Source organism: Leucopleurus acutus (genome assembly GCF_964270905.1).
Source record: "Leucopleurus acutus genome assembly, chromosome: 7".
Taxonomy (NCBI): Eukaryota; Metazoa; Chordata; class Mammalia; order Artiodactyla; family Delphinidae; genus Leucopleurus; species Leucopleurus acutus.
The window spans coordinates 19465617-19601814 of NC_139150.1; the positions used below are offsets into that span (position 1 = coordinate 19465617).

The window sequence follows — 136198 nt, forward strand, 5'->3', positions numbered from 1 at the left end:
CTGAATTCCCAGAGCAAAGCAAAGCACGGTGGCCAGGCCTGGAGCCAAGAGGCGAGGCCAGCCCCACTCAAACCACATGAACGGACAGGATGGCGATGGCGTCTTAAGGGAAAATTAGGGTGCTGCTATCGAAAGAAGGGGGGCCAGATGCTGAGGAGGCACTCAGGAGCTCTTTCCGATCACCACAGCAGGTATGAAAAGTGTCTGCTTTGCCTGTGCTGTGCTCACTTCTACCATCGCTTTTCCTAGATAGATATTTCTTTACCTGCTGGTTATATGCTTTGGAGGAGCAGCTGTGACCCCTATCACCTTGACACTAGCAGCTCGAAGCTTACTATATAGTAGGTGCTTAATAAATCTGAGTGGAATGATGTCACTAGCACAGGAGTCAGATTAGAAAATCCTGAGTTTTTGTCTTGATTCTGTCCCTAACTTGTATGTCAGCTTCGAATATTGCTTCTTCCCCTTGGGCCTCTTTCTAATATACTAGATGAGGGGTTGGCAAACTTTCTCTGTGGAGGGCCAGACAGTAAATATTCTAGGCTTCGTGAGCCATAGGGTCTCTGTCACAATCATTCAACTCCACCTCTGCAGCATGAAAGCAGACAGATAATATGTGAACACATGGGCATTGCTGTGTTTCAATAACGTTTTATTTACAAAAACAGGCAATGGCCCAAATGTGGCTGTCTAGCCAGAGTTTACCACTCCTCTAGTAGATGATTGTTCCCTTTAACTATTGCTATGTGACAGGCCACTCGGAAGTATAGCAACTTAAAAGAACGGGAATCAGTTATTTTGCCCGTGAATCTGCAATTTGCGAGACTCTTCAGGTATGGCTTATCTCTGCTCCAGGCAGCTTCAGCTGGGGAAATTCAGCTGAGGTTGGAGGATCCGCTTTCAAGACTGTTCACTCACGTGGTGGACAAGTTGGTGCTGACTGTCAGCTGGGCATTCATCTGGGGCTGCCGGCCAGAGGCTTGATGACATTTTTTCCCCAGTTTTATTGAAATATAATTGACAAACAGCGCTGTATAAGTTTAAGGCGTAAAGCATAATGACTGACTTATAGATATCGTGAAATGATTGCAACAACAAATTTAGTTAACATCCATCATCTCATATAGACCTTTTTTTTTTTAAAGAAAGAAGATGGTACGTCTTCATGCGGGCTTTTGCATAGGGCTACTTGTGCTTCCCCACAGTATGGCAGCTGTGTTCTAACAGTAAGTACTCCAACAGATGAGAAGTGGACGCTGTCAGTGTCTCAAGGTCTGAGTCGGGAAACTGGCACAGTGCAGCTTCTGTCACCTGCTGTTACTGGTCAAGCAGTCACAGAGTTCACAGAGTTCCCACCTCTCAATAAAAGGAATGTCAGAGAATTTGCAGCCATGTGCAACTGATCACAATGACCTCTAAGGGCTCTGCTAGTTCAGATGCACCACGGTATGAAGACTCAACAAGCTGACCTTGGATTCCGGGAGCAACTCTCTAATTCCTTAAGCTGACTCTGTAAGAGAGCATCACCGTAACCCATACCTGAATCCCCCAGGTCCCTCAACATTTATAGTGCCCTGCAATCTCTCCGTCCTTTCCATCCCCACCACCACCCTCAGAGCCACCTGAAGGTTGCAATGGCCTCTTAACTAGTCTCTTGGTTCCCAGTCTATCCATGTATGCTTCCGAAGTCATCCCCCTAAACCATCTCTCTAATGCTCCCTAATCAAAGTCGTCGGTGACTTCCCACTGCCAGATTGGCTCCACTTTCTTTTCCAGGCTTACTTCTGAATACTTCTTTCAAGCTGAAAAGTCATATCCTTTGCCTGAAATGTTTAATTCTCTCTTCCATCCCTCTTACAATGAAACGGGACCCAGCCATTTAGGGCCAGCCTCTAAAAGTCCCTTGGTGCTTTTCCTAATTCTTAGACTTTAATTGTGTGGTCTTTATTATATGGTGGGAAGCTTAGGCCAACTTTGATCTTATCCTCTGTGCTTTTCTTATCCCTGTGCTATACGCAGGGACCATAACTTATTCCTCTCTGTGGCTTTGTATACAGAGGGTGCTTGGAAAGAGCCTGGTGAATGGAAGCCAACAGATCTCAACCTCTTGTCATCCCCCTTCCTGCCTCCTTGTCGTGGGCAATCCCAGGAACCAGGGCTGCAACGTCCCTGGCTTATGAGCCTTCCTCCTGTGCCTCTTATTCTGATTCCAGGTTATGAGTAATAGCAGCTAATCTTTCCAGGAAAGGCTTATGCATGTAAAGGGGTCCAATATCAGCTTATCCCAGAGGAAACTGAAGAGTTGCCCGCCCCGTTAGAAACCAAGTTTCCTTTTGGCTTCGTTTGTTTCCCCAGCTAACTGGATTTTTGCTGCTAGTCTACGCCTTAACATTTAGGCCTAACTCTGACCTGGCCCCTTCCCAGCCCAGAACCCTTCACTTGGCAACCCGTGCTCCTCAGGATGACATTCAAGCTCCTCATCTTGAAGTCCTTCAGGACCTGGTCCTCACGTACTTGTCCACCTTCGTTGCTGTCAAATCTCTCTCCTCGAATGAGTCTCCCCTCATTCCATTATATCGTGTGCCTTAGTCCCTCTGAATTGTTTGGAGTCTCGGAAAAGATGAAGCCTCTTCAATGCCTTGGGACCTTTGCCTGTGCTCTTTCCTCTTCCTGGAATGGCCTCCATGCTGTGTCTGATTGAGACCAGGCTCTAATGTCACCACCTCCATGAAGCCTTCCCTCATTTTCCTCCTCCTCTTCCAACTGGGTTAGAATGTCCTTACCCTGCTCCTGTGGACCCTAGTGCTTCCCTTGGCCGTAGCACCTATTACACTGGGTTGATGGCACTTTAAAAAAAATGTCTGGGCTTCCCTGGTGGCGCAGTGGTTGAGAGTCCGCCTGCTGATGCAGAGGACGCGGGTTCGTGCCCCGGTCCGGGAGGATCCCACATGCCGTGGAACGGCTGGGCCCGTGAGCCATGGCCGCTGAGCCTGCGCGTCCGGAGCCTGTGCTCCGCAACGGGAGAGGCCACAACAGTGAGAGGCCCACGTACCGGAAAAAAAAAAAAAATTCTGTTCCCCTCTAGATTATGATCTCTTAGAGGGCAGAGGTTTGAGCTTTTTTCCTCTTCTAATGCCAATGCCTTGGCAGAGCAAACGTTTATTGGATGGATAAATGGTTGCTCATTACTTTGTAGACAATTTTGAAAAACAGAATAATAAATCTTAAAAGTCAAATAACACACTGGGGAAAAAACAGTTGTTATATATATGATAAAGAGTTAATATATCTATATTACAAAAATCTTTTATGAACCAATAAGGAAACACTTAATCTCCAAAGAACATGAGGCTAAAAACATGAACACAAAATAAACACAAATGGCCAATAAACATATGGGAAAAAAAGCCCAATAAAGCCTTACACATGAAACATTATACCATTTCATGTTTCATATTAGTAAACGTGAAAAATGGCAAGATTTGGTTTTAATGAGGTTGTGAGGAAAGGAGGACTTTCCTCCACGGCTGGTGGAATATTCCTGAGCTCATTTTGACAATATGTTCTAAAAGTCTTTTAAATGCGTAGGCTCTGCTAACCAACTATTCTACTAGAATTTTTATTCCAAGGAATTAAATAGTAATACACACACATCTTCACATACAGCTCCCATTAATTCCTCATTATTTTCTGATGGATCACTCTGCCGCTAAGAATACACTGTCATTACAGTCGAAGGAGCTGATAGTATCTCACCACCCATTCAGGAACCAGAGCAGAAAAGTCCTCTAGTTTGGCAACGGTTTGATCATTGGCTACCAGCCTGTGGGAAGCCTTTCTCGGGCTGCTGTAATAAAGTTGGTCATAATTTATATAGGATCCATAAATTCATCATCTGCTGTTCTAGTTGAAAGACATCCAGCAATTACTTGAAAGATCAGTTTGGCTGGAGAATTCTGGCTTGGCAATTGGAGAGGGAAAGTATTTACTGAGCACCTCTGTGTGCCAAGAAGTTACTTCTATGACCTCATTTTCTCTCTTGTTGGATAGCCAGCATTATCTCCAGTTTACTGATGGAAAAACTAAGATACCATATAAGGAGGAAAACTAGGATATGTACCAGGTATGCCCCACTTCAAAGCCCATGGATTTTCCATTGGAGGGCAGTAGACCAGTTCTTTACAGCTTAGCACTTGGACAGCCCATTGGTTGTTCAAGCAAAGAAGATTAAATATAGCTCTTCTGATTGCTCTTCATTAAACTGTATTGAGTGAAATATTGTATGACACCCACATGCAGTAGCTTCAAGTCTTTTCTCAGGTACATGATCATAACCTATCATTCAGATGGAAGGAAAATAATCTGATTCTGAGCAAGACAGAGTGGAACAGGCTACGGAATGGATTCTCAGGGCAATTTCCTTTAAGCAAGTACTCAATCAGAGTACCCAGATGTGTTGTGATAACTGTTTGGGAACAAACTTCCCTGTCCTGGCAGCTTGGAAGTTCCTCTGAAATGGTTCCTTTTCTGCACATTCTATAAAGTGAACAGACAAGCCTTACTGCATCTGCAGCATATCATAAGAAAATAATGATTATTAGGCTGGTGCCGTAGTACCTCTCCCAGAGCCACAGGTATTGGTGTCTCATGCCTTAGAGCAGCCCTGTGATAGTGGTAGCAAACCTGGACTTGGCTCTGTGACTGAGGTTGGGCAGCAAACAGGAAAGATCAAAAATGTATCAGACTACTTAGAAGTGACTCACCGGGTCTTGTTCGTTTTATCGCTGTTGTTGTTTTGGAGTTAAACTTCTTTTAAAAATTGGATTTGGTTTGTTAGAGGTTCGATAAATACATATAGTTCATGTGGGGTTTTGTTTGTTTATCTGTTTGTTTAGGTTTGGTTTTGCTTGCTTTAAGTTCAAATACCTGCTTCAAAGGTAGGGTGAAATATAAAATTATACATGGACATACGCACAGCAATATAGCCAAGGAATATATCTTTAACCACCCATAATAAAAATTAAATTATACCATCACATCAGCAGCCTCATTTTATCTTCTTGGTGTTCCTACCTATCACCATTCTACAGATGGGGAGTTTATCGCAAAAAGTAATTAATGGACTTGTAGCTTGTCCAATATTATATCCAGTGGTTCTCAGTCTTCTTGTGTGAGAAGATGCCTTTGAATACTGGAGTTTGGGGCAGGCCACTTGGTGAGGTTAAAAGACCTACTAAGATGAAGGGAGCAGAAATTATAGTACAATGGTTGCCAGAGTCAGAGAACGTTTTAGAGCATAAGGGAGGCAGTTAACATACTGTTTTCTGGAAGGAACCATCCATGCAACTATGCCCCTCACCAAGGAAACTTCTTTAGTGCTCTGACCCCACGCCTTATATATTCTAGCCTAATACAGTAGTCAGTAGCCACATGTGGCTACTGAGAACTTGGGGCCATTCTGAATTGAGATGTGCTATCACTAAAATACACACATGATTTTGAAAACTTAGTGTGAAAGAGAGAATGTAAAATATCTCAAAAATCATTTTTTCTATTGACTACATGTTAAGATAACACGTAATCTGGATGTATTGGGTTAAATAAAATATATTATTAAAATTTATCTCACCTGTTTTTGTTTTTTTAATAAATTTATTTATTTTATTTATTGATTTTTGGCCACGTTGGGTCTTCTTTGCTGTGTGTGGGCTTTCTCTAGTTGCGGTGAGCGGGGGCTACTCTTCGTTGCGGTGCACAGGCTTCTCATTGCGGTGGCTTCTCTTGTTGCGGAGCTCGGGCTCTAGGCATGTGGGCTTCAGTAGTTGTGGCTCACGGGCCCAGTAGTTGTGGCTCGAGGGCTCTAGAGCGCAGGCTCAGTAGTTGTGGCGCACGGGCTTAGTTGCTCCGCGGCATGTGAGATCTTCCCGGATCAGGGCTCGAACCCGTGTCCCCTGCATTGGCAGTCAGATTCTTAACCACTGCGCCACCAGGGAAGTCCTCACCTGTTTCTTTTAACTTCTTTTAATATGGCTACTAGAAAAGTTCTCAATAAAATTATGTATGTAGTTCACATAATATTTCCATTGAACCAACCTGCTCCAGAGACCAAGTTCTCTCATGTTCCAGAAAATATACAACACTTCATCGGAGCTGGCTTGATGTTGCTTCTTACCTTTCAACAGGACAATGCAAGGGACATGGTTCCTGAAGATAGTACGTGAATCAAGACAGATCCTGACCAAGGGAAATGGTCAGGATCTGTCCCTGCTAAAGAGGTACAGCCATGAATCAATAGCATAAACCCAGAATACGAATCGTCCCAGCCTCTTTCCAGTTTGGAGATCATTCTTTACATGATGCACTTTTTTTTTTCCAATTTAGGGGAATTTTATTTCAAATTTTGCCCACAGAAAGAAAGCTTAATTAATATGTTTTATATCATCCAACATTTGTAGTTCACAAAATTCAGAGGTACATGAAATGTGTCCTTGGAGTTCAGGGAGAGGCATGCCCTGCTATGCCCTGCATCTTGTAACAACATGCCATCCAGCAGGCGATATGCAATGGCATCTTTTCTTAGTTATTACAAAAATTTTTTTACATAATGATTAAAACTTTGCATTACACTCAGAAAGACAGTCCAGTGGTTGAGAAATGCTGAATTAGTCAGAGCAGGGGACAGAGCAGGCCATAGGCAGACATTCCTCTTCACCCCTAACCTCATATATAAATAGCACTCATGTTCTAAGGTTGACCGTAGTACCGTTGTTGTTCAGAGACCACCAGATTGGGAAGGGACCTCAGCAGTTGTCAGGGCTGGTCCCTGCTCTGTACAGGGGTCTCCTTAGTGTAATTCTTGATAGCAGCCATCTGTTGGAACCCCCCAATTGGAATAGAAACCTCCCTCCCACTCCAGGAACCAGGTGGTTGGAGGTGTTTTTGTTTTTAACAGCTCTGACTGTATAAACTTCATGCATATATTGAAAAAAGTGGTCAGATGTTCACTGTGCCATGACCTTAATAAGATCTAGAATTCAGAGTAAATTCCCTCCCCGAACAAGGATGAATTTCGATGCAAGCTTAGCTACTTATGTTTTTCCATGCCTCATAACCAATTTCACCATCAGTTGCCTCACCTAAAAAAAAGGAGGAGGGGGGAGTGAGAAAACAGAGCTTACTGAGTTGTAAAGACTCGAGAGAGGAGAAAGGATTCTCTAGATGCTAAGTGCTGCATGCATGCTGGTCTGTTTGTCTCAATTCAGAGTGCTTACTTCTTTCAAACAGGCAGGGGTTTCCTTCCAAGTGCCCACCAAGCTCTTGCTTTCACAAAGATGCATTGGCAATTACTCGGGGCCTGTTCTCTTCTAGGCATTTACAAATTGATTTGTAGAGAAGGTAGAGAAGGTAAACAGCTGAGGAATGATCCATGGGTGAAGACTGGGAGTCCATGGGGGGCTTTGTATCTGGAGGAAGAGGTGTGGAGTGAGAAGGCGATGACCCAGAGTCCCGGGGGAGAGCAGAGGCTGTGTGCATGGTGTCTACAGACTGCAAATAAACACCCAAAATGGAGAGAATGGGACAGAAAGAGCACTTGGTTTGGAGTAAAACAGAGCTGGGTCTACATTCTAGCTCTGTCACTTACCAGCTGCATGACCTTGGAGAATTCACATCATCTCTTTGAGTCTCTTTCATCTATAAAATGGGAATAATAATATCTACCTTGTGGTATAAAGTAGTGCTTAAGAATTTAGCACCTGGAGCCAGACTGCAATCTATTAGCTGTATGGCCTTTGGAAACCTGTTTTGCAAAACAGATTTATGGAGGTATGACTGCATAAAATAAACGGCATATGTTCAAAGCATACAATTTTATAAGTTTCGACATATGTAAACACATGTGAGACTATCACCGCCACCAAGGTAATGAACACACCCATCCCCTCCAAAAGTTTCCTCCTGCCCCTCCCACTCCTCCCAGTAACCCTCATTCCCAGAACACCACTGCTCCGCTTTCTGTCATAATAGATGGATTTGCATTTTCTTTGTTTAGTTTTGGATCCTTTCTATCACTATGTCATCAAGTTCACTAAAGTTCTCTGATGTATAATATGCCATGCATTTCCTCTGATGTATTTTTATCTCTGATGTAGTTTTCATCTCTTAGAACTTTGGTTTGGGTATTTTGATCTTTTAAGTATCTTCCTTGTATCTACTTAACAGGCCTATTCTTTCCTCTAGCTTCTAGAACATATGGAATAAAGTTATAACGACGGTTTCAATGTCCTTATCTACTAGTTCTATCATCTACGTCATTTCTGGGTCAGGTTTAATTGATTTTTCTCCTTACTTTACTGCTTTTGCATACCTAGTCATTTTTTATTGGATGCCAGACATTATAAATTTTACCGTGTTGTGTACTGGACATTGTTGTATTAAACAAACAAACAAATCTGAATAGAGATCATTTTAATTTAGGACACTTATAACCAGAAAAGATAAAATGTATAGCTTTTAAACTGTACGCATTTAGCCCATCCACTTACCATTTTATCTGGCCAGGTCGTCGTTATGTATTTCTAAAATATATTTTTGAGCTGTTTTTCTGGGATGTGGTTCAGTTACTTGAGAGCAGTTTCATCCTTTCAGGGCTTTATTTTATGTTTTATTTAGCATGACCAGAGCAATATTTAGTCAGTGTTAATTTTCTCTGCGAATGAGGCAATACCCTTTTCAGTCCTTTCACTAATGCCCCATGTGTTCTGAGAGTTTTCCACTCTGGCTGTTTCCAGTCTTGTGGGAACTCTTAGCCATGTTCCTCTAGTTCTTTCGGGTGGTTCTTTCCTCAGTCTTGGCAATTTCCACACATACGTGCACTTGTCAGTAAACGGAAGACTTGTGAGTGACCCTCTGACAGGCACCAGAGTTCTCTCTCTGTTAAACTCCCTTCTCTCTGGTACTTTACCTTACAACCACTAGCCACCTTGACTTTCTTGAACTCCCAGCTCTGTATCCTCAACTCAAGGAGCCTGAGTTGGGGATATCAGGCTCTACCCCATATCCCCATCAGCATTGTAGACTAGAAACTTTCTCCAGGCAGAAAGCTGGTGTGTGCATAAGACACCTCCTTTGTTTCCCATCTCACAGAGATTACTGTCCTTCGTTGACTGATAGCCAATATCCTGAGAGCTATTGTTTGGTTTTTCGGTTAATCAAGAAGGGAAGTAAGTCTGATCCCTGTTTCTCTAGTTTGGCTAGAAGTAGAAACCAGGAAAGTTACTTAAACTCTCTAAGACTCAATTTCCTTACCTATAAAATGCAAATAAAAATAGCGCCCATGTCATAGAGCTGTCGCAAGGATTAAATGCTTTAATACGTGAGTCTAATACAAGGTAATTGCTCAATAGGTAGAAGCCATCAGTTTTGTTGTATTAATAATCGTTATTGGACTTCCCTGGTGGCGCCGTTGTTAAGAATCCGCCTGCCAATGCAGGGGACACGGGTTCGAGCCCTGGTCCGGGAACATCCCACGTGCTGCGGAGCAGCTAAACCTGTGCACCACAGCTACTGAAGCCTGCGTGCCACAGCTAGTGAAGCCCACACGCCTAGAGCCCGGGCTCTGCAACAAGAGAAGCCACCACAGTGAGAAGCCCACGCACCGCAATGAAAAGTAGCCCCTGCTCGCCACAACTAGAGAGAGCCCACGTGCAGCAACGAAGACCCAAGGCAGCCAAAAATAAATAAATAAATTGATTTCTTTTTAAAGTTGTTGTTGTTGTTATTATTATGTATGGATGGGTTTCTGGGATCTGTAAAACTCCTGAATTTTCAGTCCCAAGCAGAGTACCTGACACTTCAGTGGTATTAAATATTTGTAACTTTACTACTGTATCCTAGACCTCTCCAGCAGATAGCTACTCAGCCTCGTACTTTGGAGCAGGTTTAGAATGACCTTTGAGATCTTTAACAGCCGTCATTTCTATGCCTCAAAGATCTAATGGATATTCTCATTGAGCAAATTAGCATTTGCAGCAAACATACTTCGCTCCGGATTTATTATGTCCCCTAAATTAATGTAACAAGCGTACTTGGAAGAGCAAACCAGAGTTTAATTCATGAGTCTGGAGGTCAGTCTCTGAGTTAGCAAGAGGAATTCAGGGCAAGAAAGAAAGAGCTGATTCCAATCCTTCCCAAGCTAACCATATGGGCAAATGAGATAAAGAACTCAGCTCTTTAAAAAAGGAAAGAAACCGGGCTTCCCTGGTGGTGCAGTCATGGGAACCCGCCTGCCAGTGCAGGGGACAAGGGTTCGAGCCCTGGTTGGGGAAGATCCCACGTGCCGCGGAGCAACTAGGACTGTGCACCACATCTGCTGAGCCTGTGCTCTACAGTCTGCGAGCCACAGCTGCTGGGCCCACGTGCCACAGCTACTGAGGCCCACGCACCTAGAACCAATGCTCCACAACGGGAGAGGCCACTGCAGTGAGAAGCCCGCGCACTGCAGCGAAGAGTGGCCCCCACCCGCCCGCAACTAGAGAAAGCCCACACACAGCAACAAAGACCCAGTGCAACCAAAAGTGAATAATACATAAATTCATTAATTTAAAAAAAAAAAGGAGAGAAACCTATTTGGGACATGCAGTTGAAATGAAGGAAATAGTGGCCTAGCCTCTCCATCCCCTTAATTTCCAACTCCTGGCCTTCAGACATCTTCCCTGAGTGATGACGTGGGTGTTATCAAATGTGGTGTTTATAACTTTTTATGGACCAGGCATCCTCTTGGCTCCTCCTGGAGGCCCGAGGAAAGCCAGCAGTTTGAGGCAGGTCACAATGTGTCACCTAAAGGAGTAGGACATGCCTCAGACAAGGTCTACATTTCAGTGTTCTTATAAGACCGCTCCCTTCCCACCTGCTTCAATCATCAGAAATAGGGTCTGCTCCCCCTGTCACATCTTGCCCTAGTGTTGCAGAGACTTATGTCTCAGGGGCTTATTAATGCCCCACACAAGCAGGAGCCCACTGGTACTGCTTTATCTTGTTTAAGAAAAGTGGTTTTATAGTCATTAAGAACTAAAATTCTCATGCTCAAATCAGCGGTGACCACTGGTACACTGGTTTTGCATAATGGTACCTGCAGTTCATTAACAAACAGTCATTTGCCCCCCCTTTTTTTTTTTTTTTTTGCGTTAAGCGGGCCTCTCACTGCTGTGGCCTCTCCCGTTGCGGAGCACAGGCTCCGGACGCGCAGGCCCAGCGGCCATGGCTCATGGGCCCAGCCGCTCCGCCGCATGTGGGATCCTCCCGGACCGGGGCACGAACCCGCGTTCCCTGCATCGGCAGGCGGACCCCCAACCACTGCGCCACCAGGGAAGTCCCTCTCATTTGCCCCTTTTCATCTCTGAAATCAATACAGTCACAGACAGAATTTTCACAAATATCTGTACACTAAAAAGGACCAAGTTTGGTCCTGAAGGCTGTTTTAGGGCTGACGGGGTACGAAAGAAGCCATGATGTTCAGGGAGCGTGTCTGCGATTAAACCTAGCCCATCATTGGGAACCTGCATTGATTCCTTTATTCAACAGTTATGAAAGAAAGGTCTAAGATAACCTCCTGTTCTCAGATGGCTGCAGTTCAATAGGGATATAAGACAAGGACATAAATTATTGGAACTCGTTGTAGAAGACGCTTAAGAAGTTGTATTGCATAGCGGTTAAGATTTAGAACTGTGGAGTCAGACCTGGGTTCACCTCCTGGTTTTGACTTTGACTGTGTGTCCTTGGGCAAGTCATTTGATTTCCTGAGGCGTTTTATCCCTCATTGGTTTCCTCTTTTGTAGAATGGAGAGAGAGGGCAGCTGTGTGAATGAAACAAGATGAGACACGTAATGTACTTAGCACGTTGCTCCAAGTCAGCACTCAGTGTTAGCTATTATTATTCATTGTTTTTTTCAGTCCAGAGGACAGAATCTTAGATGGTTCCTCAGAGGCAGTGGCAGCCACTTGGTGGCTCCCTGGACCCCAAAGAGGGTGGAAGCTACAGCATTCTGCTTCTGCTCCCTGTTGTCCCAATGTTTCAAAACAAAATTCAAAATGGTGCTCCTTCTGTCTGGAGGCCTAAGCAGCCTCGGCATGGGGTACATAAGCTCTGTGTCCTCTGCTTTTCTTACCTTATGTTCCTTGACAATCACACAAACCCTGGGAGTTTGAACTCCCACCGGAGAGGCTAAGATGTTGTATTTCCGGGCAATGCAGTTTGTCCCAGATTAAATATTCCTCTCCCTGTGGCTGCAAACTCATTGATAAATGGCGTCATCCTCCCAGGCATTGAAGCCGAAAACCTTACTGACACCCTTGATGTTTCCTTTCCCCTTTCCTTTCCCCTGTATCATCTGCCGCCCTGCCCATTCCCCCACTCTGCTCCCATGCGATCAAGTCTTGTCAGTTTCATCTGCTAAGTACTTCCTGAATTCATCCACAGCCATGACACCCTGTAGATAATTGTCCTCTCTCACCTGATGGGCTGCAGCACCCCCATCTCCCCAGTCCTCCTGCTTCTCCCTTGTCCGCGTCAACCCATTCTCTACTCTGCAGAGAGAATGTTTGACATCCACCCATGGGTCTACCCCACTGAAAAGCCCTCCATGGATCCCTATACAATCTTCTTTCTATTAACTTAACACCCAATCATTGCCTTCTCTCCTAACAGATCCCAATTTTGCTTGGGGTAGCAATGTGCTCAGTTCAAACAAACAAACAAACAAAACCCTTACTTTCCAGACTCTCTCAAAGCTTTATGACCAGGTTCTGGTCCAAGAGATGTATGCAGAAGTCTATAGATTGAGGTTTCTAGGGGAGCCATGGTTTTCCTGATCAACAAGGGACGGCTTTAAGCGGTACAAGGCACTTTTTCTCTGCCCTCTTTTTGTCTGACTCACAGATTGTTGAGTGGAGAAGGAGGAATCATCTTTTTTTTTTTTTTTTTTTTTGTGGTACGCGGGCCTCTCACTGTTGTGGCCTTTCCCGTTGCGGAGCACAGGCTCCGGACGCGCAGGCTCAGCGGCCATGGCTTACGGGCCCAGCCGCTCCGCGGCATGTGGGATCTTCCCAGACCGGGGCACGAACCCTTGTCCCCTGCATCGGCAGGCGGACTCTCAACCATCTGCGCCACCAGGGAAGCCCAGAGGAATCATCTTGACATCAGGGAGGTGAAGGTCATGCATTAAGGTTGGTAGAGCAGGAAGGTAGAAGAAGGCTGTTTTCTTGATAACCTCGCGGAGCGGCCGTAGTACCCTAGGACTATCAAGCTCCAGACTTCCTTTCCTACACAAGGAAAATAAATCTCTATTTGGTTAAGTAATTGCATCTCAGTTTCTGTTACCGAAGTCAGATTCAGTCTTAACTGATACACTCTCCCATCAACTATAGGAGCAGTTTGTAAACTTTAGTGAGCGTCCAAATCACTGGGGCACTTGACGCAAATTCAGCGTGAGGACTTCACCCCAACGGACTCTTCTCCTAAGTGGATCTGCAGTGGGGCCCTGGGACCAGTATTGTTTAAAAGCACCCTGGGAGCTCCCATTACAGATGTTCCATGTAGGACAATTAGAGAAACACCAAATTCTGAAAGTTACAATCAGACAATTAAGGAAACACACAAATTCTGGATTGATGAGGGATTTTGTGAGCTGGCCTCTGCAACTTCTCCAGTCATCTCTAGCCACTCCCATTACGTGTACTTCCCATTCAGTGACTTGACTTGTGCTGTTTCCATGTCTATGAAGCCCTTCCCACCTTTCTGGGCCTGGATGCAGTCCCCAAGGTGCAGCTCAAGCATCCCCTCACCTGGGAAGCCTTCTATGCACCCTTAGGCTGTGCTTGTTGTCAGTCGTTGAGGAGCCCTTGAAAAGTTCTGGATGGAGATAGAGTTCTGGAAGATGGGGGAGGGAAGGAGAGACAAAATGTATTTATGGACAGACTTGCCTTCCCACCTGTTCCCACTTCTTTGGTCTGAACGGAGGTGGGAGGATGGAGAAGAAGACTTTGGGGGAATTTTTAATTTTATTGGTTTTTGTTTCAGTCCTCCTTTTATATAGAGTCTGGAATCTGTAGCCAGAGCTGAAAGCCTGCCCCAGAAATTCATTAATTTTAGTGGGCTGTTTTCTCCTTTTCACTTTTCATTTACATTTCAGGAGTTAGAGTCAACATCGGGCACAGTAGAAGCAATCAGACAGGCCCCAGTGGAAACCAGGAACACCGAATTAAATCCTTATGTTAGCAGGTCTAGCTCTCAAGAGAGGAAAAAAACATTGTCTAGTTTGATATTTATGGAGCTCATTCATTCATTCAATCATGCATTCACCACTTATTCACTCCCTCCGCACTGACAAGATTCTCTTGGTTAAAAGTTGAAGAATCACGACTCACGCTGTCTTAAGTCAGAGGAAGGGAATCCATTGGTTCATGTACCTGGAAAGTCTAAGAGTTCAACTGGCTTCCCACACGGGGGGCTTAAGCTATGTCCCCAAGGATCTGTCTTCCTATTCCTCTTCCTCTCCTTTTCTTTTTCCCTTCTCCCACCTCTCATCTTCCATCCTTCAGTCAGGCTCTCTCCTTTTGGCAAGTAAAAGAGCCTCCAGCAGCCCTAAGTAGGAATCCTAGCAGCTTAGCAACCCAGGGAAGGGAGATTGTCTACTGCTTGTCCCAGCGGAAAAATCCCAGGGAGAACTCGGATCTAGCTCATGTTACATGTCCTCGCCTGAAACCAATTTCTGTAGCTGGAAGTTTGGAATAGTCTGATTAGCTAGGCCTGGGACACATGGCCATGGTGGAGAATGTGAGTGGTCAAGTTCAGCGCCATCTAATCGCAAGGGATGTGTACAGGATACTGAAGAGACATAGCAAACAGATTCTACCATTCAACCCATCCATGCATCCATCCGTCTCTCTACCCTTCCATCCATCCATCCATCCATGGATCTGTCCATCCATTTTTCTATCTAATAAGCATTTATTTAAAGCTTTTTCTATGCCTGGCACTATATGGGCACTCATGTACAGATCACCTACCATATAGCTAAAGGGCAGGATAAGGGCTTGGTCTAAAGTAAGTGCTCAGTGTTTGAATGAATTAATAGATGACCCTCAGTCTTAAGCCTGGGTCATCAGAACAATGAGGATGCCTCTGACAGAAAGTGAGAGTGTGGACAGGAAAAGTGGTTCTCGGGTGAAGGGGGCTGTGCAGGGCAGTGCTCGCATGTCTCATGTTGCCCCCAGAGTTGTCGGTGCCACCACTGCTCGCCTGCCAGCAGGAGAGCCAGGCAAGGATGGGAATTATCTGCCGCTCTGCACTGCCAGTCTCAGAGGCTGGGGACTCAAGCAATTTTTCTGAGCGATCAGATGAATAAATATTTAGGAATGAGAGTCAGCAGGGAGAAGTGATGGGATCTAAACGGTGATACAACATGCCGGGCTGCTTTGGGGAGGCCTAATAATGGGCAGGACAAGAAACTGGGAGGACAAGAGCCCAGCGTCCAGGGCACTAATCAGCCAGCGACTGCGTTCCTCGTTCCCTTCCTCTCCCTTGGGGATGTTCCCAGGGAAAGGAAGGACACCCTGCCCTACTCTCTTTTGGGCTGTTATGTCCATCAGCTTCTGGATCACATCACTGGGTATTCTGCGTACCCACCAGTGATGGGAAATGTCCTGGTCTTTGCTATAAGAACGTCCACCCCTGGGCTTCCCTGGTGGCGCAGTGGTTGAGCGTCCGCCTGCCGATGCAGAGGACACGGGTTCGTACCCTGGTCCAGGAGGATCCCACATGCCGCGGAGCGGCTGGGCCCGCGAGCCATGGCTGCTGAGCCTGCGCGTCCGGAGCCTGTGCTCTGCAACGGGAAAGGCCACAACAGTGAGAGGCCCGTGTACCGCAAAAAAAAAAAAAAAAAAAAGAACGTCCACCCCCATGCTTGCCACCCAGCTTTAAATGAACATTAGCTCCACGCAGCCCACAGGCTGAGTGGGGTGGGAGCTCAGAGGTAGCAGAAGGACAGGATTTTTATGAGCATTCTCAACTTTTAGTGCATTCATTCATTTGTTCAACTGTTAATTTACTCATAAATGTTCTCTTTCCTTCATTCATTCACTCAACAAACATTGGTGAGCCACATTATTAGTGGCCTGCCCAGATCCCTTCTTACTCTTTCTGTGCCCCATACCCTCTCCTTAGGTGTGCCTTCTCTTCTGACAGCCAGCATCCGTAGGTCTTTTGGGGAATTTACATCCTCAAAACCCCCAGGGTGACTTTACCAATGACAGCAGAGTGCAGGAATCAGAAAGCCCCAGACCCCTGGCCTCTAATCAGGAAAACTGAGGTGTAATTTACACTTCAGCATCCCCCGAAGGATCAGGCTGAAGCTGCCCTCTGAGGGATTTTGTCTGAAATTCCATCCTTGCCCAGAGGGCTGGGGCTAGGGCGAGGCAAGTGAGGCAATGGCGTGCAGAATTTATGGGGACCCTTGTTCTCAGGTTCGTGCACAAACCTCCACACACTTTGCACCCTGGGCACTTGGTTCCTGCAGCCCTGCACCCTGCTTGCTGGCCCTCCTCCTCTTCCCTATCTGCTTCCCCTGCTCCTTTACGGGGTTCCCCCCGGGAGTACTTCCAGAACTACCTACGCGCCCGCAAATCTTCATCTCAAGGTCCGTGTATGGTAAATCTGACTGGAGTCAACTGAGTAAGTGCTGTCTGCTGGAAACTGTCCTGTGTATACAGAAAGGAATAAGACATGTTCTCTGCCCTCAGAGAGCTCACAGTCTGGTGGGACCATGTGGTTCTGGGCCCTCTGTCTGCAGATAACCATGCTCCCTCTGGGTGCAGCCTGGGGAACAGGACAACTTACCCGAGCGCTCAGTTGACCGGCCTCAACTGACTTGCTGCGCAAAGCTGCCCAAGGCTGATGCTTTGAGGAAAATCCACAGCATATGGAAAACTAAGAGCACTTTTTAAAATAATTGGCTTTGTACAGTTAACTGCTGCAGACATCCACGGATTTGTATGCTGTAAAGGCAAAGAGATTTGTCCTTAATTAATTTATCCTACAGTATTTGGATTTGAGGTTTAGTACAACCCAGCTGCAGGAGAGACATTTGTCTCTTGTCACCACGGAGCCTCCCTGTAGAGTTAGGGTATGAGGCCAGGGTGCTCTGAAGCATCCCAAAAAGAAACCACGGAGCCAACAAAGGGATTTCACACTTGGAGTAAGTGCAGAGACCCACCCCGGCAGCACACACATGGGTTGAATAGTATCCCCCTAATCCAAGCCTACTTGGAACCTCAGAAGGCGACCTTACATGGAAATAGGTTCTTTGCAGAGATGTAATTAGTTAAAAATCTAGATAGGAATCATCCTGGATTTAGGGTGTGCCCTAAATCAAATCACTGCTGTCCTTTTAAGAAGAGGAGAGGAGTTAATATGGGGACTTCCCTGACAGTCCAGTGGTTAAGACTCCAGGCGTCCACTGCAGGGGGCACTGGTTTGATCCTTGGTCTGGGAACTAAGATCCCATGTGCTGTGCGGTGTGGCCAAAAAAGAAAGTTAATATGAGAAGAGGAGAGGGCACACTCAGACCAGAGGAGGAAGGTCATGTGTGTATGGAGGCAGAGGCAGAAGGCTGCAGTTCCCAGCCAGGGAACGCCAAGGACTGTAGGCAGCCGCCAGAAGCTAGGAAGAGGCAAGGGAGGATTCTTCCCAAGAGCCTTCGAAGGGAGCATGGCCCTGCCGACACCTTGATTTTGGATTTCCAGCCTCCAGAACTGTAAGAGAATACATTTCTGTTGTGTTACGTCCACAAGCTCGTGGTCGTTTGTGATGGGTGCCCAGGGAAACTCATACAACCCCAAACCTCTTAGGAGAGTTACAGAAAGGACGTCTTAATGAAGTTACAAACCAGGGTCCAGGCAATTTAGAGCCATGGGCTGGGAGTCAAGAAATTGCTGAAAAGTGGCAACTGACTTGCAACCCCCAATAGGGTCCCTCCAACTTTTCACTAAATGCTTACGACTAGAAAAAAAAGAGAGAGAGAAAGGTCCCAGCAATGTGGAAAACTAAGGTGGACTCTCAAATTAAGGCCATTGCGAGGAACTGACATGAATTCAAGGCTGATGATGCAGAGGGACCGGGAAAAAAACCTCTCCAGGCTTAATGCAAGGTCTACACTCCTCTGGTCCGGGTAAAAGAGACCACGAGGCATGCTGTGCTGTAGAGATGAGCCTTTCGGATTTGAAGGCACAGCCTCCAGCATTGTGAGAAGTGAGTTTCCGTGGGTTAAGCCACCCAGTCCATGGTATTCTGTTATAGTTGCTCAAACTGAGAAACTATTCGTGGGCATTCGAGGGAGGATGCAAGGCTGGACGAGGGGAGAGGGGCCTTGCTCACTCCTGTTTGTCTGCTGCTCCTGTCAGTGCTGCCATAGCAACAGCCCGTGTTCCTGAACTAAGAGCTGGTTCCAGTTTCCAGGTGTTCCAGCCCTCCCAGAACCAGCCTCATAACACCCCCCAGTGAGGTGCAAGCAGCAACACCCACTCCCCACCCCACCTCCAAGCCGCGGGCTGTACCATCCCCACCCCAGAGTCTGGACAGATCTTGCTGTGTTTGAGTAAAAAAGAAAAACCTGTGGTTTAGGTATGAATATTTTTATTATATAAACAGGTTTTTTTGTTTGTTTTGTTTTGTTTTGGCAGTACGCGGGCCTCTCACCGCTGCGGCCTCTCCCGTTGTGGAGCACAGGCCCCTGACGCGCAGGCTCAGCGGCCATGGCTCACGGGCCCAGCCGCTCCGCGGCATGTGGGATCCTCCCGGACCGGGGCACGAACCCGTGTCCCCTGCATCGGCAGGCGGACTCTCAACCACTGCGCCACCAGGCAAGGCCTATAAACAGTTTTATAAATAAGGAAAAGACAAACACCCCTGCAGAAAAATGGCCTAAGGTACATATGAAAAAAGATGCTCAATTTTACCAGTAATCAAAAAACAACAACAAAAAAGTATGTGAGGAGGGAGAGATAAATTAGGAGTTTGAGATTAACATATATACACAACTATATATAAAGCAGGTAAACAACAAGGGTCTACTGTATAGCACAGGGAACTATACTCAATGTCTTATAATAACCAAATAATGGAAAGGAATCTGAAAGAATATGTGTGTGTGTGTGGGGGGGGGGGTGTATAATTGAATCACTTTGCTGTACACTTGAAACTAATGCAACATTGTAAATTAACTATTCTTCAATAAGAAAAGAAATCATGTCAAATGAAAACCCAAAAACTCCTAATCCCCCGTACTTCAGAATGCGATCGTATTTGGAAATAAGGTCATTGCAGATGCAGTCAGTTAGAATGAGGTCACACTGGAGTAGGATGGGTCCCTAATCCAATATGACTAGTGTCCTTATAATAAGATGGCCTTGTGAAGACAGAGACACAGGGAGAAAGCCACACGATGATGAGGGCAGAGACTGGAGTTAGGCCGTGCAAGCCAAGGAACACCAAAGATTGCCAGCAAACCACCAGAAGCTAGGAAGAGGAGGAAGCATTCCCCGACAGTTTTCAGAGGGAGTAGGGTCCTGCCAACACCTTGATTTTAGACATTAGCTTCCAGAACCGTGAGACAATAAGTTTCTGTTATTTTCAGTCACATGGTTTGTAGTAAGAACAGCCCTAGGAAACGAATTAAACCATTTTTACTTTTCACACTGGAAAAGAATAAAGAGAATAAATTCCCCAGCATTTAGTAGGATGTTCCTGAGGGGTGGGTAATAGGCACTCATACACTGATGATGGGAGACTGTGTTTACAGTTTTTTTTGTTTTTTGTTTTTTGATGAATGAATTGGCAAAGTGTACCAATAGCAGCCTTAAAAAAAGAATATACCTTTTGACCCAGTAGTTATATTTCTACAAATTTATCTGGAGAACTAAGGAAATAAAAAGGTGATTATAGCTACGTTGATAATAGGGGAAGTTAAAAATAATCTACTTGTACAAAATAGGGGATTGCTTAAATAAATCATAGCATATTCTATGCGTTCATTAAGAATAATAATGTATTGCCACAGAAAAGGATTTATCACATATTGTAGGAATGATAGAGAAATTCAAATGATAAAGTACATATATAGGGTGATCCTGTTTTTTTGTAGGGAAAGATGTATATATTTACACATATACATATGCAAAGAAAAATGTCTTCAGGGTTTAGTAAAGTACTTGGCCATTAGTAGATGTGCGATAAACATTTACTGAGTAAAGTAATGAATAATGAAATGAATAAAAGTTATAAACTAAAATGTTAACATTAGTTTTCTGTAGGTGGTAAAACTATGGGTGATCTTTTTAAAAAATGTTTTTTATTGTTTTTGAATTATATCTATTTTCTAATTTTTATACAATAAACATGCGTTACGTCTATACTAAGAAAAAATAAGAAAGACAAAAACCCTCAGGTTTCTGTTTCAATTCTGCTATCAACTTTTTTTTTTTTTTTTTTTTTTTGCGGTACGCAGGCCCCTCACTGCTGTGGCCTCTCCCGTTGTGGAGCACAGGCTCCGGACGCGCAGGCTCAGTGGCCATGGCTCACGGGCCCAGCCGCTCCGCGGCATGTGGGATCTTCCCGGACCGGGGCACGAACCCGTGTCCCCTGCATCGGCAGGCGGACTCTCAACCACTGCGCCACCAGGGAAGCCCTCAACTTATGTTTTTATCACAACCTCCCTGTCCCCCCTCATCCTGCCTCAGTCCCCAACGAGAAATGGGAGTTGGTTGGATGACTTCCATGCCTTTCTCTGGTGGCCTGGCGGAGGAGTGGCGGTGTGGAAGGCTCTACAGAAGGGGCAACAGGAATGAAATAGAACTGGGAACAGAAAGATTCCCCAGGAGCCCTAGGAAAGCATGTAGGGGAGGGAGCCACTGGCTGTAAATCCTGTTGGGGCCTCAGAGGCCAGCGGGAGGCATAGTCAGAGCTGCCCAAACACTGTCAACTGAAGTGGACCTGAAGCCATATCACACCTGAATCCTTGTTTGTAAAAATCCATCAAAGAAACAAAACAAATAAGAATAGCAAAGAAGGAACTAAAAGTTACACGAACAGGTGTTAGCCTTGAAGAACCCAAAAGGCTGACTGGAGAGCTATAAAACTCCCTAAGGCTTCGTGCAGCCTCTCTGGAAAACAATGTAGTAGTTCTGTTAGACATGGAGTTTCCATATGATCCAGAAGTTCTACTCCTAAGAGAAATGAAAATATATATTTACACAAAAACCTGTACATGAATTTTCTAAGCAGCAGCATTCATAATAGCCAAAAGGTAGAAATAACCCAAATGTACCTCAACGGATGCATGGATAAAAAAAATATAGTCTGTCCATACAGCGGAATATTACTCTGCTACAAAAGAATGCAGTACTAATATAGGCTATCACATGGAGGAACCTTGAAAACATTATGCTAAGTGAAGGAAGCCAGTCACAAAAGCCACATATTGTTTGATTCTATTTATATGAAATATCGAGAATAAGCAAATCTCTAGGGACAGAAAGTAGATTGGGAGTTGCCTAGGGCTCAGGGGGATAGTGGATTGGGGGTCCGGTGGCCAAAGTGTATGGAGTTTCTTTTTGGGGTGATTGCATATGTTCTAAAATTGATTGTGGTGATGCTGTCACAATTCTGTGAATACATTTCAAAATGACTGAATTGTTAACTTTAAGTGGGTGAATTGTATGGTACATGAATAATATTCCAATAAAGCTGTTATTAAAAAGAAAGAAAGAAAGAAAAAGAATAAAACCTCTAAGCCTACCTTTCCCTAAACCAGGTTATCAGTTCATTCAGCAGGCAAGTGTGATGACAGCTCCCATTTATTAAGGACACCCCTGTACCAGGCAAGGGTGTTAATCGTGCATGGAGCCAGAGGACAAGAGACATGTGGCCCAGCCACACCTTTCACCCCAGCCAACAGCCAGTGATCCCACAGGTATGTGAGTGAGCTGCCAGTCCTACATGATAGAGCCCGGCAGAGATCAGTCAAGGTGGGCCAGACCAGAGGAACTGCCCAGGTGACCCACAGAAGTATGAGCTGAAGAAATGATTATTGTCTAAGGGTGGTTTGTTCTGCAGCAGAAACTAACTGACACACTTTTGGTACAAAAGTTCGAGAGTTCCTCTGGGGAACATGCTGTATCAAGCTGTAGAGCTGCTGGATTATAGACTGGGCATGTCTTCAAGTCTACTAGAGATTGCCAAGTAGTCTTCCACAGTAGTCGTGCCAGTTTACACTCCCACCAGCCCTGTAGGCGGTACCTCTTGCACCATACTCTTGCCAATACTTGGTAATGTCAGATATTTTGATTTTTGCCAATCTGATGGTGTGAAATGATGTCTCGTTGTTTTAATCAGCAATTCCCTGCTCTCAAATGAGGTGGAACCTCTTTTCTGACTTTTGTTGGTTGAACGGGGTTTCTGCAAAAGAAATGACACCCTCGGTCAGGTTTGCATTTCTCCACCTTCACAATACGGCAGACCCCCACTCATTCCTTAAGTTGCATGAAGAAGCTTGGCTTCGATTCCACAGCACCTTCTCCAACCAACTCTCTTCACCTGACTTCTCCTTTAAGATTCAGCTCAATAAAAAAAAAAAAAAAAAAGAAAAAAAAAGATTCAGCTCAGCCACTGTCTCCTGTAGCAAGTCTTTCCTGACTTGCAGCCCCCATGTCGGGCTAGGTGCCCGTTCTGTGCCACGGTCACCTTCTCCCTGAACACCCACCTCATTGTAGTGTAATTGTCTAAGTCCCTTCTTGAGCAGAGGTCAGGGGAACAGGAATCCACTACCAAGCCTCCTTTTCTAGGACTTGCCCTCGCAGCTCAGTGCTGGGCCCTGGGTGGCCTCCATCCTAAACAGCTTTCTGAGGAGAGGGGTCAAAAGGGCAAATTTGAATTCACATGCCTTGAGACCATTTATCTTCACCTCTGTTTGCTGTCTTGAAGGTTTACAGAGGGCTTCCAAGTTCATCATCTCATTTTGATTTAACAATAATAACAATAACATATTAACTGAATTAATTATTAGTATGTTTATGTGGCATTTACTGAGGACTAACCATGTGGAAGTCACTGTGCTTATCACGTTACATGCATTGACTGACTGAACCCTCAAGAAGACCACACAAGGAAGGCAGGTAAGATGTGTATGTCCATTTTATAGACACAGAAACTGAAGCTTTCAGAAGCAGGTGAGTCAGGGTTTAATCCAAGGTCAGTCTGACTCTATGGCCTGTGTTTTGCTCCTAATTGTGGAGCCATACTGCATCTATGAACCTGAGACCAAGACCCAGAGAAAGGGAAATTGTCCCTGAAAACCTTCCATGAACTTCCACTGCTCACCCCTCATCCTCCCCTCACCTCGTTTAATCTGAGGTGGGTGGGAATGATCATCGTCAGTTTACTCCCACTGTGAAAAGTGAAGCAATTCAGCCACTTACTCCTGGTCCACGGTGAGGCAATAGCGGAGCCAGGACTAGGGATGGAAGCCTGAATCTGGATCTTCAGTGCCCGGTGCCTGTCCCCCACTACACTTTTGCTGCTCAGGTGAGGGTCCAGGCACCATGGCATTGGAATCACCCGGGAGCCCGTGAGAAGCACAGAACCCCGGGTCCCATCTCATCTCATCTCATCAACTGAGATCTGCACTGTAACAGGTGCCTGGGAGATTCCTGTGCGTGTCGAAGTGTGAGAAGTCCTGCCCATACCAGGCTGCTTGAATTTGAGTCCCTCCACCACCAGTCTTAGGGAAGGACCCTGAGCAAGTCGTCATACCCTTTCAACTTCAGTTTCCCATCTCTAAAACGGGGAGAGTCAAACACTATAACACTTGAAGCACAGCAACTTTAAATAATTGTTATTAACCATGTGTATTAGTTTCCTATGCCTGCTGTGACACATGACCACAAAGTGAGCGGCTTAAAAGGACAGAAATTTCTTCTCTCCTGATTTGGAGGCCAGAAACCCCAAATCAAGGCGTTGGCCGGGTGGGTTCCTTCTGGATGCTCTGAGGGAGGATCCATTCCATGCCTTTCTCCTAGATTCTGGTGGCTGCTGGCAACCCGTGGTATTCTTGGCTGCTGTCAGCTTAACTCCAACCTCTGCTTTAGTCTTCTCCTGGCCTCCTTTCACGTCTCTGAGTGCCAAGTCTCCCTCTTTTCTCTCTTATAAGGACACTAGTTATTGGATTTAGAGCTCACCTTCAGGAGGATCCCATCTCAGGATCTTTAACTTAATTACTTCTGCAAAGACCTTTGTTCCAAATAAGGTCACATTCTGAAATTCCGGATGCGCATGCATTTGGTGGGGTGGGAGGGACACTATCTCCCCCACTACAGCCTGTTTTGTGTACATTAATTGCAAGAATTGTCCCAGTTGTTCCCTTCCCTGTATCCATGCCCCTTGCAATGTGACTTTGCAGTTCTTCTCATTGGGAGGCAGAGTCTAAACCCCTTCCCCCCCAACCCCCCCCCCCCCACCTCCGCCCCGCACCTTGAATCTGGACGGGCCTTGTGACTTGCTTTGCCAACAGAATGTGGTGGCAATGTGGTTCTGCACTCTCTCTCTCTCTTGCATTGCTGAGAGACAGTCAGGTCAGGTCAGCCAACTGGAGGATGAGCCGCCACATGGAGCAGAGAAGAGGCATCCCAGCTGAGGTCAGCACAGCCAGCCAGACTCCAGGTGATCTGCCAGCTGACTGACAGACACACATGTGACCCTAGCCCAAAGCAGCCACGCAGACTCAGATCAGCAGAACCCCTCCGCCTAACCCCGAGGAAGTATTTATTATTGGATGCCGCTGAAATTTTGTGGTTGGTTGTTATGCAGCATTGTTGCGGCAGTTGATAACTGTTCCATGCTATCGTATAGATAGAAATAAGATAGTATAACAGCATGTTTCAATCTAGTAGCAGTAATCTCAGTAGATTGTTCAGGTCTCCCTAGCATGTAAATTCCATGAGAACAAAGACTTTTTCTGTTTTATTTTCCACTGCATCCCTGCTTCTTAGAATAATGCATGTAATGCATGGCGCTTAGTGTGTATTCAATAAGTGTTTGTTGCATGGATGGACAAAATCCAGGCTCTGCCTCTTGAAGGCTTAGACTCCCAGCCTCAGTTTTCTTGTCTATGAAACAGGGATGATACAGAAAGATGGGAGAGTTGACATGAGTGTTAAATGAGGAAAGCAACAAAATGTACCTGATGCGGAGTAAGCGCTCAGTAAATAGAAGTAAATATTATTTGGAATAGGGAGGTCTTAATCTTTGGGGCTCGTAGACCAGAGAATTTAGAGGAACGGAACATCAATACACACACACAGAAGAAATATGTGCACAATTCCAGGGACTTCACAGACGCACGGAAGCGCAAGCCCCAAGTTAAGAACCCATGATTTAGAGGTATTTATAAATGATCAGTTATTTTTATCATTATGTCCACCCTCAGCAGCACCTCATAAATCTTCAATAAGAAGGTGCTGCTGAATGAGTTAATATTAAAAATGGATCAGCCTTCCCTGAAATGCCTCAGCCAATGACGATCTCAGCCCGTGGGCAGGCTTTCAGGCCCATCACCTGTAAGGAAAGAGCAGTGACCTTGGCTTATTCTGACAAGCAAAAACATAGGCACAGAGCCTTCTCCATGTGGCCAGCAGAGGCTCCCACAGCTTCCCCGGGCCACATTCTGGGGCTTCAGTTTCCCATCCTCCTCAGAGTTCAGTAAAAAACTCCTTTCCTCCAACTCCCAAATCAGGACAACGTGATTCTGAGATGTAACTGCAGCCTCCTTTTCGCTGCGCTGCCTTTTAATTAGACATCAAGAAGCCCTGGAGATCACACTGCTCCCTCGTAATGGCGTGTTCCCAAAAATTACTGCCATCGGATTAAATTAAGGAAAGGTTATTCAATTGATTCGTCAGGCATATCTCAGTGGTGTTGGGTTAGCATCACGGACTATCTAGCTGTTATTGTTATTTACAGAGCGAGGTGTCAATACACGTCCTTCTGGAAGGTTATTGATGAGACAAACTAGTTCTCATGGAATAGTTAAGAGAGGCTGAGAAATCATAGCTGAAATTGGAACATAAGGATTTTCACCAATCAGACGCAGAGGAAGAAGCATCTAACCTTAGTTGAGAGTATACTATCGTGAACTGAATTGTGTTCCCCCCACCCAAATTCATATGTTGAAATCCTAAGCCCAGTACCTCAGAACATAACTATATTTGGAGACAAGGTCGTTGAAGAAGTAAATGTGTTAAAATGAGATCTTTAGGGTAAGCTCTAATCCAGTACGATTTTTGTCCTCATAAGAAGAGGAAATTTGGACACAGACATGCCCACACAGAGGGAAGGCCATGTGAAGACACACAGAGCAGACAACCATCTACAAGCCAAGTAGAGCGGCCACAAAAGAAACAACTCTGCCGACACCTTGATCTCAGACTTTCAGCCTCTAGAACTGTGAGAAAATAAAGTTCTGTTGTTTAAGCCGCTCAGTCTATGGCACTCTGTTACGGTAGCCCTAACAAACTAACACACATACTGTATACCAGATGAGTGCCTGGCATATACACTTACATTGGATCCTCATTGCATTCTTTACTATCTGCATTTCATGGATGAGGTGACTCACTTGCTCAAGGTCTTACCAGCAGGTGAGTGGCAGAACCAGGATTTGAACCTCGCTCAGTCTGACTCTGCTGCCTGCCACACATTTCTGCATCAGATTGACATGAGGAGAAAGGGCAGTCACTGGCCTGCATGAAGTTTGAAAGTCCCTTCCGATATAAACAGTCTATGGTTTGGTACGCCGTGGAGGTGCAGACATATTTTTAGCAAGCTCTAGTGTCTATCATACCCTTGAAAGAGTGCCACCCTCACTGAAGATTCTTTATGAAAAAGTGTGTAAATCTTCGAGAAATGTTAGAGAAGGTGCCAGATGCTCCTCTAGGAAGAATCGGAATCCACACTGGCAAATTGATGTCTCTCTGTTGCTTTGAGGATACTGTCAAAATCGTCGAGCTCAGCATTCCATGTCCATCATGATTTGCCTCTGCCCACCCCCTTCTCCAGCCGAATCTCTGGCCACAAGCTTGCTGAATCCAACTATGCAGAACTTCCTTGCAGTTCCCTGAACAATTTGCACTCTTTCCTGCCTCGGTGTCTTTGTTCATGCTGTTGCTTCTTCCTAGAGTGTCCTTCCCAGCATGTCTACCTGGTGACCCCTTACTCACCCTCCCAGCGTTACACTTCAAATGTCCCCTCTTTCAGGAGGCCTTCTTGACTTCATCTGGAAGAATCAGGGCTTCCTCCTCTGGGCAGTTGTTACACTTTGTCCATTTTCTATGTGACGGCCGCACCATAAGGTGACCCCCACAATGAGTTACACCCTTTTATAATCCCCTCCCCATCAGTATGGGCAGAACCAGCGACTTGCTTCTAACCAATAGTATATGAAAAGTGATAGGGTGTCACTCCCTTGATTGGGTTACCTTTTATGACAAAGATGATGGGATGGCACTCCTAAGATTACCTTACATTATAGAAGACTCCATCTTAGTAAGCTGGAGAGAGAGAGACTCCCTTGCTAGCTTGGAAGATGTCAGCTGCCATGTGTGGGCCATATGGCGAAAAACTGTGAATGGCAGCTAGAGTCAGAGAGCAGCCCCTAGCCAACAGTCAGCAAAACGGTGGGGTCTTCTATGACACTGTCATGAAAGATAAACTCTGCCATCAACTGAATGAGTTTGAAAGTGGATCCTTCCCTAATCAAGCCTTCGAATGAGAACACAGCCCTGCCAACACCTTGATTGCAGTCTTTTGAGATACTGAGCTGAGGAACCAGATAGACGATCCCCAGACTCCTGACCCATGGAAACTATGAGATAATAAATGTGCATTGTTTAAGCTCCCAAATTTGTTATAATTTGTTACACAGCAATAGATAACTAATACATTCTATTACAACACATAGCCAGTATTATTCTTTATATATTATTCCCAAGTAGATGGGAGCCATGAAAACAAGGACTAGAGTTCAGCTCTTTCAGCCCCACATGGTGCCTGGCACATAGTAGCCACCTGATACATGTTTGTTGAATGAATGAATGAGTATGATTTAAGGCTCCACTTGATTTAAAAAAAATCTATAATTCTAGGATATTAGAACTCCATGTACTGTTACCTTCATAGATGGTCAATAAGCATATCAAATTTCCAAGGAATAAAGAAGAATGCAGAGAGCGGGCATCCTTCTGTAACAGTTATAGATTCTTTGATACAATTTGCCAAGTAAATGTAATAACAATGTCTGCCGAGTGTCTTTGAGGATGGTCAAAGTCAAAAATCCCAAAACCTGCTGAAAGGCAGCTAGGACCATTAGCTGCTATTTGAAACCCGGAGGCAAAGAGACGTTAGGAGCCTCAAACCAGTCAGAGGAAGAGTCATCATTCAGCCGTGGAGCCAGAGACAGAATTCTACACCTAAGTCTGCTCAGAACCCCCCGAAAACTCTTCATGCCTCCCCCTCGTCCTTGTCTTCCCCTCCCCTTCTCCTCTTCTGCCCTAGGAACAAACACTTAATTCTTAGAGCTAGAAAAGTCTGCTGATCCCTGCCTCCCAAGCCCCTCGTTGTACACATGGCAAGACTGGGGCACGGAGAGAAAGGACTTGGCCAATAATATACAGAGGATCCCAAGGACAGCGTTCTTTTTCAGAATCCCGGAAGACTGAAGTTAAAAATAAAAACACACAAAACAAAAAGTCTGCTTGAGGAGCAGTGAGGAAATGAGGCAATTAACCAGAAATTTAAAGCACCTGGCTATTAAAAACCAAAACGTTTTACAGGATCAATACAGGCAAGGCAAGCTAAGGAGTTATTTTCTGAAAGCAATTCTTAGAGCAGACCAGACCTCCCCTGGTCCCAGGCACTGCACTACCTGCTTTACAAGCATTATCTTCACTAGCCTTCCAACTATTCCTTTTTTATATATAGCCTTTTCTATAGCTGTTTTTTTTTTTTAATAAATGAAGAAACTGAGGCTCGGAGAGGTGACGCGATTCCTCTAGGGTTATATAAGCTGGAATTATTTAACCAAGTCTGTCTGCAGTACTGATCCTTTGCTGTGATGCTGAAAGAAGGCTCAGAGAAGGGGATGCCAACTGGGGAGCCTTGTCTGGGACCCTCACACCAGGGCTCATCACGCTCCCCTCCAGCCACCCATTAGTAAGTTTGATGCACACAACACGACATCTCCCGAATGTCTGCTCCAGGAGGGCGGGAACCATGGTGGTCTTGTCCTTACTGGATCCCCAGAACAGTTGCCTGGCAGAACAGAGGAGGAGCTAAGGAAAATTTGAATGATGAGTGAATGGACAGAGTGAAGGCATGAATTGATGCCCCAATTAACCCCGTGGATGTGTGCATGGTAAGGACGTTTTTGCTGGGGGCTTCTCTAATCTGAACCAAGCTGATGTGTGGAGTGAGTGTCCCTGTGTAACTAATATATAATCCTCTGATTAAAGAAGCCCTTCCAGACTTCGTAGCAATCGGATTACACAAGCACTCCTGATAAAGTCAATTCCACCGCTCTGCCTCTTTCCAGCCCACAGATCAGCTCCCTGCCATTTATTATTGCCATCAGAGTTTGCTGTTTCCCCAAAGCTGTGTGAGAGAAGTCAGCCGCAATCTCATCCGTCTTAAGACAAGGTACAGTGAGAACACGTAGTGGGCAAGCGTGGTGGGGGGTTAACAACACAGACTTTGGGGAAACCACTTCATAGCCTAGACACTTAGTTTCCTCATCTGTTAAGTGGGGATCATAATAATATCCGTTTCACAGGATCCGTTGTGAGGATTAAAAAGAAATAACACCTGTAAAGGGCTTAGCTCTTTGGAAGCATTCAGTAAATTTTCCTTTTAGCTACAAATCAGAAAGCCTGGGACAGACACCTCTAGCTGCCACTGGGACTGTGGACCAGACAATGACCTTCTCCAGCCTTGATGGTCCTATCCGTAACCAAGGGTGGGAGAGGAAGAGAACTAAGGATGCGTTCAACAGTAATTACTGAGCACTTACTCTGTGCTTGTCCTGGAGCTGAGCACCCGACACAGAGGTGAAGGAGCTATGGTCCCGTTCTTGAGAGCATCCCGTGCAGTAAGAGCTTTGACCGAGGCAGATGCCAAGCCTCGTGGAAGTGCTTGGTACATGCCAGGCAGGGCGATAAGCACTTTGCATACCTGAGTTCAACTGATATTCATTATAACACTAATGGCAGTGCCACTGGCCCCATTTTACAGGTAAGGGCACTCAGGTGCAAAAGCCCTCCATGACTTGCCCAAGGTCACACAGGCAACAAATTTCAGAGATGGGCTCTGAACCTGGAGATCAACTCTGTGCTCTAACGTCTTTCTAGCACAAACACCCCATGATTCTCCATTACCATGAGACAGACTCTTTGGAGGTTATAGCCAGGCTAAGATAAATACCTGTATCTCTCTTCTTCTCCTGAGGTTTTTGTGCTTTCTCTTTTTCTCGCCTCTCTCTTATCTCCCTGCACTTCCACCAATACTGTCTGCATTATCTACTAGTCATAGAGGCGAATGCGTTCCTTTTCTCTGCTGATACCATCCCCACTGATATTTCAGGGAAGAGATAGGCTGTGGTACTGGAGCAGAAGTGATAACTCCAGTGGCTAACCTTCTTTCTTTAGGGATCCCAGAGCTGGGAGAGGCTCCCTAGGACACCCTACACCAGATGGCTTTGAGTGTCCTCCTCCTTTGTCCAGACTGAGAGCCCTGGGGGTCCCCCAATCCTCTTCATCTCCATCTCTCTCAATGATATCTTTTTATTAACCCCCTGCTCATTCTCTCCACCATAGAATGTCAGCTTACCGACCAGGAGCCATTAGTGTGTGACTTGTTTTTAAACTCTGACATGCCCAGCCCACCTTGCAAGAAATGTGGTCTTTATGCCGCTCGCATAGGGTACCTTTTAGCGTCTTCAAACCAAACACCTGAGAGGCTGCACAGCACAGTGACTGAGTAAGAACTCTGGAGCCAGATGGCCTGGGTTCAAATCCCAACTCTTTCATCAGCTACCGCTGTAACCTTGGGGATAGTCATGTCCCTACATCTCGGTTTTCTGTCTGTTTTACAAGAATGATGATGATGGTTGTGGTAGTGGTGGTGGTAGTATCTCTCTTTACAGAATAATTGGGAGGCTGAGTGAGTTAAAATTTTTACAAATGTTTAAAACAGGGTCTGGCACTCAATAAACATTAGCTATATTTTTCTATATGTCCCATGGGAAATGCATCTCCCATGAAATTAATCTCTATTGTCTTCTCAGGATACGTTTCAGTAGATAAGAGGGAAGGGGAGAAGCTCCAAATGACTATGAAATAGAAAAAGGATTTCAAAAAGTTCCATAGAAAAGAGGAGAAACTAACAACGTTAGGCGAACCTATGCGCTGCGTCGTGCTTTCACTTACTGCACAGGACGTGGTATTTACAGCTGTGCTCTGGAGACACAGGGAAGGTTTAGAAGCTTCATTTTACAGATGAGCAGGGAAGCCATTTGCCATGGGTCTCTCAACTAGTAAAGGGACGCTCTGAGGTTGGAATAACGGTTTTCTGCCCAATATCCAGTGTGCAATTCGATATGTTGTCTCTTGGTTAAAGCAAAAGCACATGAGAAATAAACCACCAAAAATCCCGTTCAACACAAAGCACTTCTGAGTTGAATACAATTCACTCTTCTTCCCTCTGCCTTTTCAACTGCTCCAGTCCAAGTTTCCAGGAGTATCCACAGGAGAAGGGCATTGATTTGCCAGAGTTGGGTAACAATAATGGACTATATTAAAAGTGGCTTTGGTGAAGACAGCCACGGGAAGCCTGCAGCGGACACAGGAGAATTCTGTTTTCCTTCTGAAGAGGGCAGTATGCAACCAAAGCCAGGTCTGCTCACGTACTCAGGGTTTCCTTCCAGGTCTTGAAGGCTGGAGGCAGTGCAGCCCTCAGAAGCGCAGGCATCTTGGGTTTCCAAGAGCTTATTTCTGAACGACAAACACATCTTCAGACATGAAATAGGATTCTTGAGGTTTGAGCACAGTTACACACTGCCTCGGATCCAAGGGTACCTAGTGCAAACTGATACGAAGGAGGTCACGCAGGATGGCTGGAAGAAACCCCAATGAGTCCTTTTTCCATGTTCTTGCACTTGTCTGCCCCCCAAATTGGCCTCTATGACATTAAACAATAGCACAGCATCCCAGATGGTCTCTGATGTTTGCAGAAGGAAACGTTTCTTTTTCAACTAAGACCTGTGTTCAGCAGTAGCTTCTGCTGCCTGAAGCAAAACACCTTCTTGCAAATATCCTCTGCACAGAAATAAAATGTTGGGAATGGGGATCTTAGCTCCTGGGATGCATTTATCAAGCCAATCACAATAATTATAATTAGAACACAAAGTAAGCGAAAGCTTAGCATGAAATACATTTGCAGAAAACCTGAACTGCATACAATGAAGCCCTGCCTGGTGGCATTTTGAGGTTTGCCATTAATATATTTTGGGGGTGAGGGAGATTGCTTTTTTTCTTAAATACCTTTGGCTAGTTACGTCAAGGCTTCAATGGCAGTTAAGAAGGAGAAAGAAAGATACACATCATTAACTGCTGTAACAGAGCTGTCAGATGCATGTCCAAGACACTGGCAGTTTAAGACACCCTCTCAAACATGTTCACTGGGCATTAATTTAATCAAGCTCTGTTTTAGGGAAATGAAGAAGAGAATTGACAATCTGGGGAGAATAATATAACTTCAATTCCTAGCCTCAGTTCTGGGAATGCACTAAGCTAACAGGGTACAAAATCCCTCCATGTTTCCCCATTGTCCAAAAAAGAAAATCCATTCCCTTCATTCAGGTGTCACCTCTTTGATTGATAAAGTCCTTACCATTTTCTCCTCCCATAAACCTGGGCTGTCTCAGCCGTTACAACACTTATCATACTGGTTTTTACCTTAATTTATGTGGTCTTTCTTCCCTGCTAGACTAACTTCCTTGAGGTAAGAGATCTCATTTTTTTAATTGGGGTCTCCAACACTCAGCACAAGATCCAGGACAGAATAGGTGATTGGAAAATGGTGAATGCAGAGTGATCAAATAAGTAAATGAATGAAGCAATGCTCCATCCTTCTGGGTCCAGCTCAAACCTACTCCTTCAGGTGACACCCTATCTCTCCCTCTCCCAGATAGAAGTCAGGTGGTTCTAGAATGGCAATTCCAGAATATTTGTAGGGAAAATATGTCTTTCTATAGAAGATAGGAGAGACAATTCAGGTTGGAGGGGATGTGTGCGAGGTAGGGGTGTGTGTGTGTGTGTGTGTGTGTGTGTGTGTGTGTGTGTTGAGGTCACTACTGGGCTCCTTAGAAAGCCACCTCTGAATAAAAGCACAGGCTTCCCTTAGATTGTATTGGGGGGTGACGGGGATGAGAGTCTCTAAACCAGCCTTGGAGTATCTTCCCATTTGTCTTGGTATGGGAAGGCATAGAATACTTTTTTCCCAACCCACTTCATACACATTTAAAAAAAATGTTTATTTTGAAATAATTGCAGATTCACATGCAGTTGTAAGGAATAATACAGACATCCCATATACCCTTCACTCGGTTTCCGCCAGTGTTGACAAGATCACAACCCTGATCCTGACATTGATACAATCCACCCACCTTATTCCAATATCTCCAGTTTTCTATTTTATCTGCATATGTGTGTGTTGTGTCCACTTTTTATTTGTGAAAACGTTTTTCCCACCTACTGGAGATCGGGCAGGGGTCCAGTCTGATCTGTCCCTGCCCTGGAGTTGGCTCCTGCAGACACCAGTATATGCTTGAAGAGAGAGGTTTCTTGCACACAGTAGGTGCCCAACAATCGTCCGCATAAACACAGGAACTTGAATGTTAGTGTGTGCAAAAAGGGACCGCGAACTTTCAAGGTGAAAATTGAGCCTGAAGCATTTAGTATTTTAGGGTCAAAAAGTTGGTTAATCCCCGCCCCCCCCCCCCCAGTTGTGAATTAGCTAGTTTGCTAGCTGCACCAAAGCGATCCTGACGAACAGGCTTCGACCGCGGAAAAGCAGTTTTTGAGGTCCAGCCCCCCCGGCCCGCGGCTGGAGAAGTGGGGGGACTCGCATTATCCTCCCACCCCTACCCACTTTCACCCCTTTCTTCCCTGGGGTTGGACTGTTTCACCCCGTCTCCAGGCAACCGCCAGGCGCGAAGCCGGACGTCATTTCCTGAAGAGCCCGCGGGGGGGAGGGGGCGGGAGAGGGGGAGGGGCAAGGGGGCGGGGCCAAGACTGGGCTGGCGAGAGCGACGGCGTCGGAACTCGCTGGAAGATCGGCCCCGGGGCTGCTCAACAGTTCTCAAAGTCCCGGCTCGCGGCCGCGCGGCTCCGTCTGCGCGCGGGGGTTCGGGGGGCGCAGGGGTCCCCGGGCTGCTGCCTCCCAGGGCTGCCCCGGACATGCCCCGCACCCCCTGCCGGACGCCCGTGCGGCTCCATCAGCTGCGATTCGGGGGGCTCTGGGACTAGAGCGCCCCCCACCCCAACTTATGACTTTGGGGTCCCCCAGCCCGAGAGGAACGGGCGGCCCGGCTGGGGGAGCCCCGGGCATGGTGTGACGGGGCGGTCAGCTTTGCTGGGCACCCCCCCCACCCCACTGCAGCCACCCGTCGTCTCTGTGCCCTCCAGAATGTAGCTGCTCTCTCCGCGTCCCCCCGGACTCCAGCCGCAGTAGCCGCGACCTCAGGGCTCCAGCCGCCAACTCCTTGTCCCTTGGAACCCCGCCGCCGTCTCCGCCTTGCCCGGACTTCAGCCGCTGTCTCCGCGTCCTCTGGACTCCAGCCTCCGTCTCTGCGACCCGAGGACTCCAGTTTCGCGACCCCCTCCGTCTTCGCGCGCCCGGGACCCTAGCACTGGTCTCCGCGATACCCCCAGGATTCAGGCACTGCTTCCGTGCCCACCCCCCGCCCCGCCCAAGCCCAGACTCCGGCAGCCGTCTCTGCGTCTCCCAGGATCCAGCCCCTGTCTCGGCGTCCCCCCAGCTCCCAAACCCAGACTCCGGCTGCGATCTCCGCGCTCCCGGGGATCCAGCTGTCGCGCCAGTGCCAGCGAGTGCAGCGGCTGCCCCACCGCGCGCCCCGAGTCCGCCCGGCCCTCGGCGGGGAGATGAACGCGCAGCTGGACGGCCTGTCGGTGAGCTCGTCCTCCACCGGCTCGCTGGGCTCCGCGGCCGGGGCGGGCGGCGGCGGCGGGGGCGCGGGGCTGCGACTGCTGTCTGCCAACGTGCGCCAGCTGCACCAGGCGCTGACGGCGCTGCTGAGCGAGGCGGAGCGGGAGCAGTTCACGCACTGTCTGAACGCCTACCACGCGCGCCGCAACGTCTTCGACCTGGTGCGCACCCTGCGCGTGCTGCTGGACAGCCCGGTCAAGCGGCGTCTGCTGCCCATGCTGCGGCTGGTCATCCCGCGCTCTGACCAGCTGCTGTTTGACCAATACACTGCCGAGGGTCTCTACCTGCCCGCCACCTCCTCCTACAGACAACCCACCTGGGGCGGCCCCGACGGCGCGGGGCCCGGGGAGGTGCGCCTAGTGAGCCTGCGGCGCGCCAAGGCCCACGAGGGCTTGGGCTTCAGCATCCGCGGGGGCTCGGAGCATGGCGTGGGCATCTATGTGTCGCTGGTGGAGCCAGGCTCTCTGGCCGAGAAGGAAGGGCTGCAAGTCGGGGACCAGATTCTGCGTGTCAACGACAAATCCCTGGCCCGGGTGACCCACGCTGAGGCCGTCAAGGTAGGGCTCTGGTTTGGGGGTGAATACGGGACAGAGTGGCGAAGCTCCTCATATTGGCATTAAGTCCATGCTGTGTGTCCTTAGGCAAATCGCTTGACCTTTCTGGGTCCCGTTTTTCTTAAAAGTATTTCTTTAAAACAGGAACATCTAGTTTTTTGAGCAAATAGATGCCAGGCACTTGGGATATAGTGATGGGCAAAACGGACATGGACCCTGCCTTCATGGGGCATAAAGGCTAGTGCGTGGGAGACAGGCATTATCAAATACTTAGGCAAATGTGTGATTACAAAGTGCGAAAGAGGCTCTGGGTTCTTACGAGCATTGAAAGAGAGAAGGTCTCTGCTTGGCATATAGTCAGTTATCAGTGGGTGACCTCCCTTTCTGCTGTTGTTATTCTCATTATTCTCTAGGCTTTTGCCCCTGAAAGAAAGTTTTGTTAGCTTCAGAGTGGTCCAGGGAGGCTGGTCTGGTGACCCACAGAGTTCTGGCCTGACCCTGCTGTTTATTGAACCAGGCCATGTATCTTGGGACACGTCCCTTGCCCCCTCATAACCTCTGGTTCTCACTTGGACTGTGAGTGTCTCTAACCTTGTTGGGAAGGAGGCGTCTGCCAGAATGTCAAAAATCAATCCCCCACCCCCTTGAGAGTAGTTGTACTTTTTGTGTCTGTTAATTGAGAAAAATAACCTCCTGACAACTAGCTCTTAGGGATTTAATCATGCTGTTTAAAGGAATGTACATGTTTGCTGGTCTCGTGCCCAGGGCTATTGCAGATCAACTGGAGTATGAGGTGGAGAGCGTTTGGTTTCTGTGTGGATTCAGGGATCCCTTGCAGGGGTACACACACACACCACCACCACCACCACCACCACCACCACCACCACCACCTTTGTGTGCAAGAAGTGAAGAGTTCTGGGGAAAAGGAACAGTGACACAATCTGCTTCTGCAGGGAAAATGCTTCCCAGGGGATTGGGGCTGCCTGTGACCTAGCTTCTCACCACCCCAGCACCCGCCCCTGCCTCGGGTCCCCTCTATGCAGGTGTTTTGGACTCCAGCGGAGGGCCTGCAGGCTGCTGGGGAGCGCGTAGGCAGCAGAGGTCCCCAGGCTACTTCCTGTGTCTGTTAATGACCTGTGGCCAGGTGCATCTTGAACCCACTTCCTGACTGTTCACCTGGGGCACGACCATCCTCTGACCTTGGCTTCCCTCATTTGCTTCCTGATCTGTCTGCCCCTCAGGGAGGCCCCTGAGGATTTTAGAAACTTCTTCACTGCTTCTGAAAAAAGACGGATGAGTTTATATTGTTCAGGGGTGCAGCGGACGAAGCTCCTTGTGGGTTTCCTGGCATCCTTCTCTCTGTCTCCTCCCCCCAGCCAATCTCTTCCTGTTATCTGACATTCCACCTATTTATAAAGAAATAGTCCATTAGCCTTTGACCCGAAAAGGTCTGGAGTTCCCAGATGATCCATTTATACTTGAAAGATACTTGATCCAAATGGTCATTTATAAACGTGGATTCAATTTTCGTGGCAGTTTAAAAGGACTCAGGTAGCTTAATCATCACAAGGTGATAGACTTGGGAAAGGCCTCAGGTAACCTGGACTTTCAAAACACTGAGTCTCCCTTCAGTTCCCACCCCAGACTCTGCAGCACCTCTAAGGCTGGAGCTGCTCAGTAGTGAGTTTCTGTTTGGCCCTCCCCCATCTCGTTGATGGCGCTCTGCATCTTCTCCCTGAACGTCCCTCGACTACCCCAAGGTGCTGCTACCCGGTGACTCAGAACAGCACCAGGCCTTCGCTCCTGTGTTTACTCCTGTTGCTTCCAGAGTCAGACCTGAACTCTCTTGGAACAGCTTTTGAAGCTGCCGAACTGCCTTTGCTTGGGGGGGGGGGGGGGGCGGGGGCGGGGTGGTGTTGATAGGAGAGAACTGCCCTTGGATGGGTGAGAGCCAGTGCGATCCCGGCAGCTCCTTACCCCTGTCACTTTTCCTGAGCAGGCTGAGGGAACACTTGCCTCTCGGGTGACCCTCTTCCTTCCGGCCAATGCCAGACACATAACTAGCCTGGAACACACCCCTTTGGACCCTCCAGAAGCAACAGGCAAACGGGTGCCGCTTTGTGTCACCTTAACTCCGGGGAGAAAGGGGGACGGACTTTCCATGGATGGAATTTAAAACGGAGGAGGCGGAACCTCATCTCTGAGGCCTCAGGAGGGCCTGGGCTTGCAGGATGGGCGGGAGTTTCAGGGACAGTTTAGAACACTTGCAGCTGTTGACACATTTCCACAAAATTAAAGGTGTTAAGTCCCTTAACTGAAAGCCCAAAGAGGCCCCGGCTTCTCTACGAGATACAAACTGCCCTTAACCGGGATTTCTGCACTTCCAGCCCCTCTTTATAAGCTACGGTGCAGGGATTTTAACTTCAGATTTTATTCAAATGGCACCAGTGTTTCTGCTTCTGTCCTTCTTCTGTTCCAGGATATCACGTTGCATTTAGTAGGAGACGTGTTTTCTTTTTTCTTCTTCTTCAATTTTATTTGTTTATTTCATTTGTTTATTTTTTGCTTCCTCCCACAGTTTTATTGAAGTATAGCTGGCAAGTAAAAATTGTATGTATTTAAGGTATACAATGGGATATTTGATACACCTTTATATCGCAAAATGATTACCACAACTAAGCTAATTCACATATCCATCACTTCACAGTTACTTTATTTTCATGATAAGAACACTTAACATGTACTCGCTTAGCAAATTTTAAGAATACAGTTCAGAATTATTAACTGTAGTCACCGTGCTGTGCATTAGATCCTTAGAACCTACTCATCTTATAACTGGAATTTTTACCAATACCTCCCCTTTCCCCCACCCTCAAACCCTGGCAACCACTATGCTACTCTCTACTTTCATGAGGTCAACGTTTTTAGATTCCACTTATAAGTGAGATCATACAGTATTTGTCCTTCTGCGTCTGGCTTATTTTGCTTGGTATAATGTCCTCCAGGTTCATCTGTGTTGTCACAGAGGGCAAGATTTCCTTTTTTAAATGGCTGAATAATATTCCATTGTATATCGATATATGCCACCTTTACTTTCTCCCTTCATCTGTCAGTAGACACTTAGGTTGTTTCCATGTTTTGGGTATTGAGGAGATATGTTTTCAATCTTGAAATCTTTATTTTTCCTCTGCAGGTAGAAAGTGGGGAAAGATCCTCTGAGCTTCTCAAAGGAGAGATTAATTGTGTGTGTGTGTGTGTGTGTGTGTGTGTGTGTGTGTATAAAGAAAATTAAATTTTAGGAATCAAATTCCTTAAGAGTTGATGAATCAGAGAGGGTCACCTCCTCTCAGTTAACAGAGGAGATTGAGTATACAAGGGTTCTTCCACTTCTCTTCTGACAAATCAAGTATCCATTGTTAGGGCAAGTTCAGTGAGGATTTTATCCTCTGTCTGATGGGGCTCCCATCCCTCTCTTGAAGACTATTTGCTAAATCAGCAGGGACAGGTGCGGATAAGGCAAGCCATTTACTATTTGCATTATGTTGAAACGTTTGATTTTTGAAAAGTCTATCTTGAACCAACAGGAGCCAAGCTAATAATAATAAGAAAGTAGATCTTTCAAAGATTTTCAGCCAAAAATGCTTGATAAATTGGCCAGGAAGTCCACAGGCCAGGGATGTTGGACTCTGCTGCACATTTGTCGTGTGACCTTGGGCCAGTCACTGACTCTCCACGGGTCCTAGGGTGGATGAGCCAGGGCTGCCCAAGGTCCCTTCCAGTTCAGACAGTCTGTGATTTGCTCAGTATGTACTACACAGAGGCGTTTAGAATGTCTAATCTGGTGTTTTCTTGTTCTTTTGGAATTGATTTCGTTTATCGCAGAGTAAAGAAAGTTGGCTAACGATTGGGAGACAAGAATCTTGGCACTCTTGGGTAGCCTCCTACCAAATCAAGAAATTGATGGCTTATATACACTGTGCTGACGAGAACTTGACTGCTGTCCCTCACCCCAAGAACACTAACTCTTGTGCCATTCCAGAGTACATGAGAAAACGACAACAGGACTGTGGCATGCCCAGCACCACCCTGGGAGCATTCAAAATCAAATTCACTTTCTGAGTGAATTTGCTTTCTGAGTCCCTGATTCTTCCGGTAGCAGAATGCGGGGTATCCACGTGCCGCCGGGATGTGTGTGTATGGATGCGTGTGTTTCATCTCGATAAAAATTAAACGGCTTCATTACAGTCTCTGAATCCTCCCAGGTACATCCAAGGAGCATATTAGAATTTGAAACGTTCCAGAAGTTTAAAACAGTGGCTGGCCCTTTCATTTAATTATAGTTATCACACCCTCCTTTCCTTTGCATAATAACCCGGGAAGAATCTGTCTGTATTAATATAAGTTATTGTATTTGGTCTGGCACATTCTAAATGACACATTTGTCATCTTCCCATTGCACATGGTTGGCTGAAGCCATTACAAATTATTACCACTTCCAACTTTGTGTCTGAAACACAGCTCCTCCTCCCCTGTCTCATTCCTGTCTTCCAATTTGGAAACCATGGGTAATGTGTTCGTGGGGACACACAGGCTTTCCTCTGGCTCCGCACTCATTCTTGGGTCCTCTGAGTCCTGCCAGCAATGACATGTTGAAAGCTCACTATTAATAAAACCTTTATTGAATAGATGTTTGGTTGCTGGGCCCAGAGCGTGATGCAGTACCTTGAGAGGGTGCATTTCTTTAATTTAGTCTTGTGTATTTATCTGACTCAAGCAGATCCTCAAGGTTTTAGAAAATGATGGTGCCTTTCACCTGGTTATTTACGGTTCAAATCAAAGAAGCATTTTCTAGGGTGGAAGAGAATGCCTTTATTTGTTTTTTTCAGGATTGATATTTTTACAGTAGAAGATTTCTGCCTCCTGCCTTTAAGCTGGACGGGAAAGAGGTGTAGAATCACTCCAGCGCTAGCTTCTTGTTTCTCCCCCTCCCCCTCCCGACAAACCCAGTTGTTTATTACCTGCCGTAGATTCATCATTTAGATGGAACTACAGAGATAAGTAGGATCCTTTAACCCCCGACCAATTGGATTTTGTGCGCGGTGCTGCTTCCCACCTCCGCCTTTCTTCAGCCACAAGACACCCAGTCTGTACGCACCTGTCAAGTGCACGCAGCCCCTTGCCTGCCTGTCGGCTGGTGCTTGCCGCACATGTGCATTTCCTCCTGAGTCATAATCCCGCCCCCCCCCCCGCCCCCCTTCAGAGGGCTTTGCACTAAAGCAGGCGTTCCTGGGGATTAGGCTCCAACTGGCTTTCCAGCAAGGTTCTTTGATGACCTGGAAGGGCAGTGTTTGGTCTCCACGGCCTAGGGACCCCGGACTAGTGCCCAGCAAGGACCAGAGAATCTGATTAGAAGGAATGACATTTCATGGCTAGAGGTAGCTGCAGGCTGCAATACAAATCTTTCAAAGCCGATTCTATTTCTTCCTTTTTTCTTTTTCTTTAAAAACCCCCAAGCAAGAATCTGATGTTAATGTTGAGCTCACACAGACTTCTGATTGCGCCCCAGGGCAGGGCCGCCTTTTCAAGATTCCTGTGCTGCAGACATTTCCATTGTACTTTTACAGCAGGCCAGGTGGAAAGGGTGCAAAGAGCAAGAATCAGCCCCTCCATTTGCTTCCCATGCACTCGGGCATCAGCTGCAGGAGGCAGCACCATGGGGTCGGTGCACTTGTGTCTTAACCTTGCTTTCCGGAACACTACTGGGAAGAGAGGAGGCTGACTTCGTGTATGTCTACTGTCTACCTTTCTCCCCTCCAGGGAAGGCAGGGAGGTCAGGAGGGTTGTGCCCAAGGAGGTGAAATTGACTAGCCCAGGGTTACCTTTGGGATTAGGAGTTAAGTAGCCCTTTTGCCTTACCTCCCCGCCTGGAACCCAGCCCCAGGGTTATGTACCCGTCCTTCTGGACGGCAATGCCAGCCCCCTGCTGGAAGGCAGGCAGACGGCACATTTTGTGCTTGACATTCAGGGGGCCTTTTAAAAACTATCCAAAGGCTTCATTTTACCAAGTGGGGAGTCTGCTGCTTACATGTCGAGAGAAAGTGGCATCTTTTAGTCCAGCCTGTCGTCAGGCAGAGCCGTTTGTCCGCTGGTGCTCTACGCAGCACTTACCACACCCAGGCCTGTGGCTTGTACTCGGAAATCAGAGATGACCAGTATACAGCCCGTGCCCTCAGGGAGTCACGAGGGGGGACTTGGATCCATCCATGGCCACAGGTCACCAAGTGTTGTTTTTTTTTCTTAAATTTATTTATTTATTTATTTATGGCTGCATTGGGTCTTTGGTGCTGCGCGTGGGCTTTCTCTAGTTGCAGCAAGTGGGGGCTACTCTTCGTTGTGGTGCCCGGGCTTCTCATTGCAGTGGCTTCTCGTGTTGCGTAGCACGGGCTCTAGGTGCACGAGGTTCAGTAGTTGTGGTGCACGGGCTCAGTAGTTGTGGCTCGCAGGCTTAGTTGCTCCGCGGCATATGGGATCTTCCTGGACCGGGGATTGAACCCGCGTCCCCTGCGTTGGCAGGCGGATTCCCAACCACTGCGCCACCAGAGAGGTCCCACCAAGTGTTTTAAGTGCCGTGACATCTGCATGCATCTGCATCCCTGCCACCCTCTCCAAAGCAGCATCGCCCCCACCCCCCAACTCCTCCATCCTTGTACTCTGCTTTAATTTCCTTCAGCACACTTGTCACTACCAGAAGGACATTTTACTGTTTATCATCTGCCTTCCCCACTTCGAGTAAGCTCCATGAGAACTGAAATTTGACCTGCATTACTCACTGACACACCCCCAGCACCTCCACAGTGCCTGGCACACAGTAGGTGTTTTAATAAATAAATATTTGCTGAATGAATGGGATGATCTTACTCCCAATACAATACTGGTGACTTCAGGATTCCTTGGTTCTTGAGTGTGATTGCTTAAGAAAGTCTGTGGGTTGCAGTGTACTGGGTGCTGGATAGAAAACTCAAGGAAAACCATAGGCTCTACTGTGTGCTGTACCAGGAAGCTGGTTGTGTGGCTGTGGGCAGATCACGTGACATCTCTGAACCTCAGCTTCAGAACTGTGAAATGGGCAGAGCTACCTCCCACTTGCCTCCTTCCCAGGATGGCTGTAGGGATCAAATGTGTTAATAGGTATGAAAACCTACTGAATAGGAAACCCTCTAATACCATTTAAGTGAAAGACCTTAAACAAAAGTGTGGTCTGTGACGGTGGGCAATAGACTTTTGTTTTTTTCTTTTTCTTTTTTGTTTTTCAAAAAATTTATTTAGGGCTTCCCTGGTGGTGCAGTGGTTGGGAGTCCGCCTGCCGATGCGGGGGACACGGGTTCGTACCCCGGTCCGGGAGAATCCCACATGCCGTGGAGCGGCTGGGCCTGTGAGCCACAGCTGCTGAGCCTGCGCGTCTGGAGCCTCTGCACCGCGGCGGGAGGGGCCACAACAGTGAGAGGCCCGTGTACTGCAAAAAAAAAAAATAATTTTTTAAAAATTAAAAAAATTTTATTTACTTTTTATTTTTGGCTGCGTTGGGTCTTCGTTCCTGCATGCGGGCTTTCTCTAGTTGTGGTGAGTGGGGGCTGCTCTTCGTTGTGGTGCACAGGCTTCTGTTGTGGAGCACAGGCTCTAGGCGCACGGGCTTCAGTAGCTGTGGCACGTGGGCTCAGTAGTTGTGGCTCGCGGGCTCTGGAGCACAGGCTCAGTACTTGTGGCGCACGGGCTTAGTTGCTCCGCGGCATGTGGGATCTTCCCGGACCAGGGCTTGAACCCATGTCCCCTGCACTGGCAGGCGGATTCCTAACCACTGCACCACCAGGGAAGCCCTGGGCAATAGCTTTTTCCAACGTCTGCAGCCCAAATTGACCCTAAGAGACCCCTTCAGTTATTTCATTTGTCACTTTGCTTTTAATTTAAAAATCACATTCCCAGAAGCCTGTGTCTGAGATTCCAAAATAGAATCATTTATGCATTCTGCAGCAATCAATGAACCAATTTCGGGTGAGATGTATCTTCTGGCTTTTTATTATTAAAAAAAAAGAAGAAACACTTCAGGTTTCAAGAAACCTCAACATTTCAGGTGAAGGGCAAGTTCCTACTAATCACATGTATGTTTCAAAGCTGCTCTATCTGAGAATGCATAAACGTTTTTTTTTCTTCCTTTTCAGTCCCAGCCCCTTTGCCTCTTCCCGCTCTGAGAATTTGTGTTCCTTCTGCTGAATTGGCTGTGGTACTGCTTCAGCTGGCAGCCAGTTTCATAGTTATTTTTCCCTTCTACCTGAGTTTTCATAGTATCAGCATCCTCTCAACTTTGAATGCAAAGCAGATAGAGCAGAGCTTCCCATAAACAAGTCCCAGGCTGTCCTCTTTACAGTACTTTTAAGCTGCAGGCTACAGGGAAGAACATAGTAAAGTGACATCAAAAGTGTGTTTCCAGACACCCAGGTGTTGGGGCCTTAAAAGTGGTGATTCACAAATTAACAAGCCCCCCACCCCCAGACAAGTCTTAACCACTCTGAGGTTTGGGAAGCACATGTTTCTTTTGGATTCCACCCCTTCCCCCCACCCCACCCCCATTTATATCCACATAAAGACTTGATCAGAAAGGTAGATCGAGCCTGTCCCCATCCTTAGCTGTTTCGGAGCACAATTCCAGATGTGCAAGGTCAGCTGATATATTGGAAAATCAAGGGAAGGGAGGTCTGTACCCAAGAGGTAACTTTTGGAGATGGACCTGGGTTCATGTGACAGTGTACTTGGCGGGGACCTTGAGCAACTCCCTTTGCCTCTCTGTGACTCAGACTCCCACACTGGTGAGCCTGGTTCCCTGTCCTTACAAACAGGTCACTGACGCCGTTGCACATCAAAAGTTTGAGAAATAAGGATGTAGAGGTCCCACTGAAAGGATTGAAACGAAAAATGCTATCGACTGAATTTGCTTGGCTTGGAAAGTTTTCCATTGTGCCTGTTGAAAAACAAAGAAAAATTCATTTGGAAGAAAACTCTGGAACTTGGGGCTTTCGTGATCCATTGTAGATGTTTGATTTGCACAGTCATTTACTAAATGTAATCCATATTCCCACATAGACAGAGTTTCTTTAAAAATGTAATTGCTCCTATCTGGATGTTGGCATCTGCATTTTCATTTTACAGCAGTAATCAAGCCCAGGGATTGAGTGGAATTTTATGCCCCGACCTCCCTTAAAAATGTCGGGAGGCAAGATAGATGCATGGCCCAGAGGCCAGCGTGTGACAGCCTTGTCCCCCATCAGCTGCATGCCCAACCTTGTTCCTCAGCATCCTTCCCTGTTGGGCGCCCCAGGGGTCCTGTAGAGCAGGCCGAGGAGTTAGCTGTTTCCAGAACCCATTTAAGCGATTAATGCAGGTGAAAGTGGTGATTTGACAACACGGGCATCCACACCTTAAAAAAAAAAACCTGTAATTTACTTGAACCACTTCTGCAAGGGTGTTCTAGGCTTCATTAAGAGGTTTCTGATTAAGAAAAGAAAAGAATAGAAAAGTGGTCCAGCTGTCAGAAGTTAACCTCCCATGTAGGCAGGGAAGCTCCGCCCAGAAGTCCTTGGGGAGGGGTTTTCCTTCTGCCATTTCCATCCTCCGGCCCCGATGGAGGGTGTGGTGTCCTCTGGTGTGTCTGGGCCCAGCATGACCTTTATGCTTTTCTTCATCTCTCTTCCGCCTCCCTCTTCTTTCTTCTTGGGTACCCCAAACCTCTCCCAGATTTTCCCCAACTCTCCTGAACCCTCTCCCGCTTCCAAGAGTCCTTCCAAATCCTGAGATTTTTAAGTCTGCTGGGAAGGTCAGGATGTTCAGATCGCCCACAAATTCCTTCCCCTCTTCCCCCAAATGTCTGTCTCTTCACCCGTCTCCTAGCAGTGTGGTCTCTGAACAGGATCTGTCCTCCCGTTAGTTTATTTATTTATTTTTATGTATAATTTCAGCTCTTCTCTAGTATTAACAACAACTTTATTTGCCCTGGCTCATCTCTGACCCTCTGATGGTACCTCTCCACTCACCTGCAAATCGTGGACATTTCCCAAGTTAGTAACTTGACCTGCCTCTTCTCCATGGTCCCCATTGGGGGTTGCACCAGCGCCGGCGGGGTTAGACTCTCTGGGACTGACCTCTCCCCAGCAGGTCTCGGTGAGGTCTCACTCCTCCCGCACCATCGCCACTGCCGAACCTCAGAGGCCTCCTCGCTGTCTCCCGTCTTGCTCACCTGCCGCCCAGTCCATTCTGCACCCTGGAAGCAGGGTTAACTTTCTAAACTTGGGTCTGATCCAGCCATGCCCTGCCTAGTGGCTCGCACCGGAGCTGGGAGCCCATGGGGCAGAGGCCGAGCTCCTCGCCCTGATGTTCGGGCTGCCCATGATCCGATCCCTTTTTACCCACAGACAGTCCTTTTCTCCGGCTGTTCCCAAGTGCAGTTCACAGTTGCCCAGACAAGCAACACGAGCCCTCCTCTGAAACAAGGCTTTGTTTCTCTCTACCCGTTGACATCCATGGCCCCAGGGCATCCTCCCAGCAGTCCTGCCGCCCACATGCAGCTGCCCCATCCGCGAGAAACCTTCCCTTCTCCCCTCCCCTTCCTCTGGGTAGTGGCCTCCTTCACTCTGTTGTGACACAGGGTATATACTTCCTAGTGTTTTCTTGTGTTGCTCTGTGGACAGTAATAACCTTTGTATATATAAATTCACTTAAACATTACAACAGCCCTGTCAGGTAGGTACCACGTTTATTTGCTTCATTTTGCAAAACTACAAAGAATTTGTCACTTGCCTGTTGTCACAACGATGGAAAGTGGCAGAGTCAGGATTTAAACCCAGATTTTGTTGACTTGAGGGAATGTATCCATCACCCCAGCACCGGAAAGAGGCAACATCCTTCTGTGCTTGAACCTGGGCTCTAGAGCCAGACGCACACTCATAAATATGGCCACATGGAGGGTCTTCCGTGTGCCACCAGGAACTCTGCTCGGGCTTCACACACCGACTCGTCACACAGCCCCAGGGAGAGGAAACTGAGCATCTGGGAGAGGAAGTGACCTGCACGCAGATGGGAGGTCGCAGGACCCAATTTGAACCCAGGTCTTTCTGCCTCCAAAGCATTGCTCTTGGCCACGGCTCTCGACAGCTTCTTAGAAGCGGGGTGTAAGCCACGGTGCTGGCCAGACCTGGGGGGTTTAGTAAATGTACACTTCTTCCCCAATTTTTTCCATTTGGCAGGAAAAGCCATGAGGAACCAAACAACCCAGGCCACAGCTGCCCTGCCCGTTCCTGGGAAAGCTCTATGCATGTCAGTGACTAAACCTTAGGGCACTCCTTGCCTCCTTTCCTTGTCCTGCTCTCTTATCTCTCTCACCATGCCCTGACCTTGGTCAGGATTTTATTTTGTGCAGTCTGTGGAAATTCCCTAACTAGATAACTGTGACCTCAACTCAACCCCCATTAGGATAAACCTGTAGCTTACGAAATCATCTCACTGGATGGTGGAGGCTTGAATCTGTCTTGCTGTCTGCTATCTGGGCAGGATGAGGACAGAGTCTCCTCGGCCTTGTGTAAAAGACTGGTGGCCATTGCAGACTGGGTAAATCAAAGACCGTTTTATTCAGTTCATAGGAAACATGAGGAGTAGAGGAGTCTGTTTGGGCTTTTAAAAATAAAATGTGTGTGTGTGTGTGTGTGTGTGTGTGTGTGTGTGTGTGTGTGTGTGTTAATGACCTAAGATATACGGCGTCAATTTAGAAAACTTAGAAACCCCCGAAAAACACAAAGGAAAAAAACCCCCAGAATAATCTCCTCTACCCAGAAATTGTCACTGTGGACAATTTGATTCCTGTCTGTTCAGTTCCCTGTGTGCCTATGTGTGTGAATTTGCACTGGGAACCCTCTATAAAACTGCCACTCTGAACATAGTCATGGATCCTGCCTCTTTCACCAGACAATGTATATCAGGACTGTTTTCCCACCTTGATAAATGTTTCTCGAAAATGATTTTTAATGATTGCATAATATAACATAGCAACGGGGTTCATGGTTTATTTAACTGATTTCTTCTTGTTGGACTGTTTTTTTAAAAAAAACATTATCCATATTTCTGCTTTAAACATCCTTGCACATTAATCTTTAAGCACATCTCTAATAATTCTTTGGACTGTCTCTCTAGAGGTGGCATTGGCTCAGGGGATAGGCAGATTTTTAAGGCTTGGGTAGATGTTGCCAAAGTGCTCTTGGGAAAGAGTTTGTTTTTATTACAGTCCCTTCGCCCAGCATTAGCAGTGTATAAGATGCCTCATTTTTCCTCAGCCTTGCCAACACTGGATATTGCATTTCTTTTCCATTTTTGCCAATCTGATCGACAAAATGTATCCTACTCTGATTTGCATAATTTAAATAGTGAAGCTGAACAGCTTTGCGTGTTTATTGTTTGTATAGCTGTATATACATATATATGGTGTATAGAATATATCATATTATAGACATATATAGATATATAATACATATATAAAACATTTATTTGGTGTATAACTTTTTGATGTTCTTTGCCCATTAAATCACAAGAATTTGACATCTCCATGTCGTCAGATCTATCAGCCTTTTTCTTTATCATATCTCCTGGGTAGATTGTTAGGAGGTGGTTGATTCCTCCACCTTGAATTCAGATTCTTCAGTCTAAGGGTGAATTAAATTGGAAGCCCATCCCCGTGTTAACTGAAAATGCACAGAAAGTGATGACGGACAGGAATGTGGAGAGTCAGCAAGGAGAATACTCCCCATCCATGTATCCACTCGTGCACTGAGAAAATGATACTGATATAAACTGATTTTCCTGATGGATGGATGCGCTATGGACATTAATTCTAGATAGCAGAGCAGTCCATTGCAAACCCATCGAGGCGCATCTGGTGATTATATTTATGAGTCCTAGAATCTTGTTAGTTCCTCCTTAAAGGAAAAAAGAAAAGAAAAAAGAGACAAAATTTAAAAGAACATTTGTAAAGTAATTTACTTAAATTATAAGAGACTAAAAGCCAGGCTTAGTGGATAATTGAAGAATTGCATTAAAAAGGAATCAATATCTTTCTGGAATGCTCTGTCCTCATCTTGTGAATTGTTTTGCAAAGGGAGGGTCACTCTGTCACTATCTTGTAAATTTCTCATGACATTATCACCAAGGACACCATTTTTTTCCCTCTCTTTGATCCTTCATGTTCTTCCTTTTCGCACAACCTTAGCTCACTAAGACATTTAGGGGCAAAGATACTGGAGAGCAGAGGTTTTGAAATTTCAGGTCCCCGTTCCAGCCTCGGGGATCCTGGCATTCCCAGCACTGGAGCAAAGGTTTCCTTCTGCATCTTCACACTGAGCCTTTGGAGAAGGTCAAACTCATAAAGAAAAGAGAATGAGGGGAATGCACAGTTGATTTTTGAAAATCTACTTAGTAAGTTCCCAATTAAAGGCAAGTTTAAACATCATTAAGAAAACTGAAAAGGAGAAACGATGCAGATATTCGCACCCTCCTTAACTAGTCATCACTTCTCTGCCATCTCCCCTGGCCTTTATCTCCATGTATTCACATTTCCTCAGTGGTTTAATTACCTTTCTCCTTTCATTTTTGCTTCATACGTCTGTGAAAAATACCTCTGCTTCCAACTGCGTATAGAAGATGTCTAATCCTTGAGATGTCCTTTAGCATTCATTCAGCCACTTGACAGTTGTTTTACTGAGCACCTTCTATGTGACTGGTGTGATTTAACACCCTCTTTAAACTCTACACGTCCCATGTACTTATTTGTTAATATATTTGTAATTAATATTACTTCCTACTTCAAAAATAACTGAGTGACTTTACCTAAAAAGCGTATCGTGAAAGAGGCACGAGAAAGAGGAATCAGAAACCATGTTGGAAAGTGTAGTGTGTGTGTGTGTGTGTGTGTGTGTGTGTGTGTGTGTGTGTGCACGCGCACACTCACACATGTGTTCACGCACACAGGCATGTGTGAGGTGGTGCCTTTATAGGAATATTTCATATTCAAATGGAATTTTGAGCTTCCTAGCAACCAAGGTAAAAAGAGAAATTAATACATTTTTTTTAGATTCTATAGAGAACTCATTGGTACTTCAGGAGAGGTAAAATTCCTCGTTGGCAGTCAATTTCAAGAGGAAGGAGGTCAATTTCAGGAGGAAGGCAATTTCAATTGCATTTTTCATTGTCTCTCATTTTATGTGGAATCACCCACAATCTCCTATCTTTCATATTTATTGATACATCTGTGACCAAACCAGAAGAATTTCCTGTCTTCTCTGTCTGTTGAGAAAGATGAGGATAAAATAATCACTTATATAAGTGAGTATGCTGAGATATGTACTTTCAGGAACAGGGAGCAGCACGTGCAAATAGCTTGGAGCACTTGATACTATAAGGAAGGCTAGGTGGCAGGGCAGGAGATAAGGCTGGCCGTGCAGCAGGGTCAGCTCTGCAGGCCTGAGAGGCACTGGGAGAGTTTGGAGCAGGGCAGGGAATAGTCCACTTGCATTTTAAACGGGTGTCCGGACACTCTGCAGAGACTAATTTTGAAGGCTGAGAGAGGAGGCTGGAAAGCTGATGCAGTTAGGGGTCCCTGTAAGAGGTAATAATTAACACAGACAAAAATGTGGTGCGGAGGAAGGAGCTCTGAAGACAGAGTGTCCATTAGGGCTTTACTTTCTCTTGACATTAAAATATGCCACAGGGGCAGAGAGTCCACACACCAATTTCTGTCCTCCCTCAAAGTGGGGCTAATGGGGAGGGTCTTCCCAGTGCCTATGGCTGCACCTGGGACCAGCTCAGGGTTCAAGAGTACAAGGCCTTTCATTTATTTACAGCCTGTAAGCCACGCTCCCTTTTCAGATCCTCTCCTTGTCCATCTTGGGAGGCCAAGACGTGGGATTGCCCTTGTGTTATTTGAAACTTCTTGAACTACTGGTAAGAGATGCATGAGTTTGGAGAAGCCAAGATTCAAGTCCAAGCCCAGCCTCTTATCCTCTCTGTGACCTTACATAAGACACTTCAGCACCCAGATGTTCTTTCTTCATATGTGCGGTGGGAAGAATAAAACGCGTGGTCATTGCACTAATTTTGCTGTTGTCAATAATATTAACCACCATTTGCTGGGCACCTGCTATATGCCGTGCCCAGTGCAAGATGCTTCGTGTACATTATCTTGTCTGTCCTCATTTTGTCCACACAGCTCCATAAGGGTAGGCATTAGTAGCCCCATTTAACAGATGAGAAAGCTGAGGCTTGGAGGGCTTAAGGAACTCGCCTGAACTCTCATAGCTAGGAAGACGTGGAACTATGTCTGGGAATGGTTTTCTAGTGAGTATACCTTTTACTTAAAAACTCTCGAGGGGTCCTCCCCCTCAGCCACCTTTTTATTTTGATGCTTTATAATACTTTGGTCCCCAGAAGGGATTGGAAGATAGAGCCAAGATTTGCCTAAACGGGGAGATTTCTGGAGCCTGTGGAAGAAGGCATGAAAGAGGATGGATCCCTGCGCCACAGTGAGCTCTGCTTCGGGAGAAGATCGCTGCACAGCCCTCACCTAGTCCCGTTCACAGCGCCATAGATGGGGGGCATTCAGGCCTCCTATAGGTCCAGGTTTCACAGTGCTGCCCCCTGCAGGTAGTTATAGGAACTACACAGAGAGGGACAGGGTTGCATATGAAAAAAAGACAGCCCACTGCCTCTGGGATTCCACTTTTCTCTGGTGTAGAGAATTAGATGCACGTGTGCACCAAGATGTACGTAAAAGTATGTTATCGCAGATTGCTCGTGCTGGCAAAAGTGAGAAGCAACATAAATGTCCAGCAATAGGGGAGTGGGAATTCAGTGGTTGTGCATCTCTGCCAGGGAATGCCATGTAGTGTTGGAAGAGGTGATCTTTTGAGGAAAGAGCTTCAAAATATATTTTTTAGCTGAAAAAAAAAAGATATCAATGAAATCTTAAGTATGAGTCAACCTGTGTAAACCTCAGACAACAATAGTTTTGTGTGTGAACATCCACGTGTTTGTAAAATGCACACAAGAAGTCGGGAAGGACAGACACCAGAATGTAGCTGTGTGTGATTACCATGGATGGTGAATTGAGACTTCAACTCTGGGTTCTCTATAATAATAACACCTAACCCTTCTGTACCTCTTACCTATCTTCCAGGCACTAAACACTTTATGTATATTAACTAATTTAATCCTCACCACTGCCCTGTAAGATAATACTACTATTATCCCATCTTATGCCTGGGAAACTGGGGTACAGACTGGCTAAGTAACTTGCCTGGGGTTGCCATCGGCGGGTAGCAGAGCCAGGATGGGAATCCTTGCAGCCCTGCTTCAGAGCTGCGGCTCTTAACCATTCCCTCTTCTGCTTCTGTCTCCGAATTCCACGTGTGTCTGAGGTGTGTATGCTCACGTGAGTGTGCAGAAGCATGGAATGGTGACCCAGGGCTGCCTGAGCCCCAGGCTAGTGGACTGCTCTTTCTGTGGCCTCATTTGAACAAATTCCTGGCGGCTGCCTGGCATCTCGAAAGCCCAGTGAATATCTTGAATGAATGAGCAAATGAATGAAATGAATGAATGGGAAAGTAAGTGAAGAAGGAACAGGGGGAGGGTATAAAGAAAACAGAACATGCATTGTGCCTTAAGGAACTTGTCTTGTAGTCTAAGAGACAGAATGTATGAAGGTGATGCAGAGGCTATAGTATAGATGGCAACAAAAACATACAAGTGCGCTGGGTGCTCTCTGAGAAGGGGAGTCACTCACTATCTAGGAAGGCTTCCTGGAGGTGGTGGGAAAGGGGCTGAGTGTCAAAGGCGGGGCTGATATGAGAAAGTGTGGATTAAAGGAAAGAAGGACGTTTCTGAAGAGGAGGAAAGTTGGGAGGGAGGGGCTAGAGTTGCTCCTGTATTTGTATTCATGTAGATGGGAGGTTTAGAGAATTTCTAGGGCTTTTGTTTGGGAGAAGAAGCTGGCAGACTTAGGAAGGGAATTCATGTGCATTTAGTGCCTACTCTGTGCTATGTACTATATAGGTAGTTTACATTATCTTAATAATCCTTACAACAGTTGCATTTTAAATGCAGAAACAGGCACAGAGAGGTTAGGTTATTTGCTCTGTGCCACACAGCAGGTCAACCTCAGAGCCAGGATTGGTGCCCAGTGAGTCTGAACCCAAAGCCCAACTAGGCAAGGTGGGGTCAGGAAGAGCAGGGTAGCACATCCTTCCCTCTCTTCCCCATCACTAACCTGGGTCTTAGACCAGCTCCCCTTCCTGAGTTTGAGTGATCTGTTCCCCAGAAGAGAAAACCTTGCCCTGAAATAAGCTGGATGACTCACCATTATATGTCCTTACTCGAGACTTTTCTGAAACACTTCTTTTGTACCTGCCCCTCCAGATAATAGTCTAATGGTCTTGTGACCTTGTGCTTGCACTTTGGTGCATGTTTTCGAACACAGGAGCATGTGTGCATCTGCCGTACTAACACGCTGCCCCCCAGTCCCTTCACATTGTAGCTGTCTCCAGTCTATTTCTCAGTCCTCTGCTGAGCAGAGAATTCTATCGCCTGGACTGTGATTTTGGGGTGTCAGAGTCAGCTCTGAAGAGCTGAGTGCGGCAGATTTGCCTCCTGAGAGCATTAGTCCAAGTAGCAAGTTATTAAGTTTGAAGACATACACATATAGTTTACAGTTCTACAATCATAACATGCAGTCTGAGTAGTCATCTGGTGATGGGTCGTATCTTAGCCATGCCATCTGCCGGGTCAGATCGAGATTTCCGTGATCTGACCTGGTGGAATGCTGGTTAAGCCCCTCGGTCAAGTTTCATCAGTACGTGTGATAACACGCAGGGGAGCAGAGGACTCTGGTGACGGCTCTTGCTTGCCGTGGACTTTCCCTAGATCTCATGGGATTTTTTTAGCCTTAGCTCATTGGATTCTTAAGTATCAGGCACTGTGCTAATAGAGTTCCTCTACCTAAAGAGAGAGTAGAAAAGGGATCTTCATTTTACAGAAGGGAAACAGATGAACAGAGAGGTTTGGTAACTGGTGTGAGGTGGCACAGCTTATAAGCAATTGATTCAGGAGACTGGCTGATTCTGCAGGTTGCTGCAGCAGGAGAGGGGTGTGGTTGACAGTCACCCACAGTCACAGGCAGAGCATGCAGGCTGCTTTAAGGTAGCTTTTGGATGTGATTTACCACACATGAGCAGCTGCCTACAAAGAGCAGGCTTCCCTGATTGTGCAGCGGTTGAGAGTCCGCCTGCCGATGCAGGGGACACGGGTTCGTGCCCCGGTCCAGGAAGATACCACATGCAGCGGAGCGGCTGGGCCCGTGAGCCATGGCTGCTGAGCCTGCGCGTCCAGAGCCTGTGCTCCGCAACGGGAGAGGCCACAACAGTGAGAGGACCGTGTACCGAAAAAAAAAAAAGAGCAGGGAAACACAGTTGTAGTCCCACTGGAGTGTGTCCACACCCAGTCCTCAGGTCCCTGTGAAGGTCCCTCTGCTGCCCATGATAGTGCCGAGTTGGGGGTGCATCCTGCAACACCCGAGGTGCTCCATCTGCTCTCCTGGTGTTTTCTTAAACCCTTTTGGTCCCTCCCAATTGATATGGAACCTCAGAGCCTCCAGGTTCAAGATCTGGTTCAGGGACCTGATAGCAACTTCTTTTCTTCTAAATACAGCAATGAACCAGAGGACATTGAAGTTTAACTTGGGGCAGGACCTTAGCAATCAGTGATTCCAACCTGTTCGTTGCCAGTTGGCAAAACCGAGGCCCAGCAAGAGGAGGACGTAGCCCCCGACCACCCAGCAGGACAGGGGCACAACAGGGACATGCCTGGGTCTCTGTTTCACAGCCAGAGTTCCTTCTGCTTTGCGCTACTGCGTAGGGCTGCTTGGTCCTGAGGCTCGCCAGTGAGAGAAGCCACCAGTTCTGTGAAATGAATGGCCTGGGCACCTAACCACGCTATCCTCCAGATGGCCTGAGCCTCGGGGGTCAAGGTAGCAATGGTGAGTAAGTGTGGAAGGCAGGCGGAAGGGTTGTCAGGGCAAGAAAGCACCAGCCAGCTCTTCTTAGGAATTAACCCCTCCGTTCAGTGACCCCTTTTAAAATAAGCAAGCGGTTGTTTGTAAAAAAAAGGAGACAAGAAGGCAATGAGAAAGTAGAAACTGAATTCCTAGACCATCCCCTCCTCGCCTTCCCTGCGTGACACACAAGGTTTAGTCAAAGCACAGTGGATGGAAGCCTTCCCTCTGGGTTCTAATGGCCAGGGCGCCAAGACCATATTCCCAGAGCCTGCTTGGATGTGGCAAGTGCTGTCTCAGGAATCTCGTTTTTCCTTCAGTTTTGCCAGGGAGATAAAGATGGATGATGATACTTGTGCTCTCCAAGACCCAAGGAAAGCCTATATTTACCCCCCAAAGAGCCAATGTCAGAGGTTCCAGAATGGGCTAGGCTTGAGTGGCCGTCAGATTTCCTGGTCCCACAGGCTTGTGATGGGGAAACTGAGGTGCACAGGCGAAAAGGCTTGTCCAGGGCTGGCCTCCTGTGTCTGGGCTGTACCCTCTCAGTCCCTTCCCATCTCGGGTTGCCAGTGTCCCCTTCTGTACCACACTGGGGACGGGCAGCACTTGGGAGACTCAGTGACCTCTCAGGCCCTCTCCGGCGCCAGCTCTCCGTGGTGTTCTCATCAATGTCATTAACATCCTCTCCGTTCTCAAGGTTGCTGCTTGCCTATTTATAGAACTGACCAAGAGAATGCCACTACTGCCAGCCATACAGAATACAAATCATGCACTGTGCGTTGGTTTTCATTCTCTCAGACACCTCTTTTCTTTTTTTTTTTTTTACTCCTTGGACAATGCTTATCTATACCTGGTTTCCCTTCTCAATGTGGACACTCCTGGGAGGAGAGGCGAGTGGGCTCTGCTGCCTGCTGATCCCCCACTGTGTGCAGAGGCCCGGCCCTCAAGCACACTGTTTCATTTAACCCACGCAATCCTGAGAGGTGGGCACTGTCTGCATCCCACGTGTGCTGCTTTCAGAGAGGAAGCAGCCGGCCCCAGGGCTCCTGACCTACAAGTGACAGAAGCGACTTAAATCCAGTTCTGCCCAAATGCACAACGTCCATTCTTTCCACTTGCCTTCCCCGTTCCTAATTCCAGCGCAGCCTTCTGGATCAGATGAGGAAGGTGTCTGCGGGATGATGCCTGTGCATGCTATTGTTCCTTTGGAGGTCATATATGTGCTTTCTCATCCAGTCAGGGCAACCAGGCTTTTCTGAGGACCTACTGTGCGCCTGACGGAGCCTTGTCTCTCTCCAGCTGTAGGTGCCGTGAGGATACGCCCACTTTGCTCTCTCCAGGCCCAGCGCACAGTAGGATGGGTCAGCCCTTGTTGATGAGTGATGGGGCTCAGACTCACCGTCTGTCCAGGGAAGGGAGCAAAGAAGAGGCAGGCGAGTTAGAGCAGCGTCAGAGCTGCAGCAGTGCCTTCACGGAGGAGGGAGCAGGGGGCAGGGCGGAGGGTCCGGAAGACCGCTCAGAGGCTGCAGTGGCTTCTGCGGGTGGTGTTCATGCCCTGAGTTCTGGCAGAAGCCCACTTGGTCTACGGCTTCCTCCATCCTGCACCTCAAACTTCACAGAGGCTTTATTTTCCCAACTGTTCTGTCAGGGAAGTCCCAGGGAATGTGAAAAGAACACTGTACAATCTTTCTCTGCTCATCTTCTCAGAAATCTATTTCACAGGGCATCCCTGGTGGCGCAGTGGTTGAGAGTCTGCCTGCCGATGCAGGGGACACGGGTTCGTGCCCCGGTCCGGGAAGATCCCACGTGCCGCGGAGCGGCTGGGCCCGTGAGCCATGGCCGCTGAGCCTGCGCATCCGGAGCCTGTGCTCCGCAACGGGAGAGGCCACAACAGTGAGAGGCCCGCGCACAGCAAAAAAAAAAAATAAAAAAGAAATCTATTTCACAAGCAGGATTTTGGAGAGCTGCCATCCTCTCGTTACGCCTCCACCCGTTGTCCCTCCAGCTTGCCCGTCCTCCTCTGGAAGAGGTTCAGATGTCAGAGTGTCCAGTCCTGTGGCCCAGTGTCCTTGTCTGGCAGCCCCGCCCAGCCAGGGCTCCCCACTGTCTTTGAAAGCCCCACCCTTGACCCCTTTTGTCTGCCAAGAGAACTGGGGGGTCAGTAGAACGCAGTGCTCCACGGATTCAGAGAGCTAAGTGCCTCCCCACCCTTTTATGTATGTTGCTGTTTTCTAGCATTGAACGCAATATACCTTCATTCCGGAACATTTGGAAAATATTGAGAAACAGGAAGGACAAAATAATAATCACCCAGAATTCTGCCACCCCGAGAGAAACACTGCTGGCATCTTGGCACGTTACTCCTCAGTTTCATTTTTCTTTTCCTGTGTAATTTTTCTCTTAACATAACTGAGACCACACTGTAAGACAGGATTTATATCCTTCTGACCGCACTTAACATTAAAATGTATCACACATCTGTGGCCTTACAAATACTTTGTAATGATTGTAAAATGCGATTTTAACGGCAGCGTGAATTTTCCCACGTGCAGGTGCTATCTGTCATTGGCTCAGGAGTCCCAGGTTTAGGGTTTGTTTGCTGTTAATCCCAGTGCTAAGTGACCGTCTCCCTGAATAAAGGGCTTCATGTCAGTACAGGTGCATCATGGGAAGGCAGCATGGCCGCTCCCAGGGCTCAGAGTTTGGGTTCACCTCTCCCTGTGGCTTTCTTCTAGAAAGTGTTGAGTCAAGGTGGTGTGCACACTCAAAATTAGTTGCCGTATGAAAGGAACCCCCTACTGGCTGTGCGGGCAGGTTATTTCCCTTGTTTCCTTCCACTAAATCATGGACTCCCTCTCCCACTGAACTGGATTCCATGAGGATTTCAGGAGATAAAGCAGGTACAGAGCCGAGGGTCTCATACATACAGGCCCTTCATCATTGTTAAGCTACCATTAGTATCAGTATTTTTATCTCTTGACTCTCTTGTCTAGTAATTTTTCGGGGTCCCCAAGGCCACCCCCAGTTTCCATAAGGGCTCCCGGGTTCAGCATATGATTGAGCTTGTGGTTAAGATTTGTTACAGCAAAAGGATACACAGCCCAGTGAGCACAGGAGCAGCCGGCGAGGCAAAGTCTGCGGGAAGCCAGGCAGAAGCGTCTGAGTCCTCTCTGTGCAGTCACACAGGATGGGCTTGATCCCTCCAGCGCTGAGTTGTAACAACACGTGTGAAACGTTGTCTACCAGGGATGCTCACTAGAGACTCAGCACCAGAGGTGGGCACCTCCGTCTGTACCCACATCCCAGACCCCCACGTGGTTTGCACAAATAATCCAGGCACAGCAAGCTGCCCTTATTAGTTAGGGAATGGTGGGGACGCTCAGAATGCAAGTTCCCAGAGGCCCGCCCAGCAGGCCCTCGTAAGGATGCAGTTGTAGGCCTGCTCTGTTAACTCCGTTCTGCACAGGTATACTGAGAGGTCCTATTCCATGTGTTTGGACTACTTCAAGATGGGGGCTGGAGTGGGGTGAGACAGGTGTTCTCATTGACATAGGACAAAATTGAGGGCTAGTAAAGGGAAGACATTTACGAGCTGGTCGCCTACTCCATGTACGGGGGCCTGAGAGGAAGCAAGTTCTGGATAATCCCTCACCGTCCCCTTTCCTGCTAACTTGTGTCTCTCTCTCTCTCTCTCTCTCTCTCTCTAGGCTCTCAAGGGCTCCAAGAAGCTGGTGCTGTCGGTGTACTCAACGGGGCGCATCCCTGGCGGCTACGTCACCAACCATATCTACACCTGGGTAGACCCCCAAGGCCGCAGCATCTCTCCACCCTCGGGCCTGCCCCAACCCCATGGCAGCACCCTACGGCAGCACGAGGGTGACCGGAGGAGCACCCTACACCTCCTGCAAGGCGGGGATGAGAAGAAGGTGAGCCTCTGGGCCTTGGCCTCGCCGGGCCTCCTGGAGGTGGAGGGCTGGGAATGGGGGCCTGGCCATGAAGACCACATTCTCCTTGCCAAGCCCAGAATAGGGAAGTTTCTTAGAGGCTGGAAGAAGGGGGTTGGGCTGTAGGGGCTCTGGCCTTCGTCTATCCCTCAAGTCCCAACTGAAGGGTCTTCTTTTCGTTTTAACCTGTGCACCACTTATCGTAATTCACACTCAGCTGCTGCAACGAGAGCCCGAACACCGTGGTTTAAAGAAGCTGGATTATCTGCCCCTCACATAGCAGGGTAAAGGGGACCATCTAGGCTGATGGGGCAGCTCTGCTCTCCGTCTGCCATCCTCTGGGATACCGCCCCCTTCTGGTTGAAGCCTAGTCCCCCTGTAGCCCCTAGAGTGGAAAGAGGAAGAGAGGAAGCTCGGATGATTTACACTAGAGATGATTTAAAACTTCTCAGTGGTCCAGACCCAGGCCATGGCCACACGCAGCTGCCAGGACTCCAAGCTCCACAGGGCGCCCTTTGCAGTGTGGGTCTCAGGTTGTAAGGAAGAGAAGCCAGAAACCGGTCCTGGTCCCCTTCCACAAAGTCAGAATTTACTGGAAGGCTGTGGGCAGCCCCAGAACTGAAGCTGAGGGACTCAGGGTGCAGTCTCCAGGAAGAAAGGGATCCCCATGGTTTCTGTTCTCTGCATCCTTCCCCTCAAGATTCATATTCCAGGGAGGGAGCACCTGATTGGCTGGCGGGGAGGTGCCCTTTGATTGACAGAAACACCAAGACTGTGGCCGGTGGAGGAGGGGTTGTAGCCCAAAGCACCATGGGGTGTTGTAACCTGAAGAAGACGGCCAGGGGCGTCAATAGATGCCCCCTACAGAGCCTTCCTCCCCGAGACCATGACTGTTTCTTTAGAAAGGACTGAGAGATGGTCCCCCTGATATTTAAGGTTCACTCCGGGTGCTGTTTACATTGCGCCCTATGGTTGCTCCTGGGACCAAGAAAGTCATTCCTGTAAGCATGACTTTGGTGTGACCATGACCATGGTCAAAGCATGACCATGACTTTGGTCTCTGGTGTTTTAAGACCTTGCTACAGCTTGGGGCTCTGAGCCAACCGCCTTCCCTCTGGAGACTTTCTCAGCTCTCTTTTCCTGTCCATAAGACCATAACATTTATTTAATGTGTTTTGTGTTCTTTGCTCAAATGTCGATATGCAGGAAGCGGCAGAGATGGCGGGGGCTTCTGTGCCAGGCAAGAGGCAGTGGGGTAGCCAGTTCGTACGCACCGTCAGAGCCTGCCTGGGCTTCTTCAAGGTGGCCAGGGTTGCAGAGGTGGGCTCATATCCCCCTCCCCGCCTGGCCATCTTGAGAAAGCGGCACAGCCTGTGGCATTGAGTCATTTTCAAGGCCAGCCTTCCAGGGTGGGTAGTGAACTTTATCTTTTTCTCAAGCTCTTCCCTGTATAGGGCATGGACTTAGAATAGTAAGAGCTCACCATGTGCTGGCTCTGTGCTTACAGCATCTCACTGAATCCTCGTGGCTTCCCCACGGGGTAGGTGTCCTTATGCACATTTTACAGATGCAAAATCCGACATTCAGGGGGCACTGCGGCAACTAGGACGCATTGAGCGAGTCAGCCCACACTTAGTGAGCACCTATGCCCGACGCTGTTATGGGAGGTGGGAATGGAGAAATGGGCAAGAGGCATGAAGCCTTGCTCTGGGGAAGCTTCCAGTGAGTTTGGAAGTCATAGGAGGCATGAGACAAAAATTCAGAAATGAGCATAAATAAGCAAGGTAATTAAGGTGGTGAAGATTGATGGAAGGAAATGAAATCAGGAAGTGGGTTAGAGAGTGACGGGGAGGGAGGCTCTGCTTCAGATGAGGTGGGCGGGGAAAACCTCTCTGAGGAGACGACTTCTGAGCAGAGACTGAGAGAGGAAGATGGAGCCGTCACGTACCGTTCTGACCACTGAAAATGCCGGGCAGCAAGGACAGCATGTGCAAAGGCCCTGAGGTGGGAATGAGCATGGCATCTTCAAGTCTTAGAGAGAAGGACCCTGCCACTGGAATTGAGTGGGTGGGAGGATTGGGAGGGTGTAAGGTGCCCTCGGGGAGTCTCAGAGTAACGTATATAGGAATGTAGAGGGCAAAGGCTAAGGGAATCATGCTCCAGGGAGGACCCAGATACCTCAGGAGGCAGGAAATACCCTGAACCACACCAGAGAAGCCTCCACCGATTTTATAGTTCCAGGCTGAAGCTTCTACACGCCCCGACCCCGTTCCTCCTTTTGCTGACACAACATGGAGCCCCCGTTTTCCTGTTGAGGAAGGGCATGGGGGAAATGTCTCTGGAGCCCTCACTTCTGGCCCCCTGGCCTGATTCTCTTCTCTCCGGCAGCCTGGTCTCAGCTAATATTCCAGATAGCCACGACCAGACTCCCAGACTTCCCGTGCCAAACTTCAAAAATCCTAACCTCAACCCCAGTGGGAACACACCTTCTAGGGAAATGAGTTCTCAGGGCAATAGTGATGTAAAAATCACATGTAGGAAAATTACCCTTGAAAACCTCCTAAGCTGTCCACTGAAGCTGGTTCCGGTTTTGCAGCCCTTGCTAGGAATGCCCTTCTCCACACTGAAGTGTGAGAACCACCCCATGAGGCTGAAGGAAGGAACAGAAGGGAAGGACACAGGTAGCGCCTCTGGGAATCAAGCCTGTCTGCTCTCAAGTCACCATCACATCGTCAGAGGCGAATAGGGTGCAGAGTTGTTCAGTGTTCCAGCTTTCCATTCTGGGCTAACCACCAGCCTCTGTATGAAAAAACTGGAACAGATCTGTTGTGGGAGTTAGATAGTATGGGGTCAGCGTGGCAGGGAGAGTAAGACACTGGAACCAGGCTGCCTGGGTTCAAGTCCTGGCTCCACCACTTGCCAGCTGTGTGACCTTGGATAAGTTACATAACCTCTCTGAGCCTGAATCTCGTTTTCTATAACATGGAGACAGTGGTAGGGCCTCCTCTCCCCACCCTGTGTAAAGGCTTTTTGTTCTGGGCCCTGGTACGCCCAAAGTGCCTGGATCAGTGCCTGGCACAGTGGAGGTGCTCAGTAAGTATTTATTACATGAAAGACTGAATTAAAATGCAGGGCTCAAAGTCCCCTACTGCCCCCTGCCAGGGTCACTGGCCCATGAGCTAGTGAGCAAGGCTCAGTGGTTTATCGGTCCCAAGGCCCCGCTCCAGGCTGAGCAGGCAGACCCTCTGCAGCAGCAGCTTCTCCCCCAAGCTCATGCCTTCAGCAGCCACAGAGATACGGAGGGGCCTGCCCCTTAGCTCAGGCTGGGGCCCAGCTGGGAATGGAAGGCGAGGAACCTTTGGGACCGGCTCTGAAGAAAAACCTACAGGTTTCCTGTGTTTCTCCTTTACCATCACACTCACAGCGCTTCTGACACCAGATGTGGGGTTGGGGGGTGGGGTCTCCCACCAAGCAATCCTCTGCGACACCAGCTGGATGTCTTACAATTTAACTCAATTCTGACACTGTCTACCTGGAGAGTGTCCAGTCCCACAGGTTAAGGACTCAGTCCCATGAAACAACCCCCCACCTGTCCCCACTTCAGATACCAGTTGCAAGTCCAGGTTATCAGCTGTGCTTCCGACTGGTCGGCTGTAACTCAGAGGTTCCCCTGACCCCGTCTCAGCTTTGATTAATTTGCTAAAGTGACTCACAGAACTCAGGAAAACAGTTTACTTACTGGGCACCAGTTTATTATAAAAGGATACGGTAAAGGATACAGATGAACGTCCAGATGGAAGGGATGTGTAGGGCAGGTTATGTGGGAAGGGGCACAGAGCTTCCATGCCCCCTCCAGGTGCACCACTCTCCCCGTACCTCCACCTGTTCACTGACCCAGAAGCTCTCTGAACCCCACACTATTGGGATTTTTGTGGAGCCTTCATCATGTAGGCATGATGAATTGTTTTAAATTTTATTTATTTTTTTTGGCCTCGACGGGTCTTAGTTGCGGCATGCGGGATCTTCAGTGTGGTGCGCGGACTCTCCATTGTGGCACGTGGGCTTCTCTCTAGTTGTGGTGTGCAGGTTTTCTCTCTCTAGTTGAGGCGCGCAAGCTCAGTAGTTGTGGCATGCAGGCTTAGTTGCTACCCACGACATGTGGGATCTTAGTTGCTACCTGCGGCATGTGGGATCCCTGACCCGGGATCGAACCCGCGTCCCCTGCATTGCAAGGTGGATTCCTTACCACTGGACCACCAGGGAAGTCCCATGCACGATCAGTTATTTAGCTCCACTTCCAGCCCCTCTTCCCTCTCTGGAGAAATTGGGGTGGGTCTGAAAATCCCAAGCTTCTAATCATGGCTTGGTCTTTCTGGGGACCAGCCACCCTCCAGGAGCCCAATCAGAGTCACCTCATTAGAACAACAGATGCGCTTAGTGCTCTTATCACCTAGGAATTTACAAAGGTTTCAGGAGCTCAGTGCCAGGAACGAAGACAAAGACAAAATATATATTTCTTAGTATAAATCACAGTATCGCACCTGGTATCAGAACTCCCTGACTGTGTGACCTTGGGTGAGTCACTTAACCTTAGGTGAGTCACTTAAGCTTCCCTAGCCATGGTTTGGGGATGGTCATAGCAGCCATATGGGGCTGTTTCAAGAATCAATAAACCATGTGCACAGAGGATAGTGCCTGGGGCATTGTAATTCATTGCAGTAACAACCATCATTTATCCAATGCTTCCTAGGTGCTAGTACCTTTCATATCATTTTTGTCCCCAAGTGTTTATTGATGTCATCTCCTGAGGTGCTCATGCTGCTTCCTGGACAGGGTTGGGGTTCTAGAGAAAGGTGGGAAGGGGGATGGCAGTGCCTGCGCCGGGCAAGCTGTGCAATTCTCATTTCACTGATGGGGAAACTGAAGATCAGAAAAGCAACAGGCCCTGCCCCAGGGTTGCCCAGGAGTAAAGGGTAGAACCAGGATGCAAACTCAAGCCTGTGGGAGGCAGTGCAGTGAGCTGATTAAATGCCTGGGCTCTGCCAGCTGTTTGACCTTGGCCGTGTCATTTCACCTCTCTGGCCTCACTTTCCTCACCTGGAAAATGGGTATAATAAGAGAAAGCGTAGAGGAGGAAAGAGGACTCAACGAAGTAAGGCATGTAAAGTGCTGAGCACAGTGCCTGGGATCTAGGAAGGACTCAGTACGTTTAGTAACCAGTTGATTTAGTAAGTTATCATTATATTCTTATTATTGGTGGGAATGGTATTCTTTTCACTGTGCCAGGCTGCTTCTCACAGCTTAGTGCCCTTTCCCATAGGTGAGTTTTGTTTCCTGCCAAGTGCTGGTGGAGTTTCCAGCAGGTGATTGAAGCAGATACCCTGCTGTTGGTAGGCCTGTTATTACAGTCCTGGGGTGAAGACTCCGTTTTATTCCCATGTGAAGGATTTATGGGGAAGTGACTGGCAGGCAGTAGGGCTTGTTTTCATCCTTAGTATTCAAAGGCAGGGACCACAGCCGTCTGTGTGCTCCTGGGTTCCTGTCTGCTCTCTCCCCCCAGAATCTTCATGTCCCGGAGCTGGAGAGACCAGGTTGGGGTGGGAATGGGGGAGGGACTGACCCACGCCACCAAGTGAATTGGGCTGGAGCCTTGGTGTGAGGCCCCCAGGCCAGGCCTGGCTTGTTCCATGCCCCAGCAGCACAGCCTGCAGGAAGGGTCCATCCGGGTTTGAGGCGGGCGCTGCCACTCTGTCCTCAGCCAGCCTCACTGACGTCCTCCAGGTGTGAAGCTCGCCTTCCCTCATCCCACCAGCGTTGTAAGGCACACACCTTGTCTTAAAGGAGCTCCAGAAGTTGGCCTCCTCTGCTGCTAGCCCTCCCCAGTAGTCTTCCTAAAATCCGAATCTGAGCCTTTTCTCTCCTGCTTGAAGCCCAGGCTTGTTGACCTCGCTCACTGCCCCACACAGCCTAGTGCCTTCCCTGCCACTCTCCCACCAAACAGAGCCCTGCAGTGATCCCAGGGGGCCTTTCTCTGTCATTTTTCTGAGCTTTTGCACACGTTCTTGCCCTCCCCTTGCCCTGGTTGACCCCCTCGGCCTTCAGGGCTTGGAGGTCATATTTCTGGGATGCTCTGCCTGTAGTCGGGCTCTCAGGAATGGACTCTGAGACCAAGATTTCCCTGAAAGAGGAATGTGCCTGTGGTAGACAGAATAACGATGCCCCAAAGACGTCTACCTCCTAATCTCTGGAGCCTGTGAACAGGTCACTTTACACGCAAAGGGACTTTCCAGGTGTGATTAAGATGAGGACCTTGAGATACAGACATTATCCTGGATTATGTGGATGGACCCAATGTGATCACAAGTGTCCTTAGAAGAAGGCAGGAGTGTCAGAGTCAGAAAAAGGTGGTGTGATGCCAGGAGCAGAGAGAGAGAGATCAGAAGATGCTACACTGCTGGCTTTGAAGATGAAGGATGGGGCCATGAGCCCAAGAATGCAGGTGGCCTCTAGAAGCTAGAAAAGGCAAGAAAATGGGTTCTCCCCAAGAACCTCTAGGAGTGCAGTCCTGTTGACCCACTGTAGACTTTGGACCTCCAGAGCTTTGAGAGAATAAATCTGTGCTGTTTCAAGCCCCTAAATCCATGGTCATTTATTACAGCAGCAATGCAATGCCCTGGGAACCCCACCAGAAAAGGCATGAGGAATACAGGACCGGGCGGAGGGAGGAGTAGGCTGTGATACCATCTCTGCAGAGGCCTTGGCTGGTCCCAAGGGAGCTCTGGAGCTGGGGGTGACTTGCAAGGTTGTCCTGAATTGAGGCAGGGGTCAGGCTTTCGCTCGTCTGCATCAACTAGTCATTGGATGGGAGCTGCTCCAGGGAGGCTGTGACCATAGGTGAGGCAGGTCCTGGCAGGCACTCAGCTGTGAGCCATCAACAGCCAATACTCCAGCTCAGGGGTTCCTCTGAGGACAGGGACCTAGTTAGATTCTCCCCTGAATCTGTGCCCAGTGCGGAGTTGGGGTTTGGTTTGCACTGGATGGAATACCAGCACCGGCTCACATGCGCACAGCCTGTCCCTGGTCTAAGAAGCAGCCCATGTTCATTCTCTCGCATGAAGAAGGCTTCCTCATTCTTTCCAGATCATACCTGCCCAAGCTCAGCGCCATGGCTTGCCCAAGAGGGACATTTTGAAGATGATAACAATAGCTGACGCTGTGTGAGTGCTTCTGCAGTCATGATTCTAAGTGCTCCAAGTAGATACACCCGTTCATCACTCACAACAACCCAATAAAGTTGCTGTGATTGTTTTCCCCATTTTATAGATGAGAAAACTGAGGCACAGAGAGGTGAAGTAACTTGCCCAGTGTTACACACCTAGCGAGTGTCATTGCCGGGATTAAACTTCCACAGTCCGGCTTCAGAGTCTACACAGGCAGCCACCACACTGTCACCTCCCAAACACACAGACCTGGATGTGATGAGGGACCAGGGTGAACCAGGGTGCACCTAGGTCACCTCAAACCTATCCCAGCCCTGGAGCTGCAATGGGGGAGGGAGGGGGCTAGGAAGTTGTTCCCAAGTCCGACTTCAAGTGTCCCCAGAGCCTGCTGTTCCCAGAACTCTGACATTTCTGGGTGACTGCTCACAAGTCCCCCTGAGCCTTCTGTGGGCCTCACGGATGCTCTCCTTATAATGTGGCCATGGTGTCTGATGAAGAGATGGGGGGCTGGCTCTAGACTAAAGGGGCTGGGGCCACTCCACTGGGCGGCACGGCCTGGCACTCTCCCACAGGGGTGGGCCTCCCTGACATGCTGCGGAGTCTACAGTCTTAGAACCAAACCACGTAGAGTCGTTCTGTGTGTAGGGCTCTCTCCCGACAGTGGCCTGCCAGCCAGTAGGTGTCAGCTGCGACTGTGTGGCCTTGTCTGGTTTTGTCCTGTGCAAAGTAGCACCAACAGTGGCTAGCATCTATTGAGCGTTTACTGGGGGCCAGAGACTAGCCTACATTTGTCTCTCAATTTGATCCTCTCCCGAGTAACCTTATAAGGCAGACACTATTTTCATCCTCATTTTCTAGGTGAGGAGGCTGAGGCACAGAGAAGTGAAGTAACTTGCCCAAGGTCACACAGCCGGGCCCCCACTGGTCAGTTTGGACTTGAGTCAGTCCTCTTCAGCACCACCCCGCTGACCTCTGGCCGCGGCGGGGGTCGAAGAAGGAAGATAATAAATGTAAAAACCTTCTCCTGGTGGCTGGTGCAGAGCCCCTGATAACTCTTAGATGAATGACTTTTCGGAAGTAGAAAGCTAGTTGGATGGCTTCCCTGACACCATGACATTTGCCCTCCTCTCATGCCCGCCGGGACCTCCACCCCTTCCTCTCCTGCGGGTGGTCACACTGTGCTCTCTTTAGGCCCCTCACATGTCACTGGGTCTTAACTTGTTGCGGGATGTTTTCTGTCCTTTTGGGGTAGGTTGCAGCTGTTGTGGCCACTTCTTTTTGTAAGTTCCCCTTTCAGATGCAAGGCACACCTAACCTGCATGTTCCTGCATAGATTCTGAGGCTTCCTGAATCTGCCCCAGCCTCTGCTGCCCAGTCACCCACCTCCCCGGCCCCCATCCCACCCCCGGTGCTCCCTGCCCTGGCCACAGTGCCTCACTTCTCCGGTCCTGTGCAAGGTGTGCTCCCCTCCTGCTGTCCCATGACCCTGAATGCCCGTCTTGCCCTTGCCCTACCCTTGCCTGGCTGGCTCCCGCCCACCCTCCAATCTCATCAGAGACGTCACTTTCTCCAGGAAGCCCCTCCCCACCCATCCCCCCACCTCCAGGCGGGACCATTTTTCCTCCTCTGCACCCACACAGTCCGCAAGTCACCCCATCTGGCTCTGATCACGCGGTACCATGAAGGTTTGTTTACTGGTCTCTCTGCCCCTCAGGACTCTGAGCCCTTGGGAGCAGGCCTGTGTCTGGGTCATCTCCACATCCCCTGGCCTGGCACTGGGTCTGCCCTTAGTGGGCGCTCCCTGTGTCTGTGGAATGAAGGGCTGCTGAAGCGACACTGCCGTGGCCTCTCAGGATGGATGGCAGAGCAGGAGACCCCTGGGGAGGCGGGAGACCCCAGGGGTGGCAGGTGGTGGGGCCCTGCACCTGGACTTAGCCTTGATCCGAAGGTGGGAGGATAGGAGGTGAGGGAGCTGGGTGGAGGGTCCGCAGCCTGACGGGTACTCCCTGACTGAAGGGCGTGTAGTCAAGGGCAGCCAGTGGAGACCTAGAGAGTCTGTGGCCGCCATGCTGTGAGGAACACATGAAAACCTGGAGTGTCTAGAGTGTTAGCACCAGAGGGGTCCCTGGAGGTCTTCTCCTCAGCGCCTTCCTTTTACCGCACTTGTACCTGTGACCCACGGAGGGGAGAGGGGCTTCCCCAAGTCACCCAGCAAACCAGGGGCAGAGCTGGGGAAGAAACCGGAATGTTCCAGGAGATCTTGCAGGCCCGAATAGGTGTGCCCATCAGAGTATGGGAGGGGGTGTCTTTAGCCTGCCGCCCCCCAAATTTCCTGGTGCCCTCCAGGCCCTCGAATACTCTCTTCCCTCCCTCCTGCAGGTGAACCTGGTGCTGGGGGATGGCCGGTCCCTGGGCCTCACCATCCGTGGGGGAGCCGAGTACGGCCTGGGCATTTACATCACTGGCGTGGACCCGGGCTCTGAAGCGGAAAGCAGCGGGCTCAAGGTGAGAGACCCCTGACTCCCAGGGAGGGGATGGGGCACCAGGCTGAACGTGCTGGGGCGAGGGAGGGAAAAACCTGTGTGTGGAGCTCTGTGCAGCTGATTTCAACGGGACATCGGGCAGAGCAGTCGGCACCCCACGCGAAGGACCTGTCCCAGCGGAGAGCCCTCCCCTGGCTGCACGGCTCTAGTTCAGAGCTCAGAGCGGGCAGCAGGAGCCGCCACCACTCCCGAGCCCCGAGTTCTCCTAGCCGTCCGCAGAGCAGGGCAGCCCCCACGAGCTGCTGGGCAGCAGGCCCAGCTGCTGTTTTGGAAACACTGCTGATGGCCTGTGATGGCCCCGACTTCAGGGTTGATTGCGGTACTTGGAGAGGGAAGAGGAGAGGAAGCTGCAGGCTGGGGTGGGTTTGCACCGGGCAGCCTCAGGGCTGGCGTTTGATCCAGAGCAACCAGCAATTAGCTGTCCTTTTAAAGAGGGCTATCTGCGCGCCCAGCAGCCGTAATTGACATTACACATATCATCTCATTGAACCTTATCCCGTGGGGTAGTATGTTATTACCCGAATTTCCCGGTTGGGGAAACTGAGGCATGTAGAGGTTAAACAGACTTGTCCAAGGTCATGCAGCTGATCAGTTGCAGAGCAGGGTTTGAGCCCAATTGTCTTAATTCCAAAGCCCACGGTCTTAACTGCTACACTGTATCCCCTTCTGGGGAGGGCCAGGAACTGGCTCAGAGCTTTGGGGGGGGAGGTGGCAGTGAGTGAGGCAGAGACTGTCCACAAGGGCACTGGACTCAGGACACCTAGTCACCTAGATAAATGGCAGCATGCTTTGGGGCTAAGTCCTGGTGGCAGGGATGCCACAGCAGCAGTGACCCTGGGCACAGGTGGTGTTTGAGCCACATCTTGTGGGACGAGAGAGGCTGTTGGGTAAATGGGCTGGGCTGTGGAGCTGTCTGGTTGAAGGAGCCATGTGGTTTGACCGTGTGTGACTGGATGGGCAACTAGCCACATATGAGGCTGGGAACAAAGGCACGACATGAGGTCGTGCCTTCCTAACAAAGGGCCTTGAATGCCCCACTGACAGAGGGAAGCAGATTCTCTATGCGGATGAGAAGAAGGGTCATGGCAGATCAGAGTGGTGGTCAGGAGACCTCTTCCCCCACCAAGCCACAAAGGATGAGGCTGGAGTGGCAGAGAGACAGGAATGAGACTGCAGACTCATCCTCCATGCCGTGGCCCGGGGGGTTCTCTTAGGAAACACGGCGTAATGGGAAGAGCTCTGGCTCTGGAGTCCAGATCCCCAGCTTTCCTGCTTTTCCTTTAGTAGCTGTGTGACCTTGGAGAATCCCTCTACCTCTCTGAGTTTCCCTTCCCTCTCCCAGATAATAACAATATATAGCATCTCTTTCTCAGAAAAAAATGAGGAACAAACTCACAGTGACCTTAAAAATAAAGGTTAAAATTATTCAGGGTCTGTGTTATGGACTGAATGTTTGTGTTCCTCCCAAATTCATACCTCGAAACCCTAACCCCCAAAGTGATGATCCTAGGAGGTGTGGCCTTTGGGAGGTGATTGGGTCATGAAGGTAGAGCCTCATGAATGGAATTAGTGCCCTTAGGAAAGGGACCCCAATGAGATCCCTGGGTGTCTTTCCGCCTTGGGAGGATACAATGAGAAGGAAGTTGGCAGTCTGCACCTCAGAAGAGGGTCCTCCCCAAAACCTGACCGCACTGGCTCCCTGATCTCAGACATTCAGCCTCCACAACTCCAAGAAATAAATGTCCGTTGTCTATAAGCTATCCAGTCCGTGGTGCTTTGTTATACAGCCTAGACTGACTGAGACAGTCTGCTCTTTCCCAAGCACTTTATGTCATAAAATCACCTAAACCTCCCAACACTCCTGCGAAAGCAGTTCTTCTGTTAGCCCATTTTATAGGCGCAGTATCTGGGACTCAGAGAGCTGCACAGCTGTGAGAGGCAAAGCCGGGATTCCCATCCAGGAATCAGAATTCTGGTTCTAGAGCTATGCTGGTTACCAGGCCAGCCTGGGCGGGGGGTGGGGAGAGGAGTAGATGCCCCACAAATGTTGGTAGGCTCCGGGTGATTCTGAAATGCCCTGGGTCTCCGACTTGCTATGCTCTCAGCGAGTAAAGATGATTCCTTGTTGGGACTCCAAAAGGAGACAATCTCATGGTATTCTATATGCAGATTGTAGTTAATAACTTTGTTATTTTGTATTAATTTTAGATTTACTGAAAAGTTGCAAAGAAATTACCCGTTTGTTCTTTATCCGGCTTCCTCTAATGTTAACATCTTATATAACCATGATGTATTTGTCAAGACTAAGAAACTAACATTGGTACAATACTGTTAAACAAACTACAGACTTTATTCAGAGTTCACCAGTTTTCCCACTAATGCCCCTTTTCTATTCTAGAATACAGTCCAGTTCAGCATAGCACGTTGTGTTTAGCCTGTATGCATTTTTAATTCCATTTATTTTCCCCCAAATTTCAAAAAAGATTCAAGTCAGTTTCTAGACACACAGTAAAGATTGTTTTAAACGATTAAGTGAGGAAATTGGGAGGAAGAAAACTGGAGGCAGAGAGAAAGAGAGAAAGCTGAGGTGAGAGTCCTTCCGAGAACACTCGCCGCGTGGGGCTGCAAACCGCTACAGGCAGCACACAGGTTTGACTCCAAGCTTCCCGGAAGCCAACACAAAGAGGGAAGCAGGTCAGGGACATTTGTAAGATGAAAACAGACCAGCTGTGCTGGAGAAGCCTGGTTATTCCTCTTCCTGAGGCCTGAGGGCAGTTTTCCTCTGGTCCTTCCTAGGGAGGATGTTGTGTGATGATGTAAGCAGTGCCTTCAGTGACAGCAGATGCATGAGCAGCTTCCATACTTTGTTGGTGGTGAAGACACTCTTACTGAATCCATGTTAAGAGAAAACGGGAGCGGGGAGCGGCAGCGTGCGAGAGAGATGACATGCTAGGCTCTGGCCGGAGAGCACTGAGCATCTCTCTCTCTCTCTCTCTCTCTCTCTCTCTCTCTCTCTCTCTCTCTCTCTCTCTTTCCCTCTCTGATTACTGACAGGTGGTAGCTTTGCTATCGTGTTAGCCACTTACTGAGCAGTTACTATGTTAGGACTGCGCTAAATGCTTCACATTGTCTTACTAATTTTTGCAACAGTATATGAAAAAGGAATGTCCTTCTCCCTCTTTGTCAGGTGGCAGAACAATAGTAAGCAGCTTGCCCAAGGTCGCCAGCTAGGAAGCGCTAGATTTGGACTCACACCTGCTCAATCCAAGTCCATGCTCTTAACCACCATGTTCCACTGCCTCCCAGTGATAATGTGGGTGTTACCATCTCCAGTTTTCTCTTGAAGAAACCAAGCCTCATGGAGATAAAGGCCAAATTCTTTCTCATGTCAGAACTGGGATTTGAACCCAGGCCTCACAGAGCCTAGGGTTGCCCTGTTTGGGGGGAATGGGAGGCCTAGGACCTGCCCTGACCAGCTATGTGAAGGTGGACTTGTCCCCTGCTCTCTGGGCCTCAGTCTCCCAGCTCAGACAGTCAGCAGTTGGAACGGTTGGACAGGCGGATCTCTGAGGCTTTCTCCTAGATCTGCACATTTTCCAAGCCTGAGAGCACCAGTGGGTGCACAGGCACAGGAACGTGATCCGTTCTCCTTCACCTGCAGGTTCCCATACCCACTGAGAGATGCCAAAGTAGGTAACCTGCTGGCAGATCCCTCTTTTGTGTGGAAGGAAGGAAGGAAGTGGGCATTACATGCAGGCAGTGGGTCTCCCTGGCTGCCCCTCCTTTCCTTCCTTGCATTTAATCAGCAGACATATACTAAGGATTCCTGAGTGCCAGACACTGTACTTGCCCTGTGGCTTCTGAGCTGAGCCAGACAGACACAGTCCCTGACCTCCTGGAGCTTACTTTCTAGTGGGAAGACAAGGGCGGAATAAGTTCCACAACGGTTTGTTTAATTACAATTGTGATAAAGACCAGGATGGCCAAGTACATGGAACTCTGTCTGGTGGTAGATATCCAGGAAGGCTTCCTGGAGAAAGAAACATTTCAGTTGAAATTTAAAAGGAGAAAATTAATTATGTGAAAGAGGAAAGGAGAATTTCAGGCAGAAAGGACAGAAAATGCTGAGTCCCTGAAGCGGAAAGAAGTATTCCAGGATGCAAAGGAAGACCAGAGTTGGCCAAACGCAGAAAGCCAGGCAGGGAGAAGGTGCCAGGTGATGCTGAGGAGGCGAACAGCCAGATCACACAGGGTGTATAAGGCACCCAAGACTGCAGCCATGAAAAGATGATGCTTGAGATCTGCAGTTATTAATATGGAAGGATGTCCATGGTATGTTATTAGGTGGGAAGCATGTATCTGTCAGGATCGCATGCATACTGTATACATATACAAAAATACGCCCAGAGAAACGTCTACACGTGGTTATCCCGAGGTGGGAAGATGATGGACGATTTTCATTTCATTCTTTACATCTTTATACAGTGTCTGAATGGAGCAAATACTAGTTTTATAGTCACGGAAACAGCAATAATAAAGCAGTTTCCATTTTGAAACAAGGCAGAGGAAAAATATTCCATAGAAGTTCCTCAGTTACGTTAGTTTGCTTCTCAGTTGCAGGCAGTCAGAGGCTTTATTTGCTCGTAAAATGCCCGCCTTCAGTAAAGTCCCTTCTGTCTTCAGTCCCCACCGCAGTAAAGCATTTTATATTCCCTGCCACTGTTTTACTTTCTGCTCCAAGGTCCCTCGCATACGCTAACACCTGCCTGCACTCACTCAGGCGTCAGGGACTGATTGATTCTCTTTGTCGCCAACGCACTTTCCATGGAATTAGGCGTATTGAAACGGAATAAAGGGGCTTGGCCGTGTGGGCGGTAGAGCCAAGAACAGGCTTTATTTGGATGTAGGGCTCCTCGCCACCGTGCAGAGCTTTCCTGGGGCAATAGTTCCCCTTGTGCCTGGCTTCCAGCCGCTCCCTTAGCTCCTGAGGGGCCCTGTGAGCCCAGCCGACACTGCTGGGAGGAGAAGCTCCTTGGAGGAGGTCAGGCACTTCCCAGTATTCACCCGGGGGGGTTGGCGGGGCGGGGGGGCCTGGGGGGCGGCCGCATGGAACTTGGAACTGTCCCACCCTCCTGGCAGGGGCTGACTGCCCCTTCGGCATTGATCTCTAGGCCTCTCTTACTCGTTTGCACCTGCCCCCAGCAAACCCTACCAGAGAATGGACCATAAAACTCTGTTCCTTTAAGGACAGCCCGAATTGACAGGCATTTACAACTAACGATAATGGTAGCGGTTGCTCTTCATTAACCAGTTATTATGAATTGGGCGCTGTGCTAAACGCTTTAGATGCACTCTTATTTAACCCTCCAATAACCCTACGGTGGGCATTAATAATGCCATTTAATACATGAGCAACTGAGGCTCAGAGAGGGGTAGTACCTTGCTCAGGATCACACAGGGATCCGGCCCTAGCCCTTCAAGCCCTCTGAAAGCCATGGGCTTTGCTCTGCCACCTGCCTGGTACCCTAAACTGGCTAACTATCAAAAGAGTGCGGAGGAAAGAAACAACGGCCACTTAGTCTTCTTAGAAATCACCAAGCTTCTGAAGCCCAGAGTGGTTGTCCCTGACCCTGCCCAGCTCCTCGGCCTTCACCCTTGAGGTCATTCCAGGGTGGGAGGCCCATTTTGTTTCTGCCAGTGGGAGCCATGCTTCCATCCTGGCTGGGTTTCCCTGGGGCAGGATCTCTGTTCTCATGAATGCCCCGCCCTTGGGGTCAACTCTGTGCTACGTGTGGTCTTGGGGCCGGCCGTGGAGCATCTGCTTCACATTCGGTGTCTCAGTGGCTATGGGGATGAACCGCTACTCTGCAGATCTGTCGTGTGTGCTGTGTGTCAGCTAAATTGGAGACGCCAACTGGGCTGGGCTGACCCCTCTGCAGACTGGCGTTTGCCAGGGTCCTCTCTAGACTAAGCCTGGGATGGCATCCTTTGCAGAACACTCACCCGGTAGCAGGTGATCTCCACGTGTCAGCTCTTCCCTCGCCACGGCTCCACGAGGTGGGACCTTGTAATCCCGTCATAATTTGGGATTATTTATTAATGACTGTCTCTTTTCTGAGATCCCAGCAGCATGGGGCAGAGACTGGGTGTTCTTTACACACTGTTATCTCCCTGCCCAGACAGTGCCTGGGACACCGTGGGTGTCTTGAATGAAGGAGTCAGTGGCTGCAGCTGAGGCAGGCCCCAAGCCAGGTCTTTTTTTTTTTTTTAACATCTTTATTGGAGTATAATTGCTTTACAATGGTGCGTTAGTTTCTGCTTTATAACAAAGGGAATCAGTTATACATATACATATATCCCCATATCTCCTCCCTCTTGCGTCTCCCTCCCACCCTCCCTATCCCACCCCTCTAGGTGGGCACAGAGCACCGAGCCGCCCTCCCTGTGCTATGCGGCTGCTTCCCACCAGCTATCTGGTTTACGTTGGGTAGTGTATAGTCTTTCTGACTCCAGAGCTCCAGTCTTGACCGCTGCTTCATTTGCATCCTGGCCTGAACACGGCACAGAGCTGGCAGCTTTGTTAAGGGATGAATCCTGATGAGAGGTGTTAGTGGTTTTTACAACTACCTGGGATGGGCCTGGGCAGTCAGACCCTTTCCCTTAGAGACTCCTGCCTTCATGTTGAAGAAGCTGAGTAGCAGCCGTGGCCCGCAGTGAGGTTTGCTCGTCCAAGGTGCCCATGGGCATTTGGTGCCACCTTCAGCTCTTCTGTGATGAAGGATAAGTGACCGGAATCCATCTATATGCATAGATCCCAGCCTCCAACCCTCCCATTTTACACATGGGGAGACTGAGGACCAGAAGGAGGGGAAGGACTGGCTGAGGATCATGGAGAGGTGGGTCCAGACGCCTCTGGACAGAGCCCCGCCATCATCTGGCAGTTCGACTTTGCCTGCTGACTCTGTCCTTATGTGTCCCTGAAATAGTTCTGCTGGGAGAGAATGAGCCAGGAATACTCTCCAAGGCTGCCATCTGTGTATTCTTGGTGGGAATACTACCTTGTTTAGTAAGGGTCCTTTAAAAGTATTATCTGTGATTGTGGCTGATTTTACAGCAGTCCTCATGAAGGTGACAAAAATTACCTCTTAACATTTATATAATTCCTAACAGTAAAAAAAAAAAAAAAAAACTTAGATAATAAGGGCATGTTACAAGCAACTCTCTGCCTATGAATTCTCTTAGGTGAATGAACCAATTTCTTGAAAGACACAAACCACTAATACTCAAGAAAGAAAAATAGATAACCTGAAAGTTCTATATGTGTGTCAAAGAAACTGAATTTATAATTAAAAACCATCCAAAAAAGAAAACTCAAGGCCAGATGCTTCCACTAATGAACTCTTCCAAGTAGTTAAGGAAGAAAATTATGTAGCCTCTCCCTGAAAATAAAAGATGAGGGAATGCTTCCCAACTCATTTTATGAAACCAGCATTATGTAATACCAAGAACAAACAAACACATTTCAGGAAAACTACACATCACTATTCTTCATGAGCATAGATGTGAAAATCCTCAACAAAATTTTAGAAAAACAAATCCAGCAATCTATAAAAAGGATAATATACCGTGACCAAGTGGGTTTTATCCAAGGAATGCAAGGCTGGTGCGACATATGAAAATCAGTGTTACTGAGAAAACCATGTAATCAGAAAAAGCATTTAACAATATTCTATGTCCATTTATGATAAAAACTCTAATCAAATTAGGAATCCAAGAGAAATTCCATTACCCAATGAAGGGCATCTTCACAAACCTGTAGATAACATATTTAATGGTGAAAAACTAAAAGGTTTCCTCTAAGATTGAAATAAGGCAAAAATGTCATCCCTCACCACTCCTATTCAGTATCATACTAGAAGTTGTAGTCAGTGCAATAAGTCCATAGAAAGAAAGAAAAGGCATGCAGATCTGAAAAGAAAAAATAAAACTATTTACAGAGACTGATCATCTGCATAGAAAATTCCAAAGAATCTACCAAAAAAACTCCTAGAACTAATAAATGAGTTTAGCAAGGTGGAGGGATATAAAAGTCAATTGCATTTCTATATGCTAGCAATGCACAACTGGAATTCAATATTAATAAAAACAATACAGTTTAGAGTAAGTATAAATAACAAAATATGTGCAGTATTTGTATACTGAAAACTCCAAAAAAGACATAAATAAATGGAGATATACACTGTGTTCCTGGATAAGAAGACTGAATATTATTAATATGTCAGTTCTCCCTAATTCCATCTAGATTCAACACAATCCCAATTCCAATCCCAGCAGGATTTTTTGTAGATACTTACAAGCTGATTGTAAATTTCGTGATGCAAAGGCAAAGAAACTAGAGGAGCTGAAACAATTCTGAAACCAAAGAGCACTGTTAGAGGACTTAGTACCTGATTTCAAGACTTACTATAGAACTATAGTAAACAAGATGATGCGGTATTAGTGAAAGGATAGACACATAGATCAGTGGAACAGAGTAGAGAGTTCAGAAATAAACCCACAAAAGCATACTTAACTGACTTGGCAAAGTGCAAAGGTAATTCATTGGAGAAAGGGTAGTCCTTTCAACAGATGGTGCTGGAACAATTGGACGTCTGCATGCCAACAAACGAACCTCAACCTCAACCTCACACCTTCTATGAAAATTATCTCAAAATAAATCGTAGACCTAAAAGTAAAATATAACACTGCACTACTTCTACAGGAATACATAGGAGAGGGACTTCCTTGGTGGTCCAGTGGGTAAGACTCCACACTCCCGATGCAGGGGGCCCAGGTTCGATCCCTGGTCGGGAAACTGGATCCAGCGTGCATGCCACAACTGGGAGTCCACTTGCCGCAACTAAGAAGTCCAAACGCCGCAGCTAAAGATCCTGCGTGCCACAACTAAGACCCGGTGCAACCAAAATAAATAAATTAAAAAAAAAATTTTTTTTTTCAAGGAATACATAGGAGAAAAATCTGTGTGATCTTGCATTAGGCAAAGAGTTTTTAGATGTGACACCAAAAGCATGGCCCATAAAAGAAAAAATTGACAACATGGACGTTATGAAAATTAAAAACTTCCCTCTGCGAAAGACACACTTTGAAGAGAACTGAAAAGACACACCACAGACTTGGAGAAGTCAATATTTTCTAATCCCATTTCCGACAAAGGACTTATACTGGAAATGTATAAAGAACTGTCAAAATGGGCAAAAGGCCTGGGAAATGGTTTTGTATGGAAAACTGGTTGCATGTAGTGATAGACACATGAGTCTGTGCGCTTGTCAAAACCCACAGAACTGTAGAGTAATTTTGTTATATATAAATTTAAAAAAATCAACCCGGTTGTCACGGGGATAGATGGAGAGCAGACTGAGACAAATAAAGACAAAGGAATCTAACTATTACAGGTGATTCCCGTGACCGCACTGAAAGGGAATGGAGAAGGAAGAAGCTGACCTAAGCAATTTTGAAAAACATTGTTTCTACCAATACTTAAGGCAAAGACAAGAGGAACTGTACTCAGACACTGTACTCAAGTTGGCAGATTTCTTTTTCTCAAAGGAATATGGATTAGGAATTCTGAAACTACTTCATTTGTACAGGGTTCATTTGAAAAAATAAGTACATTTTAGATAGTGAGAGCCAGGTTTCTCACTCTCAGAGAAAGTTACAAGGAAGGAAAGGGAAAATAGAATAAACCCTGTGGTGCAGGACTCCTCAGAGGTATCAGTATGGACTCATTTACAAAAAAAAGTATACATTTACCCACAGATAAATAGATACAGAAATCAATATACGTGTGTATATATGCGTGAGTTAGTACATACACATATAATTCCTCACTCTATCCATTGAGAGGGATTGTACGCAATTAAAATAGGTACAACTAGCACTCAGATTTTAGTTTCTAAATACTATTCTCTAGGTGAAAGGAACCAGGGCTCTTTGTAGGAGTCATTGATTTCAGGTCTAGGGCAGAGAAGCCTGGGGTATCTTTTGGGACCAGAAAACAAAGATGTGCTACCAGATCAATCAACCAACCAATCCGCCTATCGGATGTGTACAGAGCCAACCTGAAAGAGCACCTCATGGCCAAAGGAGAAGGCAGTATCCGCGGAGCCATACTAATGTAATTACATAAAGAACAGAATAAATACATCAATGGGGGAGAAGCGACCACTCTTCCTTAAGGAACAATTCCCATGAAAAAATGTAGAAGGAATAAGGGAAGAGAAAATCGCCATTAGAACATTACATTACAGTATTCATTGCTGTAGGCAAGATGCACCCATGGGAGCTAAATTGTGGGCAGAAGTTTAAGCAGAAACAGGATGTTCTGCATAGTTTCAAAGTATCTCTACCAATATATTTTGTAATTCTGCAGGGAAAAAGAATAAGTTTACAGTGGAGAATCCTGGCAGGTACCAAGTTAGCCAAGTGTAATACATATTAAGAAAAAAATTTTAACTTTTTTCTAATTGTAAACATAACACTTGCTGGTTGTAGAAAAGTCAGATCATGCACTGACTCCTGTTTGCAGTGACAGTCCCTCCTCCCCTGCCCCTGTCCAGCCCGGGACGTGACAACTGTCAGCCGTTGGCGTGTCCTTCCAGACCTTTTTCTCCTTTGCCTGTTGTGCACACAGTGATTTGGGGACCCTTGTTCATTCTGTTCCTTTTGTGAACCAACCATCAGCTTCTTAGAAAAGTGCTTCCTTTCTCAGTTCAAAACCTGGCATCTCTGATTTCTAAGATTTTGACTAAGTTGTTGCCACTTCAGAGCGATGAGAAGGCCCTCCTCAAAAGTCGAAGCACGAAAATGTAGCACAGGTGTATCTTAGCCATCTTGTTATCATTTCTTACTACTGCGATTTAGTATCTGTAATGTTCTCTGCGGTCCGCTGGAGAGAAAACACAAGAAGGAGAAATGAAAAAATGTCTCCTGAGCGTGTCCATTTTCTCATCTTGAGCAGGATTTGGAGAGAGTCTTGCTGGCTAGGTGGCAGGGAGGGGGTGAGCAGCCATGTCCCTCCCCGGGCACCCCAAGCCCGTGGGCATTCAGGTGGGCATCAGGTGCTGGTGATCTGGGGACCAGAGTGAGGCGTGCGCGACGCAGCACCTGGATTTGTGTCTCCTGTGTGCTCTGCATGGAAATCGTGTTGAATGGCGAGGGTGGGAGTGGGAGACAGAAGGCAGCGAAGACTCCTGGCGCCCCCAGGTGATGCGCTGGCTGAACGTCAGTGAGAGGAGTGGTGACAGTGAACACCCACTGAGTGATGTTTCCAGCCCGGCACCCTGCTAAGTGCTCTTTTATGTTCCACCTTAATGAATCCCTAAACAATTCTTGACGTAGACACTGTACATCCACTTCATTAAAGATGATCAAACTGAAGCTCAGAGAGGTCATTTGCTCAAGATCACACGGCAAGGAAGTGGTGAAACTGGAGTAGGGATTGGCTCCAGGACGTCCCCTGTTAGCCACGAGACCCTATAACCCTGAGCTTGTGTGATGGAAAAAAACAGACTGACGGCCCTTGGCAGCCAGGCCCTCAGCCCTCCCTGCTTCTGCTCAGGTCTCTGACATCAGCACAGTCGTGACTCCTGCCCAGTGTTTCTACACACTCTGCTTTTGGATTTGGAACCTGGAGGATTCTCCTGGTTCATATCTTCAGGATATGTTTAAGTAAAAGTATGGTGGAAATGGCAGAAGGTACGGCAGTGTGAGGGTAGTAATAATAATAATATTAATAAGGAGCGATAATAATAGAAGGAAGTAAGTTAGGGCGGAGGAGTCTTCCAGTATTTCTAATTGACAGTAATAATCATAGGAATCACCAGCATCTGGGGAGTGCTCCCTCTGTGCCAAGTGAGTGCTTAGTGAGTGCTGTCCCTGCACTGAGTCATTTAATTCTCCCAGCAACCCTGTGAGGAGGCAGTAGAATCAAACTCATTTTAGAGATGGGCAATCAAGGCCCAGAGAGGTTAAGTAATACGCCCAAGGTCACACAGCTGGTAGGTGGAGGAGCTGGGATTGAAACTCAGGCAGGTCTGGAGCTTAGTCACAGAAATCCAGTTCCCACCTCTTCCTTCCCTCATACCCCCTCCTCTGGCCAACTGCAGTGGCTCTTACAGGACTTAGAGGGTCGTCCCTTTGTAAAATGGTTCTCACACAAACTGGGCATCTTGTGCTTACTGCCCCCGGGAGGTGAGGGAGGAGTGAATAATCCTTGACTTCGGGTTGTTTCTCTGTGTATGTGGTGTGTGTGCTCCTGCCTCCACACACCCAGCGATATTCCTGAAATCTGCAGAGTAACAACAGCACAAAAGCACTAACAGTCACCGACCACTCCCAGCCCAGTGCCGCCCAGGACGGATCATCTCACCTGTCCTCATTGCAGCCCCACGTGGAGGTACTGATTGTTGTCATCCCCATTTCATGGATGAAGAGACTGAGGCTCAGTGAGATTAAGCAGCTCGCCCCAAAGCGTGTTCTTAGCTGGCAGAGAATTGGCAATTCAAATGCAGAGCTCTCTGAGGCCACGTGCTCACCTCCGTTGCCAGCTGGATGGCTGAACCCAGAAGTCAGAATGTCTCTGACCGGTAACGTGGTTTTTTAAATTTTAAATTGAGAAAGGCTTTGTCCGTGTTTCTGTGCTTCCAAACCCAGTGCTCTTTCCATTAGCAGGGACAGCAAATAATCTCTATCTTGTGTGCCAAGGCCATTTAATTAGTATAGCTGCAGAAGTGTTCGTACTTGTGTGTTTGCGACTGGGTTCCGCCAGAGAGAATACTTTGCTAAGCTAAGGCTCTCGCAGTAGTGTCTACTGTGGACAGAAGGGGGACCTGGGGCCCGGATGACTAGATGTGTGCCATCTCCATGGGAGAGCACGGGCCTAGCTCAACTTTTAAGATTATCTAAATAAGAATTTATGATTAAAGCTGTACTTCAGCAAGAAAGTATTATTTGGGGAAAACTAATAACAATGGCAACCACTTCTCATACCCACTGTGTCAGGCACTGTGAGTCATTACCAGGCAGTGTCACATGGTGGTTAAATGCACACACTTTGGAGTCATAATTACCAGCTGTATCACTTTATCTCCCTGGACTCAGTTTCCCCATCTGTAAAGCTGGGAAAATAATACCTTTAGGAACTTGCGGGGATGTAGCCAGAGAATCTCTATAAAAGCACTTAACACAGATAAAAGTATTCAAAATATGCTGGCTTTGCATAGCACAGGGAGATCAGCTCGCTGCTTTGTGACCACCTAGAGGGGTAGGATAGGGAGGGCGGGAGGGAGACGCAAGAGGGAGGGGATATGGGGATATATGTATGCATATAGCTGATTCACTTTGTTATACAGCAGAAACTAACACAACATTGTAAAGCAATTGTACTCCAGTATTAATGAGAGGACATTTTGTAGAAGACTGGGGCCAATGAAACATTTGCTTTGCTAACCTGCAATGTATATAGGAATGCTCTAGGTAAATAGAACCAACAACACAATAAGTGATTATCAAAATATTAGTCATGTTGCATAGTTATGTCTCTACCTTAAGACTGAATCTGACACAACACTGTAAAACAACTATACCCCAATTTTTTTAAAAAAGGCTGAAAACACACAAAAAAGCAATTATACTCCAATAAAGATGTTAAAAAAAAAAGAAAAAAAATATGCTGGCTTTAAAAAAATTATTTCTGGTTTTCAGTATAAGCCTGTAAGTAAATAGAATTGGTTCTGTTTGTGGATGAGAAAAATGAGGCTCCGAAAGTGGGAGTGATTTGCCCAAGGTCACATGCCAGGAAGGGGCTGGCCAAGGTCACAGGCCTGGCTCTCAGCTCTAATGCCCACCCATGTGGTTTCCGCTGTGGGTCCTGCCTCCCCGGTGAAGGGTCAGTCTGGCGTGGCCCCACCGGGATGGAATAAACCCAGGCTGTTCCTTCAGTTCCTCGCCGGCATGCCAGCCCGGGCCCTGCACGGAGCCTGCTTGCGAGGAATTGTGGCAGAGCAGCCCCTGATTGCTTGGAGCCTTGAAAGTCCCCTGGCTCTTTCAGCAAGAGGTGGGATGACAGCTTTCACATCATTGCCAAGCTCCACCTTAGAAGACTGGCTTTACCTCCCTTCCCAAGCCCCTCGCCGGAGCAGGGCCTTCTCTGCCAGGCCTTTCCCTGAGGCTGCCTTTCCCTGGGGTGTGATGGTCACCTCTTTCTCCTGGGTGGGAATCCATGAGCTGTGAACCTTCAGCTGGCATCTTGCTTCCCTTCCAAGGACTGTGCGGGAGGCGTTGTGCTTCCCAGAGATTCCAGGTTCTCTAAAAATAGTCAAAATAATGATACCAGCACCACCACCACCTGTGTCCTAAGTACCACGTTGTCAAGACTCAATGAGCGAATGCAGGTAAAGCCCAGTGCCTGCACAGGATAAGCTCCCCTCAAATGGTAGCTCTGGTTATGTGAGTGGTCTTCAGTATCCACGTGAGTGTGTGTGCTCGTGGGTGAGACTGGTCCTTGATGGCATCTGAAACTCTCGGGTAGCTGATGGATCTGCCCAGGTGATGAACCCTTTCCGAGGAGCCAGAAGGTGGTTTCTTTCCTGAGAATCCTGGCACGTGCTGGGCGACAGTTTTAGCCTCTGCTCCCCCACCCCACTCCCACCGGCTGTGTCACATTCTCAGTCCTTCCATAGCATGCTCTCCTAGCCCGGTTTGTGAACTAGCCTCTGAATGTGTGTTTAGTAAATTGCAAACGTTCCGAGTTGCTCAGTCCTACCTCCTGACTTTTAAAGGGGCCCCTGCTAGGGTAGTAATTGCTCCCAGGCAGGCTATTGCCAAAAAGAGTAACACTTAGTTTCTGCAGGGAGGCCACTGTGAAGCAGGAGCCCAGCTGTGGCTCGCCCTGGTCACAGCAAAAGGGGAGAGCGTTCGTTCAGGTGCCCATGGCCCCCATGAGCATGCTGTCCACAGGAGGCAGACTGGGCTTCCAGGGACTGGCTCTCCTTATCATCCCTGTCCCAGGTGGCCAAGGGAAGGGCCCGAGGAGCTGGGCGGCGACTGACCAGCACGGGAGGGTCGTCAGTTGCCCTCTGGCTCCACATGTGGCCATGCCAAGTGCAGTGCCTGTATATCGAGGATATGCATGGTTCGCTGGATCTGAGGTCAGCCTGTTCCGCCGTTTCATAAGGGAAACAGTGATCAGCGAGCATTTCCTTAGCCCCTGCTGTGGGATAGGGCGCACGTGACGGGCTTTGAGAGAGGTCAGTAACCATGCTGGGCAGTGCTTCAGGCACTTGACCATGCATACAAATTATCAGGGACCTTGTCAAGTGCAGGTTATGATTCAGCAAGTGCTGCAGTTATTATGGCCTCATAACTATCCCAAAACCAAGAGATGTGCAATAGCCACAGATTCTGCTCAGCCTTGCTGCGGATCAGGAAGTGGACAGGCCACAGCCGGGCAGCTTGTCTCGGCTCCGTGATCCTCAGGTTACAGCTGGAAGACTCAGTCTGGGCACCGGAGCCACTGGGAGGCTTGTTTTGTCTCATGTCTGGAGGTTGGCATTGGCTGCTGGCCGGGGGCCCCCAGCTCTTCCCTGCACGGGCCTCCCTGTGCCATCTTCTCACAGAGCTAGTTTGAGCTTCTTCTAAGCGTGGTGGCTTAGAAAGGGATTCTGAGGGCATGGGTCCTGGGAGAGAGACAAGTAGAGCTGTATTCTTTTTATGACCCAGCCTCAGAAGGCAGGTTCAAGGGGAAGGAAATAACTCTTACTTCCTGTATCAGTTTCCTAGGGCTATTGTAACAAATGATTGTCACAACCTTAGTGGCTTAAAACAACATAAATTTATTCTCCCACAAATCAAGGTGTCGACAGGGTCATACTCCTTCTGAAGCCTCTAGGAGAAGATCCTTCCTTGCCTTTTCCAGCTTGTGGTGTTCTTGCCATTCCCTGGCTTGTGGCAGCATCCCTGCAGTGTCTGCCTCTTCATCACTTGGTCTTCCCTGCATGTCTCTGGGTCTCACATCTCTCTCTCCTTTCTCTTCTATGGATGCCAATCACTGGATTTAGGGCCCACCCTAAATCCAAGATGATCCCACCTCAAGATCCTTAACTTAATTACATCTGCAAAGATCTTATCTCCAAATAAGGTCACATTCAACAGGTACTGGGGGTTAGGACTTGGACATCACTTTTTTGGGGGGAGAGACACATTTCAACCCACTCTACAGCTCCTGATGGAGAGTGGCAAGGTTCTAGGAGAGCATATAAGACTTGGAAAATTTGGGATGGGGACTGCGATTCTGCATTTCTCATAAGCTCCTAGGTTGTTGATACTGCTGGACAAAGATACAGGCTACTGTTCTCAAATCTCAGTCTACTGAGGAGGAGGGAGGAGTAAATAGCAAGCTAGGCACCATATTAATACTAAAGCCACGTAATATTTGAATAACACACAGCATCTACTATGTACAGTCACTTGACATATATTAGCTCCTTTAAACCTTCACAGCCACCTTTTAAAAAGGTTTTTGTCCCTGTTCACGGATGTGAGGCTCAGAGAGGTTAAATGACTTAACCAAGGTCACACAGCCAGGAAGTGGTGGAGCCAGGACTTGAACCCAAGCAGAGCTGGTTCAAAATCCTTTTAGTTACTACTGCAGTCCCCTGCCTGGGCTGGGACCTCGGGAGGGAGCCATCAGCCCAGGGGAGGAGAGCCAGTGTGGCTGCAGAGAGGAAGTAGCTGCCTAGCTGGGCCTTACAGGGTATTCACTCAGGCACCTGAGATTTGCTAAACGTGTGTGTGTGCCTGACGCAAAAGCAGGAGCCAAAAGACATGTGCTTTCTGCCCTCGTGTAATCTGGTTGGGGTGTTGACTGTGGACAGTTATACCAGGTAGAGAAGTGAAGGAACGGATCTTCAGGGAGGTACTAGCAAGAGCAAAGGCACAGAGACATGGGCTGGGGCTCACAGGTGTGCTGAGGGGAACCTGGGGGCTGACCGAGAGGAGAGGCAGGGCGAGGGGGCATGGGGCGCGGAAGGAGACCCTGGCTTTTCCCAGGCCTCACCGATGGCTGGACAAACCTGGAGAGACACACAGCACTTGGACTGACTGCATTCACTCCAGAATCAAGGAGCTGTTTGCTGTAAGGCAGACAGAAGGAGGCCAAAGCTTTCAGAGGCTGGGGAGTCCAGAGGCCTGGGTGGGGCTGTGTACTAGAACTATTAACTCACACCCTTTGGGGGACTTCGTTTCCTTTTTGTTTATTTTTTCCAGCTATTAAAGGAATAGATTCAATATGTAATACACACACAAAAACATGCGACAGTAGAAGGACCCAGATGTCCTACCTTCCAAAGACAACCTTTGTTAACATCTTTTATTTTTTTACATATAATTCGCATACCATAAAAATCACCCTTTCAAAGTATGCAGATCAGTGAAGTACATTCATAAGATTGCACAACCATCACCAGCATCTAATTTTAAAACATTTTCATCATCTCCCCCACCCCCTGCAAAAAATTCCTGTACCCATTTAGCAGTCACTCCCCATTTCTGTCTCTAAAGATTTGCCTATTTGGGGCATTTCATATCAGTGAACCATAGAATATGTGGCCTTGGTGTCTGACTCCTTTCACTTAACATAGTGTTGTAGCATATATCAGTAAATTCCTTTTTATAGTGAAATAATATTCTGTTGTGTAGCTATAAGGTGTTTCGTTTGTCCATTTGTGAGTTGATGGACATTTGGGTTGTTTCCGTCTGTTAGCACCTTGACGTAGCTTCTTATTCCTTTCTCTGTACACTTTTACACAATGATATTATACAGTATATACCGTTTTGCATCCCACATTTTCACTTGCGTTTTCCCACGTGATTTAAAACTTCTCCTAAGTGCAATTTGTAATAACTGCATGATAACACTCCATCTTCTGGCCGAATTATAATTTACCTAACCATTCCCTTGAAGTCAGGCGTTTAGTTGTTTCCAATTGAAGTAAGATTTTAAAAGGAGCAACAGATGAGAGAAACCTCAGGGGATCTTTCCAGAAGAGCTTAAATCACCTCCCAGCCTATCTGTGCCAGCAAGCTGCTGAGCCCAGAGAGAGACGAGGATGACTTATCCCAGATTACTAAGAGGCAAGGATTGGACTGGATGGTGTAAAAAAGATTCTTCTCCAGGGTGGCATAGCAGATCTGCCGAGGACCCAGGCCTGCTCTTCCCCAGACCCCCAGATGTCAAGGGAGATGTTAGCTTTATATCAGGCCCCCTGGCAAATGTTTACATTTCTTTTCTGAATTTATTTTCTTTACCCTCAACAATATAGTCTTCATATGCAGTCTGGAAAGCCGAGAAAATGAATAAAGAGCTTGAAATTAAAATTGCCTGGAATTCACCTCTCAGAGGCAACTCCTGTGAACATTTTGGCATATTCCTTCCCAGTCTCTTTAACACATTTGAAGACCACATTTGTTGGGCAATTTTAAGATAACATTAAAAAACCTGAATTCACAAGTAAAGCATGACCACTGTAGAAGGTGTAAAAAATCCTACACTAAGGGAAAACCTCATGCAACAGTCTAGGTGTCTGTCCTTCCAGAGTGTTACGCTCACAGGGCATAGGATATGGACAAAAATAGTTCAGCAAAGTTGGGGTCAGACTATTTGCTTTCCGCCATCCTCCATAACATCTTTCCATTTCAGAAAGACCTTTGCAAAATATTAAGGTACAGAGTGGTGTTATGTGATTCCATTTTTTTTTAAGAAGAGAAGTATATTTGTACATACTTACATATGTGAAGAGAGTTCCTGGGAGGATGCCCAAGAAACTGTTAATGGTGGTTACTTTTTTTGAAAAAATTATACAGTTATACAATTTTTTTTTTTTTTTTTTTTTGCGGTACGCGGGCCTCCCACTGTTGTGGCCTCTCCCGTTGTGGAGCACAGGCTCCGGACGCGCAGGCTCAGCGGCCATGGCTCACGGGCCCAGCCGCTCCGTGGCATGTGGGATCTCCCCGGACCGGGGCACGAACCCATGTCCCCTGCATTGGCAGGCGGACTCTCAACCACTGCGCCACCAGGGAAGCCCTACAGTTATACAATTTTTAGAGGTTACACTCCATTTACAGTTATTACAAAATATTGGCTATGTTCCCCATGTTGTACAATACATCCTTGAGACTATCTTATACCTAATAGATTGTACCTTCCACTCCTCCACTCCTATATTGCCCCTCCCCCACTCTCCCCACTGGTAACCACTAGTTTGTTCTCTATGTCTGTGGGTCTGCTTCTTTTTTGTTATATTTACTAGTTTGTTGTATCTTTTAGGTTCCATATATAAGTGATGTCATAGATTTGTCTTTCTCTGTCCAACTTATTTCACTTAGCATAAATCCCTCCAAGTCCATCCATGTTGCTACAAATGGCAAAATTTTGTTCTTTTTTATGGCTGAGTAGTACTCCATTATATATGTATAATGGTGGTTACTTCTTAGTCTCAGTCCTGGGGCCTGTGACTTCAGTAGTCTGGGGGCCTGAGACGTGTTTTTAAGGGAAGGGAGCTTTGGAGAGGCAGGATTTTTACAATTTGTGTATATACCCATTTTTTACTGTTTGCCCATTTCTATTAGATGCAATTTTAAGTTTAATTGGAAAAAATAATTATATGTCATTAAATATTCTGCAACATTATTGTTTATGACTTTATCATCCAGACAGCATATCATACCATACAGCATCACTGTATGGACATACCATAGGGTATATCTATGAATCATAGACATTCATAGACATTTAAGAGGAGGGGTCCAAATTATTTTTGAAACTTTTTGTTTTGCATAGTCTTGATGATTTTCTTGGGGTTAATTCCTAGAAGTAGAGTTGCAAAAGTTTTGTACCACTTTGTCAAATACTTCTTAGCAAGTTTGAACCAAAGTGTGCTCCAGCTGGCAAAATGCCAGATGCCCTGTTACACTTTCTCACCCAGACGGGCTGGTGAAAGCCTTTTAGTGTTTGGTTCTTTTTGGCTAACCATGAGCGCCACCGTGTTTTGAGTGCCACCCATGTGGTAAGCAGAATAATGAGCCCCAAAGATGTCTACATCCTAATCCCCAGAACCTGTGAATATGTTAGGTTATATGACAAAGGGGAGTTAAGATTACAGATGAGATTAAGGTTCCTGATCAGCTAACTTTGACATAGAGAGATGATTCTGGATTATCCAGGTGGGCCCAGTGTAATCACAAGAGGCCTTAAAAGTGGAGGAGAGAGGGGCTTCCCTGGTGGCGCAGTGGTTGAGAGTCCGCCTGCCGATGCAGGGGACACGGGTTCGTGCCCCGGTCCGGGAAGATCCCACATGCCGCGGAGCGGCTGGGCCCATGAGCCATGGCCGCTGAGCCTGCGCGTCCGGAGCCTGTGCTCCGCAACGGGAGAGGCCACAACAGTGAGAGGCCCGCGTACCGCAAAAAAAAAAAAAAAAGTGGAGGAGAGAATAATAAGAGAGAACAAGGAAGATGGCTGTATGAGAAGGATTTAACCCGAAGATGCTGTCTTTGAGGATGGAGGAATGGGGCCACAGCCAAGGAATGTGGGTGGCCTCTAGAAGCTTGGAAAAGGCAAGGCAATGGATTGTGTCTTCGAGCCTCCAGAAAGGAGCTCAGCCCTGCTGACACCTTAGTCTTAGTCCAGTGAGGCCCATGCTGGATTTCTGACCTTGAGAACTGTAAGATAATAAACTTATGTCCTTTTAAGCCACTAAGGTTGTGATAATTTGTCACAGCAGCTATAGGGAACTAATACAGTCCAGTACATACTGTATCCCCAACACCTAGCACAGTGCCGGCCCTGAGGGAGGTTCTTGGTTCTTGTCTAGATGGTCCATTATATTTATCATTTGCCCAGTCGCACAAGATACAAAAGTAGTTTTGCAGTTGCCACATACATACCACTGGAAAACGAACCCACTAAGTTGCGTTTCTGATTTGTTTGCAGTACATTTTGTCTGTAAACTGAGTGTTTATAGTCAAAGTACTGTGTTACTTGGGTTATTTCTTTTTTCCGCTTCACCTTAGTTCTGTTATTGATTTGAAATAGGTTCATTTGTTTCTGCTGGAATTCAGTAGGGTTTCCCCACATCTTTATTGATTTAATTTTACTTTTTGAATAACAAAAACATCAAAACTGTACCTAAAAAACGTACTCAGAGTATTACTTCTCCCCCACATCCCTTCTACCCACCCCCACCACTCCTCGCAAGACAACTAAATAAGCTAATTTCTGGCTTATTTCTGTTTCTTTGTGCAAGAATAAGCAGATACATGTATATGTTCTTTTGCCTTTCTTATATAAAAGGTAGTATGCGATAGATATTCTTTCTCAGTTAATTTTTAAAAATTTAGCATCCTGGAAGTCACTGCATGTCATTGCACAGAAGTCTTTGTCATTCTTTTTTACACCTGCATAGTACTCCACTGTGTGGCTTTGCTGTACTTTATTCAGCTGCTGTCCTCTGTCTGGGAGCTTAGATTGTTTTCAGTATTTTACAGTTACAAACAATGATGCAGTGGGTAACTCCACGTATATGTATTTTGTCACTTTGGGAAGTGTATCTTCAGGGTAAATTTCTAGAGTTGGGATTTCTGTGTCAAAGGGTAAATACATATATAGTTGGTCAATATTGCAACATCCCACTCCATAAGAGTTCTTCCATCCTGAATTCCCACCAGCCTTGTCTGAGCATGCCCGACAGGTGCTGTCAAGTTTTTAATTGTTTCCTATCTGATAGGTGAGAAAGGGTATCTTGATGTAGCTTAATTTGTAATTTTCTTATGAGTGAAATTGAGCATCTTTTAATATGTTTATGGACCATTTTTATGTCTTCTTGTAACTTGGATGTGTCTTTTATTATCCTTCTGTTGTCAAGATTTTGGACTTTTCCCCCTAAAATTTAAGAATTCTTTATATATTAAGGCTTACTAGCCCTTTATCTGTGACATGTATTACAAATGTTTTCTCGTTGGTTGTCATTTTCTTTCAACTTTGCTTATAGAGGTTTTTTTTTCCCCAATGTGCAAGTTTTTTTAATTATCATTTAGTTTAATTACCAATTCTTTCTTCTGTTGAATTTGAGGTCTCTTTAGAAAACCTTTCTTAGATATAGAGCATTTTATCCATTTTTTTCTTTTAATACTTGTAAATACATTTTTCTTTTTAAAGCTCTGATTAGCACACTGGCCCTGAACTCCATGCAGATCTGATTTATTCTTGTGTGCAGAATAAGATATGGATCAAATTTTATCTGTTTCCAAATGGCTACATAGTTATCCTAGTGCTATGTATTAAAAGCCCATCTTCACCACAATGATTTGTGATGCCACCTTTGTCATGTACTACATTCCTGTGTGTCCTTGGGCCTATTTCTAGCCTGTTTCCCTGTCTGTCCATCTGCTCACGGGTCAGTCCCCCACAGTTTAATTGCAGAGGCTTTAGAGCAGGATTTAGTATCTGGTACCTCCTCCTGTAGCAATTCTGTATCAGGGTTTTCGTAGCTGTTCTCGTAGTTTGATTTTTTAATTAAAAATTATTGTTAAAAATTAACATTCATTTTTACAGTAATTTTAGGTTGATTAAAAAAAATTAAGCAGAGAGTATAGAGTTTTCATATACCCCTTCTCCATCCACCCTTTTCACACACAATTTTCCTTATTATTAACATCTTTCATGAGTGTGGTACTTTTATTACAGTGATGAGCCACATTATGATACATTATTATTAACTAAAATCCATAGTTTACATTAGGGTTCACTCTTGGTATTGTACATTCTGTGGGTTTCAACAAATGTATACTGAAATGTATCCACCATTCCAGTATCATAGGAATAGTTTCACTGCCCTAAAAATCCTCTGTGTTCTGCCTGTTCATCCCCCCATTCCTTCCCCAAACCCCTGGCAAACCACTGATCTTTTTACTGTCTCTCTATAGTTTCGCCTTTTCCAGAATGTCACGTGGTTGGAATCATACACTATGTAACCTTTTCAGATTGGGTTCCTCCATGTGCAGTTTTATTTTTTCACATGAACGTTTTATGTCAGCTTATCTAACAAAAGCTTGGTTGTGTTTTTATGGGGATAATGTTAAATATTCAAATGAGAGAGAATTAACATCCTAATGATGCTGAATCCTTTCCAACAACAGGCCATCTCTTTTTTTTTCTTTTCCTATTTGTTGAGTCCATTTTGAGTGTTATAAGTTTTCTTCACATGTGTGTTGCACATTTCCTGTTAAGTTGATTCCTGTTTTGTCTCTTCTGTCACCATTATAAATGTAGAGTATAGAGCATAGAGTATATACTCTACCTCTTCTGATTGGTCACTCTGTGTATATGAAGGCTTGAACTTGAGAACTCACTGAGTGTTACAGGTCTGTGGAACAGCACAACGCAGGTGAGAGGGCTAGTTCCAGGCCAGCTTTACCCCAACTTACCAGGAGGCCTCAGAGCCATGACATATTTTCTCTACCCCTCACCCCAGTTTTCTCTCTTCCAAAATGAAGGGCTGGATACATGCTCACCATTTCCCAGAGTGAAATTCCAGCCAAAACTAAATTGTGGTTTGTGTTTTTACCTCTTTCCCTTACTTGTGATTGACAAATTGGATGTTTTCTCCCTGCTGCAGTGCAGAGCCAGGCTGCAAGTACCCAGCCTCCCTACATGCCCTGGCCTTGTCAAACTAGACCTTTACGTAAATGGAAAATGTCTCTTGCCTGTCTGCAGAAACCAGAAAGGGCAAGGGGACTAGCTTGCTTGTTCTAGGAACCTTCTGAGCATTGACCTTGACCTTTTTAAAAAAAATACAGACAAGGTTTACTGACTTCTGAACTGTTGGAAGAAACTAATGTTATCTCATTAAAACTGCATTGCTCACCAAAAAAAAAAAAAAAAAAGCAAGAAAGAAAACAAGCCCATTAAAGTTTTAAACCTGACATGGAAGACTATTAAAGATTCATAATTGCAATAAAACTCTTCAATAGAATTTGAATTTTCGTTGTGGTAATGCTACAGTCAGCGGAGTCCTCATTTGAAGCCGCAAAATCCATTTCAATAAAGTCTTGGGAAGGTGGTGAAGAAGGAGGCCCTGGCCCAGCAAGGCTCCCACCGGTGTGCACATCCAGAGAGGATGGATTCCTGCCTGCCAGCTCAGCACAGGGGTCGAGTGGTTGGCAGGTTTCTCCCCTGCCTCCCTCTGATGTGAGAGCTCAGCCCTGCTGCCATCCTTCCATGGGTTCTTTGGGCTCGTTTGTTCCTTGCAGCAGGCAAGAACAGAGCACCTACTGTGTGCATGGCAGAATGCCCGGGCCTGAGAGGTCATGTCAGAGGTGGAAGGATAGGCTGGTTTTTCCTCGAGGAGGAGCCAATACTGGTTTGAGCAGAGGTTTGGCAGCCTGGCAGAGCAAAGGCCAAATCCCAGCTCTTGTCACTTCACTTGCTGGCCTCAGCCCCTCATCTGTAAGATGGGGATAAAAATATGTGCCTCATGGGTGTGGCCATCACGTGTGAGTGTTGACGGGGAAGGTGGAAAGGCGGGGGGTATGGCTTTGAGAGACTCAGAGGAGGCAGAATTGCAGTATTTGGTTGGTGAGTGACCAAGGGTCACTTTAAGGGTAAACATGGTTTTCAAAAACGCAGCTAACATTTATTGAGGACTTACTGTACGCTGGATACTGTTTTATCTGCTTTGTATGTGTTCATTCAATAAATATTCATTGAGCACCTACCATGTGCCAGGTGCTGTTTTAGGTGCTAGGGATACAGTGGAGAGGGTATTAACTCATTTAATCCTCAGACCTATGAGGTAGGCACTGATGCTTTCCCCATTTTCCAGAGAAGGTAACTGAGCCACAGAGAGGGCAGGGAAATTACCCGAGGTCACACAGCTGGGAAGTGGCAGAGCCTGGAATTAGATCCCGAGGGCAAGACCCCTGGGTCTGTGCTCAGTAACCACACAGCAAACGGCTTCTCATTTAGTTGGTGTACCACTCTTCACAGATGCTGGTCTTGTCCCGTTTTGAGGGAAGCAAGGCCTAGAGCGGTAACATTATTTTCCCCAAGTCTCTTAAGGAGTAAGAGGGGATCATTACCAAGGCCAGCTCACTCCTAAGCCTGCTGAGCTCTTTCCACTGCTCCAGGGGCCTCACACCCAGGGGGAGTGAATTCCTGCTTCCTGGTGGTTGGCTGGCCAAGTTCAGGGGAAAATCAGTGTCCTGTCCTTGTTAAAGTCCCTTTGCTCTCTCCTCGAAGCATCCCGAACCCGAGCCTGTCACTCGATGGCTGTGGATGTTGGAGGAGTCTTTCCTCTGCCTTAAAATGAAGGGCACTCCCGCTCTCCACCCTCTGCTCCTTCATCACTGGTGATGAATAGGACGCCCGTGGTGACAAATAAAAGAAAGCCTCCTTTATTTGTTCATCCTTCTACGTCCTCCCCACGGCGCCTGTCGGAAAGCTGAGCAAGTATTAGACACTCAGTCACACTCTGCTCCTGTCTCTCCCTTCTCCAGGGGGTCGCGTCCTGACAGCTCTGGGCTGGTGGGTGTTTTCTTGGTTAATCAGCCTCAGGGTCTGGGCTTTGCTGTTGCCTCGCTCTGTGGTCCCTGACACGTCCCTGTGCTGCCTGTCTCCCCATATGTAGGGGACCTTGGGAGGCCTGACAGTAGCCACGCTTTCCTTTTTCCTTTTTGCCTTAAATCTGCCCTCCCCCTCCCCCTCCCCCGCCCGGGTTATCTAACTCAGGGCTGGCTACTGTGGGAAGGAGAGAGTAACATTTCAATGAATGAACACGGAGAGCTCTTAGGTATTTTGTGTGTGTGTGGGAGGGGGAGTGCTTTAGGAGAAGAGCCAGATGAAGACCTTTAAACACTCCACCTGGACTTCACGTTGCACAAACCAAAGGAAAAGGGGAAGTAAGTGGAAGTGAGCATGGGAGAGTAGAGAGGAGGGGTCTCTGCAATCCCTTCCCGTTTACTAAATGCCTTCTGCGTGCCAGACACTGTGTGGGATAAAGGTGGCACAGGGTTGGGGGAGAATAGGGCAGAGGCTGGGCTCCAATGCTGGCTCACCGTCCACGTGTGACCATGACCTTGAGCAAGTTGACATGTCAACCTGTCCCCGCCATTTGGAAGGGAAGTGAATGAAAATCTCTCGAAAGCCTCTCGAGTGTCAGGCTCTGTGCTGAGTGGTCCCACTTGCTTCTCAGAGACCTGGAAAAGGCGGGCAGTATCATGTGCCTTTTACAGACGAGGAGTGTACTTGAGCGGTGCAGGACCGCACAGCCACTGTGGCATGGCTGCCTGGCTTCAGAACGACGGGCATCTTTCTGTTGGACCGTAGGGATGGGACTCCACAGCCTGCTGGCCTGGGGCTGCTGTGAGCAGCACGTGAGACGCTGGATTTATTTGAACGTGGCTTGTGAATTCTGAATGACAGTGAACATGCAGACGCCTGTTCTGACAGGGCTCCCGGACCTCGGGAAGCTTTTCAACAAGTAGAGGGAATGAGAGAGAGAGCTGGACACAGAAATGGGAGTCACTCAGATGCTGCAGAGGGCTGCGTGGAGACAGCCCCGTCTAGAGCTTCAGTTTTAAAACAGGCTCTGAAGAAGAAGCAAGATAGGAGAGGATGGAAAGAGATGGGGAAGACGGGCTCACGTAACCCCCCATTGAGTTGGGGTTTCCAGAGTGTGACTCCTACTTCACACCTGTTCCCCAAGTGGATTGCACATGAACCCCACACTGACTCACAGATCGGGTAGGGATTCATTCAGCAGACATTAGGGGGAAATGTGATTAGCGCAGCAGACCTTTGATTTCATGGATGTTAATGTTTACGAGGAGGCTGCAGTAAATGTGTGCCGGTGACTCACAGCACTGCATGAATAGCAGGTGCCCAGCTCAGGGAAGGGAGAGTAACTGAAGTTTGGAAACCATAGCACTAAATCGGTACACACCCCCCGAAGAACCATTGCCCCCAGAGGCTACTGACACCCCGAGCTCAGTGTTGCCAGATTTAGCGAATAAAAATACAGGCCACCATTTAAATCTGAGCTCCAGCTGAAGAGCGAATACCTTTTTCAGTGTACATACGTCCCATGCAATATTTGGGCCATTCCCTGCTTCTCCAGCCTCGCTGTGAGGGGCCAGGTGGGTGCTTGTAGAATTGAGTTGCTTCCCCCAGGCCTGGACCTGTAGAGAGAGGCTTGCTCACGAAAGGATGCCCTCACTTATCTGGTCTCTCAGATGTTACTTCCTTTAATTAAACTGCTGGGATGAAATAAAGTGTGTGGAAAAGACTGAAATTGACTTCCTTAGCTTAACAAAAGCCAAAGCTATTGAGAGGGATACTTAAGGAAACAGAGCACTTCAGCAGATGAAAAGTACAGCCTGGCTCCAGCTCGGATCTGTGGGGGGACAACCAGGGGCAGAGGGGAGAGGTAGAGCCGCTGCTCAGGGAGACTGTGATGATGTGGGCCGAGCGGGCCGTCCTTGCCTTGAGAGCATCCCTCCGCCCTCAGTAATGCCCGAATGCCTGCCTGCGAAGCTCTCCTTTGACACAGCTCTGCTTCTCAGCATCGGGGAACACCAGCTGGGAGAGAGGCACAGTGGGAAGTGGCGAAATCCATACCTCCGGGCATAAGCACTTATTGAGCACTTGCTGTGTGCCAAGCCCCGAATCAGGTGTTGGATCTCACCTCTAGCTCTTTACAAGGAAACCAGCTGGGGTTGCCTAAGTTCTCAGGGACCCCAGTTTCTCAACTAGGGAGCTCAAAGATGCAGAAAGAGAGAAAAAATTTGTTGATATTGCTGGTGGCGTTGGGAAACACATGCTGATGACTATAGAGATTTTGGAGGGCAATCCTGGGCTAGGATTCCCCATTTTACACCAGAGGAAACTAAGGGACAAAAGCTCATTGGGGAATTTGCTTGAGCTCATGTGGCATGAAAGTAGCAGAGCCAGAATTTGGACCTGAATCTGATGGTCTCTGAAACCCTTAACCATAGTGTTACGCTGCCTCCTGGATTGTAGGGGTTGTTGAGGTTTTTAAGCCAGGAAGGATATCATGAAAGCAAAAAGTTGAAGAAACATGAATCGGGTGCTAGGTCTGAGGCCAGTTTAGAAGTTAATGCACGGAGGAGGATGCCAGCTCAGGAGCTCAGGTATGAGCAGGTGGGGACCCAGGTTAGGGGACCGATGGGAGAGGAGGAAGGTGAGACTTCCTGGAGAGTCTACTCAGGGAATAAAGGCAGAGTTTATGATGGGGGTGGGTGTTCAGAGCTGGATGCTGCAGGGCTAGGGAGGAATGGCAGGCTTTGGACATGCTGGATCTGAAGCCCGACAGCAGCCCAGTAGTAGAAAGCACTAGGGCCTTGGGACCTGACCTGGGTTTACACCCTAGCTGTCCTCTTCACTAGCTCTGTGACCACAAACTATTTACTTAACCTCTCTGAGCCTCTGTCTTCTCTCTGGTGAGATGCAGAGCAATGACACCTACTCGGCAGGATACTGAAGCTACTAAATAAGGAAAACTATGTAAAGGGACAGACAAGGTTCTTGACATACAGTCAGCATCTGGTTAAAAGTGGTTTGAAACTTGGGGCCCCAGGCTGGTGTCATGTGTTAGTCCCCACTGAGCTGCAGCAGAGATGGTCCTGGAGCTGGGAATGGAGGGACTGGTGTCTGACTCTTCATTCATTCGATGAATTTTTATTGCATTCCCACTGTGTGCCGGGCCTTGGGGACATAGCGTGGAGAGGCTGGTGGGAAAACCCAATTATAGCACAAAACGGAGCCCGCTGAGCACCCTGAGAGCAGGATGTGATCTGTCTGGCTGTGCGTGGTGCCCCAGCTCAGAGCCTGGCACGTAGTAGGTGTGCAGGAAATGTTGAATGGGGTTGTGGAGGCAAAGATGCAGTGGGCCTTCTCTGAGCACATCAACGCTGGTGCAGAGGAGGGTCGGAAAGTCTGAATTTGTAACCACTTTCTGTTCTGGAAACTCCCCAACAGCAGGTGAGGAGTTAAAGAAAAGATGAGAAACTGGGGACCAGGGTTTCAGTTCTCAGCCTCATCACCACATCTTATTCTCTTTTTCTTCCAAATTCCCAACTGGCTCACCTTTTCCAAATTCTGCTTTGAAAAACGCTGGAAAACGCCCCTGGGGGTGACCATGCGCCATCAGCAGGCTGGGACGGGGCGAGAAGGAAAAGCGGCCACAGGAATAATTGGCATTATGGGGACTTCCCTGGTGGTCCAGCGGTTAAGACCCCACGCTCCCAATGCAGGGGGCCCGGGTTTGATCCCTGGTCGGGGAACTAGATCCCACATGCGTGCTGCAACTAAGGAGCTGGTGAGCCGCAACTAAGGAGCCTGTGAGCCTCAACTAAGGAGCATGCCTGCCACAACTAAAAGATCCCGCACACGGCAATGAAGGTCCAGTGTGCTGCAATTAAGACCCGGCGCAGCCAAATAAATAAATAAATAAACAAATATTAAAAAAAGTAATTGGCATTAATGGGCTGCCCTTCAAGGCCACGGTGGGCTTTGACCCTGGGCAGCCCCCTCTGGTCACCCATCGGTGAACAGAGGAAAAGCACTGAACCTCCGAGTTTAAACATGTTGCACGTCCTTCTGACATGCTCCAGGTCACACTGCAAGAGCTTCCCAGCCAACCTCTTCTGGTTTTGTCACATACTTATGTTTATTGGAAGGCTAGTGTTTTCTCTCTGTTTTTTACTCCTTTCATTAAAAAATATGTTCTTACATTACAAAATAAAACTGCCTTCTTTTTTAAAATTTATTTATTTTATTTTATTTATTTTTGGCTGCGTTGGGTCTTCGTTGCTGCATGCGGGCTTCTCATTGCAGTGGCTTCTCTTGTTGCCGAGCACGGGCTCTAGGTGCGTGGGCTTCAGTAGTTGTGGCATGTGGGCTCAGTAGTTGTGGCTCACAGGCTCTACAGTGCAGACTCAGTAGTTGTGGCACACGGGCTTAGTTGCTCCACAGCACGTGGGATCTTCCCAGACCAGGGGCTTGAACCCGTGTTCTCTGCATTGGCAGGCGGATTCTTAATCACTGCGCCACCAGGGAAGCCCCCAAACCACCTTCTTGTCGTAAGAATCCAAGCAATATATTATTCCTTTAACGGAAGGCTAGTTTTCTCACTTACTGCTTTTTTCTTGAGTAACTTAAAATGATGTTTACACTTTAAGGTAATATAAGAATGCACGCTTGTAAAAATTTTACAAGCTTGTAAAAAAATTTACAATGCTTGTAAAAAAAATTTTTAACAGTGTAGAAGTGTAAAAGGAAAATAATGGAACTCTGCCTTCACACCTCATCCTACCCCCAATTCCACCCACCTCCAGGCCTCTGAAACGGCTTTTGTTTTCTAGATCAGGGGACCCTTGGGAATCTCACAGACACATCCCTCAAAGCCATTGCTAAGTTGAGGGGAGGTGGCCCTTTCCAGTGACAGGAACGTGAGTTGAAGATCAGGATTGGACAGTTGGTTCTACCATTGATTTGCTGTGTGACCCTCAGGAATTCACATAACCTCTTCAAGCCTCCTGCTGTATGACCTCCAGCACCCGCATAGACTCTCTGAGGCTCGGTGACCTCCTTGGTAGGCTACCCAGGAGGAGAATTGGGGTTGGGGCTCTGAAGCCCTGACGTTCAGTGTCCTGCAAACAGCCCAGGTGACTGTGTTGTGTTGTGGTCTTGGCAGGTTGGGGACCAGATTCTGGAGGTGAACGGGCAGAGCTTTCTCAACATCCTGCACGACGAAGCGGTCAGGTTGCTCAAGTCATCCCAGCACCTCATCCTGACGGTGAAGGATGTCGGAAGGCTGCCCCGTGCCCGAACCACCGTGGACAAGACCAAGTGGATTGCCAGTTCCCGGATCGGGGACACCGCCACGAACTCAACAGGGTGTGGCTGCCCTGCTCTCTCGCTCTGAGCCCCAGGACCCCAGGGCCATTTCTGAAAGCCAGTAACAGCCCTTCCCACCTCTTCGCCATGCACCATGCCCTGACCTGTGAAGACTGCGCTGATTCCCAGAGCCTGTGGTCCCAGCCCCGGGGTCCCTTCCGTTTGCCGGGCAGGACCTCGGGCACATCCCTTGTCCCCTCCTGGCCTTGGTTTCCCTTGGAAAGCTGAGCCACAGGACCCGGCTCTCCCGGTCTTTATTTGCCCCCCAGCAAATCACATAACTTACTTTTGGGCCCTCAGTTGCTTTGTCTGAGGAGTGGGAATCATAACCCCAGCCCCCATCCCAGGTGTGTGGATGAGGGTCCCATGCGTCACTTGGGTGAAAGGGCCTTGGGAGTCACAAAGTGAGATACAGTTGCCAGGTGGCTGTGCAGCTGCTAATAGTGTAAAGTGTCACCTTTGGACTTCCATCAGAAGCCTCAGACTGGCTGGTGGCCCCCAAGCCAAACACACCCAGAGCATCTCTTTCTCCCTTCTTCCTCTCTTCCTTTCACCTGCACAGTATTATAATTTTAAAAAATTAGTTACCAACATTTAAAAGGTCATCTGGTTTCCCATGAATAAAAACTGGATTTCTGGCTGCTTCTTGAAAATCAGGGATCCTGGCAGCTTGAGCCCCCGTTTTTTTGTGAAAATAGACGGGAACCAAGCTGCACCTGCGCATTGCACTTCAGCACCTCCAGTTGACCTCATCCCCACCCTCCCTAATGTTGGCCTGACCCTGAGGCCATGAGGCAGTTGCCATGTAGTCTCTCCTCTCCTTGTTACCTCCCTGGCCCCTGTAGGGTTGGAAACAGCTCAGGATGCCACCTTGCATGGTTTTAGAAATGCCATCCACATGGTCGGTCAGGAGGACAGAAGCTGCCCGTCTGTCCAGGGGTTGATATTCCCTTGAGTGGCCCCGGCGAGTGCAGGCCAGAGTTCTCCCAAAGCTCTGCTCGTCCCGCAGCAAAGCAGCCGTTCCCTTCCCCGTGCCTGTTTGAACCGCTCAGACATGAGGCTGAACATGTTTGTCTTTCTTCATAGCTTTCCTGGGGATCTCACAGCAGAGGGGACCAGCAAGGTAGGCTGCTCTCTGTCTCGGTGTCTTCAGCTTCTTCACAGCTCCCCATGCGGGGAGCTCTGGGCCTGGCAGGGTGGGCTGAGAGACTTACGGACACGATCTCATTTCACTTGGTCAGCCCGCTGACTGTCCATCCTCCATCCTACACACGTCTGTGAGTGCCACCGGGTTCTGGGTACCGCCCTGGACACCTGGGTTAACGGCACGGACGGAACAGATCAGGTCCCCACCCTGGTGGAGGTTATCTCCAGTGAAGGAGACACACATCAAAACAAAACAAAACTGCACATGTATCTAATCACAAAAGACTTTCAGTGCCATCCAGGAAAGGTGCTGCGTCTGATGAGAGAGAATGACAGAGACACCTAGTTTACATTGGGGGAGAGGCCAGAGGGAAAGGGCAAAGGCTCTCTGAGGTAGTGACACGGTGTCTGGGCCGTAAACCGAAGGAGAAGTGGAGGTTAGTGAGATCAAAGTCTGGGCAGGAGCAGGAGAGGGATGGCGTAGGCAGAGGGCACTGCATGTGCCAGAGCCCTGAGGCAGGTGCCACACTTGGCTTGTTGGTGGGACAGCCAGATCACACCGGACTCAGTGGGGCGTGTCAGAGGTTTGCCTGCTAACCTCGAATGATAGGTTGCCTCTGAAGGGCTTAAACAGGGGAGCAAGGTGAGGAGATCTGTGTTTTTACGAGGTCCTCTCAGCAGCTCCGTGTAGGTGACAGAGAGAGGAAGAAAAGACAAGGAGGGAGACCGGATGGCGTCTTAGACACAGCTGACGGTGGCAGAGGCAGTGCCGGGAAGGGTGGAGTGTGTGGGTGCAGATCTGAGCTATGTTTTGGAAATAAAATTACTGTTATCCCCATACCAAGAAAGATATTTCAACCTAGAGAGTAAAATGGGCACCAAAATAATAATACTGCTCGACTCTGAATGGTCACAAGGCTCTGATGAGATAACATAAACGTGCTACATGAGCCGTGAAAGCACTTTGCAACTGCACGAGGCCGCGTGCTCTGGGAACACAGCGGTAACATCTGCAGCTTTCCCATGCGGGCCGAGACCTCAGAGGGACCCACGCCATCCCTCGGCAAGGGGGTCGCTGGCTGGGCCTGGCCGTTTGCCTCCAGAGCAGCGCTGAATTCCCAGGCCTCTGTCTTGCTGTCTTTCAGCTGGGGTTTTACAAGGGGCCGGCCGGCTCCCAGGTGACCCTGAGCAGCCTGGGGAACCAGACGCGGGTGCTGCTGGAGGCGCAGGCGCGGCACCTGCTGAGCGCGCGGGAGCGTGCCACCATGGCCTACTACCTGGAGGAGTACCGCGGCGGCAGCGTGTCCGTGGACGCCCTCGTCATGGCCCTGTTTGAGCTGCTCAACACCCATGCCAAGGTGACCCGCACCTCCTAGGGCAAGGCGGGGCTGGGGGCGCCTGGCTTTAGCTCTCAGGGTCTCCGCATCCTTCCCTGCCGCCCTCTGTCCCCCACTCCTCTCCTGAGAGCCCACAAAGAGTCAGACCCAAACTGAACCCCAGGCGGAGGCTGGTGACCGAGACAGACCCTGCCCCGGGGGAGCCCGCAGACTCCTGGGGAAACTGTCAGTTAAGGTCCCCTGTGATTGGGGCCCTAACGCAGCAGCTTTCCGTGCTGAGTGTACATTCAGAGTCGTCTGGACTGCTCTTAAAGAGCGATGCTCGAGCCCCACCCCAGGCTGGCTGACCGCACACCTCTGTGGATGGGAGCCGGCCACCAGTAATTTTTACGAGCCCCCCAAGTGACTGTGCTGTGCTGCCCTCTTTGAGAACCCTGCTCTAGTGGAAGTCTGTTTGAGGTTCAAAAGCTGCATGGAGGAAGAAGTGATTAAATCCACTGGGAGGTTACATTTGGGAAGACTTAACAGAGGAAATGCAATTTGGAGAGGAGGGGGAAGGGACAGCCAGGGGCTTCCTGTTCAGGGACTTGCAGCCGTATGTGCAGGCTGAGATGCCGGGGAGGAAGTGGTGAGATGGAGGCAGGGGTCAGATGATGCTGGGCCCGGCCTCCAGGCGAAGGTGCTTGGACTTTTCTCCTAGCACAGTGAGGAGCCACGAGGGTGAAGGAGGGGAGGCCAGGGGCCAGGTTTGCATGCGGGTCATTTGGGGTGGCAGGGGGCCGTCCCACCTGCTGGTGGAGCTCCCCACTGAGTGCCCGCCTTGTCCCTGCCTCCAGTTCTTGCTCCTGTCTGAGGTGAGAGGTACCATCTCCCCGCAAGACCTGGACCGCTTCGACCACCTGGTGCTGAGGCGGGAGATCGAGTCAATGAAGGCACGGCAGCCCCCCAGCCCTGTGGCCGGGGACACCTACTCCATGGTCTCCTGCAGCGACACAGGCTCGTCCACGGGCAGCCACGGCACCTCCACCACTGTCAGCTCAGCCAGGGTGAGCTGCCCCTGCCGCGTCCCCGGCTTGCTGGCCAGCAGGGGCGTTAAGATAACGGCTTTGGAGTGAGACCCATCCAGGTTCGAATCCCAGCACTGGGCGTCTGTGCTGGGATTCGAGCCCTTGCCAGCTCTTGCCTTTCCGAACCTCAGTCCTTTCACCTGTGAAAACCTCCTAATGATTGGGGGCCTGCTGCATGCCAGCAGGTGAACAAGGCAGCTGTGGCCCTGCCTCAGGTGCCCAGAGTCTGGGGGATAGGGTGCAGGCTGGGGGAGAAAGGTGAAAAACACAGGTCATGAGACAAATAGAAAAAATAATGCCAATCCATGCGAGGATGCCACGAGAGACCACACAGCGCATTCGTGGTCGTGGTCGTGACTGGGATCTTCCCTGAGACACACCCTCCTGATTCTCTGGAGCCCCGAAGCCCAGCCTGACTTTTTCCCAGACTCGCCAGCCCCTAGAAAAGCATCTGGTCCATCTCATGGTGTGACTCTGCCCCCAACATGCTCAGAGGCAGATTAACCCTGGGAGGCCTTTGCAAAGAAAGGGCAGAGGAAATGCCTTATTATCCATCATGGGGAACAGCCAGTTATTAAGGTCCGTGCCTTGGGGAGAGCCGGAGCTGGAGGTCAGGAGAGCCGGCTTGGCCCCATCCTCTCCTTTCCTGTCTGTCAGTCATTCAGCACCTCTCTGCTGCGGAAAGGGAGTGGGGAAGTCGAGTTCCTTAAACACCGTTACTCCCAGACACTGAACTGGGAGCTCTTACGGGTGGAATCTCTGTTAGACTGTGTTCGTTGTCCTGTTGGGGGAGCAGGAGGTCTGAGAGTGCAGTGACGTCCACCTGCAGGCACAGGTGGTAAGTGGGCACAGGTGAGCTTGCAGCCACCAGGAGACAGCCCTGGAGCATGTGCGCCTTTCCCTTGGGGACTCCAGCTCCCAATATAGCTTTTTTTTTTTTTTTTTTTAGCTCTGGGGATCTGAGTTTCTGGGGAAACTTCTACTCCTCTACCTCCTATCCCTACCATCCCAAGTCACCTTCATCCCCCAAGAGTCCTCGTCCTTCCTGGGGCGACCAGGAAGCTGCCACATATTCCTCCTGGCTCTGGACGCAGCTGCAGTGGAGGCGATGTCATGCTTCAGGATGAGCAGATCACTTCTGGGGCAGGGAGGAGGCTGCCTCCTGCCTGGGGCTGCATGTTTGGCTCTGATGTAGCACACAGGTGATGAGCTGGTTTCAGGCTGTGGGGCCCTGGCCCGAGGGTTTATTTCTCTCTGGGTCCAACTCCACAGAGATTGGCGTGATGATGTCCATGTGTTGACTTCACATCAGTCACTGCTCTAAAACTTGGAGGATTGCCGACTCTAATTCTGGGATGGTCCCTTTAGAATCAGGGATGAGAAATCCAGTGGGTGGGATGGGGTGTGTTCTAACCTGGGAGGCAAGAGGTTTAGGTTAAATCACCTGAGGCCCTGGGTGGCCCTGGCCACGGCAGCCCGAGGCCCTGATGGCAGGCCAGGCTGCAGCACTAAGACGCCTCAGGGTAACTATTATACCCAGGAAGGGCTCTGGGCAGGGGTCCCGGCCCCAGCTCAGCACTGGCCTCCCATGACCCTGTCCCATCCCAAGGGTCTCTCCTGCACCTGGGGAGCGCTGACCCTGGCCATCTGAGCCCCAGCTGTGGCAGTTGACCCTGCCCTGCTGGAGAGACCCTCTCTGTGGATAGGAGCACCCTGGGAAAGGCAGACTTCAGAAAGGCCACAGGATGATTTTGAGCAGGGAGTTCATGGGACAGATGGAAGGGGTCTCCCAGCTTCTGAAGTGGGAATAACCATGAGTCTGAGATCCACTGGATAGCTCAGGCATGTCAGATCAGGGCTAACGAAGACCAGGGCGAGCCCTTGGAGGTGGGTGCTAAGAGAACATCGTACAGGCAGGAGAGGCAACGTGGAAAGGCCGCAGTGGCTCCATCTCCCTTCTCGCGTTGGGGCAGCCGTGCTGCTTTCCGCAGCTGGTTGGGAGGAGTAAAGGATGAGTAACATCCCAGACGTGCTGCCCACAGCCCGAGGGCAGAGGAAACCTCTGTTCTTCCTTACCCATCCCAGCCTGGCCGGAAAAACCACCCTGTATCCGGGGCCTTGCAGGCACTTGGTGGCTTCTGGAAAGCACTGGGCTGAGGACCTGCCACTGCCCCTCCAAACTTCATCCCCCCTGGGTGCTCTCCACACGCACAGCCCAGGGCTCCAGTTTGCAGATGCTGAGCTTCTCTGCCACCACGGGGCCTGGGCCTCCCTGAAATCTGGGTCTTCTCTGATCGAGGCCTCTGAACAGGGTCCTCCTTCAGCTCTGCCTTTCAGTTGCAGGTGTGACCTTGGACAAGTCACTTCCCTTTGCTTAGCCTCAGTTTTCCCATCTGCCAAGTGGGAATAATGACCCTAGCCTCAACTGCTAGAGAGCCCCAGGATTGCCTCCAGGGGCATGACCATCTCCTGAAGGCCCTTTTTAAGGACACGTGTCATTTCTGCAGAGCAGTGAGGAACCCCTGGTTTCCTTCAAGGAGGCAGTTAGAACGAGGCCATGCTGATTGTAGCAGTGGGGTTTCCTCACTCCTTCTTTATTCTTGCCCACAGCATCCCAAGTAAAGAAAAAAGGGACTTGGAGAATCCCTTTGTTTATTTTGCCTTTGTGTGTGTGTGGGGAGGGGTGTTTGGGAAGGGGGTTTGCTGTGCCCACTCCATCCCTAATATTTATTTGATGTATTTTTCTTTTTGCCTTTTGCCCACCCTTCCTCCCCAGGAGCGGCTGCTGTGGCTTATAGACCTGATGGAGGTACCGTCCTTCCTGCCAAGGGGGGCTGTGGGAATGCCTTAGCTGGGGCAGAGGCAGGGGGCTGTGGTCCTTCCCCCCACCTCCTTACACCCGCACCCAGCCCTGGTGGGGAGCTGGGTTTCTTCGGGGTGCTCACTCTCTCTCCTGTTTGCCAGTTCATCAGGTTTTTCAGGCTCTGGAGTGAGAATGCCCTCTGTTCAAATCCCAGCTCTGCCACTTCCTTGCTGTGTGACCTCAAGAAGTAGCTTCACCTCTCTGAGCTCAGTTTTATAAAACGAGGATGATAATTTCTGTGCCGTGGAGCTGTTGAGAGACCTCTCGGCCTTCGCATATGCCACACAATCTGTCTGTCTGGAGTGTTCTCCTTCCCACGTCACATGGCCTGGCTAGCTCCTGTGTGTGCTTCAGCCCTTAGCTCACATGCCACCTCTTCCAAGCAGACTTCCCTGATCCTCTCAAGGAGGGTGACTTTGAGCCTCTGGCTCCTTCAGCCCCTTGGGCTTCTTGCTGTTATGGCTCTTGTATCATTATATTCCAATAATTTGTACAAGACTGGCTGGTTACCCGCCTTGACTATGGGCTGCTTGAGGGCAACAACTGTGTCTGGAGTTACCATCAAATCCCCAGTGCTCACATAGAGCCTGGTCCATATTAATAATTTGGGCCTTTATAATAGTGGCTGGCATTTGTCAGGCATCTCCAGGACACTATGATAATGCTTTCCAACTGTATCTTCCTTGACCCGCCCCGTGACTAGGTGTGGCAAGTACTGCTATGATCCTCATTTTACGGAGAAGAAAACTGAGGCTTAGAGAGAAGTGACTTGTTCAGGATTGCTCAGCTAGTGAACAGTGGAATGTGGATTCAAACCCAGGCCTGCTTACCTCTGAGCTGGTGCTGTTAACACTGCAGTCTGGTTGTGATGCTTCCCTGAAGCAGCTCACCAGATGCTTGCTAGGCGTTATCTATCTATCTATCTATCTATCTATCTATCTATCTATCTATCTATCTATCTATCATCTCCTCTCTCCCTCTTTCTCTTCCTTCTGTTACCAAATATCAATTGAGTGATTGCTATGTGCTATATCCAGTTCTAGGTGCTGGGAATACAGTGGTGAAAGAACTACAAAGAAATTCTTTCCATTATGGAATTTAGGGTAGAGCAGGAATGACAGACTAAACCGCATAAATAACTGAAATGCACGGTATGTTACGTGGTAAAAAGTGCTAAGGAGAAAAATGAAACAGGAAAGGGGACTTGGGGAGGGGGCGGCATGGTCAGGAAATGACGCCTGCGTAAGATCTGAAAAAGGTGAGGAAGATGGTCCTGCCCACAGCTGGGGAAGAGTGTTTCCAGCAGAGGGAACAGCGAATGTAAAGGCCCTAAGGTGGGAGCAGGTCTGGAGTGTCTGAGCAAAGTCCGGAAGCCATGAGGCTGGAGCAGTCAGCAAGGGGAAGGGCAGTGGTGGATTATGTGCTGAGGACTTTGACTTCGCGTCTGAGTGAGATGGGAGCTGTTGGCAGGTTAGAGCAGGGGCTGCCATGATCTGACTTAGTTCACCAGGATGCCGCTGATTGTTGAGAACAGACGGGGATGGGTTTGAACCAAGAACAGGTTCATTCCCAGGAAGGGCCTGGGGAGGTCGTGCAGCCTGAGCTGCTAAGAGACGTGATGACGGGCTCTGCAGGTGCCAGCTCTTCCTGCTGCCTGGTCAGCCCTGGCCTCAGTGTCTCCTGGGAACACCCTCCCTCCACACCCACAGCAGGTCTCAGACTGGACACCCCATGCTGCCTGCATGCAGAGCCAAGGACAGAAACCTCCTCCTGGAAGCCCCTCTATGCAGGAATGCAGGGCACCAGGCCCATCTGGGGAGTCAGGAGCCCACACCCTTCCTCCTCTCTGCCCCCACCACACAGTGCACCCTCAGGAAAGCCCCTCACTCACCGTCAGCCTCAGTCTCCCCATCTGTACGATGCAGGCAGACCCCCAACTCTGAGAGTCCTCTTGTCAGGAGATTCTGGAAAATATTCCAGGGGAAGCACGGCAAGGAATGGCAGCCCTGTGTTCCCACCACTTATCTGTGTATTTGAACAAGGGCTGCATCATTCCTCCTGAGAGAGAGCTTAAAATAATATTAATTCATTTGCTGCTAAGTGCCAGGCACTGGTCTGCAACACCACCATGTATTAGTGAGCTTTTGCTGCAGGGATGCTGAGTAACAAACATGCCCCACAATCTGGATGGACAACAACCAAAAACATTTCTTGCTCATGGCCAAAATCCCTTCCCTCGTGGAGCACGCGTGCTTTTCACATCTCCATTAAAATGTCCGCCATGTTGCTTTAACCTCTGCCTGAGTGTCTTCCCCAGGACACAGGGGAAGCTGGTGGGGTCAGACAGGACCTCATTTTTCTCCTGTCTGTGTCCCCACTGCCAGCCCAGGGCTTGGCACAGAGCAGAGTTCAAGGAAATGTGAAGCAGAAACCGAAATGAAACCTCATTCCCTGGCCACCCAGGATCATCTTCTAACGTTCCAGCCTCCTGAACAGTTACCTCCCACATCGTAGGAAAATGTCCTCTGCTCTGGCGTTCAGACGGGCAGGCGGGCGGGCGGCTGGCTCTCGTGACCCACATGCCGCAGACAGATGCCCCAGCTGGAGCCGGTTCCCATTTAACCCCAATTCCCTGGATCGCGCTGCACGGTTATCAATCCCAGGCTAAACGTGGCTCATTCTGCAGCCATTTTCCCTCAAACCAGACACAGTCGATCAAAGGAAATCAGATGCAGCCTTCCCCCTTCAACAAATTGTGTTTATTTTCCATTTGTCTAACAGAGAGTCAGCCCTGGGAATTTTTGGCTGCCTCCTAACGGTATCATTCCCCTCCCATAAATATGTCGGCCAGGAGAGCTGCGTGAAAGAAGGCCTGCCCGACATTTCTTGAATTCCTCATCTAGTGTGAGCAGGCCTGTGGGAGAGGGGCTTAAGTGCACAAGCTCTGGAATCCCACACACCAGGGCTGGCTCTCCCCACTAGCAGCCGTGTCACCTTGGGCAGGTGACTTAAGCCTTTGGAGCCTCAGTTTCTGCATCTGTACAGTGGGCTGATAAGGCCGCCCATCTACAGGTTGTTGTGGAGATTGAGAGTAGGGGTGGACTTACAGGTGTGGACTATATAGGAGCCGATTCTGTTGGCACTCTAAAGGCTGGCAAAGGGCACTGCAGAGGGAAAGGGGCTGAAAGGCCAAAGCCAGCCTTGTACCCATGGAGCAGATGCTATTGAGGTCGGGGTGGCAGTGGAACTTGCCCTGGCCTTACCCACAGCCCTCTTCCTCCTGGATTTGAGAGGTTCTGCACTCTAGGCCTCTCATGTACCTGGAAAGGGGCTCCCCAGGCTTGCTAAAGGGTGCTGGAGGTGGGGCCCCTGCCTCTAAAGGCCATTGCCGTCTCCCCTGCAGTAAGGTGAGAAGGGGGTGCAGGGCGTGGCTGTCAGCACTTGGCAGTGTCAGCCTCCTCCCCATGGCCTCCTTGCCTTTCCTCTTCATCCGGGGCCAAAGGAGGGCGGAGGCGCTCAGGCCTGTGTCAGATGCCTACAGCTGCAGAGACCCCTGACTGTCAAGGCAGCTCTTTCCAGAAACAGGGAGCAAATGATGAGAGGTACACATCCCACCTGCTGCATGTGCCTCTGGTCCAACCCGGGTGAGTTTAGGAGTCCTCTTCTGGGCAAGTTCTTCCCTAGCGGAGGAGCAGGAAGGAGCCCATCTATTTACTCAGTCATTCTGCCGCTCCTTGTTTATGTGGCAAGCATTCGCTCAGCACCTCCCGCATGCAGGCTCTGAGCGGGGCATTGGTAGCCAGGAACAAGAGACAACAGCGCCCACCCTCACAAAGCTTAGCAAGGGCAGTGAGGACGGCCGCCTCGAATCAAATCATCTCCATAATTCACACTTTGATAAGCGGGTCAGAGGGTGGTGCGAGAGCATAGAACCATAGTTTCACCGGAGGCATTAGTGACCCTCAGGGTGGCTGCAGCGTCGCCTCAGCCGGTGTCTGAAATAAGGACCATTCCTCCCAGTGCTTTGAGGAGCATTCTCCTCCCTGTGTGGGGACTTGCGAGTGCTGGAAGCTGTTTCCACCAAATAGAACCAAGTCTGTGGAGGTCAGAGCCTGCTGGAACATGACCAGCCCCTGCTCCCCTCAGAGCCCAGGTTTGCCCGGCTATAACCTAGGAGAGCTGAACTAAACACTGACGTAGGACTGTAGGTTGGGGAGGCTTCACCTTTTCTGTGCCGCGGACCCTTCTGGCAAGCTGGCAAAGCCCTGGGACCCGTTCTCAGGATAACAGTTTTAAATGTTTAAAACTAAAACACACAGGATTACAAAGGAAACAAATCAGATGATGAAATGCCTTTTTCAAATATGGAAACAAATGGTAAAACGTGTGCTTCTTTATCATCACGCCCAGTAACAAGGTCTGACAGCAGGTCGGTAACAGCTGTAATTGTCAGGCCGTGATGAGCATAAATGGGACTTTGCAGCCTCCGCCACGTGCTACGAAGATCCGTGACCGTGTCACAGGCGCTGCTGATTCTGCTGGGCTGTGTTGCCTCCGTTCATAAGGGAAGGAGATGCTACATTTCGGTTAGAGGTTAATGAAAATAAAAGATGCAGGGTTTTCCCCCAGCCAGGTTCACCGGCTTCTGACTCCCTCCTGGAGCCCTGCTTTCCAATGCCTGTCCTGCGGGCTCTTCTGTCCCTGACCTGGAGATTCTGGGTCACCCTCTCTGTCCACTGAATGACGTCCTTTTCCTAAGACCATTGGGAGGGAGGTGCATGGAGGCAGAAGGAAGCACGGGCTGTGCTGGGACAAGGCAGTCACACCTGCCTCTCGGGAGGGCTTTGTGCACCATCTTCCCGAGGGCTTTTCTGCTTCTGTGGTTTGGTGGCCAAACGTGGTAGCAGGAGTGGACAAGCTGCTAAAAGGCCCAGTGCCAGTTCCCATGGCCTCAGCCTCGCCAGCAAGTACAGGTTCCAGCCCTCTGTGTTGAGGATTGTTTCTCTTGCTGTCCTATCCTTTGCCCTCCCCTCCAGCTTCCAGACTTCCACCCGAGCCCCAGCTCGGAGAGGCTGGGACAGCATGATCTGTCTCCACCAGCACGGCCATCACCCCAGGGTCTGGCCACTTGATCCTTTTGGACCCCCAGACCTGTCCCCTTCACTCTGGGCAGCCCCCTGCGCCCCAGGAACACCAGGACTTTCTGGCTCTACCGGCTGCGACAGGCTCCTCTTCCCCAGCTCTGGAGAGGGTGCCGCCTCTTGCTGTTCTCTCAAGTTCCCTTCCTCTTTCTCCCCTCGCTCTCCTCTTCTTGGTCTTTTCTCCCCAGGCTTCTCCCTTCTCTTTTTCGCTCTTATTCTCCCCCCTCCCTCTCTAGTTTCTGTCTCTCCCGCTGTCCTCTTCCTCTCAGCAGCCTCCACTGCCGACCTTCCAGAAGCCTTTATGACTCTGTGCCTCAGTTTGCCCATTGACAGAAAGGGGAGGGCACTCCCAGCCTCAGGCCACTGGTGCATTCTGGGCTGGAGGTGGGGAGAGCCTGTAGTCCAGGCATCAGGGTAAAGAAGCAAGAAGAATGAAGAGGTGAAAATAGCACCTTTATGTAAGAGCCCTCCCATTGTAATGAGAGGGTGGGGGCAGAGGAACCCCGGAACTGGGCTGTAGAGAGGGGAGGGGAGAGAAGGGAGAGAAAGAGGGGAGGGGAGGGCCTCATTTTGCTGAGGTGGCATCCGGGCCACGCACGGGCCTCCCTTTCCAGGATCACGAGTCCATCTGGCAGAGGCAAGCACAGGTGATTGCCCCTTATGATTTCATTTCATTTTCTCCCCACAGTTCCCTCAAACCAGACCCTGGGGTATCTGAGCCCTGACTGGGCAAACTCAGATGAAAAGGAGTTCTCTTTGAAAGGAAGGGGATTTTCTGAACCGCCACAGATTTGAGGAGGAAGGAGACGGGGGAGCAAGGGCAGCAGGTCTTGAGGGCCTCCTGGCTCTCATGGGAAGTAGTCTGGATAACAGACTCAGACCTTGAATAGGGTTCAGCTTCCTGCTCCGTCCTTGCTGTGTGACCTTGGGCAGGTGGCCTCCCCTCTCTGAGCCTCAGTCACCTCAGCTGTAGAATTGCTGAAGGGTCCCACCCGGCAGGATTAATTGAGCCGCCAGGTTTACACCCTTAGCTAGTCTCTGGCCTCAGTAGGTACGGGAGGAGGGCAGCCCAAGCAGCTGGGGCTGAGGGGAGTGGGGAGGAGGCCAGGATGCACGGGCTCCTTCGTGAGCTCCGACCTTGATCCTCCTCTCGAAGGCTGTTCCAGAAGCGTTTCTGCTGACGCCTCCCCCGGGTTCTTAGCCTGCTGTCTGCAGCTATTTCAGATGCACAAGGAACATGGCTCGGGGACTCGGGGCTCCTGAGCGTCTGGATTCAGCAGATGGAGTCTGGCAGGGCTGGGCTCCAGCCCGTCTGCCGTTTGCTCCACTTCAGGCCTTCCTCCCAGGGCCGGATGTCTGTCCCCGATCCACCCTCACCCTCCCACCTCTCCATCCCTCCTTCCATCTTGGCTCCAGGATGCCACTAACAGCAGGGAATGACTGAGGCCAGGGGCCAGCGATGGCTGCTTTCTCTCTTGTTTCAGAGAGGGTCCTCCTGGGGCCCTTTGACGGGCTTTGGGGTCACCCTGACATGGGTTAGAAAACTGATCTGCTGTAGAATGGCCCTGTGGCCTTGGACAAGTCACTGCCTTCTCTGAGCTTAAGTGTAAAAGACGTGAGCAGGGACAGTCGGAGTGCCTGCCTTGCAGGGTCGTTGGGAGAATCAATGAGATCATGTAAGGAAAACATCCAGCAGGGGTCTGGCCTGCAGTAGGCCCTCCACAGTTTGGAGTTCTCCGATGTCCTTCTCTCTGAGAGAAAGTCACGCCCTCCCTGTAGCGCTCGGCAAAACATGCCTGAGTTGCCAGGATCGGGACCCTTCCTTGCCGCCTCCCGTGGGCCCTATTACAACACCAGCCCCATCAGTGATCCTGAACGAGAGTTTGTGGGCAGCTCCTTCATGCCTGGCCCTCTGCTGGGTGTTGGGGACACAGTGGCCTGCTCACCTTCTACCCCCATGAGCTTTCCTCATAAGTCAAGGCTGCCTGATAAATGCTTGTTGATCAACTAAATGAATATTCAAAGCTCCTGATGTGCCAGAACAGGACAGAATCCCATGGCTTCTGTCCAACCGTGGGCTGCCGTGTAAGCCCCCAGGGTGCCTACAAGGTGAATTTGGGGGCAGGTGGCAGTGGCTACATATGAGGTGATGGGAGCCCCTCTGTCTTCGGTGTAGGCACCTTCCAGGTCCATGACCCCCTTGGGGCCTCCTGCTGAGGCCAAGGCAGTAACTGCCGAGTCTTGGGAAGTCACTGCACGTAACCTGCCTCGCCATTCACCTTCATCCTAGGTGGTCTGTGTCGCCCAGCTGGACCGTTTCCTGGGAGCACTGGACTCATTACGCTTTTGGAGGAGGGGGGCGGTATGTGAAAGGATTACTGTTTCTTTCCATCGGAGTGCTGCCATGGGCCAGGGCAGGTTGTGTAGCCATTTGGCTCCCAGGGCAGCTTTGCAAGATTCCAGGCTTCTGGTAACCTCCCCTCTTATGCTGCGCCAGGCTCTGTTCTGAGCATCTTTCAGGTGTTAATGCGTCAACTCCATGAGGGAGGAACTGCCGTTTACCCATGTTAAAGATGAGGAAACTGAGGCACAGAGCAGTTCAGTGGTTTGCCCAGCGTCACTCACCTGTGAGTAGCAGAGCTGGGTGCGACCTCCGAAAACCCAGAACCACTAATCAGTGTGTGAAAGAGCAGCCTCCCCTCCTCAAGGATCCCCCCATCCTTTCATCACCAAAGCTGGCGGGGCGTCTTCCCGTGAGGTGGTGCGCGGGAGACAGTGCTGGAGAGAGCGGGAGAGGTCAGGAAGCTGAGGTGTGCACGTAAGCCTCAGCTTTGTTGATAAAACAAGGCAGTTGTCCTGGCCTGACGTTGCCCCAGAGGCTTCATAGGACCAGATGAGGAGCCCTGGGTGAGAAAGGCTCAGGGCCGGGTGGGCGGGGCATCTTGTAGGTTGGTGGATTCCCTAGGCTGACCACGTGCCCTGTGCCCACCCAGAATGTTCAAGGCTTCAGGAGGCTCATTTGAGATGGGGGTCAGTGTGGAGTGACTTGGTAGCCTCTGCCCTAGGGGTATGGGGTCAGAGGGCTCCTCCTACCCACCTGCTGCCTTCACCCTCATTCAAGCCACCGTTACTGCTCTCCGTGACCTACCGTAGCCACCTTGCTCAATTCTTTGCCTGCTCGGGCCTCCTCCCTGTGACAGCCAGGGTCACTGATTAATTCATTCACCCACTGATTCATTCGCGGATTAATTAATTTGCTTAGTAAATATTTACCAAGCAGCCACTATCCTGAACACTGAGGATAGAGTACGGACTAGGTAGTCACAAGTCCTGCCTTTGAGGAGTTATCCTAGGGGGGAGACAGACAATAAGCAAATCAATAGTATCCGATCAGGTGGTGATAAATCTTACACAGAAAAACGAAGCAGGGTCAAGGGTTAGACAGAGGTGGTATGGGGGCGTTGGAGAGGGGCGCTGTTTGAAAACAGGGCTGGTCAGGGAAGGCCTCACTAAGGTCAGAACTAAATAAAGTGAGAAGGTGAGCCAGGAGTGTAGTGCAGGCAGAGCAGTGAGTGCAAAGGCCCTGAGGCAGGAACCATCCCATCCTGTTGGAAGAGTAGCAAGAAAGGGCCCAGTCACCAGGCACAGTGAAGGCAGAGTTTGGAATTTCCTCTGCGTAAAATGGAAAGACCCTGGAGGGATTATGAGCTGGGGAGAGACACTGTCTGATTTACCTTTCAAGATTACATCCTGGCTGCTGGGTGAAGACTGATCAGTGCAAAGGAGGAAAATAAAGCAGGGCAGGGGTGGGGGTTGTGATTTTAGGAGGGGTTGTCAGCGTGGACCTTTTTGAGGAGGTGATATTTGAGTAAGGTCTTGAAGGAGGTGAGCAAACAGATCACGCCTTGTGGGTAGTCCTGGGGAAGCATGTTCCAGACAGAAGGAACAGCCAGTGTAAAATGTAAAGGCCCTGACATGCCTGCATGGCTCTAGCGTGGCTGGAGAGGAAGTGAGCAAAGGGGATCTTCTTAGGAGGCAAACCTGACCACATCTCCATGGTGACCCACTGCCCTCAGGCTTAGGTCTAAGCAGCTCTTAACTCATGTGGAACCACCCGAAGATTCTCGAGCATCCTCTGTCCTTCCTGCTTAATGCACACCCCTCCGTCTGAAACACCCATCATTCCTTCCTTTGCCCAGCTTTAAGCCGTGCTCGCTCCTTCAGGAAGCCTTCCCGGATGACCCCTCCTCACCCTGTGCAATCTCCTCCTTGCTTATTTGCGTCCACCCCACTCTCTCTAAGCTATTGAAGGCAGGGGCGGTGTCTCACGTCCTCTGTGTCCCCAGGCCCTCGGTCTGGAGCACTGAGACTGCTCAGTATCGGTCGCTGAACTTGAGAGTTGAGCCGGGTGATGGTCGTGGAGGCTCCTTGCCATCCTGGGCCGGGTGAGGTGGAGAGAAGTGGCTCTGCTGAGGCCTCAGGAGCCCAGCTTAGAGAGGAGCACTGCTGGGCGTCCCGGGGTAGCTGGAGATGGAAGCTCAGTGTCACCTGAGGGAGCGTTAGGCTTCCGGTGAGGCAGGAAAGGAAGAAATGAGCATCTTTGCAAAATAAGCTCCATTGAAACCGTAACCCTCTCCCCCTTCCCCCGCAGCACAAAACCATTAAAAGAGACAGAGACTCTCCCCATCCGCCTCTCATCTGCATCTTGCCACTTTCACACCTCCCTGGGATCCTGACAGGAGCAGTGGAGAGAGAACCCTTGGGTTTCGGAGGCGTTGAGAGTGTTGAGCACAGGCTGAGCTACAGGAAATCCCAGTCGAGGCCAGAGCCACGCCACAGCATCCGCACGTAGTTCAGGAGAGGCTTGGAAAGTCTCCAAGAAACAGACATCCTTGAATTGATTTCCAAATGAAATCGACATTAATTTTAATGTGTAAAGTAAATTCCCAGGGAGTGGGGCAGGTCAGGAGGAACTTAAACCACAGCACAAGGTGTCTCGGGGCTCGTAGGTTTGGTGTCCTAGAGGGCCAAGCGGTTTTTCCCTCTCAGTTTGTATTTGCCCACACGGCTTTCTTCTCTGTTCTAGAACACTCTGGACCTGGAGGAGACTGGGGAGGCCGTCCAGGGCAATATGAACACCCTCTCAGACGTTTCCCTGGTGAGACCCTCTCTGGCCCTTTCATTGTGTTTTGCCCTCCCGGGTCTGCCTGAGACCCTGGGGGCTGGCTCCCTGGTGAGAGCCACGGGGAGGAGACAGAGGCCCTCCGCTGTGAGCTCTCAGCTAGTTCTGGGGGTTTTAGGCAGGGCTGTCAGGCTGTTTGACTATTTGCCGAGTTGGTGTTAACTTTTGATGTGTTATCTGAACGTTGTCATAGCAAGTACTGAAGCATGAAGTGTGTGGCGAGAGCTCCTCAAGGAGGCCCTGTGATTGCACTGGAAAAGGGAGTTAAACGTGACCTCATGCCCACACGCGCGCATCAGCAGTCTGGGTAGCGTTGCCTTGTGATCTGACCCACATAACTCTTGAATGTCCTGGGCTTTGGAGCCAGACTGCCTGGGCTCAAATCCCACCCTCTGCCACTGACTGTGTGACTTTGGGCAAGTTTCTTAACTTCTCTGTGCCTCGGTTTTCCCATCTGTAAAAGTGGGGGTAATAATAGTGTACTACCCCATAAGTTTGTGGCAAGGAGTAAATTAATTAAACTAAGTAAAGAATTTGGAACAGTGCCCACAAGGCCATCAGAGCTGTGCCAGTTTTGGATGCTGGCATAGGGAGGGGGGCATAGTGATGACGGGATCTGCCACTCACCAAGCACCTGCCGGGTCACAGGCCCCTTGCTAATGCATTACACACTCTGCTCCTCACCCCCGCCACGACTCTGCTGGGTAGGTGCAGTTTTCCCCGTTGCCCAGAGGTGCACTCAGAGAGGTGCTGTGTCTTGCCCAGGGCCACACAGCACCCCAGCCCATGTCTGTCCACCTTCTACCCACTCTCTCCCATCAGTCCTGTCACACCTCCTGTCTCCAGAAGCTATGATAATCCCTTAAAAAGAAAAGCCAAAGAAAGGCCTTTTTTGTTTTCCATCTCTGCATCCTGCGTCTAATTAAGTCCCGTGCCCTGTGACAAGCCCTGGCTAATGCCAAGAACTTCAGTTCCCAAAGGTAATGATGCCATCCCCAGAGACTCCCGCCAAGATCCCGATGCTTATCAGCTGCTGAGATGCAGGGAGAAGTTTTCCACTCGGGTGTTGCATTATTCAGAGCAGCGTGGCCAAGAGCTGATAGAGCAGGGACGGAATTGCAGCCAGGGCCTGGTGCACTGGGGCGCTCAGGTCTCCCCGCTAACAGGCACGATGGGCTCTGACTCCTACTCCTGTTGGGTCTTTTGGCAGGATGATGTCAAGTCCACCTCCAAGGGACTGCCTAGCTACAAGCCACCGCCTCCCCCATCACCTTTGCCCCAAGGCCACGACCACCTGATCACCCAGACGAGGAAGCCGGGCAGAGAGGACCTCCAGCCGCCTTCCTCCGTGTCTTCCCACGCGGGCATCGTCTTCTCTGCTCCGCGGAACCGCAGCCCGCCGGCGGGCACCTCCCCCACCCCAGAGGCCTCCTCAGCACAGGACTCGCCCTCCTCCCCCATCTACGCCTCCATCTCCCCGGCCAACCCCGGCTCCAAGAGGCCGCTGGACGCCCATCTGGCCCTGGTCAACCAGCACCCCATTGGCCCCTTCCCGCGGGTCCAGTCACCCCCGCACCTGAAAAGCCCCCCTGCAGAGGCCACGCTGGCGGGGGGCAGCCTTCCACCACCCTCCCCCTCCGGCCACCCAGACCAGACGGGCACGAACCAGCACTTTGTCATGGTGGAGGTGCACCGCCCAGACAGCGAGCCCGACGTGAATGAAGTGAGGGCGCTGCCCCAGACACGCAGTGAGTACCGCAGACCCTGGCGGGCTGGGCTCAGGGTGCTGCTGTGTCATCTTAGGGGCTCCCTGTCCCCCCTACGTTCACCTGCCCATCAACACAGCCAAGGTGGGACCAGATGCTCACCCAGTGAGGGGCCTTCGAGCCCAGGCCTGCCCCCTCAGGGTCGGGGGGCCAGGGAACAGGGTCCCGAGCCCAAGCCCACACTGAGGGGCTTTGGAGGCAGAGGCGGGATGTGAGTCCCCGCTCTGCCGTTACTGGCTGTGTGACTGTGGACTGGCTGCCATGCTTTCCCATGGGGACTGGAGATAACGGTGACAGTCCTGCCAGGTGGCTGTGAGGGTCGGGCTCCTCCTCCAGGGGCCCCAGACCTGGTCATCCTGCACTCACCTACAAGTCTCCCCAAGAAGACTGAGCCTGTGCAGGGCAGGGGTGGCTTCTGTGATCTCTGTCCCCCAGTGCCAGGCACAGAGCAGGTGCTGGGGGACAGGTGGGCATTGAAATTGCAGTCTCTGGACCCTGGGAGGTCTCCTGACCTGGGGCTGCAGGGTCAGAGTGCGGGCTCGACCTTCCAGACACCTGGGAGGCCAGCCCGGGGCCGCATGCCCTGAGCTTCCAGAGGTTGTCCAGCTGGGGAGGTGGCAGGAATGGCAGAGCTGGCTTTCCACTTGGTAAGGCTGAGCCCTCCGCAGGCCCTGGACCCCCTCCCTCCTAGTGAGTTGGGTACGTTTTGTTGGATTCTGCTGCCATCTTGTGGCGAAGGTGATGCGCGGGGCAGCCTTGGCCAGGGAAGGTGGCCAGCCAGGTCAGGGGACGTTTACTGAGCACCTGCTGCATGCGAGCCGCGGGCAGACTAGGATGCAGAATGCGGGGTCCCTGCATTCAGTAGCTCACTGACGGAAGGCAGCTAAGGGAAGAGCAGGCAGGATGCGGTGAGAGAAACCTGAGCTATCATAGATGGATCACTCTAGACCTGGCACTGAGCCGGACACACATGATAATAAAGCTAACAGGTGTACAGCACTCTCTGTGTGCCAGAAACACTGTTCTAGGGACCCTGCCGATATTAGTAACTCATCTAATCCTCCCAACAGCTCTGTGAGGCTGGACTGTTATTATCCCCATTTTACAGACGAAGAAACTGAGACACAGAATGTCATTGTGGAGCCAGGCAATCTAGCTGCTTCACCCAACACATCGTGTCTGTTAGTCTTTATGATAACCCCATGGGATAGGCATCGCTGCTCCTGGGTTAGAACAAGAACATGGAGGCTCAGAGAGGCTGTGTAACTCGCCCAGGATTGCACAGCTGGTCAGAGAGGATTCAAACCCCACCTGCCAGACTCCAGAGTGTCTCAATCTCAGGGGCCAAGCCGTTACACACATAGTGAAGCGGCTTCAGTTTGACTGTTAAACCAGAGGGCGTGTGCCCATCACTCAGCTCAGGCCAGGTGGGGTCAGCAGGGGCACAGACCAAGCATGGCAGACCTTCCTTTTTTTTTCCCGAGAAGCCTGGAATTTAATTTTTGTGTGAAATCTCCTAATTCGAATGTGTTGGCCCTTCATTAAAAATTGACAACACTGTGAGAGTTAAAAGAAACAAAAGAAAATAAAGCAAAACAAAGCCCGTATCTGTGGGCTGGGTTTGCCTCCTAAGCTCTGTTTTCATCATTATGCCAGGGGCAGTCAAAGCGGACGTCCTGGAAGTGGTGGCCTTGGGGCCAGGCCTAGTTGGAAGCGCAGGTCTCAGTAGGTGGGAGGGTGGCAGGGAGTCTCTGCCCGGAGAATCCCCAGCCTTCCAGCCTGCCGCTCAGCTCCTCCAGGAAGCCCTCACCAGCCCCAGCTGTAAACCATGCCTGTCCTCCTGTCCCCACTCCCAGCAGCCTCCACACTCTCCCAGCTCTCGGACAGCGGGCAGACCCTGAGCGAGGACAGTGGCGTGGACGCGGGCGAGGCAGAAGCCAGCGCCCCGGGCCGAGGCAGACAGGTGGTGTCCGCCAAGAGCAGGAGTAGCAAGGAGACGCCTCGGAACGAGAGGACCACCGAGGGGGCCGCCAAACCGGTGAGCGAGGAGCCGGGGGTGCAGAGGGGGAGGGGGAGGCCGGCCCCAGGTGAAGAACAGGACGTCCTGAGCAGGGTTCAACTTGACTAGTAACCACAGGGGAGGTAGTGAGCCCCCCGTCACTGGAGGGGGGGTGTGGGTGTCTGGAAAGACCGCTGTATTCAGTCTGAAGGCCCTCCCTTGGCCACTGACACAGACAAGCCAGGTGCTCAGGGTGGGTCTCAAGGATCTTCAAGCTCAGTTCTGACACGATGTGGTGGCGAGGCAGTCAGGCTGCGTTCAGGTCCTGGTGTCACCCCCAGGCAGCCTTGGGCCCGCCCCTTAAGCTCCCGAGCCTCAGAATTAGAGAGCTGAGAACCCCAAGTGCTGTGCTTAGTGCTAGCACACCGCAGGCTGCCGACACGGGGCTGGAGTCTGCACCCTGCTGACCCAGAGGCCTGTCACGGCTGGTGCAGCCCCCAGGCCAGGCCTGTCCACCCAGGAGGCCTGTCACTGGTTTCCTTTCTCACACCTTCAGCCCGGACTCCTGGAGCCCACCTCCACCCTGGTCCGCGTGAAGAAAAGTGCAGCCACCCTGGGCATCGCCATCGAGGGCGGCGCCAACACCCGCCAGCCCCTGCCTAGGATCGTCACGATTCAGGTACGTCCCCACAGACCTGCCTGACCGCGTCTCCCTACCCCTGAAGGTCCCCCTCTCAGCATCCCAGGGGTTTGCCCAGAGATGACCCAGTACCCAAGGGCAGACCCAGGCTCATACCGCCTTTGCTCTCGCTGAGCCACAGTTTTCCTAATCAGGGCAGTGGACACCAGATTGTGGCTACCTGGTTGGCGGTGGCAGGCCTACCCTGGTGGGTGGTCAAGGCCAGGCTGGCCTAGCCCTCAGGCACCCCATGTGCTCATGCCCTGTGTCTCACTCCTGCAGCGAGGCGGCTCAGCCCACAACTGCGGGCAGCTCAAGGTGGGCCACGTGATCCTGGAAGTGAACGGGGTGACGCTTCGGGGCAAGGAGCACCGCGAGGCCGCGCGCATCATCGCAGAGGCCTTCAAGAGCAAGGAGCGTGACTACATCGACTTCCTGGTCACCGAGTTCAATGTGATGCTCTAGGGGCCAAGGCCCGAGGGCCTCCCACCGCTGCCCAGCCCCTGGCCCTGGTCCTTCCTCCCTCCTGGCACTGCTGAGCTCCTTCAGGGGCCGGGGCTGCATGGCCAGGGTAGCAGGAAGACATCCCTCCACTCCTTCCTGGCCCACTGGACCAGAACCGGGAAAAAACAGCTGGGCAAGGCAAACAGAAGGTCAGGTCGGGGTCTGGTGCAATGCCCAGTACACAGTAAGCACTCAGTATAAGCATGAGACCTCAGGAAGGGAAGAAACTAAGGGGAAGGGCAGAGCGCCTGTGTCTTCACCTGAGGCCTCCCAGGGCCTGGAACTCTGGGTTGCGTGGAGGCCCTGCTGCTCCCCGGCCAGCTAGGACCTGGCCCATCCCCAGATGCCCGAGCTTTTGTCTGGAGTGAAGTGACGTGAGAATTCGTAGACACAGCCCCCAGCCAGGGCAGCATCTTGCAGGACCTTCAGTGCCACAAATAAGTATCGAGCACCCCCCATTCACACCCCGTTCCTCCTAGCTCCTCATTCTCCATAGTATTTATTATTTATTTCCATCCCACACCCCTGGGTACCCCGGGACCCCAGCTTCCCACCACACCCCTAGCCTATCCCAGAGGCCTTGCAGGTGACCAGCGTCGTCAGTGTATTTATATACAGAGCTTATGACTTTAATTTTTCAATAAAGAGATCTGAACAAGATTAGGACCCAGTGTGCTATGTGCCCTGCCTGTGTGGCTGGCGTTTTGAGTGCTTGACGTGGAGGGGGGATGGTAGGACAGATGGAGTCACCCAGAGTATCACATTTTCCTGGCCCCCCTCGGCTCAATCTGGGTCACACAGCAGGTACGCAGGGGCGCTGGAGCCACAGCCACAGCTTTGGAACACCATCCTTGAAGGTGATTTACAGGTATTTTTAGCTCAAAACGCACAGGTATATGTAGTTGTTCAACTGTAACGCTGTACCCCTGAAACTTCCATAGTAATATCTTAAGCGCACATTTATGTTATGAGGCAGAATGCACCATGTGCATGAATGTTTTAAAACACGGAGAGGTGGCCTATCTCAGGGCGGGTCCCAGAAACTGACTGAGATGGTGATGTGTGTGCAGGTGATTCATTAAGGAAGTGTGGTGGAGAGTCCAGTATAGCAATGGGGGAATCAGAAGGGAAGGAAAGGAAGCCAAGCAGGATGTGATTACAGGCAAAGTCCTGGGAGGACAGTGGCAGCCTGATCCCACGGGGGACACTGGAGTGTAAGCTTGGCCTAGAGTTGTCCCCACTAAGGGCAAGGGGACAGGGCTTTCAAGTTGTCAGTCTTTGGACAAGGTCTGGGGGGAGAGGGGGGAGGCGGTGAATTCCCAATCACTTCCCACCCTCTATCTGTGCAGACCACGCTGGTCCAGGAGCCAAGGGCAGTGGGTGTTAGAAGCAAAAACCCATGGAGGGAGCGGGGAGGGGCGGGGGCCAAAAAATGGTCTGCTACACAGCCCCGCTGCCAGCCCCAGTGCCCATTTCCTTCACCCCAGTCTTTCTGTGGCGCAAGAACACTTTGAGAAGCCCTGCTTTGTCCAGCCCTGTGTCCAGGGGTCTGCCAGAAGTGGGCTGGGGGCAGTCGATTCCCCAGACTTGTACCACATCTGGCTCTTAGCTGCTCCTGTCCCCTCCCCAGCTTAAGGAGACCACCTGAGGCCAGAGCCCTGGATTCCGCTGGACCTCTAAAGCAGCCAGTCTCCCCCAAAGCCCCAGCCCCTCCCGTGGGACTCTGTATGCTCCTCTCCAGCCCTAGTACCCCTGCAGGGAATAACCCTCATCTGGCTGCAAGAGGGCTTTGTCAGGCCCCAGATCTCCTGGCATCAGACTCCAACTCCTGTGCGGTCACGGGCAGGTGATTTCACCTTTCTAAACCCTAGTTCCCAATGTAGAAAATGGGTGTGGTTGGCTGAGCAATGGCTCCCAAAGATATCCAGATTCCTGTTGCGTGTGAGTGTTACCTAGATGGCAAAGGGAGATGTGATCAAGGCATTTAGACGGGGAGGTTATCCTGGATTATCTGGGTGGGCCCGATGTAATCACAAGGGTCCTTATCAGAGGAAGGCAGAGGGAGATTTGGCACAGCAGAGGAAAAGGTGTTGTGATGATGGAAGCAGAGGTTGGAGGGATGCAGTTCAAAGATGGGGGAAGGGACCATGAGCCCAGGAATACAGGTGGCCATTTACAAAGAAGCTGAAAAAGGCAAGGACATGGATTCTCCCCGAGCCTGCGGATGGAAGCTGCCCTGCCAACACCTCGACTTGAGCAAGGTGAAACTGATTTGGGGCTTCAGACCTCTCTTTGTAAGAACAAATTAGTGTTGTTTTAAACCATGAACTGGTGGCAATCTGTTACAGTAGCCACAGGAAATAAATACAATGGGGATACTGCTACTTGCTTCTGGTGGAGGCTGGGATGCTGTGTGTGGGCCCAGACTCCAGGCTTGGAGTCAGCCCCAGGGAGACGATTGCAGTTGGGATGCTGGTGAACAAAGGAGCCATCTGACCTTATAAACACCACAGCTTTTCCAGGCCCAAGTCCTTGTGCATCTGTTCTGAATCAAGAGGTTTTCGTCTATTACTGACTTGCTGTGTGAATTTCAGGCCAGTTACTGGCCTGCCCTATGAACTCGTGACTTCCGGTGTCTTATACCAGCCATCTCCCCACTCCACCCAACCCCAGGGGTCAGGGAGCTCCCAGAAGCTGCTGCCCACCTTTCCAAGTTTGTCCTCTGAAAAAAGGACAAGAATGAGTTTCTGGAACTGTTGGTTCTGAAATTCCTGGGTCTGACTCCGGGGCTGTAGGCCATTGGGTATGAGGGTTCCCCTCCCAGTAGAACTTTAAGCTTAAAAAAATTCCTTTGCAAGTGGGCTTAGAAAGGCCAAGTTACTTGCCCCAAGTTGCATACCTTATGAGTGATAGTGGACAAATTTGGACCCACAGCTACCTGAGGTTCACAACGTGAAGCCCCAAGATAAGCATGTGTCCTGTCCTGTTGCCTTTGAAGGGACCTAAAACAATGCCCTAAGGCAGCTTGGTTATTGGGAGAGGGAGGGGCCAGAGGGCCACCTGGCCACAACATCTTTACTCATAATGCCTGAGCTGGGGGCAGGCGGAAGGTATGACTAGACAGTTTCAGGGTCTGCGGCTAGATGGAGGAGAAGACGGAAGAGGGCAAGTTTTTGGTTTGCAATAGGGCCTGCCCAAGCAAGTGCTGAGTTGGCCTTCAAATCACTTGGCACCCTCTCTGCTTGGAAGAAAGCAGGGTGAGGGATGGAGTAGACCACTGTGAGGATCGCAAGGACAGAGAACAAGGCACACCTCAAAGAGTCCATACCTCCGAGTCTGACATTTGGACTAAAATTCTACATCCACTACTTCCTGGCTGTGTGATCTTGGGCAAGTCACTTAACTTCTCTGAGCCTCAGATTTCTCATCTTTTTTTTATCACCGTATTTATTTATCTATTTTTATTTTTTTTTAATTGAAGTATAGTTGATTTACAATGTTGTGTTAGTTTCAGGTATACAGCAAAGTGCTTCAGTTATGTAAACATATATATATATATATATATATACACTCTTTTTCAGATTCTTTTTTATTACAAGATTGAATATAGTTCCCTGTGCTATACAGTAGGTCCTTGTTGTTTATTTTATAGATAGTGGTGTGTATCTATTACTCCCAAACTCCTAATTTATCCCTCCCCGCCCCTTTCCTCTTTGGTAACCATAAGTTTGTTTTCAATGTCTATGAAATGTCTATTTCTGTTTTGTAAATAAGTTCATTTGTATCATTTTTTGTAATTGGAGTAAAATTGCTTTACAATGTTGTGTTAGTTTCTGCTGTACAATGAAGTGAATCAGCTATATGTGTACATATATCCCCTCCCTCTTGGACCTCTTTCCCCCACTTCCCCCCAATCTAGGTCATCACAGAGCACCAAGCTGAGCTCCCTGTGCTATACAGCAAGTTCCCACTAGCTATCTGTTTTACACACGGTAGTGTTTATGTCAAACCTAATCTTCCAATTCGTCCCACCCTCCCCTTCCCCGCCACAAGTCCACATGTCCGTTCTCTATGTCTATGTCTCTATTCCTGCCCTACAAATAGGTTCATCTGTACCATTTTTCTAGATTCCACATATATGTGTTAATATACGATATTTTTCTCTTTCTGGTTTACTTCACTCTGTATGACAGACTCTAGGTCCATCCACATCTCTACAAATGACCCAATTTCGTTCCTTTTTGCAAATGAAGCAATGGACAAAGGATTAATCTCCAACATATACAAGCAGCTCATGGAGCTCAATATCAAAAAAACAACCCATTAAAAAAAATGAGGGGGGGCTTCCCTGGTGGCATAGTGGTTGAGAGTCCGCCTGCCGATGCAGGGGACACGGGTTCGTGACCCGGTCTGGGAAGATCCCACATGCCGCGGAGCGTCTGGGCCCGTGAGCCATGGCCGCTGAGCCTGCACGTCTGGAGCCTGTGCTCCGCAACGGGAGAGGCCACAGCAGTGAGAGGCCCGCGTACTGCAAAAAAAAAAAAAAAAAAAAAAAAAATTGGGGGAAGACCTAAATAGACATTTCACCGAAGAGGACATACAGATGGCCAAGAGGCACATGAAAATATGCCCAGCATCACTAATTATTAGAGAAATGCAAAACAAAACTACAGCGAGGTATCACCTCACACTGGTCAGAATGGCCATCATCAAAAATCTACAGACAGGGCTTCCCTGGTGGCACAGTGGTTAAGAACCTGCCTACCAATGCAAGGGACACGGGTTCAAGCCCTGGCCAGGGAAGATCCCACATGGCGCAGAGCTACTGAGCCCACGTGCCACAACTACTGAAGCCCGCGCACCTAGAGCCCGTGCTCTGCAACAAGCAGAGAAGCCACGACAATGAGAAGCCTGTGCACCGCAAGGAAGAGTAGCCCCCGCTCACTGCACACAGCAGTGAGCCTGCACAGCAGAGAAAGCCTGCACACAGCAACGAAGACCCAACACAGCCAAAAATAAAAACAAATAAATAAATAAATATATTTTTAAAAATCTACAAACAATAAACGCTGGAGAGTGTGTGGGTGTGTAGGGACCCAGTGGCAACCTGGGGAACTGGGAAGAGCTTTCTGCCACGAGGAAAGAGAACTGGGCTGCAACACAGCTGGATGCCAGACCTTGGGCAAGTCACTTCCTGTCTTTGGGCCTATTCCACCCCCTCCCCTCTGTGAAATAGGATTGGTCCAGGAGCCCTTTAAACTAGTGTCATTGATTTATTTCTTATAGGCCTGGTGCTATGCCTATTTATTTACTCCCCTCAGCAATCTTGTGAGGTCAGAGTTAAGAACCCCATTTACCTGAAGTTCAGTGGCAGCCACTGGCAGAACTAGGGCGAGAGCCTAGGCCAGTCTGACGCCTTACACTGCCACCCTTCACGGTGCGCTTTCACTGAACAATGGTTTATTTCTGTGCTGTTCTCACTGCAGGACCTAGGGCAAGTTCTCATCTCTCTCCAGGCCTGCGTTTGCCCACTTGTCTAATGATGGTTTTGAGTAGAATACACTTGGCGGGTAGTGATAATACCCACTTACCTTTTACGAGAGGATAGAGCATAGTAAGAGTTTACAACAGTGCCTGACATGTAAGTGCTCCAGAAAAGTTTATTACTACTGTTATGAAGCAGTAGTTTCGGCTATCAAAGTTTATGGTTTCTCCCTCACTGTGGCTCTGTGCGACCCTGCACAAATGTCGTAACTCCAGGCCTCCCGTCTGCCACTGGGCGCGTTCCAGAAGGACACGCAATCTCCCAGATTTGAGATTTTCAGTCCTGGAGCCTGGATCTACGTCCGAACCCCTGGGGGCGGGACGTGGGCTGTCGCCTTTCTGCGATTGGTGGGGCTTCCAGAGGCCCCGCCTCCCAGGGCCTCGCCCTGGCCGTCACAGGCCGGCCTCCGGGATTATGCAAAATATCGCCGCCCCGCCCCGCGCCCGGATTGGAGGCCTTTGTTTGCCGCTCAACTCCGGGAAACCACCCGCGCGCCGTGGCGGCCAGCAGGTGAGACGCGGGGAGGGGTTTGCGGTGGGTCAGGGGCGGGTCCTGACCCCTCGCAGGGTCTCAGTTTCTCTGTCGGCGGAATGGGGAGGGAGGGTGGACAGCATGGGTGGGCTCCGATCCACAGGGACTGCGCAGCTTTCGGCCTCTCCCACGTGGAAACCCCTGAGCACGGGAAGGAGACGGATTGCCGCCCCGGGAATAGGAGGGAGCCCTGGACGGGCTATCAGGGTCCGAGTCCAAACGCTGCCGGCCTATGGGTTGCGCAGTCTCTACTCTCTGGCCTCAGTTTCCACCTCCGCGCAATGGGGGAGTTGGCTGTCTCTCTCTCTCTCTCTCTCTCTCTCCAGCTGGGGCTGGTCACCGGGAGGGGAGGGGTCCCGAGGGAATCCGGAGGTGGTCCTTGGCTGGGCCTCGGGCTGTGTTTGGGTTGGAGGTGTGGCCCGGGTAGCTGTGGTTACAGGGGAGGTGGCACTTCTCTGTCGTGGGATTTGTGTGGTATTCGCTCACCCGGCAACAACCTGCGTAGCCTGACAACTCGGAGCCGTGAGCCCTCCCCGGACGCCTAACGCAAGTTTCTTTTCATCTTTTTGGCAGGGGTACGGAGGTAGAGTAAGGGCCAGCATGAGGGTGGGCAGCTCCGACAGTGGTAGGAACTGGAACGAACTGCAGGAATAAGGCCAGCCTTTCTTGGTACGAAGATGGGGAGACTAAGGCCCAAAGAGGGTCTGAGACTTGCCCAGGGGCGCGCAGCGGGGCGGCCGCCGAGCTGGCCTCTCCCCTGTGTGATGGGTCTGGCCCAGGCAGAGCCAGAGCCTTCTTGCTGCGTGACTTTGGACAAGACTCTTCCCTGTTCCTTTCCCTGGCTTTTGTTGAAAGAAATGACAGGTTGGAGCGGATCATTACCTACGTTTGGAAAGCTTCTGCTTCTCAGTAAAAGTTGGAAAGGAAAATTGCTGATAGCAAACCTGGGCTGTTTTGGAGCTGAGAAGAGAAGCTGAGATTGGCTGCAGTGAAAAGAGACATTGTTTCTGCCCTCTAGAACAGAAGGAGAGGAAATGACTGAAACTGAAGCATGAAGGACCGAGGTTAGATACGTATAGGGACTTCCACAGAGAATTTCGAGGCACCTCCTTTGGAGTTGGTGGGTTTTATTTTTTGGCTGTTGGTTTTGTCTTGTCAAGAAACAGAATTTCTACCTATCCATTTGATGGGGCCTAAGTCTGGCTTACTTACCAATAGGGGATGGACCCCATGGTCTTTGGAGGATTATTTGGGTTTATTCCCAAGGGCGGTCTCAGTTCTTCAGAAAGAGGGAGAAGGTGCCCATGTGAGGACTTTAGGCAAAGACCCAAAGTCCAGTGGTTTGCATTTGAAACATGTGATTTGGGTTGTTTCTTGCAAGGGGGTTTCATCAGCTCTCATCAGCCTGCAGAGTCCGCCAGAAGTGCCAGGGTTTCCAGAGAGACCGGGAATGGTCCCGGCACTGTGGCTGTCATGCTGAGAGGGTGTTTTGGAAACTGGTGCACATGAAGGACATTTCAATTTACCCCCATGAAATGGAGAAGAAAGACAATTTTTTAAGCATCCTGCTGAGTCACCAGCTGAATTTCGAGTCCTTTTTATGTTTCCTCGGTCCAGGAGGTGGGACAGATCTGGAGGCTGAGAGTTAGAAGAACTTGGATTGAATCCTCAGCCTGGCTTCAGTTCTGAGTGCCTCAGTTTTCCCCTCTGTAAAATGGGAATGGTAATGCCACTTTAAGGCTCAAGTGAGGTGGCATCATAGAAAGTTTCTAGACTACATTTTAAGTTTGGAGATGAGGAAACTGAGGCCCACAGAAAGGAAGGCATAACAACAATAATACCGTTGATAATAATAGCTAATGGTTATGGAATGCTATATTCCAGCCACTATGCCAGGGGTTTTACTGCATCAAGTGAGGTCTGGGAGGGCAGGAGCTCTTGTCCATCTTGTCCCCAGTCACCCTCCCCGTGCCTAGTACAGAGCCCTACACATAGTAGGTAGTCAGTACATTGTTGTTGATCACCTAGTATTCACATCATTGCCATAAGATGGGTGCTATTGTTGTTTTCATTTTACAAATGAGAAGCTTGAGATTCAGAGAGGTTAAGTCACTCATCTGAGGTCACACAGCTCTTCACTGGGATTAGTCAGTTATTACTTTGGGATTTGCAGGGGTGTGTCATCTGGTGAGAGCTGATTGTGTGCATCTCTTCCCAGGGCTGTGTTCAGTGATATTGGTAGCTTGAAACTGACCATAATAAGGGTATTTACATTATAGAAATTAGTAAATGCCACATTCAGAGCTTTTTCTTTTTCTTCCTTTCTCCCTTCCTACCTTCCTTCCTTCCTTTCTCTCCCTCTCTCTCTCTTTCTCTCTTTCTTTTTTCTAATAAGAGAGCTGCATGTGAAGGGTGTTGGCTGATGGAAGACGAGCCTTGCTCTGCATGGCAGCCAGAAGTTGGAGGGTTCCTGGTGGTACAGGAAGACCAAAGGGAGCCAGGCCAAAAGGCCTGCACCCCACTACAGCTCCCCTGAAGTGTGGGATTTTGGAAGGAAAATTTTATGAGATGAGGCTCCTAGTCTGTGGTGTGAGTTGTGTAATGCAGCAGCTCTCTGACTTGGGAACAGGTTGTTGAATTCCAGGCCAAAATGTCTAGCCTTTAACGTGAAAGTGACAACAGCCCAATTTGGTGGTCTTTAAGCAGGGAAAGGCTTGGTCAGAATGATGCTCTAAGGTTTATCCAGCAGCATGTCCTGAAGGGATTGGAGGATGAGTTGGGGGCATGGTGGCCGGGAAGAGGCCCCGGTTGATCAGGGGAGCCAGGAGGAGACTAACAGCACCCCTGATTTTCTGAGCACCTCCTGTGTGCTAAGACTGGTAAACACTATCCCATTACTTTACAAGCATGTCCCTGAGGACAGTGTTACCCTCAGTCTGTAGATGAGGATATAGAACATATGTTAGGAAACATATCTAAGGTCAGAACCACCAGATTTGGACCCAGGCCTCTCTGCCCCCAAACCCTCACATTTTTGCTTTCTCAGTCCCTCCTCCATTCCAGCCTACAGTCCCATATTGGCTCTGATCTTCCTTGCCAAGTGTCAGCCAACCTCCAGCTCGGCTGCAGAGAGAGACCCCCTGCTCTCAGCGGGGGTCTTGCACCAGCCCCCTGGATCCTTGCCAGCATTCCTCCCACCCCCTACTCCAAGCTGAGCCTATTGTGGAGGAGGGGCCAGTGAGCAAAGCCAGAGTTGGATGCCCAGCTGTGAGTCTTCTCAGTCTTGGGACCACAGCCAAGGACCAAGGACCGGGAGGGACCTCAGGGTTCAGGAGGCTGCACTCAGCCCCCCACCCCCCAATCAGGGATTCATTCCGAGGGTAATGCTTTACTTGTGGGTGCAGATCCACCTCTGCCCCTAATGTGCTGTGTGACTTTGGGCAAATTGTGTAATGTCTCTGCGCCTTTTCTCATCTGTTAAATGCCCGATTATGAGGCTCCAATCAGATAACACATGCCGTGTCCCAAGATGTTAAGAGTGGCTAAGGCAGGGATTGCTTCCTTTCCTTTTTTGTGATCTTCACATAATCCTACATGTTGTATAATGGCTGTATGTGCCGTGTGAAAAAGCACATGGTGTCAGAGTCTAAAAAGAGGAAGAGAGAAGTTGTGGGATGGGGATACAGAATGTCACAGAATGTCAGAGCTGCCAAGGCCCTCAAAGAGCCCAACCACTCTTCCCAGCTTTCATAGGCGGGAAACCGAGGAGGGCCAGGCCCAAGGTCTCATCAGAACGAAGCCCTGCACAGGCGTGCAGCAGTGGCTTTTGTTCGTCTTGCTTCGTTCTTTCAAGGTAGTAAATGTTCATTTTACTCTTATTTTTAAAACAACTGTTATTTTTAGAAAACACACATAAGGAAAAAGAGTAAACTTGCCTTAGTTTTCTACCTAATAATTATTGTAAACATCTTGGAGGAACTCTCTCTCTTTTTTCCTTCCTCTTTCCCTTCTCTTCCTCCACATTTTACTGTGTTTTTCTTTAACGGACTCACACTAGATACACATTATTTTATAACTGGCTTGTTCACTTAACATATCACAATTTTTTATATCACTTTGTTGTCTTCTACCGTATGACTGTTAATCACTGCATTAATATTCCTTTGAGAGGAAATATCATCATTTATTTTAATGATCCTCTGTTATTGGACATTGAGGTTGTTTCCAACTTTTCCACCTACTGTAAGATTCAGTCGCAAAGTGATTAAGATCGTAGTGTCTGGTTTCAGACAGCCTGATGCAAACCCAGCTTACTCTCTTGTGAAATGGGCATAATAATTCCTGCCTCCTTGGATTGGTATGAGGATTAAATAATGAGTTTCTAATCTATAGAAGGGCCTTTACAGAATAGGCGCGCCATAAAGTTTTGCTGTTAGCAACGCGTTCCCGTCACATGCACGTTGTTTTTGATTCTTTCCATGGAACATAAATTTGAGAGTGTGGGTGCGTATGTGTGCGAGTGTGTGAGCATGAGTGTGTTTTCCTCAATATGACCACACCCTCCTCATAACCCATGTTTCAGTTGGCTGAGGAAGGCCTGTTTCCTCCCCTCCTTAATGATTCAAGGTGGAGACACAGTTTCTAGCTGGGTCAGTGACCCCCAGACCTGGTTTGGGGGCCGCAGGGAGAAGAATCACTGGGATATGGAAGCATTTCTCTCCACTTGGTTGGGAGGGCTGGCCATCCCCTTTTGTGTAAAGGACTCAAAGCTTGAGCTGTGGTTGATATCAGGAGAGCCAGGAGAATTAAACTCAGTCCTTCAGGGAGCGGGCCATATGGGCGTTTCATGAACATGGCCAAAGTCATTCATTCATGAGCTCTGTGCCAATTGGGCACTGGCCAGGGCTTTAGGTACATAGCCTCATTGACCAAGGATCCTGTAAAGCCCCATTTTACAGATGAGGAATCTGGAGTACAGAGAGGTTAAGTGACTTGCCTAAGGCCACACAGCTTTCAAGAGAGAACCTGGAGGCCTCTGATTATTCACAAAGCCCATGTACCCTGAACACCTGCTCCCCGCAGCCTCCCATCAGCACAGTGTTTCTGCCTGTGTGGGCAAGTGGAATCAAGAACCCAGGAGATTTTATGGTAGAAGGTCACTTCTGATAACCTCAGAGAGAATCTCATTAAGCCTCAAGGCTCCAAAGCTACGAGAGGGAAAAGCTTTTGTCCAGCATCACTCAGGCTGGAACTTGGGTCTCCACTTCCCAAGCCAGGCTTCCGTAGGTTCTTCTGGGTTCACTCCTGAAATCCTCCCCTGCTTCCTCACCCCCACATCCCCGTGGATTTTAACTATGGGGGTAAATTCAGCAACCTGGGCAGGAAGGAGTGGGTGACCTTGGGATGGGTTTTCATTTCTTCCCCAGAGAAGGGAGATATCAGGAGCTCAAGGAGGGGCAGAGGGTGAAATAACAGCCTTCAGCCCCCATGAGTCCTGAAGTCGCCAGCCCCTGGTTTCCCCCAGGATGGCTGAGAAGTCTGGTGGCTCCACGGTACCCCCTGGACCTCAGGACATCATATGAAGGAGTGACTGTCCAGGGCTCATCACATCAGCAAGCAATGCCCATCCCAGTCCTGGCCCGGGAAGACTTTAAGAAAGAGATTCACCTTCCCCACTTAGGAGGGGCTTCAGAATGACAGTGGAGGCAGGGAGCAGGGAGGGTGGGCAGTGGGAAAGTGGGTGAGAAATGGCCACCGCGGTGTTAGAGCATCATGACCCAGGGGCTGGGGGAACAAATGGCCGCGGGCTTACTGGGCTCCTGTGGTGGGGACTGGCTGGCGTGTGCAGCCGCGGCGCCCCAGGCCTGCCTCTGATGGAAGCACCCAAGCCCTGGCAGTAGGGGCCAAGGTGTTTTGTTTGCTCTTTTGTTGCTCCCGGGTGACCAGGAACTAATCTCTTCCCCATCTGTGGGCCTCAGTTTGCTGACCCATACAATGGAATCATACCCCTGTCCTGCCTACTTCCTAAAGTGATTCTCAAGCATCTAGTGCTGTGAAGGATGAGAAAGCACTTTAGAAAACTGAAAGGCTCTGTGAGGAACCAGTCTCCTTATGAAGTTAGAACATTGGCTTAGTGAATTGCAATTTGTTGGTAATAAACTCCACTCCTGATTTTCTGGTGCCCAGTTTATTAATAATCTCTACAGGCTACACGGTGTGAGCACCAAGCATGGTCGTTAAAAGACTCGGGTCTTTTTGTGTCTGAATGTACAGCAGCACTCACAAGCTTTGTGACTAGGGGCAAGTTGCTGCAGCTCTCGGGGCCTCTGTTTACCTACCTGTAAAATGGGGATGTCACATCACCCTACTGGATTGATGTGAGGGCCACAACCCAGGCTGGGGTGACTGGCTAGATTCAGTAGATCATCCAGCATGTGTTCACTGTGCTTCTCCTGTGTGTCAGGGCCTGTGCTGGGCACGGGGATGTAATGGTGCACTTCACAGAGCTCCCCGTGGTCAGGCAGACAGACCTGACATCTAATTCCAAATGGCAAGTCCCTGAGGAGGGCACATGGGGCTGGGATCTGCAAGCTGCCTGCAAGTTAGCAGGGAGAAGAATTGGGGTTGGGTGATGAGGGCGAGCACCGGGTGTTTGTCCCAGGGACACCAAGGAGCCCCGTATTGCCCGAGCACGCTGAGGGCCAAGAGACCGGAGCGGCGGCCAGGGTGTGGAGTTTCATCTTCTTTCTTAGAGCAGTGGGCAGCTAGCAGAGTGTTTTAAGCACAGAAGGGCCGTGTTTGGACACTTCCGTTTTGGAAAGAACCCTGGTGCAGTGTGAGGAATGGATCAGAGGGACCTCAGAGCTTTCCAGGAGAGGCCGTTGCAGAAGGCCACGTGGGGATGCAGAGATGGGATGGATTCTGGTGAGATTTCGGAAATAAAATCAATAGGAGTTGATGATGGATTGGTTTGGGGATGTGAGGGAGAGGGGAGTATCCAGGATGACGGTCGGTTCTGGCCTGTGCCCTTGAGTGAAAGATGGGCCAAGCTTCGTGGGGAAGGGTGGTTTGAGCGTAGCAGTATAATGAATGAGCTCAATTTGGTTAAGTATTGATAGAATTTGGCCGTGGGTGGAGATGGGGTGCCGTCAGGGGGTACCACACGAGCCAAGGCAAGGAGGAGGGTTGGTAAGAAGTGGGTGTCAAGGAGATAGAACAGAGTGCACAGAAGGCTGTTTCCCTTGGGGTTTGGCGGCTGCCCCTAAGTTGGGTTCGGGGTTATCCAGGGGCCATGGGGCGTGCCTGGCATCAGCAGCCACATGACATTGATGGCAGTGCTGCCTGGGTTAATGGCCAGGGAGGGAGGGTGAGTGAGTGACGGGGTGTCAGGGGAGCCCGCCCCTCACACAATGGCCCACATGGTCACCAGAGCTGGCAGGGAGGGGCCTCATTAGGGTCTGGCTCTGTTGCACGTTTGGCTGGGCTGCGGGTAGAGTCCCACCACCCAGATGAGGGTAAAAGGCAGGGAAGGGGATGGGGTGATAACTGGGATGAGGGCCGCCGGTTCTAGCTTTGCCAGATACTCACAAACTGACCTTGGGAGTATTCATTCATTCATTCATTCATTCATTCGTTTGTATTCCAGACCCCCGGCTCTGCACTTTGTAAGTGTTACCTCTTTGGATCTTGGCAGCAGTGCTGTGGGGTGGCTACTCTTCTTATCCCTGTTATAGAAATGAAGAAACTGAGGCTTGGAGAGGGGAAGCCTCAAACGTCGCAGAGTTAGCAAGAGGTGGGGCTGGGATTTGAACCCAGGTCTGCATTGACTGTAAAATGCATTTTTTTCTCCTACGCGGGTGGTTCCCAAACCTGGCTGCTCACCAGAATTACCTGGAGGGCTTTTTGGACAATACAGAGGCCAGATTTTCTCCTTTTTCTTTTTGTTTCCTGAATCAGAATCCCCGGATCCTGGGCGGGGCCGGAGTTGGGAGCCACAGTGTGCAGGGACGGGGCACAGGCCACCCCTCTGCCCTGCTCCTGCCTCTCCGTCTTGCTCGCTCTGCTCGGGGCACACACTTGCTGTTCTCAGGGAAAGCCCCGCTGGTTCCCACCTTGCCCTTAGCACTTGCCCTTCCTGTGGCTTGTTCCTGCCCATCTCTTCCGTCTGGTCCCTTGTTTGAATGCCACCTTCTCGCAGAGATCTTCCTGGCCATCCCCAAACTCTTTGCCCCAACCCATTTTACTCTCTGACCCACAGATTGTCTACCAGGGCCACACATCCCAGTCACCTGGGACACTTTAAAATGGCCGATGGGGACTTCCCTTGTGGTCCGGTGGTTAAGACTCTGTGCTCCCAATGCAGGGGGCACGGGTTCGATCCCTGGTCGGGGAACTAAGATCCCTCATGCCGTATGGCGGGGCCGAAAGAAAAAAAAAATTGCTGATGCCCAAAGACTGAGTCTATGAGCCTGGGTGAACCTAGGCATCAGTATTACCGAAAGCAGCCCATCTCACCCACTCTGTTTCTCTCCGTGTTTGTTTGTTTATTGTCTGTGTCTCCACTCGAGTGGAGCCAGGGCTTGGCCTGTCTTGTGCCCTGCCATTGAAATTCAGTTCAGTCAGCCAGTCCCCCACCTCCATGCCGCCTGGA

At 49.3% G+C, this 136198-nt stretch overlaps 1 protein-coding gene across 5 annotated transcripts; it reads left to right on the forward strand.

The window, feature by feature from the left end:
- Positions 1 to 35310: 35310 nt before the first annotated feature.
- On the forward strand, positions 35311 to 121433 carry WHRN (whirlin; the record flags this gene model as incomplete). 5 transcript variants are annotated; one of them, XM_082842445.1, is made up of 13 exons in its annotated part: positions 35311 to 35931; positions 58765 to 58983; positions 68601 to 68726; positions 99586 to 99788; positions 100875 to 100911; positions 102080 to 102292; positions 103108 to 103317; positions 106115 to 106174; positions 116429 to 116500; positions 117735 to 118272; positions 120147 to 120328; positions 120846 to 120968; positions 121251 to 121433. In XM_082842445.1, 13 exons carry the CDS (start codon positions 35311 to 35313, stop codon positions 121431 to 121433), a joined length of 2787 nt encoding a protein of 928 aa, XP_082698571.1. The 5 variants fall into 5 exon arrangements, with proteins under 5 accessions (XP_082698571.1, XP_082698573.1, XP_082698572.1 ...); XM_082842447.1 differs by having other exon boundaries at positions 106115 to 106147; XM_082842446.1 differs by lacking the exon at positions 106115 to 106174 and having other exon boundaries at positions 117735 to 118276; positions 120118 to 120328.
- Between the last annotated feature and the right edge of the window lie 14765 nt (positions 121434 to 136198).